Raw genomic sequence first — 144,179 nt, forward strand, 5'->3', positions numbered from 1 at the left:
CCTCTCCCGTTGCGGAGCACAGGCTCCGGACGCGCAGGCTCAGCAGCCATGGCTCACGGGTGCAGCCGCTCCGCAGCATGTGGGATCTTCCCGGACCGGGGCACGAACCCGCGTCCCCTGCATCGGCAGGCGGACTCTCAACCACTGCGCCACCAGGAAAGCCCATAAATATGTTTTAAAAAAGAAAGAACTCAGAGCACGAGCCAGTTCTCCCAGTCACGCCCTGGGCACATCAGCCCTGCGCACACCTGTCGTCTCTTCCCCTTCTTTTCCTGCTTTTCACCTTTGAACAAGGAGGTAGTCAGTCCAGAAAGGGTGGAACATGTTTTTTTAAAACCTCATCTTATTACTTTATCAACCCTCACAAATCAGTCCAAGGATAAATTCGGCAAAGGATTATGAAAAGGTAACAATGGCAAGGAAACTCACGTGGCTTAAGGGACGCCTGTCATGGCTGACTCAGCCGCAGCCAGATACACCTGCTTGATCCAGGACAGGAGTGCTCACGCCGTGGACGCGGACACCCTCCACGCTCTTCTCGCCGCCACTGTCCCACCAGGAAGCCCACGCACATTCCAGTGGGCAGATGTGAAGCTCAGTACCTTTAAGGTCATTACCAGAAAGATGGACTAGAAGTCAAATTTCCCAGTCCAGATGGCTGGGTTAAAATAAAAACAATCCTATTCTTTATTTCCCAGTGAAAAACGCACCCACAGCTCTGGTCTACCCGGCATTCGGGCACACTGTTGGCAGCCTCTAGCAGAATGCACCAAGAGTTTTAAACATTTCTATCTATAGACAGCCTGATTCCTCTTCTGATAATTTATCCTCAGTAAACAGAGACGCACTTAGCTTTAGGTACAAAATATTCTATGCAGAATACTTTACAAGGGGAAAAATGTTGACAACATCATGACTCTTCTACAACAGGGGAAATTCCAAAGTCAGTGATGGCGACGTGATGGAGTCCTATTCATTCAAAACTAAACTTTCGGTCTCCTGTGAGCCTGCTGTCCTCACGCACTGCGGTGAAGCGTGGCGTTAACTTGCAGGTCTGAGGTCGGGCTGGCTACATCAAGCCCTGGCTCTGGAACGTTCGGTGTGACCTTGGAATGTTTGCACATCTAACTCTTAGTTCCCTTGTATGAAAACAATGAGGCTACCACAGAATTAAGAAAAATAATTCCTGCGAGGAACTGAGACATACGAGGGCTCAGTAAACGTTTCCAGTAACTTTGGTTACACAGAAATCACTGGGTGCTTTAAAAGATACCGACGGTTGGGCTTCCCTGGTGGTGCAGTGGTAGGGAGTCCGCCTGCCGACGCAGGGGACGCGGGTTCGTGCCCCGGTCCGGGAAGATCCCACGTGCCGCGGAGCGGCTGGGCCCGTGAGCCAGGGCTGCTGAGCCTGCGCGTCCGGAGCCTGTGCTCCGCAACGGGAGAGGCCACAACAGTGAGAGGCCCGCGGACCGCAAAAAAAAAACAACAAAGAAAAAAAAGATACGGACGGTGGGTTCCACACCCAGAAACTCCGACGTAGGTGGCCTGGGGTGTAGACACAGCATCCAGGCTTTTCGAAGCTGCTCAGGTCGTTCTGGTCCCAGCCGCGGGAGGGGAGCTCGTACTGGACTAACCATCCTCATGACCATGACAAACTGGTCAGAGTATGAAGACCAGTGGCTAGAAGGGCAGGAGCAGGTACAGCCCCTTCCCCGAAGGGAGGACGGCACCCCGGCCGGCTCCACACCGACCAGCTGTCCAGTCGCCAAATAGCAAAACAGGTACTTGAGCAGAAAGTGGCCATCGAACTGGGCTGAAGACAGAGGTGAAACGTCCCAGGAAGCATGGCGGATGGAGGGGAGGCACCGAATCAGTGTGAGGTTCCCCTGTGTCCTCTGCAGTGGCAGCCCGAGCGCGGGGACACGCAGGAAGCCAAGGTGGAGGCCTAGGTCCCTGGAGCCTGAGCTCAGGACCGGGCTCAGTGAACCCGCAGGCTGTTCCTGAGAAACCGGACGGACTACAGCTCAGCAGGGGCTGAAGGCTGTGCCCTGGGACAGTGACAGCCGGAGCCCACAGGCCTGAGCAAAAGGCAACCCACAGGAGAGGAAGATGATGCAACTCAAAGTCCTCACAACACATCATCCACAATTCCCCAAACAATAGTCATCCTTAAAAAGGCACTAGACAAGCAAAAGAACAAAACAAAACAACAGAAAATGTGACCCATAATCAAGATAATAGAAATAGACTTACAGATAACTTAAATTTTGAATTTAGCAGATGAACCGTTTAAAACAGCTATGACAAATCTGTAAGGGATTCACAAGAAAGAGGGAAAGAAGAGGGAGGGCCGCGAGAGAGAGAGTCCTGGCAGAGAACTAGAAATGTCGAAAAGAAAACAAAGGGAATTCTAGAATTGAACAAAACAGGGCCGAAATTAAAAACTCAGTGGCTAGGCCTCACGAAGGACTACACAGCTAGAAGAGGATCATGAATTTGAAAACAAGTCAGTAGAAATGATCCATTTTCCGAACCACAAAGAGGAAAAGTCCTGTGGAAGAACAGCAAATGATTGGTCTAACATACGAATTGGAGCCCAGAAGGAACAGACAGAGAGAATGGGCAGAAGAATATTGAATGAGATAACGGCCGTTTGCTCCCAAAATTGATACAAGACGACCCACAGAGCCAAGAAGCTCAGCAACCCGCGTGCGTGGTAAACACAGAGGACACATCTTAGCCAAACTTCTGAAAAATGAAAATGAAGAGGAAAATCTTCAAAAAAAAACTAATGAGAAGAAAGGAGACACGTTACCCTCAGAGAAATGACAAAAATGATGATGACTGACATGAACAGAAGGGATAGAAGCTAAAGGAGAATTGAAAAACACCTTCAAAAAGAAAAAAATGCCACCTCGAAATCTAGGTCAAGCGAAAATCTCCTTTGAAAATGTAGGCAAAATAAAAGACATTTTCAGAAGAACAAAAAATGAGAGAATTCGTTGCTAGAGGAAGTTCTCCAGGTTGAAGGGGAAAATCCCTGATCTAAACCTGAATCTGCAAGAAAGAATGAAAGTCACCACGCGTGGTAAACCTACGGGAACACAGTTCTTTAGAAGCATGGTCTGTAAAATGCAAAAATAATAAAAATGAGTTTATTGTATGATTTCTGTGTAAGTAGAAGTAAAACGTGTGACCAGACAGCATAAAGGGCTGGGGCATAAATTGAATTATAATGGTATGAGGTGCTCACATTGTATGTGGAGCGGCACAAAATTAAAGTTTGACTGTGAGAGATAATCGACAAGAACCGACTGTACAGCACAAGGAACTCTACTCAATATTCTGTGCTAACCTATATGGGGAAGGAATCTGAAAAAGACTAGATATGTATGCATATACAGCACTGAACCACTGTGCTGTACGCCTGAAACTAACCCAACGTTGTAAATCAACTATACTCCAATATAAAATAAAAATTAAATTAAAAGAAGAAGGATTGAATGGAGAGGCTATCGGGTAACTTGAAGAATCGAAAAGAAGGCTATGGAATTGGGCTCCCAACGGTAGGAATCAGGGCAGCTCTGCAGCTCTACTTTTTCCCCCCCAATCTCTGTATTACTGTTGTTAAAAAGCAAGACAAAGGGCCCAAAATGGAGTCTCTTATGCTAAACCCTCCGTCAGCAAAGCCAGACTGAGCTTCATTCCGGTTTCGGGTCTCCCGGAAACAGAGTCTCAAACCAGCCCCTCGGGAATCTCCGGTCGGCGCTAGTCCTGTCGCCCGCAGAGCCCGTTAACAATTTCTGGGAAATAAAAACAGAATCTGGTTAATACAATCAAGTCTAACCTTTTGTTTCCCTTTGTGCTGAGTCTAGTGTCCCTGGCTCACAGCGGCCGCCCTGGGGAACTGACCAGGTGGCAAGTTCTGGGTTTAAACCCGCCGCTCTCTCCTCCGGACCCCTCACCTAACCCCTCAGGAGTTCATTCGATGCCCTGTTTCCTGAAACGAGTCATTAGGAACCACAACACTCATTTTCTCATCCTTCGTGGCCGTGGAACGGCCAGCATTATGCATTTCTCCCTGGAGGACCCAAATTTGGAAAGTGCACTGTCCCACCAAGCTCCCTTCCTACCAAACTTCCATCTGGCTGACCACCAGTTACAGGTACCTATACCCAGGACCTCATAAACCACAGAATGGATCAGCAACATGCTGGTAGCAAACGGCACCGCCCATGGGGATCATTTTCTCTGAGGCTTCGCCCAGAGAAAATCACACGTCCTATCGTCAGGAGGATGCCCCAGCCCCAAGGAAGCGCAGATCCTGCGGTCTCACAACGAACAGTGCCTTCCAGGCTGTAGTCTAGGGCCTGATTCTTCTTCCCAACTATTATCCCCACGATGCCGAGGGTGCTGTCTTTTGAGTGAATCTGTCATAGAGGGGAATTCACCTACAAACAAGGGGACAGGCAACCCCCAGGGTAGGGACACAGATTCCACCACGAATGCTCATCCCTGAGGTGATTCTTCAAAAATGCTACTTCAAAGACTCAAATCAACATGAATTAATCTTTGAAGCAGCTACTTTGGAACAAATTCTTGTGCCACCTTGTTCGGGCTTCCCCTCGCTCACTCTCTTACTTAATTAACAAGGCTCGATTTGGGGAATCTGGGCAAGAAAGCTTCCATCTACAGCAAAAGCGATGCTGAATTCCTGCGAGCAATTCCTGGGAATTCACCTGTGATGTTATCTGCCCGCAGAGAAGGATTCATTCACAGAAGGACAGGCCGAGACTGACTGAAAGGAGAGACCAGCTTGTGATCAGCCCCTTTGCAGATGGAAGACAACTTGGGAATCATGGGCACCATTTCAGGGCCCTCCAAGTCTTTGCTATTAACCCTTCCCTAGGTTGCCTGGGGAACACATTTATGCTGTTCCTAATAGTAAAGGAAGTGAAAGAGGGGAAAGAACAGGCTTTGAGACCGGACGGACCTGGATTCTGGTCTCCTTTGCAAAATTACTAAAGAAAGTACTTCCTTCCAGGGTGGTTTTATGGGTCAAAGATAATGTATATAAAGAAACAGTGTCAGAAACACAGTCGGTGCCCAACAAAATGCTAAGTAGTATTATTTGGGGCAAGGAAACCATAGATTAGACCCAACCCTACCACCTACCAGCTCTGTGATCCAATATCTTAGTTCCATCTGCAAAGTGGGAATAATAATGGTAAAGATAAATGAGGTCATCGATGATAAACTGTAAAGCACTATACATCATATGGTGTTATCTGACCTTTGAAGTTTCTTCAGACTCCAGCAGTCTATAATTTACCACCTGATAAAAGGGTTGTACTGTGGTTTAGAGTGAGGTGAGGAGGTTTACCAACTAATAGAGCTCAGTTGCCACATCAACTCAGACATTATTTTCAAAGTAAGAAAGTTAATGTTGAGGTACATGTCTTCTGTAACATCCCAGTGGGTTTTCCACTGTCGATACAGACAAGAGACAACGCTGTATTTTAGGATCAGAGCACTGGAGTGGAACTAATACTCTGTTAAGCTGGGAAAACTAGGACTTACCTTGGCTTTGGTAACACAACGTGAAGACACTCTGCTTGTATATTTTGAAATCCCCAAATTCTCTTGTAGAAAATGTCAATCAAGCACCATCAAAATATTGTGCTTTTTCAGCCTCTCATCATAAGCAAGCAGTGTTTTCCATTATGGGTTAGAGAGAAGGCAAAGTGCTTTATGGATCTAACAACTTCTGAAGCTATTCAAGAGCAAAAGGATGTGACATGTACACAGAGAGAGGGGAGGAGAGAAACTGTTATATCTATCTATATATAGTTATATATAGAATACCATATATAATATATGATATGGATAGAAAATATGTTATATGTAGTTATATCTGCAGTATATATTATGTAGGGAGGGATATAGACAGACACAGTGAACGTGTTGCATGTATATTATGAGAAGGTCTTCAGTTATAGGTTGCCTGAAAGCAGTAGCATCTTCCCGCCGAGCTGGGCCGGGCACGGTTTGCTCAGCTGTGCAGGGCGCTCTTCTAAAGCATTTATTGTTTTAAGCACAGCAGTGGCCCTAATACTTGGAGGGGTGCCTGGTTCCGGTGACTTGGGTTTCCCTACATTGTCAGAAACAGTTTTCCCGATTCTTAGTCTTAAGAATTATTGGCTCAGTTTTCAAAGTTTCACTAATACCAAAGGTTAGCTTTTCTTGTGACACATGAACTTTCTCACTCTGTCAAGACCGTTTTCTTAGCGCGGCCTGTCATGGACACTGGCTTCCAGATCTCGGACTAATAAAGAGATGCTTCTTTACACTATTTCTTTCTCAGGTCACGCTGCCAGAGCAGCAGGTCTCTGGGCCATGTAAATGTCAAACCTTGGACCGGGTCAGGTTGTATGAGGCTTTCATGGCACGTTTAACACGACATGACTCAAAGTTTCAAAAGAGCTCAATTCACTTGCATCTCACATACTTGGAGAATTCCCTTTTTCTTACGGAAAGTACCATTTTCTTGAAACATAGCTGCCCTTCCAATTGCATAAGGAGAATCCCATAATCATGAGAGAGGAGACCCCTCGGGTCGGTTGTACAAATGGTCCTGGAAAGGGCGGGAGCAGAGAAGAGCAGCAGGACAGGAGGCTGGTTCATGGACTGACCGGGAGCCAAGGGTCATCCAGGCCCCCTGGGAGGGGCTCAGAACTTGTCTTTGCAGAGGTTTCAGGAGGATGTCAGGTGGGTGGGGAGGGATGAGCGTGTTGCTGGCTGCACCAGCATTACCTGGAATTCCTGCGAAAACACAAATCCCTGGGCCCTGCCTGTGGACACTCCGAGTCAGCAGGACTTTCTGGAAGACCCAGAATCTGTCTTTTTAACAAGTGTCGGGTGGGTCCGATTCCTTCTGTGTGGTGGTTTCGGAACACTTGATTTGTATATTCCAAGCAGGACTCACCAGGTTGATGCCAGCTTGTGCTGTGCTGGTGAGGGTTTAACCTTCACACACACACACCCCCCCAAAAACAGGCCTTGATTCTGAGCCTTGCTGAGTTCCGGATGCCCACACGTGTACACACACCGTGGTGGACATGGTGGCCGGTTTCGACCTGACATCATGGGACACAGAGCTGGGAACAGACGCCCACGAGGGGCCCCCATGGCCAAGCCTGCAGAGCTGCCCAGCAGCCAGTGGGAGGGTCCAGGGCCAGTGGGTCACCTAGAAAAGGGAACTGGGGAGACAGGTGTGAGCCCAGTGTCCAGGAGCTCCTAGTGCCCGGTGGGTGCCGTGTGTGCATGCAGTGTGGGGGCCTGATGAGAGGGCAGATGACAGATACGTGTCCCTTCCTTTATTTGCCATTTTTTACAACAACGTGTTAGTCTGTAACAGCTCCAAAAGCGACTGATGAGGTTTTTAAATTTCTTTTTATTTTTTAATATTTATTAATATTTTTTTTGGCTGCGTCGGGTCTTTGCAGCATGCAGGATCTTTCGTTGCGGCGTGCGGGTTTCTCTCTAGTTGCAGGACGCAGGCTTAGTTGCCCTGTGGCATGTGGGATCTTAGTGCCCTGACCACGTCCCCTGCATTAGAAGGCAGATTCTTAAGCACTGGACCGCCAGGAAAGTCCCGAAGTTTTTTAATTTCTTAGTTTCATTAGAAACTCAGGGACTTCCCTGGTGGCGCAGTGGTTAAGAATCCACCTGCCAATGCAAGGCACGTGGGTTCCTGCCCTGCTCCGGGAAGATCCCACGTGCTGCGGAGCAACTAAGGCCGTGTGCCACAACTACTGAGCCCGTGCTCTAGAGCCCGCAAGCCACAACTACTGAAGCCTGCGCGCCTAGAGCCCGTGCTCCACAGAGAAGCCACCGCAATGAGAAGCCCGCGCACTGCAAGGAAGAGTAGCCCCGCTCACTGCAACTAGAGAAAGCCCGCGCGCAGCAACAAAGACCCAACACAGCCAAACATAAATAAATTTATTTAAAAGAAAAAGCAACTCCGACTTTGACACTTTACTGTGCTTTAGCACGTGGCCGCTGCTTTTCTCACTGACGCAGAGAGAGCCCCACTGTCGGCTCCGGGCTGCGTTAACGCGGCCCCAGTGGTTCAGGAAGTGTCCTTGCTTGTGAGCCCTCCCTGGGTTTTCAGACCGTGGCCCAGATGCCTCACGTCTTGTTTTAGCTCTTCTATGTTTTAAGAAGATTTTTGTGCATGTGTTTCTTATTCGTCCTCAGCAGAGGGCTGGTTACCCAGTCGTTGCCAGAGGTGGCCTGAAGTGGACATGTCAAGTTCCTTTGTTGTTTGGTTGGGCCGGTTTGTTGGGAACGTGCTTTGTGTTGGGTGCCACCGGGAGCAAGACATCGAATGACTCCTCAGCCCTTGCAGCCGGCCGGGGTCCGACGTGTGACACCGCAGCTGCTGCGCAGAACGAAGAGGTGACGCACGCGGGTCCAGGCAGGGTGTCAGGGAACTGGCAGAGGGACAGGAGGGCTTCCGGGGGGAGGTGGCACCGGCCAGGCCCGCACATGTGAGATGGGAGGCGTCACCGTCCTCGCCTTCAGCCGCAGCTGGTACATCAACCCGGCAGACACCGCAGGGACCAGCAGCTCCCGACACCAGCTGAACCCACCCGGCGCCCGTGCCCAGGAGGGGTCGGGCCCAGCCCACGGGGCTGTCTACTGGTCCACACTTCGCACGCTAACCCAGCCGCTACACAGAAACCTGCAGTGCCACAGAGGAAACGTCTGGGGTCCACGATCTCCTCTCTGGGGAGCCTCTTAGAGTCATCCTGACGAGAGGCCTGAGGGCTAGGAGGTAAACTTTGATCTGCTGTGTATTTCTCTACAGCCAGCTTCTGGAAGAAAAGAGGTGCTGGAGGTGAACTTACTCGGGAATCATTCAGGTTAAAGCCAGCTCCGCTCTCCGCCAAAAAAAAAAAAAAAAAAGGAAAAGAGAAGAGGAAGCACAGCATATCTAAGGACAGAAAATTAAAAGGCAGTTTTTCCAAAAATGTGAAGGGGTCATTTCAGATCCTTATGGAAAAGAAAGGCGTGTACCAGCCCCAAGCCCGGGACTGGGCTGAAACCCAGCGTCCGCAGGCCTGGCTGGCTGGGACCCAGAGCTTGAGCCCCAGGGAGCCGCAGGCCTGCAGGTTCCCAGGGCCCAGGGCAGCCGGGACGCCAGCGGGAGGAGTGAATTCCGAGCGGCGTGTTGGGGGAAGGGCAGTGACCCAAAATTCGTGGGCCTGGAGATCTGCAAAAAGGAGACACGCGGGCCAAAGGCAACGGAACAGAGCTCTTGCCTCGGCAGAACACAGACGAGCTCCCTGCCGAGGCGGGAGACAAAACGCCGCCACCTCGAACCTGAGGGATGCTCCGGGGGCAGGCAGCCCCAGCACTGGACTGGCGACGCGACGCCCTTTAAAGGACAGGAGGGACTCCCAGGCAGAGTGCCAGGTGTCCTTGTGCTGCTCGAGTCCTACCTGTCCAGCGCCACCTGGGCAGATGACAATTTGGGGGTGGGGGTGTGTGTGAGCTCTCCGCTTGCTGTAGTGCCAAGTATGGTTCCATCCAACCTAGAAAACCCGCCAGGGACGCCCGGCCCCGGGTCCGGACTGAAACAAGCAGGTGGCTGTCAGAGCCCGCGCTCCGGGGCACAGCCCAGGAAGGGACAATGTGGCAGCTCTTCCAGAGGCCAAGGTGGCCCTGCGGGCTGTCCAACAAGAGCAAGCCCTCGGCCGTGGCGAAGGGAGAGTGGCAAAGGGGGTCCAGCTTGGGAGGGTCCCCAGGGCCAGTCGGAACCTGGCGAGGATCCCCGGCCGGGCAGCCCGAGGCCGGCTCAGGGGAGCCGAGGGTCTCGCCCAGGAGCGCCCCGTGCTACGGCCGGAAGGGGGTCTCCCGCCGGCCCGCCCTCCCCCGCCGCCGCCGGGGGCTGGGAGGGGCTCCGGAGACTGGGCGGGGGCGCGGCCCGAGCGAAGGTCTGTGCGCTCCAGCGCCCTCTCCCTGCCGGGGGCTGCCCTGCGGACACCGGCCGGCCCGGGATCCCCAGCCTCGGCCCAGCCCCCGTCCTGGGTGCGGCCTCCACAGCCCAGGATCCCCCTCGTCCTGCTCACGGCCGGAGACGGGCCGTGTCATCGGTCACGCGCTCGCTGTGGCGGCGTCGGTGGGTTGCACGCCACCCCCAGAAGGGGCTTCCCAAGCACACCCGACCGTGGCGCCGTGGGAAACTCTGGCCCAAACTGTGGGCTGTCCCCGAATGACAGAGGGCTCTGAACAAAGGATCCGCTTACGACTCGACCGTCGTGGTCGCTCGAGATAACGTTCGTCATCAGGATCACCGATTGCGCAGAAAGAACAGAAGGAAAAGGCGTCTTTATGGAATCAAACGCTTTTATTTGGAATAAGCATCAAGAAAACGAAGGGAGTTGCCCATAAATGCAGGGCCACAGAGTACTCAGCGAGAGGTCGGAAAATAACGATAAAAGTATTGTGCAGCAGATTAAAGTAACTTGAAACTACGGTCGCTGGCTATGAAGGGCACCCACACGGAACCACACGGGAAATAAGGCGATTTGCTGTCTTGGCTGCGCTGGCGGCAGGGGAGCCAGCCCGCAGACCTCGGCGCTGCTCTGACCCCCAGTCCACCGGGGCGCCTGCCTAGTGGAGAGCAGGTCGTGCTCCGCCTGCCGGGCTCCCAAGGCCTCCCCGCGTCTCTGAGCCACCTGACAGGGGCTCGTGCTCCAGCGAACGGGCTCCAGCACGGGCGGCAGTGGTCGCGCGAGGCTTCACTGGGGCTGCAGCTGGCTCTTCAGTCTGGCAAGTCTCATGAGGCACCTGTCCCTCCACTCCCTCCTGGCAGCTAAGTGCTCCGGGTCATCTGGAACCTTCATGCACATGGCCTGGGAACAGGAAAGAAAAAGAAAAGACGAGAGGGAAAAGGGGGAGAGAAGCATGAAGAGCAACTAACTTGGCAGGGGGGAATTTCTCCTATTGATGCAAACTCTGAATTTGCTTTCAGAGACAAAAGAAGCCTGGCAAACCCTAAACTAATGTAACTTTCCAAATCCAGAGGGGCCGACGGTTCCTTCAGACGAGTCAAAATGACCTGCCAGTTCCTTGGCCACACCGCTCGGAGGGTCCCCTGAGACCCTGACGGGGCTATGAACAGTCACGGACGTGGAACCTCAAAGTCAAGCCAAAGAGCCCGGCTACAAACGAATCCTCGCCTTCCACCGGCAGCGAGTCTACACACCTGGTGCACTTTTTCCGCTGCGGCCCCGGAAAACTCTGGAACGGGTCCAAAAGTCTTTAGGACATGTTTCATGCCCTCGCTGTACCTGTCACAGTAGCTTAACATACCTGGAAGCACAAGAAAACAAGAATGCCCAAGTCAGGGAACTCTTGTCTGCGGCTCAAACCAAGAATGTGTCCGGAGGGTGTTGCCCTGGGCTCACCCTCCCGTGGACGAGGCAGGGCTGCGGGTGGGAAAGGCACCCCTGTCAGCGGCCCTGGGCTCACTCCTCAAGCTTTTCTCGGTAATAAAGGCCCGAGAAGCAACCCGACCTCCAGGCCTGGGTCAGCGCCTCTCAGGGACGCTGGGTCGGCCCACGTTCCTGCTTTGATTCCTCGACTATCACATTAATCCTGTTTTCACCACAAGCGTCTCCTTCAACGATGTACCTGTGAGGTTACTCGTGTACATGGCTCGAATGCATTTTCTAAGAACCAAAGATGTCAAGTTCAACGAAATCCGTTGCCCACTCCGCTCTTATCCCTGGATTCTACCTGGCACTTGACCCACCGGGCGGCGGCGGCCTTAACACGGGCTCTTCACCCTAGGGGCTGGCTAGGCTGTGGCCGCTGGGTTAGGGCGCCGCCAGCCACCCGCCCCGACCTGCATCTGAGCCCCGGCCACACGACTTCCCACTACGCCGGGCCCTCAATCGAAGATGGAGCCCTAGGATTCTGGTGGAGAAGCACATGGACAAGAGGCTCATCCTGGCGGGGCTGGGGGGGGGAGGGAAGCGCCGCACTTAGGAGCAGCGCGCGGGCTGCCTGGCGGAGGCCGACTCCAAGAGGAAGCCCGTCAGCTGCCCACACGCGGGGCGGGCTTGCCTGGACTCACCAATCGGCACACAGCGTGGCCCTCCCTCCCCCATCCCTCCCTCCTGCCCGCCAGGCAGGTTGCCTCGGGAGCCGGGCCCCGGAGCCGCTGAGCTGCGCTGGCCCCTTGCCAACCTCTCAAAACCAGGGAGACTCGGCAGTTGGTCAGTCAGGCTAAAAAGATAACAAGGGAACAAACAAAACTGCAGGATTTGCAGAGATCCAGAGCTGGGCCCTCACCGACCCCACGAAAACTGCGCGATTCATTTAAAATAAAAATGATCTCCGCTAGTTACGCCTTAAAAAAGAAAACCAACCTCTGTGGGGTTGCTTTTGGTGCATCTCCTAAATTCGCTGATTTCAACTGCATTTGTCCCAAATCGTTTGCCTTCTCTCAGAGGGTGATAAAATGATACCCACTTTGTCTTAGAAGAGAAAGTGGTTCGAAGGGTGAGAATTCGAAAATGCAACGTCTCTGACGTTAGCACCTGCAATTAAGTGGTGGACGCTCCGTTTTAAGATGAGGGGTTTCACTGTGTTTACCAGAAGCACCAGGGGACGGTCCAGAGCTCAATATTTACTTCACTGTGACGATTTGTTGGTTTATTCAAACTCAAGGTGATAAAATCCAGACACAAATACAGCTGACTCGTGTTGGGGAAGCAGAGACGCTGAACCAAGTGAGCTGGAGACACTGAGTGAGAAAAGAGCAGGCAGATGTGCTGCAGCCGCGAACTCACCCACTTTCGGAGAAACAAGCTGCCCCGGCCCCCAACCCCCAGCAGTGAGCCACGGGACTCGATTCAGGTGCCGTGTTTCACCTCTGGGTCACTTTACGTTTTCTGAACGAGTGTCCCTCTTTCACTGCCCCTGTGAAGTCATCTGAGTCTCCCAGGGGCTTTCTAGAATCTTTTTTTTCCCTACTGCCTTTTATACAATTTGTAGTTTTAAAAGGGCTTTTATTTCTTCAGAACAGAATAAAATATGGTGAAACTCTTTACAGTTCATAACTTCTCCCCAACTTGTTCAGAAAACCAATTAAAACTTCAGTCTCATTTGCATAAAAACACTTTCTATAACATGCACTCAGCTCTCAGGGTAAACAGCCCGTTGTTTGTGGCGAGGCTGGGAGCCTCCACTCGCTCCAGACACAGGAAGTTCACGGTGACTTACAGTCAGGATCCGCGGTGTGCCTGCCTTATTGACAACTTTCCAGTGAAGGTATCACGCTTGCTATTATTTGCAACACATCCCCTTCCATTAGAGAGTAAAAAAGGAGGCCTTTAAATATTTCCAACGATAATTTTGGCTTCTCTACACCATGAAAGGTGAACTGAGTGGGAATTATTCTAGAATAACAATTTCATTGAGAATGGAAATTAGGGACTTCCCTGGTGGCCCAGTGGTTAAGAATCCACCTTCCAATGCAGGGGACGTGGGTTCGATCCCTGGTCGGGGAGCTAAGGTCCCACACAGGATCCCGCGGGGGGGGGGGCAACTAAGCCTGCGCACGGCCCTTAAGACCCAACACAGGCTAATGAATAAATAAACACTATGTAAGAAAAAAAAAATGGAAAGGAAAAAAAACACTTCACCTTTTATCCCACTAGTCTGCCCTCCCCCCATATCTTCTTTACATCCATGCCCTCTGCTCTGTCAACAATACCCTCTTCCAAAAACTCATAGAGCTTACCTTTTTAGAAGACTCTGAACCTAACTTTTTTTTTTTTTTTTGCGGTACACGGGCCTCTCACTGTTGTGGCCTCTCCCGTTGCGGAGCACAGGCTCCGGACGCGCAAGCTCAGCGGCCATGGCTCACGGGCCCAGCCGCTCCGCGGCATGTGGGATCTTCCCGGACCGGGGCACAAACCCGTGTCCCCTGCGTCGGCAGACGGACTCTCAACCACTGCGCCAGCAGGGAAGCCCTGAACCTAACTTCTTAAGAGATGCTTATATGGAATAAGAAAAGATGGTGGGGGGAGGGGGGGAACAGATTCTCATGAAATTAGATTTAGCTCATTTCACTGGTTTCTAACGAGCCCAGTGTCTCCACACCATGTATTCTCATGCCACCCCTGTGGGGGGGCGGTCACTGCTGCTATACCCCTTTTACAGGTGGGGAAACTGAGGTGCAGTGCACTGACCTGCCAAGGTCATCTAGCTTGCAGGTCAGCGGGGCGCTGGCTGACTCCACCAGCCAGACCCACCACTCTGAGAGCCGGCGCTGCCTTAAAACGTAGCCAGACGGAGGAGGCGTGCTGGCCTCCTGCTTCTCAGATCCTAAAATACCTCTACCACTTCCAGATAAACTGTAGCTTTTAAAGACTAATAACTAGCCTTAACCTGAGACGTCGGCTTTATATAAAACTATATCCAAAAGGAAGAATTCTTGATATATTCTGGTGACACTGTGAGGAATAACGAGCATTTCCATTGATGCCAAGCCAGATCTCAAAACTGTCTAACTCTGGTCTCTGGAATGCTCTGAAGTTGAAAACTACATCCGTCCACCACTATCATATTAAGCCAATTAGGTTTTCTTATCATTTCTGCTTTGTTTGAAAAATTGCTGTGGGCCTCCTTCCTGTCTGCACACTATTTGATTCTTGAGTTTCTGGTTTCATCAGCTTCTGTTTCTATTTGTTTGAGAGTTAAAGCTGTTCTCAGTCTCTCCCTATAGATTTCTTGTGATACCTGAATTATCTTATTTTTCTCAAGAAAAAAAAAAAAGGTAGAAAGAAAAAGAAAAACATGACGGTTACCAGGCAGTGTCTACGTCCACTTCAAATGCTTAAATATGTTCCTCACTTTTAAGGTTCTGGTTGAAAAACACATTTGAAATTTTCCAAGGCTTCATTTTAATGAGCGATCGTGGGAACCCCTGCTCGCTGCTCTCTGCGCAGCCCCACGCTCAGTGCTGCCCCTCTCCCTGCTCCGCCCTGGGGAGAACCATCCCGTGCTGAACTGCTTCTGGGCGCACACGTGTGCAGCCGGTCACCAACGCATCTGGGAAACTGCTTGACTCACTCACTGGAAACTATATTCCACCAATTACTGTGGTGAGAAGTGACTGAACGAACAGGAAAACACCGTGGAACTCTAAAATCTACGTCCAGCAGGCTCCCAGGGGTCACCTGCCCCGGCCCCCCGCCCCCCGACCTCACTGCAGGAGTCTCCTCTCAACCCAAGCGTCTGGCAGGTGGGCACCAGCCTCCGGCCCCTCAGCTCCCCTCTCACGGCAGGGCCTCTCTGCACATCAGCTCCAGGTTCTAGAAAGTTCCTCCGGCTGTTTCCGGTCTTCTGTTCTAGCTCCAGCCCCACAAAAGACACAGACAGACAGACAGGCACATACTACTCCGGTCACCTTCTTCTGGATATGCTCCAGTTTCTCAACACGTTCGTTAAATGTAGACCATGGAGCTGAACACAACATTTGTTTTCTATTTGTACTCAAGTTTCACAAGTTAATAACCTAATGCTTAAAACAATACACAAACATTGTACAAATTTATGACAACATAAAAAAGCACAAGGATAAGTTACTTATCATTTCAGCAGCAAGAGACAGCAGCAGTAATAACATGTAGGTGACATTTTCCCAGATTTTTATGCATAGCTTTTTTTGATTTATTTTTGTCTTAATTTGTTGTAGGTTTTATTGCTTGTTTTTCAAATGACGTCCTTTTTTTCAGTTGATTAAAGTCGGGCTGAAAGTTTCATTCCTGGGAGAGTCTCCCCTTCTCAAGTTATTTTTCTTTCAGTGTCACCAGCTCACTGGCTCTCACCTACTCCCCCAGCCCCTGGAGGTCGGCTTCTGGGGCAGCCGCCAGCCAGGCCTGTCCCCGCAGCTGTCACCAGCCCTTCTCCCGCAGAAGCCCCTCCCTCAGGCCTCCCCCGCCTTCTGGAAGGAGACCCACGCTCAGCAAACACGCCCAGAAGCTGCTCCTACTTGGGCAGAAGGTGTGTGCAGTCGAGGTTCCGGTGGTCATGTCCCCAATCCTATTTCTTCTTGCCTCTGTAAAGCACTTCACCATCGTTCTCAGGAAACACAGCTCTGCCTTCCTCAGGCTGGAGGGTCCTTGGCGGTGTCGGCAGCATCTCACCCCCGCCCCCCAGTTCTTGCCACAGGGAGGTGCGTGGAGCCCGCGTGGACTATCCCCTCAGCCCCTCCCTGTGAATGACGGACTGGCCGCCATCTCCTGCACGACACTGTTTCTATTCAGTTGTAAGAAAAGGCAAGATTGACCGTTACAAAACCATGAAAGCACTAAACAGCACAGAACCCCACCTTGAACCCGACGGAACGGAAGCCTACCTTCGGCGTTGAGGTGCATGGTCTCCAGGGGCCCAATGAACGCGTACCGCATGCCCAGGCCGTCTGACATGACGAGGTCAAGGTCGCCCGGGGACACTACTCCTTCCTAAGTGGAGAGAAGGGGCCGGCAAGGTGGTGAGTCCTCGGGAAAGACCGTTTCATTACCATCATTCTCATCCTGACTTCTCTGGAGCGGGATCCCAAAATTCTCTGCAAAGCACTATCACAGGTTTCATCAAACGCGGCATCACAGAACTGTAGGATACAAACGGATCCTGAAAGGAGAGTGTGCTGTGAAATGGTCAAATACCAATTCAATCTCCGGCCCCTCCACTGTCCCCCCTTCTCTAACCTACAACCCTCGTCCTGTCGGAAGCAAAGGGCGGAAGCCTTCTCTGCACGTCTGCCTGAGACCCGGGGCTGTCGGAAGAGCTGGAGAGCGTCCTCCAGGCTTCGTCCGCCTGCAAGCCCGGCCGCGCTCAGCTTCTGATGCGCTCGTAAACAAGTGCTACTCTTTGATGCAAGGCAGCTTCGAGCAGTGAGTGTGTGTGTGTGTGTGTGTGTGTGCGTGCGTGCGTGCTGCTCACACGGCCCTACCTTCCGCGCGGTCGCCTGCGGAAGGAGCAGGGACGCGAGGTGACGACCCGCGCGGCCGCCGGGAGAGGGAAGCGGCCCAGGCTGTCAGGGTGGCTGCGAAGTCTCCAGCTCTGTTTCCGGAGCGCCTTCCTCCACGTGGAGAGGCCCCGCTTCGGGAACAGGGAGTCGGGGGTGGAGCGAGCCCGGACCCTCAGCCCCGGCGCGCACACGCCCCCCGCCCGGCGCCCGCCTTCCCTCCCTCCCCTGGGCCGGGGGCTCCACCGCCAAAGTCCAGGCCCCCAGGAGGCCCGCGCGCCCCTCACCCCTGCGGCCCAGCTGCCGGGGGGAGAAAACAGTCCCTCGGGCCCCTGTGGGCGTCTGCGAGGAGGGGGGGGCCGGGGGCCCACGCAGGGCAAGGGTGATTCGGGGCGACTGAGGACCCTGGGTGAGAAGCCCTTTCCGCGTGGCTGCACACACGTGCGCACGCGCGTGTGACAGACGGGGACGCGCGGAGCCGCACGCGGAGCTGAGCGCGCGGCCCCTCCAGCACGCCCAGCCGGCTTCCTGACTCGCCCAGAGGCAAACATCCTGACTTTTGTAATAACCATCCCTTCCTCCGCGTTCCCGAAACATGGAGTCTGCATTTTGCCTGTTTTCCATCTTCTTGGAGATGGATTCACAGTGCGTTCTTTTCTGACTTGCGTCTTTCACTCCACCTCACGCTTTCAAGATTCACCGGAGTCGTGTGCTGCTGTAGGCGCCCGTCCTCGCGGCTTCCTCATCCGTCCTACTGTTGGTAAACATCTGGGCTGTCGTCATTTCCACCGTAAACGACTGCAGAGCCGCGGCCTGGCGCGTCCTCCACTGGGAGCCGATGTGGCTGTACCCGTGTCGCTGTCCCCAGGTGGCGCGGACCAGGGGCTTCCTGTTAGTTCTAAACCATCCTTGGGTTCATCTGACTGCTACTGAGAGCAAATCAACTCAGTTCACTCAGATACTCACCAGTCGCCCGCCCTCCCCTCCTGGTGGCAGAGCTGGGGGGGGGGGTGGGGGGCGGGGCATGGGCACCAGGAGGAAACACTGAACACAAGGCCCGTGGTGGTGCCGCCCAGAACCACCAAGAAACGACTGCTGGTCCGCAGGGTCCGGCCGCCTCTCTCCCTCGCTCCCTCCGCGCCATGTCTTGGGCAGGAAGGGCATTCCCGCACCCAAGGCTCCCAAGGCTCGGGAGCGCCGTGAAAGGCAGCCACGCAGGGGCTGCCGACCCTCCCTCGGCCCTGGCCCCCAGGTCAACATTCCAACAGCCTCGAGTTTCCATTCCACCACCAAACTGGGAAGGATGCGGACCCGGAAGCCAGCCTGGCCTGCGACGGTGTTTGCCTTGACTCTCTTCTCCCAAAACTGTGTTCAGTACTTTCAGAGCTGACTTCCAAAGATTTCAAAATACCCACGCACTGCGCCACCCAGAGTAATTAAATTCTGATTTGTAAGCGTCGTGAGCGCTAACAGTGACCCGACCAATCAAAGCGTTAGAGGGCTTCTCCATCACCCGACGCCCTCACACTGGAGAGGACCTGCACTTCCTTCACTCCTGCTTCATCCACGGAGGGCGGTCAGTTTTTGACCAGTTGCTATTCATTAGCTGAACAAGTTAGAAAAGAGAAAAAGTTTTAATATTTCCTCTTCCTAACTGCTTCTTTCTGCCCGATTTGAATTTTCTGAGGCAGATTTCTCTAAGCTTGAGTTTTTACCCAGAAGCTAAATCCAAAGAAAAGAAACGGCCACGAGAAATTCAGCCAAGATGCTCGCTGATTAGGGTCCACGCCACTGAGGCAGGTGCCCGGGTTCATCCCTGCTGCACTCAGCGCAGAACTAAAGCTTCATGTTCGGGATATTCTGAAGGTCAAGTTGTGCTGTGAGCTCCGCTCCACCCAGAGCCCTAGTGCCACCTGTGGCCTAGATGTTAACATTATCAATAATAACTAAATAAATCCTTGCTATGGCATAAAAGGCGGGCCAAGCGCTTGAGATGAATGGATCTGGTGACGACTCCTTGGATAGACAGGACCCCCGCAGCAGTTTGAGGACTGAAACCCCCTCATTCCAGTGTGCCTGGGGGGTCAGTATAGTTATCAGTACTTCCTCTATCTCGTGGTAAAATTCTCAAGTCACACGTACAAGGAAAAGCCCCAAGTGGTTAAAAGTTTCCTAAATCTCAGACAGAGCAACGAACACTATGATCACGGCTAGTTCAAAAGGTGGTTTGCATCATGTCCTGAAAAACCACTGGATGAGGACAGCCCAGCCAGAGTGGGCAGGAGCCCCTTCACTGAACACCTCCTGCCTCAACTCACCTCCTTTAGCTAAAGTCTAAGACTCTCCACAATCCACCAACACACACCCACGGCCTGGGCATACACTTTGCACCTGGCGTGCTCACAGGAGGTTCCCAGACTGCCGCCCACAAGCAAGGTGCAAACTTCAAGTGCAATGAAAGGTCTGGGATGTACCAGTCAGGGTCCCACCAGAGAGACAGAACCGCTCAGCTATAGATACGCCAAGAGATTTATGCCAAAGAATCGGCGTGTGGACACCGGCACATCTGAGATCCAGGGCGGCAGCCGCTGGTGGAGACCTCAGCTCTGCCCTTAAGGCTGTTCAATTGATTGGATGAAGTTTGCCCAGATTATTGAATTGCCCAGAAGTTTGCCCAGATTATTGCCCAGAATAATCTCCTTACTCAAGTCAACTGACTGTAGCTGCTAATCGCATCTATAAAACATCTTCAGAGAAACACGGCCAAAGCCCGTGTGTGACTGAATGAGCGGCCCTCTGGCCCAGCCCAACCGATCCTCGCAGGGGGCAGAGTGGAAGCTCAAAGCACGATCCTCACCCTCGGGCATCCTGGGTCTGGTACTCTGTGAGCAGGGGGAGGAGAATGGGAAGACACCACTAAAATAAGGACCGTGGTGCTCGGCCTGTCCTTCGGGGGTACACGAAAGAAGGGGGAGGCGGCGGGGGTCTTGCGTAGCTCAGGAATGCAAAATCTGCTGAAGGGAGAGCCATGGGACTGTTTCCTCTACTGATGACCAGCTGCCCAGAAACACCCTTCCTTCTCATCACCCCCTTCTCATACTAAACCTGCTTGCCCGAGGCACATATCTTTGGCATGTGGCCTCACAGTCACTTGCCCCCCCCCCCCCCCCGCGTTTCTCATGCCGTCTCTCCTTGCCTGGCTCTTTTCGCCATTTCCCAGCTTCTGGTCTTCTACTTTGTTTTGGTCTACTTTTCACCACCCCTGGTCCTGAATTTTCAAGCTTCTCTTGCGCAAACACTTCTCCACCTCGGCCGGCACCATCACCACGAGGAACAGACCCGCCTCCCAGGAATCTGGACGAGGTTATACACAAGTTCCCCCAACCAGAGCTGCGCAGGCTTCAATCCAATGTCTTAACTGAGACAAAAAAAGCTTTAGTGTGTCAGACGACGAAATGCAACATCCAGGGGCGTGAAGGAAGCGTGCGCTGGTCCAGCGCCACCCCCCCCCCCCCCGTCAGAGGCCCAGGAGAAGGGGTTACAGAGAAAGAGGCCACCTCAGGCTTTGTCCCCGATCCCCAGAGACGTTCAGTGTCAAGCCAGACGCCAGTGACCCCGGTGCAGAGATAGTCAAGCCCGAGTCGGGGCACTGGACTCTTTAGAAAGTCCATCCCTGCAGCCCTTATGAACAAACGGTACAGAGTAATAACGTAGTTACTGATCGTGGAGTTTAAACCAAGGACTATCACGATGATGAGGGTTCGGGTTTTTCTCACAAGAAACCAGCTAGAACCATGAGTTAGTTCCTTCCACTCACGTACGCCTGCATGCCTTTGTTTCCTACATTCTTCGCTAAGCACTGCGTCTCCCACACACAATATGAAAACTGGCTCCGGAGCCAGTGACGAAGCCCTGATTCACCCGTCCCCACCCACGCTTCCTTCCAGGGAAAAGGCGAGGCAAGGACAGGACTTTCATAGGTGAAAAAGGGGAGACTGCTAAGTGCTGCCCCGCTGTCACCCAGAGGCTGTCGGGTCTGTGAGACGCTCAACACCCTGTGTTTGCCTGGAAGCGGGGCGGGGCCATTCCTGCGGGATGACACAGGCAAACCGTGCGACCCTGGAGAAGAGCTGACTGAACACATTTAGCTGATGCAACGGGACACTGACTCATACGCATCAAACCCCCGCATCCAGCGCCTCAGAGGGGACGCGGGGCAAGGAGACGAGAGCTCGCGGTGGACGGTCCCGGCCAGGCCACTGGGAAGTGAGGGGCAGACGGGGCCACATCCTCGGCAGGTGTCCGGCCCGACGGGGCGATCCCACTGCCCGAATTGTTCTGGGAGAAGAAGGCGCCAAAGGAGGAGACCGTATGTGCAAAGAGGCATCGTACGGCAGAAAACTTGAAATGACCTTAAAACAACCCACAGCAGGCGAACGATCAGATTTTTTTCAAAAGGATCAGTGGAATGAAATCTCATGAAGCCATTAGAAATGAATAAAAAGTCGAGGAAAGTTTTTTTTTTTTTTTTTTTTTGCGGTACGCAGGCCTCTCACTGCTGTGGCCTCTCCCGTTGCGGAGCACAGGCTCCGGACGCGCAGGCTCAGCGGCCATGGCTCACGGGCCCAGCCGCTCCGCGGCACGTGGGATCTTCCCGGACCGGGGCACGAACCCACGTCCCCTGCATCGGCAGGCGGACTCCCAACCACTGCGCCACCAGGGAAGCCCTCGAGGAAAGTATTCTTAACAGAGGCTAGACAAGAACGCAGAAAACTAAAAGCAATTTGACTCAGGGTAGGGAACGTAAGTGGTATTTTCCCTTTGAATATTTTTAAGAATAAAGCTTTTAGCGGAAAGAAACCAAACAATGAAAAGGAAAGAGGGGAAAGGCTTTGTCTTAATCCGAGGGATAGTCCAGAGCTGTCTGGGCTGCGGCAGCGACACCCTCATGTGATTTTTCTTACTTTGCTGCGCTCGTAACAAAGCTTTCAGGGAGAAAAACACCAGTATTATGAGTCCAACACAAAGAAAAGGTCTGGACCTTAAATACAGCCAAAGCCCAAGGCATCCGTTCGTGCAAATGTAAGCGCACCAGGGCTCGCTGCGGTGGTGGAGCACTAACTGGGGTCGTCCGGGAACGGGGCTCTCGACAGAGAGGTGGGCGCCAAGCAGCGGAAGCCCTCGGCCTCCACGCCGAGGCACACCTGGCCCGTGGCCGCCTGCCCCTCACGACCAGCCACGGAGCTTCGCACCCCCAGGGCCGCTCCCGCCTGCACCTCGGGAAGCAGGATGGCCGGGCATCAGGCTCCCTGTCCCAGAGGTCACCTGCGCCTCGCCTCTCTGCCCGTTCTCCTGCGGACGCCTTCCCTCCGCCTCTGTCCTCCACCAGGGGCGCCGGCCTCCCCCGCCCTGCCTGTTAACTGTCCAGCTCACAGCAGAGGACCTGAAAGCCATCACTGCCCGATTAGCTGTGGGTGGGGATTACCAGTCAGGTGTTAGAGTGACAGCATTTCACTTCATTTTCTTTTCCTTTTTAAAGATTTTTTTTTTCTTTTGGGATGTGGAACATCCTTAACGTCTTCAGCGAACTTGCTACAATACTGCCTGTGCCCCGTGCCCTGATTTCCCGGCCCCGAGGCACGCGGATCCCAGCTCCCCACTGGACGGCGCAGTCTCGGCCACTGCGCCGCCAGGGAAGTCCCTGATTTTCTTTTAGAGCGGTCAGAATACTAGCATAGGTGCTTCTACTTTAAACACTGCTGCAGTAACCCCAGGCATGCCAAGCAGGTTTTTTAAATTGAGTATGTGGTCGGTGTCTGCATTACGTGTATCTGTTAATGGGGCTGGAGTTGTCTCTGAAACACTAAGTCAGCAGGATCTCTCCTTTCAGTAGGGTTTTGCTGCTCGCCAGCGCGGCTACTCAGAAAATAACCTCCCGTAAAAGGGTAAATCCTATTACAGAAATGGTCTACTTCTTACAGGCCGTCGCTGCCGGGAGAGTTCTAATTGACTGGTGATTCCCAGCCAGCAGATCAAGTCTCCCGGCTGTTCCGCCCTGAGGGAGACCGTCGGAGTCTGCGGGCTGCAGCCGGGCCGGGTGCTCCCCATGCAGGAGGGAACCTCAGGAGAGCTGGACGGACCAGCTCCACGCACAGGAGGCGCCAGCAGGAACAGGAGCTCCAGACACGCACCTGCAGCCCAGCGACCCCGCCTTCCGGCCGTGCCCGCACGCCCACAGGTTGTCACACGCGGCCTAACGCGCGTCGGCCAGGAGTGGCCTCTCGTTAATTTGATCGCCTCCCAGTGGTCAGTGAAGGACATGAAACACTTGCTGAGCCACAGGTGTGGGTCCTGATATAGTTCTGGGGCTTCTTAAAATGCTGAGACCCTGGTGTCCTTCCAGAGCTGCCCTATAACGAGAAACACCTCCCTCTCCATCTGCCTCTGAACGGAAGGCCACTGATAGGAGGCTCTTCCAACTTACAGCCGAGAAAGCAGGTCTCAGTTAATTTGGAGGATGGTCCTCATGAAGGGGGTGGCACACCTGCTCCGAAGGGCCTGTAGTCCCAGCTGATGCGTCCCCCGAGAAGCAGGCTAAGCTAAGGAGGATGGCAGTGCAGCTGGGTCCACAGCAGGCTCGGTACACTTCACGGGAGAAAGAGCTCGAACAGCTGGAACCCAGAGAACCCTTCAGTGTCCTCTGGGGATGGACTTCCTGCCACGGACAAGCTGACCCAGGCTTTGGAAGGCAAGACAGAGGCCAGGTGAGCACAGGGATGTGGGCCAGGGCTGGAAGGTGAGCTCCAGGGGCCGGCGGAAGACAGTTCCCTCAGCCTTGTCGAGGTTAGGTTTTCAGGAGGTACAATAAATAATGCAGAGATGGCAGGAAAACGTTTTAGAAAAAGTTTCCATGGGTGAATTTTGACCTAGGGCGCCTGGTGACGGGCAGTCATAAGACTCGTGGACCCTGGAGCAGATGAACACCAAGCAGGGATGGACCGGGCACCCAGCGGCGCAGGAAGCCGAGCCCTGCGTGGGGCAGGGAGAGCTGCCCAGGCCCCGGTTGAAAGCGGCAAACAGAGGAAGCATCCTTCCTGGACGGACCGAGGCTCAGAGCTGGGGGAGGAAAAGGCAACCATGAGGAAATCCACTCACACACTTTACTTGTTTGAGAGAAAAACATAGGCACTTCCCTGGCAGTCCAGTGGTTGGGACTCTGCGCTCTCACTGCCGAGGGCCCGGTTCGATCCCTGGTCAAGGAACTAAGACCCAGCGAGCCGTGCAGCAAGGCCCCCCCCAAAAAACAAAAAAAAGTTTACGGTTTTTTTTAGAAATAAATTTGTTTTTTATTTCTTATTCTTTCTTTATTTGGCCAAGCTGTGTGGTTTGCAAGATCTCAGTCCCCCGACCAGGGAGGGAACCCAGGCCCTCGGCAGTGAAAGCTCAGAGTATGAACCACTGGACTGCCAGGGAATTCGCAACCCCTAAACTTTTAAGTTTAAAGTTTAAAAGACGTAACATGTAGAAAATCCTACAGCTGAGGGTGTGGCGGGGAGGGCAGGAGCTGGCCTCTCTCTTGGCGCCCTTAACCGCCCTTCACTCCTTCTACATGACTTCCTGCCAAGTACACCGATGGGTGTCGCCAAGGTCTCTTCTGTAACATGTTGCCCAAGCCTCAGCTTCTTCCTACTGGCCGCGCTCCAGGGGAGCCAAGCCTTAAGCGGTCCTGGTGTTTCCAACACCTTCTCTCTAAACAAAAGCTTCTAAAATAGCCCCGCCTTCCACCTGCCCGGAAGCACGGCTTCGAACATGCTTTCTCTTGTCGGGCCACTCAGGCCACGAGTCTCTGCAGCCTTCCTTGATCCCAAAGCCTGCAGAGCAAGTGACTCAGCCTGCTCCTCCTTCTCTTCATCCTCGCCACCTGTTCGTGCTGGTTTGCCTCCAGAGTCATTGGCAGGTCCTGTACGTACTCAGGGTGACATTCATGGAAAAAAGGCCCCCCCGGACTCAGGAAAGGACGGCTGCAAGGCGGCTCGCTGTCTGACCTGGCTTCCTTCTCAGAAGGCTCCGTGTGTGAGAAGCAAACTTCTGGGGTTGAACTTGAACTTGGAGAACTGGGCCCATGCTCACACTGGCTTCTAAAAGAAGAGCGAAATCCAACAACCGCCTACCGCTGCGCGATCACAGCCCAAGTGAGGTCGTTCGGGCAGTGAGTCTACGGCGTTAGGTCATCTTCCCCCCAAACTCCGCTCAGTACTATCAGTCCCCGGTGTCGGCCCCTCCGTAAAGGAGTTGGCAGTTCTCTCCAGTTTAGGTGTGGCTTCACGGCGAGGCTGGAACCCGCAGCCCAGCCTACAGAACCAGCCCGGGAGCACCGGACTCGCGGGGGCCGGCAGGGCCGCCTCTCAGGCCCAAGGAGCCGTCACCCTTGGAGGGACACTCTGTTCACACAGGCCTGCGACTAAATGAGGAAAACCAGACTACGGTTTGCATCCCTGCTCCGGAAACCAAAGGCCACGTGAGGATCGCTGATGCCAAACGTGCGGCCGGCGTGACGGGGAAGACAGCATCTGGGGGACTGAGGGGGACGGGAGCTTTGATTTGGAGGAGCAGTGAAAACCTAGCATTCGTTTGTTCTGCTGTGTTTGTGTTTTAATCAAAAGTGAATTAAATCTTGTCTTAAAATCAATTTTCACATCTTTTTTGGGATAACCAGAGGTATTCAGTGTCATAAATCTAGGACTAGGAATCGGGACCATGTAAGAGTCTTTCCACTAAGCAAAGATGGTTAGAGCTGCATGTTTATCTATTGTGAGCCCTGAGTCAGAGATAAAGAGGGTCAGAAACAAGAGACACGCAATGACAGAAAACATGGAAGGGGAAAAGGCAACTGAGAAAGACGGCAGAATATACTGTATCTCATTGAAGTTAAGACTCCATTGATTGAAAGTTAAATTAGCATTTAACGCTCCATTATGGAAGAAAAATGCTGCCAATAAAATGAAGATGTTAAAATGTAAAAAAAAATAAATCAATTTTATCTTAGAACAGATGGAATTCCATACGTCAAGGCTGAGGCCAAGGTCTCAGGGCGTGAGCCAGGACTCCTCCCCCTTTACGATGCACGGGAATCCCCTGGGAGGGGAGGGGGTTGATAAAGTGCAGAGTCCAGTTGTGCAGGGCGGGGGTGGGGCCTGAGACGCTGAATCTCCAACAAGCGCCCAGGTGAAGCCCACGCTGCCACCCTGAGCCCCAGGACCTCCCTCGTGCCCTGGCATGTGAGCATTTCGGCTCAGAGCTAACTCACAGGTGACTGCTGTTACACCCCTGGACTCTGGGATTCAGAAAACGTGGTTGCCACCATCATCACTGTAACCATAACACCTACTCGACCATTATTAGTACACGCCAGCCACGTTCTAAGCCCTTTACAGACATAACCCGTCCAACCCTCATCAGATCTTGATGGGGAACAGTCCGTTGTCATCTTCACTTACAAATGCAGACACCGTGGCACACAGGCGGCACAGGTCTGAATCCCTACCAGACCGGGGAACATGGATCAAACCACTTAATCTGTAAAGGCAAAAATAACAATATGTCTCTCGTGGTTTTAGGACTGGATGATCTGAAAAACTCTGAAAATCATGAGAAATGTAAAGGAAAGCACTTTGTAAGCTCTGAAACACTATATACAAACGGAAGCCACTGATGAGGAGGTGATTCTCAGTGGTTTGCTGTGCTAAGACGCCTCATTCCTGTGTTTTCCAGTCAGTCCTCTGTATCCACGGGTTCCACATCCTCGAATTCAACTGATCGCGGATCAAAAATATTCAGGAAAAAGAATCCAGAAAGGTCCAAAAGGCAAAATTTGAATTTGCTAGAAAGGCAACTGTTTACACAGTGTTTACATCCTATTTACGACTGTTTAAATGCACTGACATTGTATGAACAACTGTTTACACATGACTGAGGTTGTATTAGGTATTGGAAGTAATCTAGACACGACTTCAAATATGCTGGAGGGACCGCTGTGCTCTCCTAAATTACATCCAACAGAAACCCTTGAGTGGCTTTACCACAAAATGTCTCATCTGTGAACTTTACCACACGATCCTGGAGATGCACTTTAGTAGCTGAAACCAGTCCTCATAACAGCTGTGCTCGTGCCAGGACTAAAGCTGGACCACGGAAGCCTGGAATCTCTCAAAGGGTCCTGCACAGACCACAGCCCCGAGCAAGACGCCAGAGGCCCAAGGAGCAGAAATCACCTGGATGTTACCTTTCTCAGAAGGATGAACAAAACCGGAGGTAAGCAATTTAAAGCTCGTTACCACCCGCACATTCCGATGGGCTGAGAACCCAAGGGCGGCTCCGTGATTCACTCCTGCTCGCCTCCACGGACCCTCCCTCAACAGGGCAAGAATTTACGGGCACTACAAGCTCAGCTGTTGTCTGGGCGAGAGTCTGTCATTACAACACTACTTCCCTTATTGTGCTCGTCAGCTAAAGATCGACTGAAAATCACTTTTCTGGCCAACAGGATCCTGTCACCCAGTGACCTAACCTCGGATGACTAGACTATAGCCATTGGCATTTCCCAGCCAACAGGGGCTGCTCCGTCCCAATTCTGCAGCCAAACGGTCCAGGAAAAAACGGACTGCATGGCTGTGAGCGCCCATGTGCCCCTGCAGCCGGGGCACCCGTCCTGCTCCCACAATGGATGCCCTGCGGAGCTCACGGGCTGGGACGGGACAGTGTGCTCTGCGCAGCCTCTTCCCGACCTTGGCTCGTCTCCCCTGGTTCCCCACGAAGGACAGGCCCGTGCAGGAGCCACACACACACACGCACGCACGCAGGCACGCACACACACGCACGCGCACACGCACGCACATGCACGCGCACACGCACGCACACACACCGCTCCCACCCTGTCTTTCCTAGAATTTCTCTCTCCTGCTTGGTTGCAAGGATGAAGGGATACCCTCCCTCCAGAGTTAGTGAGACTGAAAACAGGAAAACCACAGTGGGGGGGGCAGGGGGAGGGAATCAATGAAACAAAAAGCCTTCTCTTCAAGAAAGCACCAAAACTGATAAATCTCTAGCATGACAAAGATAAAGAGAGCAGACATGAATCACCCACAACAGGAATGAACCCAGGGATGTCACGACAGGCACCACCGACAACTTCACACTCGTAAGTTCAGCGACAGAAGAAAAGGGCCGATTTCTCCAAAACCATAAACCGCCAAAACTCATCCAAGATGAAACAGACAGCCCGAATGGTTCTACAACCACTAAAGCTGCTGAATTTGTAATTAAAGACCAAAAAAGAATTCTCCAGGCCCAGGTGGTTTCGTTGGAGAATTCGACCAAACATTTAAGGAAGAATTAACAGAACTTTTACAATCTCTTCCGGAAAACAGAAGAGGAAGGAAAACTTCCCAACTCTTGAGTTTTCCTCGAGTTGGTGTTCCTCGTTTAGATGACAGAAAGCAAAATTCAACTTCAGGGCTTTTCTCCATCTCTTCCAGGCACTAAGATATCTTACAAATAAAAGTCGCCCTAAAATCTCCACAACGTTTCACTGTAATAGTGAATTTTTCTTGCGGTATATTAAGTTCCCGTACTCTAGACAAGTGGAAATATTTTTATTTTATTTTCTTTATTTTTTTTGGCCGCGTCGGGTCTCAGCTGCATCATGTGGGATCTTCTGTTGCTGTTGTGGCGCGTGGGCTTCTCTCTAGTTGTGGCGCGCGGGCTCCAGAGCGCGGTGGGCTCTGTAATTTGTGTCACGTGGGCTCTCTCGTTGAGGCGCGCGAGCTCAGTAGCTGTGGCGCCCGGGCTTAGTTGCCCCGTGGCCTGTGGGATCTTAGTTCCCCGACCAGGGATCGAACCCGCATCCCCTGCATTGGAAGGCGGATTCTTTACCACTGCACTGCCAGGGAAGTCCTGGTGGAAATATTTTAAACAGATCTCCAAGGGGCTGTTTTTACTTCAGTGCTTCTACCACTGATTGACATTCCAAAACATTTTACAGTCACCGAGAAATTGAAGCTGAAAACTTCACAGTGGGGATCCCAACACTGCATCTTGAAGATGTAGGAGCATTAACTGGATTCAAACAGTGAGGACACAGAACTGCAGCTAGTGTGAGCAGGCAGCTCAGATGATGAACCCAACAGGGATGTGACCAAATGCCACAGCCAGGGTTCTGTGGGAGGGTCACGTGCATCCCGCACTGGGAAGCTGAAAGCCGGTGCCCCCAGGCCAGCTTCCCTGTTCTGCCTCAGGCTCAGGCGTCCGCAGGAGTCGAGACTAGAGGCTGCGAATCCATCCCAGGCGAAGACGATTGAGCCCGAGCCCCCTTCTCGCCGCACGCACCTGCACAGACCCTTGCTTACTCTGCCGAGTTTCAGCAGGACAGGTGTGGGCAGAGCACGCTCCTGACCAGTTCAGAAGCTGGGGGAGCATCAGAGAGTGAGGGATGGAGCACAGACCGGCAGAGCCTGGACCACTCCCAGGTGTGGAGCTGCCCTGACGTCTCCCTGCCAGGGACCAGGCCCCTCACACAAATGCAGGTGGGAGCGCGTGTGGCCAGGCAATTTTTAAAGTCACGTCTAAAATCTTTTAATTCAAGGATGATGTTAAACATATATGTATATAAATTTACACGTATGTAAATAGAGATGTGTGTAAATTTATACATATATAAATAATCTCTTGTCTATATGTGAGACGAGCACGCTACTAACAAGTTTAAAAGTCATCCAGGGCTTCCCTGGTGGCGCAGTGGTTGAGAATCTGCCTGCTAATGCAGGGGACACGGGTTCGAGCCCTGGTCTGGGAAGATCTCACGTGCCGCGGAGCAATTAGGCCCATGAGCCACAACTACGGAGCCTGTGCATCTGGAGCTTGTGCTCCGCGACAAGAGAGGCCGCGACAGTGAGAGGCCCGCGCACCGCGATGAAGAGTGGACCCCGCTTGCTGCAACTAGAAGAAAGCCCTTGCATAGAAACGAAGACCCAACACGGCCAAAAATAAATAAATTTTTTAATAAAAGTCATCCACTGTTTCTTCCTCAAGCTCTTGAAATAAACTGGGTTCCTTTAGAGGATACAAGTTTACTCAAAATATAATTTATTTTTCCTCCTGAAAAATTATAATACTGGGAGTGGGGGGAGCAGAATCTGAGATAGTGGGAAAATGCAGCACGTCACAGAGATAATTACGTGGTAACGACAGGAAAGGGCAGGAAGAGGAGCCCATCACCACATCCGAATGTCAAGTGACCTACCGCACAGGGGAACCTCTGAGACAGAGAGACACAGACAGAGAGAAACAGCTTGCCCTTGGTCTCCGGAACAGAGCAAGTGTCTGATTCTCCCACCCGCATGGCGTGCCCAGAGGCTCCTGCCTCCTCCGCTCAGCTGCCAGGACAGAGGGCGGCGCACACACCTCCACGAGCCTCCAGGCCTCGCTGATGATGGCATACTGGAGACGATTCAGAGCAAAGCCGTCCACCTCCTTCATGAGTCTGACCGGGGACTGTCCGATCTTCCGCATCAGGGCGTAGGTTCTGTCCACCGTCGCAGGGGCCGTCTCTGGGTGTGGGACCAGCTCCACCAACGGGATGTAGTAGGGTGGATTTACCTTAGGAGAGAGACAGAGCAGAGAGAGTCAGGAAGACGGCACTGGCGTTTGGGCGTCATTCCGGCAGAGCTGGCTCACTGTTCCGAAGGGTCAGCAGCAGGGCAGACGGGGCCCCTCGAGATTCAGCACCAGTGACAAGAAACTCGAGAAATAAAGTAATGCACAGAGCAGGGAGGAAACGAAAGAACGTGAGCACAGAACTGCATGAGTCATAACCAATGCTGAGGTGCACATCGGAGCGTGCAGACTGCCGTCCTGTACATTTACGCTTACCTCCAAACCCCTGACCTCCCTCGGGATTTCTCTGCTCCCAGCCGTCTTGACCTCGTAAGCTTCTACCTACCCTGCCCCCAGCCATCCTCTTTCCACAATAGTCATTGCCGGTCTGCTGTGCCAGTGTTAAAAATTAGTGGAGGGCTTCCCTGGTGGCGCAGTGGTTGAGAATCTGCCTGCCAATGCAGGGGACATGGGTTCGAGCCCTGGTCTGGGAAGATCCCACATGCCGCGGAGCAACTGGGCCCGTGAGCCACAATTACTGAGCCTGCGCGTCCGGAGCCTGTGCTCCGCAACAAGAGCGGCCACGACAGTGAGAGGCCTGCGCACCGCGATGAAGAGTGGCCCCTGCTCGCCGCAACTAGAGAAAGCCCTCGCACAGAAACGAAGACCCAACAGCCAAAAATAAATAAATTAATTAATTTAAAAAAATGATTGGCTTGGCAGCGCCTTCCCTGACGTTGCCCTGGTCTGGGAAGGTCCCACGTGCCGCGGAGCGACTAAGCCCGTGCGCCACAACTACTGAGCCCACACGCCTAGAGCCTAGAGCCCACGTGCCTAGAGCGCACAGCAACGAAGACCCAACACAGCCAAAAATAAATAAATAAAATAAAGTTTTTTAAAAAGAGAGAGAGATGGAGTAAAACTCCTGTCAGAGGACTTAGGGGATGTTTTCTGAACAATTTGCTTCAGTTGTTTTTTAAACTGACTTAGAAGTAAAAACACTGGTTAGAAACGGAAGCTCCTGACTAAGAGGCTTGCACCTTTTATTGAAGCAACCAAGTAACAACCACGGTGTCTGAGAGGCTTTTTATGGACACACATATGTCACGGAAGCAGGACATGACACGCTTCATGGGACTTGGTATGTGGATGCTTCAGTTAAGGTCTCTCTGGTGCTGTTTTCACCTGTATGGAGTGGTAACTAAATGCTTGGTTTTCTTCTCTGTGCTCTGGGTCTAAGTCTCCTTATCTTATAACCATTCTTTTACACCTTCCATTAAACGTCAGTGTGAGGACATCCAGACCATTCAGTCACGTAAACGGTGGTCCAGCCTGTCCCTCTGAGCAGCACGGAAGACGCAGCAGGCATCTATGACTCCCCTGGGTCTTCATCTCCTCCTCTAACCTCCTCTTGCTCAGAAAGAGGAATTTCCCTGCTCCCCACTCGAGGACCCCTCACCTCCCTAGGCCCTGGCCACTCGTGCTGGGAATTCTGCCCCACGTTCCATGCAGGAGCTGCCAGTTCTCATTCTTCAGAGTAACTCTCTCGATCCTCCATGACCCAAGTATTACCAAGCCGTCCACCTTTCTCCTGCTCTTGCAGTCAAGCTGGTCTCCTGGCGATTCTACGAGGCCCGTGCTCGTTCTTGGCCCGGGGTGGGCTTGAGCTAAGTTAGTGGCGTCTCTGTCCTAGCAGGCTGTCCCAGGTCTCCAAGGTCACACTGACCTCCACTCGGTACTCAAACGTCCACCGAATGACCCCTGAATCCCCACTCTGATTCCCCTTTCCTGACATTAACACGTTAATCGCAAAAAGATTGAGTGCCCACGTGCCAACTTGGAGCTCATGGTCCAACACGCCTCGCAGCGCACGCCTGGTGAGTGCGTTGGCGCAGTCAGTTGGCAACGTCTGGTGGAAGGGACCACAAAAAGGAGGGTTTAAGTCAGAGCTGCTGCACCGGAATCTCGGGGGGGGGACCCGGACCCTGCACATCAGCACAAGTGACCCTACTCTGAGCTAAGTTCAGGAAACCACACAGTACAGGTGACCCACCTGCAGAATCCCATGTGGTCTAGACTTTTCGTTAACGTGGCACCTTTCCTTGGCACTGGGATGATCTGATTAGCAGTCTCTCCCCTCAGCTAGACGGTGAGTTACTTAAGGAGAAAGTCTGTAAGTATTGATCATTCTCTCCCACAGTGCGTGAGGGACAAGATATACAGTCCAAGGGATTTTGGGATAAAATTCTTTGTAAGACACTGATGTTGTACAACTCTCTACATGTACTAAAACCCACTGAAGTGTACGAGTTGAATTGTGCGGTATGTGACTTATATCTCAGTAAAGCAGTTACAAAGCACGAGCACATTCATCCAAACACGTTGCTCCCGGAAAGCCAGGTGAGACTCACTGCATCTCCAGGCTCGACATACTCACAGGATGCGCCACGAGGCACTGCTTCACGTGTGCCAAGCCAGAGAACAGCCTGGTGGGCAGGAGGCAGGAGCTGGAGCTGCTCAGGACAACTTGGTCACCAACGATTCCATCCAGCTGAGCAAAGAGCTGCTTCTTCAGCTCTAGGTTTTCTGGAACACATTCCTGAAAAGGACATCTTCCAGTTACTACTCAGGATCACCGCACTTAGACCCCAAGCAAAGCGTTTCACGTTTGAGTCATTCCAAAAAGAACCAATTAAGAAACGACCAGCAAAATTTAGGAACAGGGGGAAAACATGCTGCCAAAAAGTATGACGAATCTTGGTAACTCTGGAAACCAGGTGACGCAGATACGGGAACTGTATTTTCTAGTTGTGTGTCGGACTGAAAATTCTCCTAATAAAAAAGTCCTTCAACCGCATTGGGGGTGGATTCTACAAACAGAATACACGACAGCACTGCAGGCAAAGCGCTGGGATATCAACAGCAGTCATCACCACTTGTTTGTCCTGATCACCAGATCAACTTATCTTCAAGGAAGAATCTTACCTTCATGAAATGAACAAACATGTTACATCCATAACTCCCAAAAGGCTTCCTGAGAGTCCGCTTCTAATTGGAAATCTTTTGACAAAGACCTTTGTTTCTAAAAATCTAAAATTACTTTAATAGGGCGGTAACGGGGGAGGCTAGAGAAGCAAATTCGGATTAAATACCGCAGATAACAACTGCTCGGAAATTCTGACGACGTACAGAAGGGGTTGGGGGTGAGAAGACGTTCTCGGACACCCAAGCACAGGCCCACGGGTGACGCAGGTCCCTGGGAACGCGGTGCTCACGGCGGGTGCCGCCCTGCTGTGGAAGGAGGCGGAACAGAAGAGGATACTGGCTGGACATTCCAGAGCAACCTTCCCGCCTGCCACCCCCTGGGGAAATCCCACCAGGGTCACGCCTCCCCAGGAGGGTCCCTGAGCTCCCAATCCCTGGTGAATCGGGGGGAATGGTTCTCAGTGGGGTCAGATAACAGAATCAACTGGTGCTTGCTAAAGATGCAAATTCTCAGGCCCTCATCCCAGACCTACCGATTCCGACCCCCTGCGCGTGGAATCGAGGCATCTGCATTTTTATCCAACCTTCTGATGACTTTTGTTCTCTAAAGTTTGAGACCCACTATTCTGAGGTGTGATCCAAATCGGGGGCCGACAGTGCTCTCAGTGGTTTGCTACCAAATCCATACTCAAGGGTCTCCCACTCTGAGGTCAGGCTCCCCGGCCGCTTCCCCTCCACATACTGGCCGAGTGTGCCCAGGTTAGTCTATCAGCACTGTGGCAGTAGAAACGGCACAGACACCAGCAGATAACCAGAAGTGTGCAAAAGTCAAAGTGTAATGCACAAGTACTACCAGTAATTTTATCAGAATCACCCCTCAAAAATAAAATATTTTCAAGTTTAATAATAGCTAAGAGTTAATATCTAATATAGTGAGATTAGCTGTGTAAATATTATGACATGAATTCTATTTCTAGACCATCTACAAGATTTTAAACGTTCTCCTCTAAGGGTAAGAAGTCAATACTGTGTCTGCTGGTACTTTTAAAAAATATAATCAAACCATGTGGAATTTTATTCAGAACAAAAGGTCACACAAGCACCACATCTCAAAGACAGGGGGAAAAAAACGGAGTCATTTAAGAACTGTGAAGCCCATTGTGTTACATCCCCTTATCAGAGGGGAAAAGCTACAGTAGCTGGCTGGTTGTATTGAGTAATTCCTGGATCAGTTAAGTCTGCAAGTTGGGTTAAGTTTAAATGGAGCCTTGTAGGAAAGCCAGGGGCTAAACGTGATGCAGATACAGTGTAAGCTAATAAAAGAGTCCCGTGAATGGCCTCATTGTGAGCCTGTCCTGCAGATTCTCCCTTGAAATTCTATGCCTTTCTTCAGATCATTTGATTATCAAAGAGGCAAGAACACTTGAACCAGAGGAAACCCAAACCTGCTACAATTATGTAAGGGCTTTAACGGCGCATCTGCTTGAAGTTTGATTGCTGTTGTTGTTAATAGTGACCCAGTTGTGTCCCATGTACTGGGCCAGGGTTACGCCTCTGTCCCTGTCAAGCCTTGAGCTCATCTCCTTGCTGTTACTCATGGCTTGCCTGAGGAAGGGGGCCTGCAAACTGTTACGCAGGACCGTCATCACTTGGGTGGATCACAAAGCTGAGAGCGGTTGCAGTCGCTGGGTTCCCACAGATGGCCGGGAGGGAAGCAGGGAAGGACAGCAAACAGCGAGAGACACACACCTCGCTCTCTCCTGACCTCAGCAGTGCAGCCGGGTGCGAATCCCCGGGCGGGCTCATGGTGTCTTTCCGGGGCCTGTCTAGGGAAAGCCACCAGATGGGAAGTGTCAGAGTGAAACTTCTCTCACTGCTGAAGGTAATTAGCTGGACTTGGCTTAATTAAACTCTGACAGCATTTTCAAAGCAACTATTTGTTTGTGTTTCGTTTGTTTTGAGGTGGGAGAGAGATGCAGCCCATAATAAGTGATATTCTCACGCACAACCACAAGCTCAGGTTCTGACAATCAAAACTCTGGGGACAAGGAAAGCACTAAGGAAGCTTCCAAGCATCACAGCTATTAATGGCGCCTCAAAGGGAGCTTACTCGTGACTTAAAAGATACTTAAAAGGGGGGTTCAGATACTTAAAAGGTGGGGTTACGTTTAAACACCCCTTTTCCCTTCCATTCTTGAAAGGAAGAAACTGAATGATGGTATTATAGGTCTAACTTTTTGTTCTCACCTATTTACTTGAAATTTTAAAATAAATAACGTATATACTTTAGTGTTTTATTATCAGTGAAAGTCACCAATGACAGCACCCGACCCAGCAGGCCTGTTTTGGAAAAGGGGCATGGCCACGAGTCAGTGGACTGGATGAGCCCCAGGCAAAGGAGGCGCTGGACGAGAGCTCAACGCTGAAGTTTTTACCCACATGCTGTGCAACCGTATGTGTTTTCCAAAACAAATACTTTCATGGGGAAAATGAAATTTAGTTGATTTTTTAAAGTCAATTCAGGCATTTTAGATAGGCATCCTGTTGCTAGAAAATCTACTTTGCTAATGCGAAATATCTGGAAGCAGTCTTCAATGTTCTTTCCAGAAAGAAAGAAAAACTAAATTAGAAGACTTTGGTACTTAAGGTATTTTACATGCAAAGAAGTTCTATTAGCCAATTTTATCAGGAAAGACATGGGAAGAAAGGAAATTTGAACTAAAATCCTATTGTAATCATGGCAGAGGGAATTCATTCTCAACTTGAAGATGGACATGATCTACTGTAAGTTCTGTCTCTTAGCACTAATTAAATCTCTTGCTTCAACCTGTTTAATCATCACCAATTTCTTTTCAGTATTTCTTGCAAGAGCACAATCTCTAAAATCCATCACATCAAGAGACTGCTATGACTAGTCTTCTCAAGAGGTGCATGTCACGATTACCAAGGAAAAAAAAGACAAACCTTCTTGCTCTAGCAGAAATAGCGTGTGTTAAAGAAAGCAAAGGAAAAGTACAAGTTGTCAATATCACAGGCAATACACAGCACTGTGCCCTAACCAGAGGCTCATATCTTTCCTAAAAAATCAAAATAAAGGGCTTCCCTGGCGGCGCAGTGGTTGAGAGTCCGCCTGCCGATGCGGGGAACACGGGTTCGTGCCCCGGTCCGGGAGGATCCCACATGCCGCGGAGCGGCTGGGCCCGTGAGCCATGGCCGCTGAGCCTGCGCGTCCGGAGCCTGTGCTCCGCAACGGGAGAGGCCACGACAGTGAGAGGCCTGCGTACCGCAAAAAAAATAAATAAATAAAAATAAAAGTTTTTTTAAAGCATATTATAAGTCCCAAACAGAGTTCTACAATAATCTAGAACAAATCATACCCAATCAAGAGAGACCTTTCCAAAGCAAAACCCGGTGTGGGCTGTACTGAGGAATGTGACTTCCTGGGGATTAGATGTGAGTATGACCAGGATGACTGGTTCGCTTTAAACAGGAGCCCTTCCTCATGTAACCACAGGGAACGGAGGCCAGGCAGAGGGGCACAGCACCAGCTGCTGTCCTAACGCGATGTCTATTTCCATCCTCATTCCAATGATTTTTTTGTACCTTTTATGAAATCATTTATCTACAATTAAGTTAAAATGCTTGACATGAAAATATTATAATTTAAAATAGTCCCCATAAGCCTGCAATTAGCATATAGTTTCACAGCATCTCTAAATAAAGTGAGTATAAGCTCGTGGGGTCACACACGAATCACTGCGGCATTACGATTGCCCGTCCTGTCCTGCTAAACATTCAGAAAGCCACCAAGCCACGTGCTTCTTGCCAGATGCTGTAACACAGCCATGACCTCTCACCTCTGGTCCTTAAATGTGAGTCTCTCCATCCCAAACCATGAAGTGTCCGGGAAAGTAGGGTGGGCTCACTGCTTCCATCACCCGCAGTCCCAGGCCACCCAACACCGAGGCCCTGGGCTTGCCTCCATCCTGCAGTCCTGATATCTTACCTCCCAGTCAGAAAAGACAATAGGTGAATTTAGAAAGACAGTTAATAGAAATGTATGTATGCGTTTGTTTATGGTTTGTGTGTGTGTTTACTGAAAACTGGCCTGTGGCCTACAATAGAATTTAGCTAAAAATAGGCCCTCTTCAGAGTCCTCCAACTGGCAGCACAACAACTGTTAAAACAAGAAAAGGTACATAACCCTGAAAACAAAGGTGCATAGGCAAATTCACGCTAAATATTTTAAAACTTAAAAAAGAAGAGTATGTATGCTAATAAAAGCTTCTCCCGTAAACTGGGGGAGACGCCTGCTTCCAGTCATGTGAGGGACCAGGAGACCTAAAAGTCCTCCCTCCACAAACTGGATCACTCCACATAAAAGCAGTCATCCTTTTAACCGACGGGTGACCTCTCGGGAATGCAAGGAGGGATGTAGAGGGACCTGTGACCCTCAGGGGAGGGAGAACATTCAAATGACCTCAGGAAGAGCTGAACCAGAGGCCATAGGATTCAGGGAGCTGCAGTCAGGGCCCCTGTGATACAGCCGAGACCCTCAAAAGGCTATATTTTCAGGAACTGGCCAACTAGTTTAAACCAAAAACAGCCCATCTGCTGAGGGAGAAGACAGGGAGCTTGTCTTGATCTGGGCTCCAGCTGGGAAGGTCACAGGGTGGAGGGAGAGGAAAACAAATATGTGAATTCATATTCATGAGCCTGAATTTCACCCAGGTTTGGGGTTCAAAATTATACTACACATGCGGTCTGGACACTCACAAGCTGAGAAAGTTACATAAAAATCTCTCCCAGGCTAGTGATAATACTACCAGGAGACACACATTCAAGAAGACCCTGGAGGCACACCTGCTGAAGAGGCCTCACCTTTCCTTGGATTCACAAGTAAAGACCGCACTGAAGAAAACGAACCACCGACAACTGTAAACACGCGAGACCACCTGGACACAGCAAAGGACAGAACCTCGCATAACTGAAAACTAGGAGAGCCTAGTAAAATAAGTATGTTTAAATGAATTAAAAGTGTAAGAAAGGAATCAAACCCGGAAAGACCAGGATGATCTGGAAAAGCACTAAGTATAATTATCTAGAAATTGGCGTTAAAAATAAAGTTACTGAGTAAGTTAAGCAACAGGATAAACACAGCTGAAGGGAAAATTAATGAACAAAACAGAGGCCAGGAAAGGACCCAGAATGCCATACAGAAAGGCAAAAGTTGACAGGTCATCAAGGAGAATCGGACAGACCTACCATATGCTGTGATAGTTCCATACCCCTCTCTCAATTATGATGGAAAAGCATTCAAAAATTCAGGGAGTACATGGGAGAAATGAACACAAGTAACAAGCTTGATCTACTGGACATGGACAACCTTGCGGCCAACTGCAGAAAATACACATCCTTTCCAAACACACAGAACATTTATCAACGGTGCCAACGTACTAAATTACAACGCAGGCTTCGGTAATCCAAAGGACTCATATCACATGAGCCGTTTTCTCTAATTACAACGTCTTTAAGACAGAAATCACAAACAAGACATTACCCAATAGACTTGGAAAACTGAAAATTAACTTCCAGGTAGTTCATGGGTCAAAATGAAATCCTAATGGAAATTAAAATATACTTAGCATCGGGCAGCAATAAAATGTTGCACATCGAAGTATGTGAGTTCAGCTAAAACAGCTCTCTGAGAAGTAAGTCCAAAAGCCAGTTTAGGAAATCAGAAATAGAACAGAATAAATCTAAAGAACATAGAGAGACTATAATAAAGATAAGAACAGAAATCAGTACCCAAATTCGTCCCATAAAGACTGGTAACATGGCGAACCTCTGGAGAAGCACCTCTGCCCAGTCACTGGGCACAGGTCTCCACGCTCAGCCCCAGGCCTCCACTCACCTAGGAAACCTTACACAGGCCCACAGCTTCAATCACCGACCTGGAAAGTCGACTCACATTTATTTCTCCTTCTCAGACCATCGTCACACGGATGCTTCATCTAATCTGGTCCCCTTCTCTAGCGCCAGCTGATATATTAACTTGCAGTATAGAAAGAAGAACCCTAACAATCTATTAATCTAATGATCTACAGAAAAGCAACATCGTAATTCCAGTCCCCTGCCTACAAGAGCACTAGGTTTACCTTAGTAAGCCTCATTATCTTGTAACATGTTTCTAAAACATCAGATTTATGGGATAAAAAATATTTATAATCAGCAATGGGGTCTAACAGTAAGCAACAAATTTTTCCTAAACACCTGCTATATACTTAAAGATGTAGCAAAGCCGTTTCCTCCATAACCATCTGACCACATCCGGGTGCACTGGGATACGAATAAACATGGTGCAAACTCCAAGACTGGGGAGGAGCAGCTGTATATTCCTACATTCAGAAAAGCTGCCTCACATGTAGGAGAAAATAAAAGTATTAGGAGAACACTGCCCATCTTTTGAACTGTCACTTTAAAAATGGTTATATTTTTAAAAACATCAGTACTGGAAAACAGGATTCAAAGATGAAAGCCCCATGAGAGCAGGAATTCTTATTTTTTGTTTACTGCTACATCCCCAGCTCCAAGAGCAGTCGGTAAACGTCTGTTGAATCAATTAACGAAGTAATGAATGACAAGTTCTGTAATGTGGTAATCAATTTAATACAACTTCAGTGGATGCGTATTTACTGCCCTCTAGCCTCACATTACTTTGGAGGAAATGTCTAAAGTGGGCTGAAGAGCAAACACAGGACATTTCCTGCCTTTGTGCAGCCCATGGGGCAGTACTAGCTGTTCCTGGAGCTGTGGGACACGTGCAGTGGATGGGCCCCGTAAGCATGATGCCTACTACCTGCTGGCGTTCCCCCCATTTATTCAGCTACTAGCCACGCTGCTAATCCCACAGATAGTTCTCCATTGTAAGCATGGCCTCTGGCATTTTTTAATAGAAGAAAAGTCTGTCGCCTGCATCCAATGCAATGACTTCCGCTCACGCCCAGTATAAAGCAGGACACTGTGCCACGTCCCACCGAAGCCTCTCGGTGTATGTGGCTGTGTACTGGTCTAGAAATATTTGGGAATCTTGCAAAAGTAGATCCACTGAGGTGACCTTGGGTAGATGGAAGTCTGAAATTGACAAGTCACGAAACATTAGCTTTAACATGTGCATTTAAACACAACTCTACTGAGGAACTAGTCTATGCAAGGAACTTTGCCAAGAAATAGAAGAAGATGCAGTCCTTGCTTTTCAAGAAGCACAAGTGCTGGTGGAGAACATAGATGCATATAGCCATAAGAGAGCAGGCAAGGTGCTGTAACAAAAAGGCAAGCAGAGGGCTTCCCTGGTGGCGCAGTGGTTGAGAGTCCGCCTGCCGATGCAGGGGACACGGGTTCGTGCCCTGGTCCGGGAAGATCCCACATGCTGCGGAGCGGCTGGGCCCTTGAGCCATGGCCGCTGAGCCCGCGCGTCCGGAGCCTGAGCTCCGCAACGGGAGAGGCCACAGCAGTGAGAGGCCCGCGTACCGCAAAAAAAAAAAAAAAAGCAAGGAGAACGACACAAAGGCACCACACCAGCGGGCCATGCCTGTCCCCTTGCCTTGAGGACAGACAGACACTCCCAGTGCCATCCGGTTGAAGTCAGAATACTAATGTAGTATCACAAACTGCTCTTAAGTGGAATTACTGGAGAAAAAACACACACATAGTAACAGAAGGAACATTAAAATGTTCCCATCTGGCCTCCAAAAGGTCTCATTTACCACCACACCCCAGGGCCAGCACTGCACAGCAGGGGATATGCAGCAACTGAGCTGTGGAGACTGTTCCACTTTGGCCACGGTAGGCTGGACTGCTTGGACAAGCCCTCCTGCTGAGAACAACTTTTAAAAAGCTGAAAATGTATTAGTTTAAAAATCAGTTTGAAGTTACTGGGAAGCAACCAAAGCATTGAGGAACTGCGGGGCCAAGGCTCAGGTCAAAGGGGAAGCAGAGCTACGAGCCTAACACTTGACTCCACCTTCATCCTCAAGGTACCTGTGTTTTGCAGAAGCACAGACAAAATGCCTGCAGAGATAAGCAGAGCTTTTTGCAGCTTTTTGCAGCGATGAGGGAAAATCAGCTCCCAAGGCTGTAACTGCCAGGACTCGTAGCTCGGACCCTCAAGGGCTGTACCCTGGGAGTAGCAGGGACCAGCCTCCACAAGCCTCAATTCATCCCAATCCACGACTAAATTAGGGACATGTGCCCCCAGCCTGGCTTCTTCCAGGGAAGCTCCTCTGCAGGAAAAGAGCCTCAAGCAGAGCCTTAGCTTTTCATAACAATGTCTCACAAACAAACTAGACGGAGGAGCCTGGACTGGAAGCCAAGAGAGAACACAGGCTTTAGAAACAGACGCACAGGGCAGCCGGAGAGTCCTGCTATCAGACATGATAACAGCTGTAAGTAATGCTTAAGGAACTAAGAGATATTAAATAATTTTACCATATAACTAGAAGCTATACAAAGAATCAAACAGAAATTCAACTGAAATTAAATTTAAAATTAAATTAAATTAAATTTAAAATTAAATTAAAAACTTTGAAAGATAGATTTAAAAGCAGGTGAGACTTAGCTAAAGAAATAATAGCTTGGAAGGTACGTCAGGATAAAATACCCAGACTGAAGTACTGAGAGACAAAGGGATGGAAAGTACAGCAAAGAACACAAGGAAAGCATGTGGAAATGCTGAAAAGTTCTAACATACAGGTAAGTATAGTCCCAGAAGAAGGGAGGCGGGGTACAAAGAAATAGAGACACAGAGAGGCAGAAGCAATATAGAAATAGATAATGAATTTCCAAAATTGATTTTAAAAATTATTGTAAAATGATTATGATAAAAGGACCTCCAAAGAATGCGATGCTATAATCATTAAAGCAAGCAAGACTATTCTTCAGTATCTGATGAAATAGGAAAGTACACCAGACGTGATGCTAGGTGAATAAAGAGTGTAATATTCTTTCTTATAACTTTATAATAAATATACATAAAATATGGGAAGGAAATACAGAAAATAGTGATAGGGACCCCAACGCTGGGCAATAGGCATTTTTCAAGTTTTCTAATGTCTACAATTACTATGAACTACTTTATACGCAGAAGAGTGTTGATTATTGAAAGCAGGATATGATTTTGTATTACAGTAAGATTAAAATTATGTTGAAATATGTATTTGGAAAGATGTACATAAAATATTATTAAGATTATAATCTTAGAGTGATGGCATTAAAAGTGATTATTTTCCTCTATTTTTCAAGTTTTTTATATTAGTTTTAAGGCAGGGCAATGTTTAAGGACGGTGTCAGGAAGTATAGAGTCTGAGATTTTTGCTGTTTGCAGGCTAACAAGTTAACCTGCCACAGTTTCACAGATGCTCTTAGAAGACACAAGACTCTTTGGTCAGAGACAAAAGACTGTTACTGACAGGATATCGGGCAGCACGAGCTTCATGTTCACATCGCCCTCAAGTCCCACAGGGGTGATGCAAAGGGACCCAAGTGGATTCTGGGTTTGTGTCACAGCTTAGGGAACATAAATCCTTTACGACTGACTACAAGCAAGTTGACCGACCTATGCCCCAGGGGGAGACGGCAAAGTGGCCCTTTACTCTAGAGGCAGACACTCTCCCTGTCTTCCAAGGCTGTGAGTTATTCGAGCATCCGTGAAAAGCTAGTCTAGAATGAAAGGGCAGTCGGTGCCTCTGCTCACAGGATGTGCAGAAACACAAGACCCATGGGGAATCATCTCCCCGCAGCCAGGTCCCCACGTAACCAAGAAAAAGTGTTTTCTGGTCTCTTTTCCCATGTGCACTGAAAAGAAAAAAAGGTAACGAGTCTCACGATAAAGAGTGTTGGCCCAAGGATGACTTTACGAATCCATTAAAATTCTATATCAGTCCTATACCTCTCGTCTAAGAAAGGAAAAGCCCCCTCCCCACTGAGGACCTTAAAGGGTTGCACAAGCACCAACACCCCCAATGGTTTACTCGTCTGGCAAAACAGCTGATGAGAACACATACCCCACCAACAGGTGTGCGTTTCCTCAGAGCCTCTGGATTAACAAAACTGCAATCCTTCCTGATTTAAAAAACGAAACAGAAACTTCTGAAGCCCTGAGTCAGAACCTTAAATTAAAAGGGGATGAGTTCTATTTTAAGAACCGAGGAGTAATTTACATAAACAAAGGAAGCGCATTACAGAAGAAATGATGGAATAATGGAAGGTAACATAACACTGTTATTTTTATTATTCTTAATTGAATACTAAGAATATTAATATTGAAGATTAAGAAAATTAATATTAAATTGAATACTGATAATATTTAAAAAAAAAAAAAAGAACCAAGAACCAAGGAGAAGCTGTGTGCAGCTCTGTTACCCACTGGTCATCAGCTGATTCGCTGACCTGGCTAGTTTTCCCTTTCTGCTCACTGAGGAGACCACCTCTTCATCAAGCAAGACCCCCTCTGCGTGCAGATGCAAGGACGTGAGGGCGGTCAGAGCGCCGCGCGGGGGGCTTGCCCTCATCTTACGCAGCCACCTGTGCCACAGAAACATCTAACCTTGTACACCGTTGTGTGGCTTCGGCAGTGGAGCACAGCTTTGTGTGTCGCACCACTACGTTAACTGAAGCAAGGTCTTGGCTAAAGGCCTCTAAGGCCAGCTCAAAGGCAGGCTCAGCTGGCCTGGTTAATAACGCCCACACACCTGCCCATTGTTTAATCCAACAACAGTGTCAGGGAAATTCCTTGGTACTCCTGTGATATTAAAATATTAAATATTTTAAAATATTAAAATATTGCTTGCTAAGTACTAAAAAAAAAGTCCTTCTCTTGTGGCAACACCATTTTATAATTTAGTGTTTACATTTTTAGCAATCATTTCTTGTAAGTCTACATATATGCCAAAAAGAGTAACCTGTCTGAATTTTTCTGTTCATGTTATAACAGCTTCTGGTGCTGAGAGCAGATTGACGATGTTACTCCCAGCGCAGACACCCCGGCAAGGACACAAGGAGGCCCACTAATTTTCCAATACTTAGGACCAGTCTCAGACATAAAGTTCTCAAAGTCCAAATGTCAACAAGAAAACTCTAAGGGAATAATCGGGAACAATTGTGGTTCAACATCTGACTCATTCAATATGTGATACAAATACATCTTAATTCACTGAAATGACTGGAGACAAAAGCACAAAAAACCTACCATTACTGAAAACCCACTGTAGGTGGGGGAAGGGAACTGAAATAAAAACCCTTATCCCCTGGGGGAGGAAAAGGAATGCATGCTAGGTCCCCCCTTATCGCTCCCCTCCACCCCACCTCCCATCCCCAAGCCCCAGGGACACAGTGCCTGCCTGAAACTAAGGCTTATCAGAGCCCCAAGGAAAGACCCTTCCCCAGGCTAGCAAGGATTAAGTAACGAGTAACAGAAGAATACTTCTGGGAAGGGACAGGGCAGGAACATGGAAAGAGATCCTCTCCGAGGGCAGTGCAAAGGGAAGACTTAACGATATTGAGGGAAAAGCCCTCTGGCCAGCAGTCCTCATCTTAAACACAAGGTATTGCTAAAGGAATTTGAAACCTGTAAGCGCCAAGGGTGACTATAGCAATTTAAAAACCTTAAAGCTTGCCCAACTCCTGACTAGATTAGCTCAAATCCTCACAATAGAAGCCTGTTTGTAATGAGGTGGATGGACCTAGAGTCTGTCATACAGAGTGAAGTAAGTCAGAAAGAGAAAAACAAATACCGTATGCTAACACATATATATGGAATTTAAGAAAAAAAATGTCATGAAGAACCTAGGGGTAAGACAGAAATAAAGACACAGACCTACTAGAGAATGGACTTGAGGATATGGGGAGGGGGAAGGGTGAGCTGTGACAAAGCGAGAGAGGCATGGACATATATACACGACCAAACGTAAGGCAGATAGCTAGTGGGAAGCAGCCGCATAGCACAGGGAGATCAGCTCGGTGCTTTGTGACCGCCTAGAGGGGTGGGATAGGGAGGGTGGGATAGGGAGGGAGGGAGACACGAGAGGGAGGAGATATGGTGACATATGTATATGTATAACTGATTCACTTTGTTATAAAGCAGAAACGAACACACCATTGTAAAGCAATTATATTCCAATAAAGATGTAAAAAAAACACAAAAGCCTCACAGGAGGAAAGGCCAAATCCCAGGCATAGATCTGCCGTCCTACTCAGGATGTCTGACTTTCCAAAACAAAAAATTGTGAAGCTACAAAAAAGTGCACACCCAGGCGACAAAGTGATCATTAGAATCAGACTCAGATATGATTCAGATGGTATAATCTGACGTCGAATTTTAAATGATTAATACACTAAAGGCTCTAAAGGGAAATTGTGGACAATATCACACGGGTAATTTTAGCAGAGAAATAGAAACTAGAAGAGAATATCAGATATGCTAAAAATGAAAAACAAAGGAACAAAGATGAAGGTTGCCTCCGACTGACTTATCCGTAGACTCAACACAGCTGGGAAAGAATCAGTGAACTTAAAGATCAGTCAAAGGAGATCATCCAAAGTGAAAAACAAAGAGCAAAACGACAGAGAAGCGCATATAAAACATGCAAGACCTGCAGGAAAAATAGCAAATGATCTAACATATGTGTAACTGAAATCCCGAAGTTTCTACAGACAGGGAATGGGGCAGAAGAAAACATTCAAAGAAATCATAAGAACATTCCGGAACGAATGAAAGTCCCACATTCACACAGGCAAGAAGCTCAGACAACACAATGCTGGGTAAGTACCCCTCTCTAGCCCCGAATCCACACACATCTAGGTATATTATATTCAAATTGCTGAATATGGAAGACAGAAATACTGAAGGCAGTCAGAGAAAAAGTCACTTAATATATACAGAAACAAAATGAAGAATTGCAAGAGGGGCTTCCCTGGTGGCGCGGTGGTTGAGAGTCCGCCTGCCGACGCAGGGGACACGGGTTCGTGCCCCGGTCCAGGAGGATCCCACATGCCGCGGAGCGGCTGGGCCCGTGGGCCGTGGCCGCTGAGCCTGCGCGTCCGGAGCCTGTGCTCCGCAGCGGGAGAGGCCACAGCAGTGAGAGGCCCGCGTACCGCAAAAAAAAAAAAAAAAAAAAAAAAAAAGAGTTGCAAGACTTTTTGTGAGAGATCATAGAAGATGTAAAGTCATGGGGTGCTATTTTTAAGTGCTGAAAGAAAAAAACCCGTTAACTCAGAATGCTATAGCCAGTAAAAATATTTCAGAAATATTTTCAGAAATGAAGAAACAAAAACTTTTCTGAGAAGAACAACAATTTAGGGAATTCATTCCCAGCCAACCTGTGAATCTGTGAATAGGAACAAATTTTAAAGGAAAGTCTGCAGGCAGAAGGAAAAAAGTAACCAGACAGAAAACTGGATCTACACAAAGAAATGAAGAACACTGGGAATGGTCAGACAAAGGTAAAATTAATGTTTTGTTTCCAGTTGCTCTAAAATGTAAGCGAGCACCCAAAGCAAACATGGCGGCAGTGCATCGCAACGGCTTACATTCAAGTACTGCACCCAAAGCAAACATGGCGGCAGTGCATCGCAACGGCTTACATTCAAGTACTGCACCCAAAGCAAACATGGCGGCAGTGCATCGCAACGGCTTACATTCAAGTACTGCACCCAAAGCAAACATGGCGGCAGTGCATCGCAACGGCTTACATTCAAGTACTGCACCCAAAGCAAACATGGCGGCAGTGCATCGTAACGGGTTACATTCAAGTACTGAACCAGCCTTGCATACCTGGGGTAAATCCCACTTGGTCATGATATATAATTCTCTTTGTATTTGTTTAGATTTGATTTGCTAACATTCTGTTAAGGCTTTTTTTTTTAATTTTATTTTATTTATTTTTTTATATACAGCAGGTTCTTATTAGTTCTGTTAAGGATTTTTACGTCTACGTTAAGGAGAGATAAGTCTTTCCTAGACCTCCTCCTACCTAAAATGTGTTTTTGTAATAAAGACTGGATATAAAACTCTAACACAGAGACTTCCCCGGTGGTCCAGTGGTTAAGACTCCCCGTTCCCAATGCAGGGGGTCCGGGTTCGATCTCTGGTCAGGGAACCAGATGCCATGTGCATCCCACAGCTAGGAGTCCATACACTGCAACTAAGAATTCCGCACGCCATCACTAAGACCCGGCACAGCCAAACAAATAAATAAATAAATATTAAAAAAAAAAAAGTCTAACACTCCTTAAGTCACTGTCGAAACAACTGTGTTACATACGTATCCGCCAGCCCCAGAGAAACGTCTCTGAAGGAAGTAAAACAAAAGTGATCAGGAAGAAAATACTCATGAAGGTTCTGGAAGGGAATGTTAACGTCAATCAGAATTAACACTTAGACCAGATTGTAACCAGAGGTCACACATAACCACAATGTGATTAAGAAAATCTGAGCCAAGATTTAAAAATCAGAAATAAAAATTCCAACTTCTCACTTGCTTGGTTAATGTGAAAAATCAGAAGGTCTGGGCCACTCTAGGTGCCCTTCCTGGGGCTGAGTGCCACCTGTTCCTGTTGGAAGGACGTCAGTTTCCCTGCCCACCTAAGCTGGTCTCTCTAACTCTGTGAGGACAGCTGATGTGGAAGCGAGTTCACATGAAATGCAACATGCATCCAATTCTTGGATCATGGTGGGAGATACATCGCTAGAGCCTGTGGCACTAACCTGAGCCAGAGACCTTACATTCGCTTCTAGCTCAGAAATTCAGTCTGATACGAGAAGATAAATCCTGACCCGGCGCCCACTACCTGTGTAACCTTGGTGAGTCTGGTTCCCTGGTCTGTAAGTGGGGATTCACCCCCCACACACACAAGGACTGCAGGATGGTCCCTCTTTGCCGGGCTTTGCTCCGTGCCGGCGCTGCTCAGGTGCTGACACAAGAGGCGCTGCTTTAATTCACAGACGCTCACGCAGGTCTCATGACAACGGAGCAGCTGTAGGTTCCGCCACCACGTCACTTTACAGAGGCCGAGGCACTGAGAAGCTGGGTAAGGCAGTCCCCCTCCGAAGCCGGACTCTTCAACCTCCTGGACGCCAAGTCAATAATGCTAAAGGTCTTTTCAAAAAGTCACAGAATATTTTGATTCATTCATTTGCAAATGAACTAGAGGAAGAAACTCAAAGCACCACATAGGTCAAGGGTTAGCTAATGCTGTGTCATCTTCTAATTTGCATTTTTTTTCCTAATGGTTCTCACGTTGGAAGATGTCTTACAATCAACAGCATCGTCAATATAGTGTCACACAGCACGTTCACAGGTAATTCACTCAAACATATTCCCCGAGGTTTGGAAACAAACGCGCCAGCAGAAGCACAGTGCGAGGCAGAGGCTTGGTCAGACGTGCAAAGGTAAGTAAAACGAGTGGTTATTTCCCTTTAAACAGTAACCAAGAGGGCAGGCCCTGCCCAGGGGAGCAGCAGGGACCAAGACAAGTGACCCAGTTCAGGGCCAGGCAGGCTTATGCTCCAGACCAGCCGCCCAACGGAAAAACGACATGAGTCATGTACGCAATTCTCAGTTTTCTAGTAGCCACATTAAGAAAGCAAGAAGAAATCGGTGAACTTAGTTTTACCAACCTATTTTACTTAACTGAATACACCCAGATATTGTCATTTCAGCATGTAATTGGCACTAAAAATTATCGAGATATTTTACAGCCTTTTCTTTTTTCCTCAGCAAGTCTTCGAAATCCAGTGGGGATTTTACACCTGTGTCAGTTTGACCAGCATTGTTTCAAGTGCTCCAGCCACACGGGGCCTGCAGCAGCCACACGGGCTGGGCGGTTCTGGGCCCAGGGACACCTGCTAACAAAGTAGCAACCAGCAACCATTCTGCCAACAGTTACAACCAAAACTCACAGCGCAAACCTCTCAAGAGCCACTTCAGGGACTTGGTGGCGCAGTGGTTAAGAATCCGCCTGCCATGGCAGGGGACGCGGGTTCGAGCCCTGGATCCGGGAAGATCCCACATGCCGCGGAGCAACTAAGCCCGTGCACCACAGCTACTGAGCCTGCGCTCTACAGCCTGCGAGCCACAACTACTGAAGCCCGCGCGCCTAGAGCCCGTGTTCCGCGACAACAGAAGCCACAACAGTAAGAAGCCCGCACACTGCAATGAAGAGCAGCCCCTGCTCGCCACAACTAGAGAAAGCCCACGCGCAGCAATGAAGACCCAATGCAGCCAAAAAATTTTTTTAATTTTTAAATAAATAAAAAGAAACTCTGGTATTTCCTGAGCATTTCAATCCGTACCTGGTACGTGGTAAGCACTTTGTATACCTTTTCATTTAATTCTCAGAATAATCATCCTCATGTATTACACATGTTTTAGAAATGTGAGAGCTGATTTGTGCAGAGCTGAGAACTTGCCAAAGCTCGTGTAACTAGGAAGAAACAGAAGCGGGACCTGAACCCATGTCTGTCAGTCTCCCAGGGCCGGGTCTTGACCACTACACCCTCAGGTGCCCCCAATGAACCTGCCAGAGAATCCATGTGTTTTATTACCACACAAGTAATACATGTTCATTGCTGAAAATTTAGAAAATATGACCAAGGAAAAAGACAAACCTCACAAAACTCCACCTCCAGGAGGTAATCATTTATTGGCACCTGTGTTTTTTCCCAGCATTTTCCCTGAAAAGTCAGATCACTGCACAAATTGGTTCACGCTCTGCAACTTTCCAGCCATTGTAGCAGAAGTTTGTTAAGACACACGGTGCTTAGTTTTACTCAAGAAGAAAATGGGGCTTCCCTGGTGGCGCAGCGGTTGAGAGTCCGCCTGCCGATGCAGGGGACACAGGTTCGTGCCCCGGTCCTGGAAGATCCCACGGGCCGCGGAGCAGCTGGGCCCGTGAGCCATGGCCGCTGAGCCTGCGCGTCTGGAGCCTGTGCTCTGCAACGGGAGAGGCCACAACGGTGAGAGGCCCGCGTACCGCAAAAAAAAAAAAAAAAAAAAAAGGATGTTCATAAAAAGACAGCATAAACCAAGCAACACAGCCTGGAAACTGATTAAATATTAAAATAAAGGATTTTGTACCTAAGGTTTTTAAATAATTGCTACAAATCAGTAAAGAAAAGTTACAGTATTTTGTTTAAATGGGCAAAGAATATGACAGTTACTTCACCAGAAAACCAAGGAAGAGGGAAGGGGGAGCAGCTCAAGTATCCAACCTCTCAAGTGATCAGGGAAACGGAACTCAGGACTCTGCACAGGGAGAGACTGGTAAATACTTATGAGAAAATAAGGTGATGTGCGTCAAAGGCCGTGTGTGTGTGTGTGTGTGTGTGTGTGTGTGTATGTGCGTGTGCGCGCGCACGTGTGTGTGTCTGACGGTACACCTGCCATACAGGACAGAAGGTCAATGCTTAATCGCACACCCTAGCCACTCACATGAATGTAAGAAAAACGTGCCTCCTTTACGATCGGGCTGGATGGCTGGGCGGCCCCCCGCGCGGAGGAGGGGCTGACGGTACTGGAACGCTCCCCAGTCCCCAGTCCCCAGGTGCGGGCAGCGTGGGTCTTGGTCGCTGGGGAAAGGAGGGTCCAGGAGAGGGGCGTCAGGCAGGGGAGGGGAGGGAGGGGGAGGGGCAGGAGCGCCTGGAAGCTGGAACCTGTCTCTGGACTCACTCTGTGCCTCTTCGTGCCATCAGGACGGTCAGGATGCCAGGATCTGGGGGTGAGACCTGGGCCTGCAGGGATGGGGGGCGGGAGGGAGCGAACCACACAGGGGTCCCCCCAGCTCAGACAGGGAGCACGTGAGCTAAGCCACGTGGTGGGAAATCCTTCGTCTCCAATCTAGTTTCTGTTTTCCTGAGACACGGATGTAAGAGATACTTCACTTTCCTCTCCATTCTAAGGAAAACAGTGCAAAACCATGAAAATGACCTGGGGTCTAGGATTAAGGAAGCACTGGGGGATCTCCCTGGTGGTCCAGTAGGTGAGACTTCGCACTCCCAACGCAGGGGGCCTGGGTTTGATCCCTGGCCAGGGAACTAGATCCCACGTGCATGCCGCAACTAAGAGCTCGTGTGCCACAATTAAAGATCTCACGTGCTGCAACAAAGATCCTGCATGCCGTGACTAAGACCCGGCACAGCCAAAATTTTAAAAAAAAATTTTTTAATAAAAATTAAATTAAAAAAATTTTTTTAAATAAAAAATAAATTACAAGGAAGCATAGGGTGCAACGAGAACAGTCTCACAGTTGCCGGATGATCAGGTTCTGAAGAGCCACTAGGAAACTACGCTGTATGTGAAAGTATCCTGACTTTCAAACATCAGTGAGCCATTCAAAACATTGTGTTTTTAAACTGTATGTGGCCAGATTCAGCCGTTGGTACCGCCCGGGGCCTCTGGCTGACGGCTCTTGTGACCTCACGGGATGGGGGCCACACAGCCAGGGGACCAAGCCCAATGCCCAGCACCCGCACCGCCGACCTGACAGTAACACAGTCTCTATCCCAGAAGCAGGAATGGAACGTAGAACAAGACCCTCGGTTCAGGTGGGGGTGGGGAAACACAATATAAAGTTTCGCAAAATTCTGTAAAGATCAAAAGAAAGCGAAAAACAGAAACAGGTAATTTGTGAGGTGGCAGGACTCAAGATAACTCATTTTTAGAACAATGACTCTCACCTATTCTAACATTTCAGGAATAACGTCTCAGGAAAGTACCCAAAACCTATCTGGTTAATTGGACCTGAGTCACAGGGTAATTCAGTTGTAGTCTCAACGCTCTTCATAAAAGACATCAGTTTCCATCTCTTAATCTCTGAAGAAGGGGAGTCCCTATTTAGAGGTGAGGGAGACAGTAGATAGTTAATAAAAATATCGGGGTACAGGGGCTTCCCTGTGGTGGCGCAGTGGTTAAGAATCTGCCTGCCAATGCAGGGGACACAGGTTCGAGCCCTGGTCTGGGAAGATCCCACATGCCGCGGAGCAACTAAGCCCGTGTGCCACAACTACTGAGCCCACAAGCCACAACTGCTGAGCCAGTGTGCCACAACTACTGAAGCCCACGTGCCTAGAGCCTGTGCTCTGCAACAAGAGAAGCCACCGCAATGAGAAGCCCGTGCACCGCAACGAAGAGTAGTCCCCGCTCGCTGCAACTAGAGAAAGCCCGCGCGCAGCAACGAAGACCCAACACAGCCAAAAATAAATAAATAAATAAATAAAATTTGTTTAAAAAATATATATATATCAGGGTACAAACGAAAAAGCGTGGTGGGTATGTGGCCCTGAATTCTACAAAGAGCAGCAGTTGGACCTCAGCTGCTGAGAATCGCTCCATTTAAGGGCAGAAAAGAGTCAGGGTTGTAAGGCAGTGATAATATGTGTTTCATACTTCCCTGCACTTTTTCCATAACCAACTGGCTTTATGCATAATTATTGCATGGAATTCCACCCATATAAATGACTGTCACTAGGAACACTTTCCACAGCCACACCAAGTATTCCAAGGGTCAGTTTAGGAAAGAACAAGAGGACAGGAGGACGACTTGGAATAAACACAGCCTCCTGCCCCTCAGGTGCAGAGGGGCCCCGGCTGCTGAGACCAGCTGTGCCCACAGGGGACACGGGAAACTCCTCCTCCCCCCAAGCCCTCCCAGCCAAAACCCCAGCCCCTCCTCAGCCACGGGTCCAGCCCCAGAGCCACACTGGCACATGGGGGCCGCTCAGTGCGGGGGCCTCCCCCGGAGGGGACAAGCCCTCACACCACCAGCAGCTCACGTGATGAGAGGCAGTGGCTCAGCTGAAGCAACGCAAGAAAGCCCCGACACTCCCCGTAACACACGGATTAACAGCAGGAAGGGATGCCGTAAAGTGTTCCAAGCGTGAAAGCACCTCCACCAGGAAGGCCTCCGCCCTGGCCTGGCTGAGTCACCACCCCTCGCAGGCTCCCCACCCGATCGCAACACACACCGTGGGCCAGGGGAAGCTCGGCCAGGACGACAGGAGCTCGGTCCCTCGCACAAAGGTGCGGCTAGTGCGTGCTGGCGACCAGGCTCCTGAGTGACAGGCAGGTCGCTCTGCCCTGGGCGGCCGGGTCTGACACAGCACAACCCAGCTCCTAAAAGGTGACAGCCACCAACTTGAAAGAAACCTTCTGACCGTTTCCCCAGTTGTTCAAACAGATACGCTGGGCAACAAGCCTTTGAATATTGACTTTCAGATGAAAAGAAACACCGCGATGGCTCCGGGAAAGCAGCTCTGAGCCCTGGATGCCTGTGGCACCAGGAACAGCAGGGGCCCGAGAGCTGGGGGGAAACAAACGCCAGCCCGGGGCCCCCAAGGCTCCTGCGGCAGGATGCTGGTCCCCCGGACTTTCACCAGCATGGAGTTATGCCCCAGGTGTTCCTGGGTGTTTTGTAATATTAAATTCCCAGATTCCCTCATATGCCTTACAATATACCTCTGAGAAACGCAGGACCCCATGACGTGCTGTATGGTACCTAAGGTTCTCGGTCAACAGTGACCACCCACCACAAAGAGCAAAACGGGAAAACACTTGGGGGAAAATAACCAGAGGCTAATATTACCATTGCAAAAGTATTTACTATTTCCCAAGCATTAAATATGCAAGCCATGGCCACTTTCAAACGGACTTACCATGTTTTTAACTGAGCAATAAGATTGCAAATTATTTCCTTAGCTGGTCTCTACATACTCCACCTAACAGGTTTCATAAAATAAATATGTTTATATTAGACACATGCTTATTTTGACTTTGAGTATCAATTCAGCAACCTACAACTTCTAAGGCATAAGGGATAATTAAGTTTCTGTCTATATAAAGAAAGGTTTAGATACATATAGACATCTAGATTTCTATCTAGATTTATATGGTATACAGTCAACGTTATGTCAACTCTCCAGTTTTTGTTATAATGTCGTCACCCCATCTTTCCAAAAGAGTCCTGCAGTGCTCTTTTTTTTTTTTTTTCGTGGTACGCGTGCCTCTCACTGCTGTGGCCTCTCCCGTTGTGGAGCAAAGGCTCCAGACGTGCAGGCCCAGCGGCCATGGCTCACGGGCCCAGCCGCTCCGCGGCACATGGGATCCTCCCGGACTGGGGCACGAAGATCTGAGCTTCTATTTTTTTAAGTTTAGGGGGAAGTAGGGTCACTCATTTAGTTTCACAGTAATTTTGGAACCAAATTAAAAATGTCAACGTTGGGACAATGACACGTTTGTTGTTACAAATGTGGATAATGAAATGCCTGTTTTCATTAATCAATTTAATAAGCATCTTAAAGATCAATGTACCCAATACTGGTGAGCCTGAAATCCACTGTCTTAATGAGCTGCTCTTAATGGCTGGGTATTCACAAGGCCAGCCACAAGCCACCAAGGGCCAGAAAGGGGCCTACACCTCGTGGTTCCATTTTTTAATGAACCTGCCCTTAGAAATGTAACTCAAAACACAGAAGAATGATACACGGTGATCGATAATCAACCAAGTTTCCTTTGTCAAAGTAAAATACTGCAAGCAGCAGTAAGATCGCCGTTTTCTAAACGGCATTTGATTTCGATCGACCGAATCCCACCTACGCAGGGGCCTCGCAGAGAAAGTGCACAAGACAGGCGTGTACAGACGAGCTCACTTCGGGCCATGGCGTGACACGGCATCCCTGATGCCCAGATCTTTCTCTTCTGTTGTGCAACTCTTACAATGACATCATCAAGACGGTGGGATAGGAAGCCCCGGAGACAAAATCGTAGCAACAACCTCAGCCCAGAAAGCCTTTGTGAGAACTCCAGAAGCCACTCAGGAAGTCGCAGGACCAGGCGGGCGCAAAGCCAAGAACAAGTGCGTGGAAGTGGGTGTCATCTACGAGACCCCTCCCCTAAGCCGTCACGCTCAGGACCAGAAGGAAAGGCCCAGCCCACAGCTTCTCCTCGGGAGGATGCTGCACACCCACATGGCTGCTTTCGTGGGCTGCGAGGGGCTGGTTTCAGTCTACCTGACTCAGCGCTGACGGGGATGGTACACCTTGGATGCCTGGGGGCCGCTGAGAACAAAGGGGACTGAGGAACAGCTCATTAAGGCGCCAGAGACCCTGCAGTGCCGCACATGGACACCAGGGGGAGCAAGAGAGGACGAGGCAAACTGCTAACGGGAATTACAGAGAGATAAGATCTCCAGAAAAGGGCAGAAAGGCCCCCAGAGCCTCTAGCCAGGCTGACTGGTGAAAGTCTTTCCCTCTCCGAAGCCAGTCCTCAATATTGGGGAAAGAAAACGTCTCCAACGTATTGGAGCAGGGTCAGCAGGCTATGACCCAGGCCAACTCAGTCCATGGCCCACAGCCAAGGATGGCTTTTACGTTTTTGAAGGACTGTAAAATACGCAAGAGGCTGTCCTCAGCCTCAAGGCCTAAAACATTTACTAGCTGGCCTTTTATTTTTTAAAAATTTGCCGACCCGTATATTAAACCTTATTAGCACACAAACTTTCAGGGGCCAAGAAAATACCATGTACAGTGCCTTACTTTGTATTCTTAATCTTCAAACTATAAAGATTATTTCAATGTGTTAAACTGTTTTATTTCTAAACATTAATGTTCAACTGTGAAAACACGTTATTTAGCTAGTAATTGAACAGTGTACAAATGAATGATTTCCTAACCTACAGAAAATACACGACTAGGTAGATCAGTATACAAGGACATGGAAAAAAACAATCATAATGTATTATTAGTACAAAAATCAAGTCGTAAAACATTATATCATAATAGGATTCCTATTATGAAAATGTTAAGTCTGTAATATATGATTATAAGAGTTGTAGAACTCTGGAAAAATAAACTCCAAACTCTTCACAATACTCACCCCCAGAGGTTGGGAGGCGAAGGAAAAAGGGATTTCACTTTCTACTTCATATACAACTTTTTAAAAAATAAATTCATTCATTTATTTATTTATTTATTTTTGGCTGCGTTGTGGTGCGCGGGCTTCTGATTGCGGTGGCTTCTCTTATTGCGGAGCACAGGCTCTAGGCACGCGGGCTTCAGTAGTTGTGACTCGCAGGCTCTAGAGCACAGGCTCAGTAGCTGTGGTGCACGGGCTTAGTTGCTCCACAGCATGTGGGATCTTCCCAGACCAGGGCTCGAACCCGTGTCCCCTGCATTGGCAGGTGGATTCTTAATCACTGCGCCACCAGGGAAGTCCCCCTCATATACAACTTTATGCTTCTTTTTTTTTCTCCAACAAGTGTGACCCACTTCTGAAATTTTTAGGACAACAAAAAATGTTTGAAGAAATGTTATTCCTATTTTAAATATAAACATTATATTCCAGTTTATAAAACTAAGGATAATAAAGACCCTATGGGGACGTGAAAGCAGTGGAGAACTTCACTCCCACCCTGAAAACAAGGAAAAGCCAGATAAATTACAAAATCGTAACTTTTCTTGGACCTAGCTGAGATCACAGAACAACCCAATAACCTGAAATCCAAGGAAAGACGGGCCTCTCCAAGGAGAGACTGGAGGCTTTGTCCCCTGGGGCAGAGCTCAGAGGAAAACTGCAGGCACTACTAAAGCAGGTGAGAAGTCAACCCAAAGCCCAACAAACTGCTGAGTGTGAGCTGGCGGGAGGGCCTAGGCCACCAGGAGGTACAGACAGAGCACAGCTCACACCTGTCCGCCTGCCAGTGCAGGGGACACAGGTTCGAGCCCTGGTCCGGGAAGATCCCATATACCTCGGAGCAACTAAGCCCGTGTGCCACAACTACTGAGCCTGCACTCTAGAGCCTGTGAGCCACAACTACTGAGCCCACGTGCCACAACTACTGAAGCCCTCGTGCCTACAGCCCATGCTCCACAACAAGAGAAGCCACCGCAATGAGAAGCCCATGCACCCCAACAAAGAGTAGCCCCCACTCGCCACAACTAGAGAAAGCCGGCACGCAGCAATGAAGACCCAAAGCAGTCAAAAAAAAAAGACCCGAATAACACTATCAACCAACATGACCTAGTTGATATTTACGTTCACTCCTCTCAACAACAGCAGAATACACATTTTTCTCAACTGCACATGGAATATTCACCAAGATAGACTATATCCTGGGTTATAAAATACGCCTCAACAAATTAAAAGAATTGAAATGACATAAAGTATGTTTTGGGACTATAATGGACTTAAACTAGAAATCAATAACAAAGATATATGGAAAATCCTCCCAAATTTAAATAAATGAAACAACACACTTTTAACTATAACTATATTACTATCTGCTAGCAGCGAGCAATTAGGAGTTGAAAATTTCTGAAGGTACCTTTTGCAAGAGCACCTAATTCATGACCTATTTATGTTTGAATCTAACAAAGCACGTGCAAGCCCTGGTGATTCCACCTTATACCACATTATGGAACAGGCAAAACTCTAGGGGCAGAACCAGAGCAGTGGCTGCAGGCCTGGGATGGGGAAGGGAGGCTGATGGCAAAGGGGAAGGAGGGGACTTTGTGGGGTGACGGGCATGCTCTAAAGCTGGGGGTGGGGTGACCTGACTTCACGCATTTCTCAGAACACACAGGACTGGACACTAAAACCGCCAGAGTTTACTGTATGTAAATTATAGGCTGATTTTACAAATTAAAACACACACACACGCACAGGAAAAATGAAATTCGAGTTTCAATGTGCACTTCTGTGCACTCTCAGTGCTGGTCGCCCCGTGTGCTCCCGCCATACTTGAACACAACCCTCCCACTCCGACCACAACCCACCAAAAGGAAGACCATTCTGAGCCTCAGTGGACCAAGACCAAAAGTCCAGCAAGCTTGCGTTCTTTAAGAAAATGTACACATTTAAACTGTAGTATTTATCGTGAACACTGCTTCCTGTAATTACTGACAGTCTCCAAGTCCTTACCAAAATGACTAGCATGGACTTCCCTGGTGGCACAGTGGTCAAGAATCCGCCTGCCGGGCTTCCCTGGTGGCGCAGTGGTTGAGAATCTGCCTGCTAATGCGGGGGACACGGGTTCGAGCCCTGGTCTGGAAGGATCCCACATGCCGCGGAGCGGCTGGGCCCGTGAGCTGCAACTGCTGAGCCTGCGCATCTGGAGCCTGTGCTACACAACAAGAGAGCCTGCGATAGTGAGGGGCCCTCGCACCGCGATGAAGACTGGCCCCACTTGCCACAACTAGAGAAAGCCCTCGCACAGAAACGAAGACCCAACACAGCAAAAATAAATTAATTAATTAATAAAAACTCCTACCCCCAACATCTTCTTTGAAAAAAAAAGAAAAGAAAAGAAAGAATCCGCCTGCCAATGCAGGGGACACGCGCGCAGCAACGAAGACCAAACACAGCCGAGAAAAAAAAGACTAGCATTTTCTAAATTTTACAGGTAAGGTTCAGATGCAAATTCTCACGTCTACATGGATAAATATCATTTTTACTTCTAGATCTCGGCTGCTGCCCTGCTTGTATAAGGTAAGTCCACTTAAAGCTCATACTTAATGCCATGACCATTCCCAGGGCTCCTACCAGCTACCTTGATCTCAGGTCTGAAATTCCAGAGGTAAGATGAAGCCTCTGTACCACAGCTAGTGAGCCTTAATGCTCTGTAACAGCCAATGCATTAGACGGGCTTTTCAGAATAAACTTATTTTTCCAGCACGGTAGATTCTCTTGCCAGGCAAGATTTGATTTCAAAATTGCACTAAGTTCTAGAAATTCAGGTTCCATTCTTGCACGCTCCCACATTTCAGGCAGAGTGTTAGGAAACCTTCTGACCCCGGCTCCCGCCCGCTGGGGTTTGGGTAGAAGACAAACTGACCACAAAGAACCACGCTCACATTTCTGGGGCTGTGACCCTCGGGACTCAGTAAATCCCACAACTGGATAGTTTGCGGTGGAAGCATTGTTTGTATTAATTCACGCGCTCTGCCTCCTGACTCTGGACAATTCACTAAAGTAATGATCATTCTCTTTTTATTACAGAAAAGTCTCCAAGTAGCCTGGATTAATTTCTCTACAATGAGAATTTTTCCTTTTATAATTGGGAAAAAGGGAACCATAAGGAATTGCTAAGAAGGGCTGGGCTGGCAGGAAGCCTCCGGGCACCAGGATGGGGAGCTGCCGCGAGGCTGGCGGGGGCGGATGCAGCCGTGGCCTTGGCCCTTCAGCTTCAAGGTCATTTTTATTTATTTATTTATTTATTTGCGGTACGCGGGCCTCTCACTGCTGTGGCCTCTCCCGTTGTGGAGCACAGGCTCCGGACGCGCAGGCTCAGCGGCCATGGCTCAAGGGCCCAGCCGCTGAGCGGCATGTGGGATCTTCCCAGACCGGGGCGTGAATTCGTGTCCCCTGCATCGGCAGGCGGACCCTCAACCACTGCGCCACCAGGGAAGCCCCGAGGTCATTTTTAGATGGAAGGTTCTCTCAGGTTAGATATCACATGATAAACATAACAGTTTTTTTTTTAAGTCCAAAAATTATACTTCTATCTGATAGAGACAGGAAGGCAAGAAAGGCTGTAAAGTCCTAAAGAAAAAGCGTGAGGCAAAATTCTATTTACAGTATAATGTTAAGTATGTTAGAGAAAGAGAGAAAATAAACAGAAGAAATGGAAAGAAATACAAATACAGGCAAGTACTAAAACATTTTTGCAATAATGGACCCGAGTAGGATTCTCCCAAACTTTCTTTATTCTTTAAAATAAATGTTTAGAAACCTAATATAACTTAACAAACACATGGTATCACATCACGCAGGTTTTGATTGGGGGGGATTTATTTTCTCATTTGTTTGGAAAACATAAGGTGAAATTAAGATGCATTAGTTGCGGGTTTCCCTGGTGGCGCAGTGGTTAAGAATCCGCCTGCCAATGCAGGGGACACGGGTTCGATCCCTGGTCCGGGAAGATGCCACATGCCACGGAGCAACAAAGCCTGTGCACCACAACTACTGAGCCTGCGCTCTAGAGCCCGCGAGCCACAACTACAGAGCCCACGAGCCACAACTATGGAAGCCCACACACCTAGAGCCCATGCTCTGCAACAAGAGAAGCCACTGCAATGAGAAGCCCACCCACCACAACGAAGAGCAGCCCCCGCTCGCCGCAACTAGAGAAAAGCCCACGAGCAGCAACGAAGACCCAACGCAGCCAAAAATAAATTAATTAATTTAAAAAAAAAGAAAAGAGGCTCAAGTCACTTAGTGAAGACAGAAGCCAAGTCAGACACCGTTAAGAGTCTGAACGAGTGTTCTGTGGTCACATGTTCACATGTCAGGTCATCGTACGTGTCATTATAAACTTTCATTTCCATCGCAGAAATATTATATATCAAATTGACCCCAAAAAGGAATTTATTGATGTTCTCATTGGAGGCAACGGAGCCTGGCCTTGCATTAGGGTCACTTGATGTGACCACGACGAACCAGGCATGGGTGTCCCACCCTCGCCGGACCAGGACGAGGGGTCGGGTCAGGAAGCCGGAGAAAGGCCCTCACAGCTGCTCAGTACAGGGCGGGCGGCTCGAGGTCTGCTCTGGAGCCCTCGGTCCCCTGTCCCCTCGCCCCTGCAGGGGGTCTCTTCTGGCACCACGAGCTGCACGACCTACATCCCCCTCCTCCAGCAGGGTCGCAGAAGAGAAGACACTTCCCTTAAAAACGAGCTAACCACGTGAAGACCCTCCTCTGCGGGGACCGTGCTGGGAGGACCCCTGGGCGCTCAGGGCCACGTCAGGAAGGCTAAGCAGTAACGCCGGGGCCCCTCAGAGCCCTCGGTGTCACGAGATCCGGGTGGAAAGACCAGGAGGAGATGGGGAGCTTTGCTGTGTGAACTGGAGGAGCGTCAGGCCCTCGGCCTCCGGACCAGGAAACACACTCGGGCCCCGGGTTTGCTCCCACATTCTCAGCTCAACCATCGTCACAGAGCAGACGAAACATCAGCACTGACTGGACAGACAGTGAGGGGCTCCGGAGCGAAGCCCGCGTCAACCCTGGGCAGTAAGTGTCACATTTCAGAAGCCGGGGTGACACCGGGGTCTCAGTGGGGCAGGAGCTGCTTGTGGGCCCGGGTGGGCTGGACCCTGTGAGGGCACCTCCCGCTCGGCCTGGAGCATCCTCGGCGGTGGGAACAGGGCCCCCAGAGAGCCTGCTTTTGCTGAGTGACGTTGTTGGAAAAACTAAATGCAAATGCCACAAGAAACGAAAGGGTTTCTTTTGGGTGATTTCTTTCAGCTTTTACACAACTGCATATGAGAACATGAACATAATCTCTCATTCAACTAGAAGAAGAACAAAATAACAGTGTCAGCTGTCCAGAAAATGTATTTTTGCTCAACGTTCTAACACCCCTGAAAGATAACACTATCCCAGGGGTTTGACAGGAGCCCATGTACCAGACGGTTAAAGACAGTGTTTCCTGTCACGTGAACAGCATCCTGACCTGCAGGTACACGATGCCCACGCCTTCGACTGCCTTTGACCCAAGGAGCTGGAAGGCTAGCTGTTCCAGCCCCGGCGGGCAGGTGTCCCCACTCACCTGGACGTGCAGGGCGCCCTCTACCGCCTCCCGGATGTCGGAACAACTGCTGATGAGTGACAGCTGCTCCTCGGCGCCCAGCGAGCCTTTCAGGGAGCCCGACTGCTCCAGCAACTTCATCTCTTTTCTGGAAAGCAGTGCAGAGTGAGCCGTGAGTATTCGGAAACAATTCAAAATCAAACAGAGGTCTACGTTACTCATCAGCAGGGAAATGCAAATCAAAACCACGGGACGCCCATTAGGATGGTGACGGGGAACAGAAGAGAGAAGAAACCAAGCGCTCGCGGGGATGTGGAGAAACAACCCTGTGCACTGCCGGCTGGAATGCAAAAGCTGCAGCCAGGGGGGCAGATGTCGGGTGGTTTCTCAACAAGTTAAAAATAGGACTATCATGAACTGGCGACTCCACTTTTGGGTGTATACCCCCAAAAGCTAAAAGCTGGGACTCAAACACATATTTGTACCCCAGTGTCCATACCAGCATTGCTCAGTGGCCAAAAGAGGGGAACAACCCAATGTCCACAGACGGATGAATGGATACACAACCACACAATGGAATGTTATTCAGCCTTAAGAGGGAAGGAAACCCTGACACAGGCTACACTGAAACGCAGCAGGACGCCATGTCCTCAGCCTGCCTTTTGTCTGTGGAAAAACTTTAGCCAAAGAATAAGTTTAATCAGAGAAGTGAGAAAATGCAGAAACAAAGGAAAAGTCAAAGGAGACCAAAAAATAATCGTTTAGTCATTAAGCAAAGTCAAGGACCTCTAGTTCCCCCTCAAGGGATAGAGATAATACTCTGAGCCTATCCTGTGAGCTGTCTTGCAGGTACTGAAACCCTCACCAGGTGGAAGAAGTTAACTCCATGACGACCAGACTGGAGCCATGACAGAAGCTGCCACAATTCCGAGAACCGGCCTCAAAGAGATGGAAGCAAACCGAATGTGGAACTGAAGGTTAACTGTACCTAAAACAATCAAGATGACGTCGGGCAGATCACCGATGACCGATTTCGTGGTGACTGTCAGAGCTGCCTGTGCCGTTTCTGCCGGTAGAATAAAAGCTGTCTGGAAAAGCTCTTGCCCCCTGGTTGTCAGCGGGGGGAGTCGGCCTTTGGACAGGCGTCCGTCTCCCTCCACCCCCCACCCCAGCTGCCGGCCTGCAAAATAAAGCAAACCTTCCTTTCCACCAGCCTGGCCTCTATCGGCTTTTGAGTGGCGAGTGGCCGGACCCCACTTCCGGTTACAACACCATGGATGAGCCTTGAGGACATTATGCTCAGTGAAACAGCCAGCCACAAAAGGACAAGTACTGTACGATTCCACTTGTACGAGGTCCCTAGAATAACCAACTTCACAGAGACAGAGAGAGAGTGGGGGCTGCCAGGGGCTGGAGTAGGCTGCTGTCTAATGGGGACAGAGTCTCAGTTTGCAAGATGACGATGACAAGAGTGATGGAGACAGATGGCTGTACAAGTGTGAATGCACTTAATATCACTGAACTGGACCCAAAAATTATTAAGACGATAAATCTTATATGTATTTTAAAATTAAACTTTTTAAAAAAATCTTTAAAGGGTGAAACAAGGCCCATGGTGGGTAAAACCAGAAACCAGTGGCTGTTCAGCCTCAGTGGGCCCCTGGGGAGAAGGGCACAAGGAGGCGCCTCGCAACGTGGACCAGGCTGCGTGGCTGTAACTCACATGTCAAATACACAAGGTAAGCACACGCACAAACGTGCACAGACTTTCCAGAACATTCTCTGGATTTCTCTGCCAGTGACTCAGCCACTTTCACATGGTTTCAGGCCACAGGTTTTATCGCTAAGCCGTCGGAGTCCTTTGGAGGGAACAAGTTGGGTTGGCGCTCCTGGGCGCAGGGTGTCAGCCAGGGGTCGGGGAGGCCCTGGGTTGGGGCGATGGCTTGAGCGTGGCCAGTTACCTGGAGGGTCTGGGTCTCAGGTCACCGCACCAGGCGCTGCGGGAACAGGAGACCACGGGAAGGCCGGGCATCATGTGAGTGAGGCCTGGACAGGAGGGACGGCCCCGGGCCGGTGTCTGCAGGGCATCCCTGAGCCGAGGTAACCCATGGGCAGCCCTGCTCGTCCTGTCCTGTCCTGTCCTGTCCTGCCTTGTCCTGTTCTGCCCTGTCCTGCCTTGTCCTGTTCTGCTCTGTCCTGTCCTCTCCTGTCCTGTCCTGCTTTGTCCTGTCCTGTCCTACCTTGTCCTGTCCTGTCCTGTCCTGACCTGTCCTGCCTTGTCCTGTCCTGTCCTCTCCTGTCCTGCCCTGTCCTGTTCTGCCCTGTCCTGTCCTGCCCTGTCCTGCCTTGTCCTGTTCTGTTCTGTCCTGTCCTCTCCTGTCCTGTCCTGTCCTGCCCTGTCCTCGCCTGTCCTGTCCTCGCCTGTCCTGTCCTGTCCTGCCCTGTCCTGTCCTGCTCTGCCCTGTCCTGTCCTGCCCTGTCCCAGGGAGGCCGGTACTCCTGAGGCACCAGGGCCCACGTGGGTCGGCCAGCTCCCTTGTTCTGTTTTTTTCTTAAAGCTGTGCATTTTGTATTTTGCTTTAGCTACAAATTGAGGAAGAGAAACTTTCCTGCTACTGGTACTGTGAAAAAACGGAAAGATGTGCTGAAATACAGGTTTCTTTATTATTTTACCAAAAAGAAGCCTCAGGCAAAGAGAACAGGTCCACGACGCATCAGGCGGACGCAGCCTCTCCTGCTTCTGGGACGGCTTCGCGAAGAAGCCCTCGCAGGCCATCACCATGCAGGGGACTCAGGCTTCAATTTTTTAAAAGGAGACAGAATCTGTGAGAGTTTTATCATATAAATGATTTGGAAGAGCTGTGGTATATCAGCTAAAACAAACAAACCAAAAAAGCTAGTTACACGAGTTCCAGTATTCTTCACTGAGTGTTTTGGAAGAACTTCTGCCTCGAGCCTTGCAGGGGACCAACATAAATACCTGGAAAAGGTACGACTCTCAGCTGGCTTCTCAGCCTCATACACTCGCTACTCGGAGGCCAAGAACGCCCGCTAAGAGGCTGCAGTGCCCCAGCCTGACCTCTAGAGGGCAGCCCAGCACCAGGACTCAAGGCTCCTAACTTCAGCAAAGTTAGGAGAAAAGATGTTAACAATTAACAGTATAGGGTCCAAAATGGGTGAGCTTTTTGTATATTTCTGTTTTTGAGATTTTATTTTAAACAGACATTTATTAATTTAAAAAGATAAGAACTTATCAAAGAAATAAAACACAAGTATTTCCCAAACAGCAGAATGTGTTCCCGGGTCAGATCCTAAGCCCTGGTGTAGGGACAGGGGACAGGAGACTGTGGGTTTGGGTTATAAACTCTAGTTAATAGTTGTCTTTATGCATGCATTTCCTTAATAAAATTGTTTAAAATATAACAACCTAGGCACTGAGCTGTTTCGGAGGATTCCTGGTGTCCTGTGCTCTGCACCCCGCCTGTAGCCCCATCCTCGCTGCCTGCTTCCTGTCTGCGGCCAACTCCACGAGGAGCGTCACTGTCAGCCTGTTATGAAGTGACAAGGGGATTTGGGGCAGGTTTTTCTACTTCCCCCCTCTTCCCTGAGGTCTGAGGCATTGAGGCAGCTGGAGATGGAGAGGATGCAGCGGGAGGGCAGAGCCAGGCAGGACCAAGCTCATGAACGCAAGTCTACTTGGCCTCCGCCAACAAAAATGCTAAATCACAGAGGCACAGGGCAGGGGCCAGCTGGGAAACGAGGGGCCAGGCCAGGCGTGTCCCAGGGCCCGGGGATGCTCAAGTGCGTCAAGCTGATGCTCCACAAAGGCCCCAGTTACGTCAGGACGACGTGCCGCGGCGCCCTCGGCCCCTGCGGTGGAATGCTGTGCGGACACTTTCTTTTCATTCATTCATCTCATTTTTATCATTTTCAGTGTCTCTGAAGTGCGAAAATACCAAACTTTTTATTAAAAATAGGAGCCACTTGGGGCTTCCCTGGTGGCGCAGTGGTTGAGAGTCCGCCTGCCGATGCAGGGGACACGGGTTCATGCCCCGGTCCGGGAAGATCCCACATGCCGCGGAGCAGCTGGGCCCGTGAGCCATGGCCGCTGAGCCTGCGTGTCAGGAGCCTGTGCTCCGCAACGGGAGAGGCCACAACAGTGAGAGGCCCACGTACCACAAAACAAAAAAGAGTTTCAACATTTTATTTTCTACTACAGGATGTTTAGAAGAACTGAATATGGTAAGTGAGGCAAACCGCAAGGGCGGGACAGACGGCAGAAAAGTCTGTGAAAAACACAGCCACAGACTCTAGAAAACGTTCCTATGACTCAGTTAAAACAACTATTGAGCTAGGCTCTGAGGACAAGAATCGCTTTATTTCTGTGCCCATCCTGGCTGGTGTTTGGAGATCAAACACCGAGGGGCGCCGAGAGGAAGGCACAGCTCCGTCCTCACCTGTGTGACAACAAGGACCACAGAACAGGGGCCACAAAAGGATGTTCCTTGGGACTTCCCTGGGGTGGTCCAGTGGGTAAAACTCTGCGCTCCCAATGCAGGGGGCCTGGTTCGATCCCCGGTCAGGGAACTAGATCCCACATGCCGCAACTAAGACCCGATGCAGCCTAAATAAATATTAAAAAATAATAATAATAAGGATGTTCCTTGAGCACAACAATGACCCACCAGCCAATTTAACCCAATCGGGAAGATACACTGTTTATGCTTCTTGACAAAAGGGTAAAGTTGGCTCTCCTTAAGCCTCGTGCCTAAGACATGGCCAGGGACACTTCATCTTGGGGTCCTGAACCTCTCAGGACCACAGCCAACACCCAGTGTTGCTGTCGACGTGAGCCGACAGCCATTTCGGCCTGCAGGCGGATGGTTTTCTTACTGAAAGAAGCAGTGACAATGCTTTCCTGGCTGAAAAGATTGTGACACTCAGAACTCATCCTCCTGACCAAAATATTCCCAAAAGTAAGGCTTGGATTCGAGGCTCTGAACTTGGTCTCCGGTGCAGGAATGGCACATTTGAAAATCCCCTGATTTACGAAAGGGGAGCAGGTGGCCTTACATTAGTCACAATACCTAAAACTGAGTGGTGCCCCACCTAGGAGGGTGAGCAGACAGCACTCAAACCCAATTCTCCTGGAGGCTTTTGCCAGCAACAATCTGAGCCGAGGCAGTCACAAGATATCCTACAATCCCACTTCCTGTCAGAAGTACAACCAGTTCTGCATATTAAAGTGAACTCGACTTACGCATATGTGGGTTATGAAAACAAAGCCACTGTATGAGGAAAGATCTGTGTGTACTCAAGTCTTAAGACACATAAGAATTCAGTACACTTGCTTGTTCTATAACAAGGATACTAATAGTAATTGTTTTGGTTTGGTGTTTTTTGTTTTGTTTTGTTTTTTTTGGTTGAAAAATCTTACAGGCCAATCTAATTGGCCACCGATAATAGTTTAAAGTATTAGATCTTAATTAAGCAAAGTAGTAGGAAAATAGGAAAGCCTTTAATCTGGCCTAAAAAAAAAGCAACAAGAAAACCCTACTTATAATTTCCCCATGTTCTCCCTGATAACTGAAAGGACTTTAAAAGTGGCCAAGATCTTTAATGATACACCTAAAAAATAAGGCCTATTGATACAAATACCCCAAGAAGTAGGACAAAGAACTTTTCAATTAGGAATCATAAGAGTTTGCTCTTGGTTACAGCTGCACTGGAACTAGGTCTACAAAATAAAAGATGAAACGATAACAGAACTGAAAAGTGTAGAGGTCAGTAAACTACAGTCCAGTTCCCATAAGGCCTGAGAGAGAATGATGATTTTTACATTTTTTGTTTTGTTTTGTTTTGTTTTTTGCGGTACGCAGGCCTCTCACTGTTGTGGCCTCTCCTGTTGCGGAGCACAGGCTCCGGACGCGCAGGCTCAGCGGCCATGGCTCACGGGCCCAGCCGCTCCGCGGCATGTGGGATCTTCCCGGACCGGGGCACGAGCCCATGTCCCCTGCATCGGCAGGTGGACTCTCAACCACTGCGCCACCAGGGAAGCCCGATTTTTACATTTTTAAATGGTTGAAAAAAACAAACAAACAATACTTTGTGACGTGTGACAATTTTATGGACTCCAAAGCTAGTGCTAACACACTAAGTTTGCTGGGACGCAGGCCTGCCCCTTGTTTGCACACGGACTGGCAGCTTCAGCTCCACAAGGAGGAACTGAAAGGCCTAAAGCTCTACTGTCTGGCCTTTCCGAGCTGGTCTGCAGCCCGCACCGGGCTGGCTCAGGGTCGCCTCTCCAGGCTGGGCTTCCCTCCAACCCTGGGCCTGCTGTTGAGCTAAACTCTCAGCTCCAAACCGCCTCCACCAACACGCTTGCCAGAAAGCCAAGTAAAAGCCCAGCTTGTGAGGCCCGGCACGACTGTCACTGCCATCCCCATAGGGACTCCCTGTGCCCCGACTCAGACAAACCACTAATGTGGGAACAAAAGATAAATTTATCAAAGTCAGTGTAATTTCACCTACTTAGGAACGCCATAAATTCCTCAGAGTTCTTTACTCTGTATTCCCCTTAATGGTTGTTACACTCACGATAAATTCCTATTGCTCCCTACGTCACCTTGATGAAATAAAATTCGTATTTCAAGGAATTTTATTTATGAATTTATTTACAAATTTAATTTATGAACTTATTTATACATTTAATCTATAAATTTATAAACTTTATTTGTAAATTTCAAGGAAAATTTAAACATAAAACTTTTCTCTGCCCAGGGCAGAGAAACCAAGGGAGGGTGCTGGTTCCCCCTCAAGGAATATACATCACAATACCTTGAGTTCTTCTCCCGGAACTAAGGCCCCAACCCAGTGGAGGATGGCAACTTCAGGCTGAGCTCAAGATTCCTGGAGCTCTGCCCTTTACTCACCACCAACCAATCAGAAGAAAGTCTGCACACAGTGGGAGATGAGGAAGACTGACCCCCTCTCCCAATGATTCTCCCTTTAATTTCATGGTTGAGGAGAACCTTTGGATTTTTTTTTTTGGGAACATGACCCCGCCTTCTCCCCAGGTTGCCGGCCTCCTGAATAAAGCAACCTTTCCTTCCCAACCAACAGTGGTCTCTCCAGTAGTGGCTTTTGAGCAGTGAGTTCAGTAACAAATGTACATACTTGACATATAACCCTTCATCTTCATCCCCAAAACTTACACAACTGTGCTTTGACCTCTCACAGGAGGAACAGTCCTCAGACTTTCTGAAAGACTGTTTCCTGGGTTATAATCCTCCGGTTGGCTCAAATAAAATTTTCCACTTCTTTCTTAGATTAACTATCAATATTTTTTCATCCTCCACTAAATTAAATACTAAGTTCTTTGTGCTGCCTTGTTCCTTTGATGTCTTTTGAAAACACTCTAGGGCTTCCCTGGTGGTGCAGTGGTTAAGAATCCACCTGCCAATGTAGGGGACATGGGTTCAAGCCCTGGTCTGGGAAGATCCCACATGCCACGGAGCAACTAAGCCCGAGCACCACAACTACTTCGCCTTTGTGCTTAGAGCCCGTGTTCCACAACAAGAGAAGCCACGGCAATGAGAAGCCCGCGCACCGCAACAGAGTGGCCCCCACTCACCGTAACTAGAGAAAGCCCGCGTGCAGCAACGGAGACCCGATGCAGCCAAAAATAAATAAGCAAGTAAATAAATGTATTTTTTTTAAAAAAGGGAAATCTATTAAAAAAAAAGAACTCTTACCACATGATCCAGCAATTGCACTCCTTGGTATTTACCCTTAGGAGTTGGAAACATGTCCATACAAACACCTGCGTGGATGTTCGTTTATAGGAGCTTGGTTCATAACTGTCAAAATGTGGGAGCGCCCAAGATGTCCTCCGGTAAGTAAATGGATAAATAAACCGCGGTGTATCCCAACAATGGAGTACTATTCGGTGCTAAAAGGAATGAGTTATGAAAAGACATGGGGAAAACTTAAGTGCATATTATTAAATGAAAGAAGTCCACGTGAACAGGCTACAGACTGTGATTCCAAACTGCTACAGTATAGAGCTCAGTGGCTGACAAGGGCTTGGGAGGAGGGAGCACGGGTGAAATGGAGCAGGACCCTGCGGGGCCCTCCCGGGTACAAAAGCCTTTTTGTGTCCCCTTTTCTTGTTGGCAGGAAAAAGGGTTCAGCCTCATAGACCTTCCCTGAGTTCCAAAGGGCAGCTTCAAACAGTTGCTGATCAGGGAAGGGAGGGGATGCAGAGACCAGGGAGGAGCGGTCAGGAAATAGCGCAGCCTTGGGGCGGGGTCCCTCCTCTTTCCTCCTCAAGGAATACACATCGCAATACCTGTCTGAGCTCTTCTGCAGAACCCAGGTGGAGGATGGTAACTTCAGGCTGAGCACAGGATTCCTGGAGCTCCGCCCTCTTACCTCACCACCAACCAATCAGAAGGAAGTCCCACACCCTGAAGCGCTCACCCCAAATTTTGCCTATTAAAGACTCTTCCCTAAAAACCACTGGGGAGTTAGGGTCTTTGGAGCACAAGCCGCCGGTTCTCCTTGCTTGGCCCCGCAGTAAACCCTTCTCTGCTCCATACTCTGACATTTTGGTTTTTTGGGCCTCACTGTGCATCAGGCACGTGAAGTTTCATTTGAGGAAACTTTTAGGGCAGTAACTTTTCCTTACGATACTATAATGGTGGATACACGTCCATATGTCTGAACCCACAGAATGTACAGTAAGTCCCTTACATACAAACGAGTTCCATTCCAAGAGCACGTTCGTAAGTCCAGTTTGTTCGTAAGTCCAACAAAGTTAGCCTAGGTACCCAACTACCACAATCAGCTATATATACTGCTGCGTTTACGCTTGCTTCCGGACATCCTGGGCTTGAAATGAAGATACTGTACTACTGTACTCTAGACAGTACTGTACAGTAAGGTACACAAAAGCACAGTGGCTGTCCACTTGCAGAGGATGCACACACGTGACAGTGTACGCCGGACAGGGGAACTAACGTACGTGGATGGACATGCGAACACACGTTTGCAACTTGAAGGCTCGTGTGTAGGGGACTTACTATACAACACTAAGAGTGAACTGTGATATTAACTATGGTCTTTGGATGACGATGATGTGTCATTGTAGTTGTAACAAATGTACCATCCGGTGAGGGATGTTGACAATGGGGGCGCTGTGCATGTGTTTGGGGCTGGGGGGGGGACACAGGAAAGCTCTATACCTCTCCTCAGTTTTGCTGTGAACCTAAAACTGCTCTAAATAATAAGATCTGTTTTAAAAAGAGAGGGACTTCCCTGGTGGCGCAGTGGATAAGACTCCGCACTCCCAATGCAGGGGGCCTGGGTTCGATCCCTGGCCAGGGAATTAGATCCCACATGCATGCCACAACTAAGAGTTTGCATGCCACAACTAAGGAGCTGGCGAGCTGCAACTAAGGACCCCTGGAGCTGCAACTAAGGAGCCCGCCTGCCACAACTAAGACCCAGTGCAACCAAATAAATAAATAAATATTTTAAAAATAAATAAATAAAATAAAAAGAGAAAATGTAGGTATTAAAAAGGAGCTGTTTCATTAAAAAAATATTTATCAACTAAAAAAACAAAAGAACTGAAGCCAGCAAAAGGCAGGGTTGCCCTAAGGGTACATGCACGAGGGGCCTGTGTCTGAGACCCCGGGTCAGGAGTGAAGGAGACAAAGTCAGACCCTACTCAGTCCCCTGACCCAGGAGCATGACTGAGAAAACCCCCAGCGGAGAGTTTGCAGTACACTACACTAGGTCCAGTGCAGGCCCAGGCTTTCCACAGACTACGGCCAAACCCATTCGAGCTCAGAGGTCACCAAACACACAAGGCAACGAAGGGGAACAGGTTTTTTCACCCCAAAATATGCCACCTTGGCACAAGGATTGTTTTGAGATAAAAGCAATCAAAACCCAGCAGATTCAGGAAAGGCTCTTTCCTTCCCCCTCAACTGCCTACATTTACATTGGAAAGGGGGCCTGGGTCAGAAGAGACAGTTTTACCTGAGAAACCCCTGCACAATAGGGCAGCCTTTGTTATCCCAAGGTCTCCTCTCCTTCCTGGGAAAGGCCTTCCCTCCTCTGTATCCTGACGTCCCGCCCAGGCAGGATTTACAGAAGCCTCAGCTGCCCGGCTAAGCCTGGGGAGTCCTAATGGCTTTGGGGGGCTCCCCTTTGTACATAATTACATCTGGTTTTCTCCTGTTAGTCTACGTTGTATCAATTTAATTATCAGACCAGCCAAAGAACCTAGAAGGGAAGAAGGGGACACTTTCCCACCCCTACCGTGATAAACCACCGCAAACTTTTTCTTCTTAGCACCTACTACTACTGTGATAGTGTGGCTTACGAGAAGAAAGATGTAGTTGGTCTTCACAGAGCTGGCACAGAACTCCTAAAAACTCTTGGAATTTCCTGTGAAGAGAGCAACAAATGTGTCTTTTGTTATGTTAATGAGGTGACCTTTGAAAGCACCTCAGGACAGGGGCTGGTTGCCTGTGGCACCATCCCAGTAATTACAGCCTTGCCCCTGACCTGGGGGCGGAGAGTGAGTTCAGTCACCAGCGGGCAATGATTTAATGGATTTAATCAACAGTGCCTAAATGATGAAGCCCCCATAAAACCCAAAGACGGGGTTCAGAGAGCCTCCAGGTTGAAGAGGTGGAGATTCGGGGGAGGGCATCCAGAGGGCAGGAACACTCCCCGCCCCTCCACGTGTCCCCTGCGCCTCTCTTCATCTGGCTGTTTACTTGTAGCCCTAACACCATAGGTAATAAACCAGAAATCTAGTGAGTAGCTAGTCTCCCGGACCCGTGAGCCGCCCTAGCCACGGTTAGCAAAGCCAAGGAGGGGGCTGTGGGAACCTCTGATCCACAGGGCGGGAGCACAGGTGACAACTAGGCTTAATTGGCGTCTGGATTGAGGGGCTCGCGGGACCGAGTCCCTCACCTGCGGAGCCTGATGGCATCTCAGAAGTGAGCTGAGTCGTAGGACGGGCACCTGGGGTCGGAGAACTGCTTGGTCCGGGAAAACCCACACGTCAGGAGTGGAAACCGGAATCTCAACTATTAAACACGTGGGTCGAGCAATTCTTGTGTAAAGGGCCACATAGGGATATTTCAGGCTTTGCGGCCACATGAGGTCTCTGTTACATACTTTTCTTCTTTTTTATTTTATAATCCTTAAAAGTGTTCAATTCCATCCTAGCTCACAGGATACACCAAACACACCGCAGCCTGGATTTGGCCAGCTGCCTGGTTTGCCAGAGCTGATGCTGAGACGCCAAGCATGCCAGTGACTCCTTTTGGCCTGTCCGCCCCCCTCCGCTCCCCTCCCCTCGAGGTTTGGGGTCTTAGTCTGTTGTGTTTGCCACTTAATCTTCAGCCTCCGTGCCCAGCACACAGGAGGTGCTCAGTCAGGGTTTTTGAATGAATGAAAGTGGGAATAAGTCAGGAAAGAAATGTTTTTACCTCAAACTCCCCAATGGTTTCTGCAGTGGAGGCATGGGGGATCCCCCCAGATCTCCCCGAATTCCCTTTACCAGCCCATCCCCCCAGCTTGTGAATTCTTCGTTGCCCCCTCCCTCAGGGCACCACCCTGGACCCAGAAGCCTGGGAGCCACACCCAGGCAGGAGTGTGAAGGCAGCTCCCTAGCCTCCAGGGATGAAAACTCTGCAGAGCACTTTACGCTCCAGGACTCCCACGCAACCTCGCTGCGGCTGGATCTCCTCCCAAAGTCTTACCTTTGTCTGCCTTATCCCGACCCCAGTCCCTCACTGGTTTCTCCCAGAAGCACTTTCTTAATAAATCACTGGCCCTGGAATCTTTGTCTCAGGTTCTGATTCTGAGGAACCTGATCTCAGACAACCCCAGGTACTGGAATTATCAGATATATAATATAGAGCAATCATGTATTAAACGCTCAAAGGTTTGAAAAATGGAACCACAATCAGCAAACAATGAGAAACTGTTAAAAATGAGCAGGTATATTTGGAAAAGAAGCTAATAGAACTTTTAAAATGGAAATTTAATTACTGAGATAAACTCAGTGGATGGTTTAAATAACAGATGAGACACAGCTAAAACTAGAATCAGTAAACTGGAAGAAAGATCTAAAGAATGTACCCAGAATGTCCTGCAAAGAGAGAGGGAGATGGAAAGTTGAAAGAGACTTTAAAAGATCTGAAGGCTAGAATGAGTTGGTTCGATACACATATAACCAGAATCCCAGAAGGAAAACAGACCCAGCAACCTCACTGTGGACACTCTTGCACCTAAGCACCCGGAGACATATGAAAGGATAACAATGCAGCACTGTTTACATTAGCCCCCAACTAGAAACAGCTATAACGTTCATCAGGATAAAATATAAATGAATAACAGCAAAGTCACACAGCAGAATATTATATAGCAATGGACACAGATGTACTACAGCTACAAGCAATGACATGGGTGAATCTCACAAAAATATTTTTATAAAGCACAAAAACAAGCAAAACTAAACCATATATTGTTTAGGGAAACAAATATATGATAAAACTTCTTTTTAGGCAAGGTAATGGTAGATACAAAATAAAGGAAGATGGAGGTCAGATTCAAAAGGTGGACACAGGGTTTTGATAATACTACTCTAGACCTCAAGTTCATGAATGTTTGTTTTACTCCAGTCTCCATAAACTAGTATAAGTGACCTGTTCTTTTGTATATATTTAACGTGGAAAGTAATACTTGCAGAATCTCTATAAAACGTACAGTATAGACAAATGCCGAAGATGCCTGTCCTTGGCATGTCAGATAAGCCACGGCTGGACTCTGTGTCCTACTATGTCCTTGAGTGGGTTCCTGACCATCACAGACCTAAGTTTTCTCTGAAGCGCAGAGTCCACACAGCTCCAGGGCGTGGGACACAGGAGAGCAGTTCCCTGACTCACTCGGGCTGGAAGCTGAGGGTCTACACTCAGTTCCTCCACGCCCCTCACCTGTCTTCACTGCCCTAAGTCCTGTCCTCATAATCTGAGCCCCTGCTTTGGTGTGAATCCCATTCTCCATCAGCCTGGCCTTCACCCGCTCCAAGGCTGCGACAGCGAAGGAGAGTGAAATCACAGGACTTACAGCCTTGAGGACACGGAAAACAAGACCACCTGAGGCCACGGGCTGCTGGATTCCTCCGCAGGTGCAGTGGACTCACCTGATGCTGTCCAGGGCATATGTTACCTGCCGTTGCTCAATGTCGTACAGTTTCACCTTGAAGCCTGCACTGGCGAACAGCATTGCCCAGCTTCGCCCGATGAGGCCACTGCAGGGAGAGAAATTGAGAGGCCACCCGTTAGCTTGAAAATGGAGCATTTCCATTCCCGGCCCAGGAGGAAAGTTTCAAATTACACGGCACCCCATTCCTAAAATCTTTGATATCTTAAAACTACACATTCTAACAGCGGTATCTACTTAAACTGTTGCTTCCATGCAAGAGCTCCTGAGTCCTCACTCCAGTGCCCGTCCAGACCCCGCGGGGAGCATGGCAGAGCCCAAAACCCCAGCAGGGAGGGGGCAGGGAGCCCAGGGGAAAGGCCCCCCTGGGGACCCCCAACTGACCACTGTCAGACAAGTAACTGAATCTGAAGAACAGAGACAGCATTTTCCTTCTCCTCCTCCAATAAATAATTTCTGCTACCACCACCAGCACTTGAGGCAACATAAAAACTGTTCACATCTCGGGACTTCCCTGGTGGTCCAGCGGGTAAGGCTCCGTGCTCCCAATATAGGGGGCCCGGGTTCGATTCCTGGTCAGGGAACTAGATCCCACATGCAGGCCGCAAGAAGTCTGCACGCTGAAACTTAAGATCCCACATGCCACCACTAAGAGCCGGTGCAGCCAAATAAATAAATATATTTTTTAATTTAAAGAAAAGAAATGAATGCAGAGTGCCCAAACCTTGGTTTCTAATATCATCTCCAATGAAGGAAGCGGGCTCAGCGTCCCTCCCCTGAAGCATCCTCACTGAATCTGCACGGATCCACCTGGACCCCCTGACGTTGCCCCGTGGGACTTGGGAGGAAAGGGGAGCCAGTGCAAAGGGGGGCTCAGCTGTTGGCCTGCTGTGATCAGTGAAGCCCTCTGTCTCTGACCCCGAGTCTCTGTCTCCCCAGCATTCGGGGAACCGTAGCAAAGCGCATCATTCGTTTCCCAGTAGATGGAACAGACGGCCCACAGGCTTCACCATGGTGACTGTGTGAGCAGCTCCGGGGAAGGGGGGCCAGAGCAGTAGCCTGGAGACAGGCTCCAAGGAGGACTCTCCCCATTCCAGCCCCCCAGCCCCCCTCCCCCCCAACTCAGCTAATCTACAGTTCAGGTTCAGAAACATTCCCAGCCTCAGAGTGGTTGAGGGGAGGCGCAGAGCAGGCCTCCTCTTGACCAAAATCCTTCCACGGTCCCAGGCGCTCAGCCCCTAATCCAACCAGGCAGCCCGGAGAGGGGCCACTGTCTGGGTTCAAGGTATCTCCGTGAAGCCACTGGTCCCAAATGCCGAGTGCAAACAACGAAAACCATCTCTATGCAACTTCGGAGCAGGGAGCAGCACCACACAGCAGGTTGCACTCCAGATTCTTCCGCACGATGAAATAATGTAAATTTACATGTTATGTACAAACAAATTTTCTGTTAAACCCTCAGTGCCCTAGACCCGCACTGTCCAATAAGGTGGACCCCAGCCACACACAGCTATTTAAATTAACAAGAATTAAATTTGAAAATTCAGTCCATCCACAGTAGAGACCCGTTGCAGAGTACTCGATGGTACACGTGATCACGGCCACCGCCTGGGACAGCAGGGGTGACAGAACATTTCCATCTTTGCAGAGCTGCTCTAGAGCATAGGAGGAAAAAAGAAACCCTGCGGGGCCCAAGCCAGAGTCTGAACGAGATAGTCCTGCATGAAGACATCCTCGTCCACACACACACACACACACTCTCTCTGTCTCTCTCTCTCTCTCTCTGTCTCTCTCTCTCTCTCTCTCTCTCCAAGCTGCAAGGCGCAGGTAAAGGCCAGTACCATTCATGCTGGTCATCCCAGTTGACCCACCAACAACTGGCTGGTCTGAAGTGGGATGCACTGCAAGTGTAAAAACATACTGGATTTTGAAGACTGCCCCAAAAAAGGACGTAAACTATTTCATCAATAATCTTTATATCAATTATTCATTGAAACAATAACACTTTGGAAATATTACGTTAAATAAAATATATTACAATTAATTTCACCTGTTTCTTTTTACTTTCTTAATGTAACTACTAGAAAATTTAATTATGCACGTGGCTTGCCTTTGTGGCTTGCATTCTTGGTCTAAGGGGCAGCAGCAACTTAAACGATGTCTAGAACTATAATTCAATCATTTATCCTTGTATTCAGTTTGGCATTGGGTCACCTAGTTCATCCCCAACTATGCTCCCAGGCTGGGCTCACACAGAAGTCAGTCACATGTCAATCTCCCAGAGGCTGTGGTTCCTCGTGGTCGACAAATGCACTGGGAGACAGACCTCAACCTTCCCATCAAAGATGTTTCACCACACTCTAGGCCGCCATGATGCTCCTGTTTGAATATTGGCTGCCAGGTAAACTAACTGATCTTCATAACTTTGTTTATGGCTAAAAGAATCAACAGAAGACAAATGTCCAAAAGGAAATAATATTTGTAATAGATAAAGACACAAAAAGTTCTACAAGCTCAAAAGTCAAAGATGAACATGCCAAACAAAAGGGGGGAACCTGAATAACGTACGTGAACAAACTAACCGGGAAACATACTTTACTGCCTTAGTTCAACGACAGCAGATAAAATCCCGATCAGGTGGCAGAGGCGGATCACACTCAGGGCAGGTGAGGAGATGGGGACCCCCCTCCCCAGCTCCCAGGGCTTTTACTTCCAGAATTCATCTTAGGTTAATATAAGCAATGCACAAAAATAGTTACTCAAGGTAGAATTTGTACTGGCAAAAAAGTAAAAACTAACCTTCTAATATTCAGAATTGGTTAAATAAATCATATACCGAAAAGGCAAATAGAGCAAATTTTTTTAACCATTGTTGAATACAGAGGTGGGTATGTGGGTATTCTTTTTTCTGTATTTCAACTCTTCTGTGTTTGAGAATTTTCATAATAAAAGGTTGGGGAGAGGGCTTCCCTGGTGGCGCAGTGGTTGAGAGTCCGTCCGATGCAGGGGACACGGGTTCGTGCCCCGGTCCGGGAAGATCCCACATGCCGCAGAGCGGCTGGGCCCGTGAGCCATGGCCGCTACGCCTGCGCGTCTGGAGCCTGTGCTCCGCAACGGGAGAGGCCACGACAGTGAGAGGCCCGCGTACCGCAAAAAAAAATAATAATAAAATAAATAAATAAAAAATTTAAAAAATAAAATAAAATTTTAAAAAGTTGGGGAGAGATGAGTTGTATTCCATACAACAGGCATTAAAGGCAAAGTCAGTTTACTTTTATTGTCATGGGTTTCAAGGTCTGTATGACCTATATTCCCCTAGAGGAGGGGTCGAGAGCAGAAGGCCCACTCCTGGGGGACCCCTCCCCCAGCTGTCAGTCACCGATGACACCACGAAGTGGACACCAGCACCCTGTGCTTGAAGAGGACTGAGCCCCCATCTCCTTAAAGCTGGGCCTAAACTATGGAAACTGTACGTGAGCATCAGGTACTTACTGGGGCTGAACGATGATAACGCTGGGGACACAGCGGTGGGGGTGGGCAGGCGGGGGCAGGAGGGCGGGCACAGGTGCAGCAGGGAGTCACAGCCAGACCCCAGAGGGAGGGGCAGCATCTGGCTCACCGCTTTCCCACGGCTTTCTGGTCCCCAGCACTACCTTACTTGGGGCCCAAATACAATTAGCTTCCTGGCCTTAGAGCCAGTGACATCTTGCTAACTTTTCCTGAACCCTACAAGCCTGGGGAATAGAATGGGTCCTTACCGTTATGACTAATGCCTTAAAGCAGGGGTCCCCAAGCCCCGGGCCGCTGACCAGCACTGGTCCTCGGCCTCTTAGGAACCGGGCCACACAGCAGGACGTGTGTGGCGGGTGAGCGAGGGAAGCTTCATCTGCCGTCCCCCATCGCTCCCGTTACCACCTGAACCATTTCCCCCCTGAACCATTTCCCCCCGCGCCCCGGTCCGTGGAAAAACAGTCTTCCACGAAACCGGTCCCTGGTGCCAAAAAGGTTGGGGACCGCGCCTTAAAGCTTCTAAATTCATAGATCTGAATTGGTATTTCAAAGGCTGCTTATTCAAAGGTAACTTATTCTGTTACACGGCAGCAAAGCAGCCAGGGAGAAAAGTGCAGTAACAAAATTGGTTCAATTCTAATTTTATCATTAACGGCACTTAGCTTTGAACAAGTCCACTCTAGATACTTTTTAAAGTACTTTTCCATTCTACAGTTACTTATTTACTGGGCGAAAGTTGAAGTAAAACCGTCTTAATCTCAGTTGGCTATGGAATATTTGCCAATAAGAGCTATTAAATATTTCTAGGAAAAGCATGTTTAGTGTTGAGCTGACGACAGGCAGCTGGAGCGTCCTAGGGTTTGCTCTGTGCGTCTGTGTATGTCTGTGTGTCTTGTGCTTTAATGCAGAAGTAGCAGAAAAAAATGTATGCCTCACAAAATTTCTTATAAAGAATGTACGTAGTCACCTCAAAGTAAAATTCTGGAATAAAATAAATGAAAACAAGTTCAGGGGATGCATAGCCTGATATAGGACAACATCCTAGCAAGCCTTCCCGCTACACATCTCTGCTACAATAGCTCAAACATCTGTCTACTAGGACCAGGCATGAGGGACATACAATTGGAGATGACAGTTTCTACCCTAAGGGGAGGGTCCCAGAAGCAGAACTTTTCCTGGAGGACTTGGTCCCTGAGCTCAGTCCTAGAGGAGTGTGCCCAGAAAAAGGGGACAGCAAGAGGGCACATGGGGCCCCAGTGAGACAGGCTGGGACCCGGGACCCGGGACCCTTTGCCGCAGTGCTTACACCTGCGTACACACCTCTGCTCGAGCTACAGATACAAAGACACTATAGGGACCTAAAAATAACTGCGCGCATGAGCAGTGGGGACAAATTATGAACAAGATACAAAAAGACCAAAGACCCAACGGCCTCATCTGAGGTGCTAGGGGCAAAAACAAGGTCCTGTGCATGACCACTGCACACAGCACCACCGGGGGGGTGGGCAGACCTCTTGAGCCGCCCCTCTGGCCGACCCGTGGATCTGCCCACACCCTCGCCCCATGTAAGGAAAAAGGTCACCACCACCCCACACCCCCTCAGCACGAGTCCCAGTAAAGCCTTGCCTGAGTCTCTCCTCTGGCACCTTATCAATTTCTGCTGATTAAAGAGTCCAAGGACCTCGGCTGGTCACACCAGGGACACACGACCACGAGCACGCTGGCCTTCCTAGACAGATCCTACCTTCAAAGCTCAAGGCCTAAAACCTCAGTGAACACAATGCAGTGTACGTCGGAGCTCTGAAGTCATATTTCGGCTCAGAAACACCGTGGTCTCTAAGGCCTGGCAACACCGCTAGGATGGATTAGGGGAGACCCATCTCTACCGCCACTTTGTAAAGCTGCCGTTTCCAGGTTTTCCCCCTTTAATGTTCACACAGCCCCGGACCCAAGGGGGTTTTCTCTCCTTTCTTAATTCTTCAAAAACACACTCTTACTCTCTCAGGCCCACTGCTCTGAAGGGGCTCACCCTGCATGCTCTCAGGAAAGCTAAATGCCCTTTACGAAAAGATCAATGGAAAAGAACTAAATAGGGGTTGTATTCCTAGCGTGCACTTTTAAGAGGAAGTCTGGTAATTATTAAGATAAAATGGAAAAACAATGGCCCAGTATGTTCCCTAAACTTTGAAATATGTATATTTTGGTCTGTTGAAATCCAAGAATGAAAGTGAACCAGGTTTTAGCCAATTAATTCACACTCCCCAGGCCCATCTTTTGAATGGATGCCCCTTGGAATGACCTATGGGGTTGAGAGAGAGAAGAGAGAGAGAGAGAGAGAGAGACAAGGGGTACAGGAGGGGAGATGGGAGAGAGAAAGGGACCAGAGGGGAGAGGAGGGGACAGGGAGGAGGGAGGAAGAAGGGAAGGAAAGCAGGGCTACCGCAGAAGCAGAGATGGCTGCTTTCGGAGGTGCTAAAGGTGTAGGGGAGGGACTTCCCTGGTGGCGCAGTGGTTAGGAATCCGCCTGCCAATGCAGGGGACACGGGTTTGAGCCCTGGCCCGGGATGATCCCACATGCCACGAAGCAATGAAGCTCGTGCGCCACAACTACTGGGCCTGCGCTCTAGAGCCCGTGTGCCACAACTACTGAGCCCGTGTACCTAGAGCCCGAGCTCCGCAGCAAGAGAAGCCACCGCAGTGAGAAGCCTGCACACCGCAACGAAGAGTAGCCCCCGCTTGCCGCAACTGGAGAAAGCCCGCGCGCAGCAACAAAGACCCAACACAGCCAAGAAAAAAAAATGCCGGGGAGACAGGACCGTCTCCTAATTCGCGTGGTGAATGAAGTTCTCCAGCCCTTGTCTAATTCTTTTGTCAGCCTCCCTCAAGGAATCAGAAGTAAACTGACTTCCCTTCGTATCTCCTTCCCGCAAGAACCAGAGCCGGAGAAGGGCGCAGTAGACCCCGGAATGACAGGGTCTGGACACCGTGGAGCCACTTACATGCAGGCTTTCTTACATGGTAAATCCTATGGGAAGCAGGATCTGGGGCTGGGTACAGACTGTCGATTAAACTGACTTTTCTGGTGGGAATGGACGGTGGGCGCCGCTGACCCGTGAGTGGTCCAAGGGTCACCTGTACAGTCAACTCTAGACTTCGCTCAACATTGTTGGGTGCCGGCAGAGCACCAGTCCCAGGCCGTGGTTGATACACACTTGACCCTGGACAAAAGGTGCAAGGCAAGCGTAGTCACCAAGCCTGGGACAAAGTACACTTTTTTCTATATTTTATATCCCTTCAGGAGGCAGCCACATGCCCACGTGCCTGGAAAGGACAGAGGCACAGGTAACTCCACTTCTCCATGTAAAGGAATCTGACACAGCGTCCTGTCTCCATCCTCAGAGGGCTCTAAGGAGACACCCGGACAGGGACTTGTTCTCAGGACAGGGCTGTGACGGGGGTCAGGCAGGCCAGCACCTCGGCGTTGTAACCGGACACTGAGCCACCCAGTAGGTGCGCCTAACGACCAACTGCAACTACCGACAAGTGGGTAGACTGCTCTGCTAGCTTACCAACGGAAAGGTGCACATAGACGCGTGTTTTAAAAAATGAAAACAGCAGTTGTTTTACAAGAGGGATGGAGCACAAACCAGAAAACCGTGGATGGAACTTAAGCTGCTAACCTGACACACAACTCCCGGCGAACCCGGATGCCCTCGGGATAGGGGGCCCTCGCCACGCAGGAGGCGCGGATTCGGATCGCGCGGGCCGCGCCCCCCGCCCCCAAGCGGGTTCGCCGGGTGACAGCCTCGGGCCGGAGCGCGCGAGAGGCCTCCGCCGCGCCGGCCCCTCCGGCTGACCCAGACCCGGGCCCCTCCGTGCCTCCGAGCGCCCATCCCTGGGGCTAGAACGTGAGAGACCACCCTTGTGCGGACCCGCGGCCCGACAGCTCTGCGTCCACTCGCAGCGCCAAGCGTCACTGTCCCCGCTGGGGCCGCATCACCGAACTCCGCCCGCACCCGCACCGCTCCGCAGCGGGGCCGAGGCGCGGGCGAAACGGAGCCGCGCCCCGTAGTGCGCCCCCGCCTGCGCCCGGGCCGGCCGGGTCCCGGGAAGGCGCCGGGGCCACCGCAGCCGCGCCACCAGCCCCCCGGGCGACAGCGCCCGCGCCCCGCCGCCACCCTCTCGGCCGTGCGGGCTCGAGCCCTACCTGCCGACTACTGCCACCCCGCCGGGCGCCGAGGACGCTGGGGACGCCATAGCCCGCGCGGTGCCCAAGCCCACAGCTGCAGCGCGCGCCACCCGGACACTGGCTCCGCCCGCCCCAGAGCCGCGACAGGGCCCGGGAGCCTGGCCCGTGGGTGGGGCGCGGGCGGAGCCTCCACCTCTCCACGCCCCGCGGGCGAGCAGGGCTCGGGGCCCGGCAGGCGGGGCGCTTAGCACAGCGTCGGGTGAGGGGGGCTGTCTGGCCCATCGCGGGCGCGCGGAGCATCCACCTCCCCTCGCCCCGGGGCGCGCACGGGAGGAGCTGCCGGGAGGACCACGTGGACTGGACGCCCGGTGGCAGAGCAGCCACTTCGGACTCCAGTAACTCACTTTGTTTTGGTCATTTCCCAACGGCGCCCCTAAAGTCGGTGCACGGGGAGAGGACACCTCCAGACCAGCACAAGGCGTGACCGCTAAAGGACCCCGCAAAATTATCACTGGAATCCCCTTCCCGTGTGAAGACATTAGCACCACTTCCGTCCACACCAGCTCAAGGCCTTAAGCTGAGGACGGTTAGTGCTGAGTTCACACTGGTAGTTCGTTTCTGGGAAGACCCCGCCTTTCTCCGCAGATGAGGCCGAGGCCCAGGAGCCTTGGGACAGCAGGCAGAAAAGCTGGGGGGAGGGGGGAGGGGCAAACTGGAAGGCTGTGGAGCCCGCCGCAGCCAGGCTGTGTTTCCTCCTACCGAAGGCCTAGATGGTTTCTGCTCCAGGAGAAGGAAACGTCACCGCGCCACCCCTGGCTCTTTTTGGAAACAGACCGGAGGAAAGGGCATCACATGTCCCATGACAACACTGTCCACACAGCACAAACGGGGGCACACCAGTCATCCAGGTCAAGACGATTAGGCTGTCGAGCGGAAACGCATGACACTGAGACTCGGGTGACGCATGGAGCCCTTCCTCTGTCTTCCCCGGTCAGGAGCGAAAAGAGGAATGTCAGAGCAAGAGCAATTTCACAAGTTATCGATAAACATTTGAAAAGGCACTCAACTCACTTTAGAGAAGAGAATGAAAAGTGACACAACAAAGAGGTCGTCTTTCGCCCATCAGACTGGCTGAAATTATGAAGACTGACAACGTTCCCAAGTCGGCAGTGAAGTCTTTCAGAGGCACACCTCTTTCCTGCACAAATGCTACAGTGGTACGTAGTTGGGAGAGCGTCAGGTACCCCTGGTGCTGAGGGTACCGGACTGCAAGGCTTCCCCAGCCCAGATCTGAGCGGTTTCCGTAGCCACACAGGCAGCAAGCCGGTCAAGGCGCGTGCAGAGTGCGCACCCTGGAGGGCGCGCTCCCAGGGTGGCAGCAGCTGGGCCGTTCGCTGCTCTGCAGTGCTAGCTAGCTCTTTGCTAAGAAGGTGCTGGTCCCTAGACTCGTGGCAGTCACGGGAGTCGTGAAAAAAGGCAAAAATCGAAAACAGTGCTCAGCCTTTGTTTTTCAGCGAGCCGTTACAGGGGCAGCACACGGCCCAGGCAGCAAGGGCGGCCCGGGGACTACACTCAGCATCTCAGCATCAGATGCCAGAGCTCTGAACTGTGTCTGTGAGCATCTGTGCTTCATCTCATTTATCTTGTGCTCCCCTTAGCAAGACGTGTCCTAAGGTAACTGCTCCTTTGATTTACCCATTTCGGCTTATGAAAAAACTCATAGGAACACTCCACTCAGAGAGCAGGAAACTCGGACCTGTGATTCAAATTACATGTGACTCGAGAAAAGACTAATCTACTCTGTGAGGATAGGAGATGAGTGGCTGTCTGGGCCTGGGATACAGGGGATGATGCCTCAGGAGGAGCACAAGGGAAATGTTGCATCGATAGGAGTATTCTGTATCTTGATTATGGTGATTGTTACACAGGTGTATAAATTTTCAAAACTCATTGAAATATACACTTAAATGAGTGTATGATATTATATGTAAGTTATACATATATACCTCAATAAAGTTGATTTTGGGGGGAGTAGGATTTTGGATGATTTATATCCTTTGAGAATAAATGTTTGGTTCACTGCACCCCTCTCCCACCTAGGGAAAAAAACACCACACAAAACCTTGATCAGCTGAGATGCTGGATGAGGGTACACTTGCAACACGTAGTTGGAAAAAGAAGTCATAAATATTATGTTCTGACCAGTAGCAGAGGTGGTGCGTGTTGCAGCCACTCATTGTTTCTTATTTTTATCTGTGTGTGTGTGTGTGTGTGTGTGTGTGTGTGTGTGACCTAATTTCTTTTGCCTCCCTCCTCCTTTTCCCTTATTATTTTATGTAAGGGCTGTTGGTAGTGTGTAACGTTATAATTTAGTCATTAGGTCACAAAATCCTCAGGTGAGACTTAAACAAATTAGACATGGACGCCAAGAGTGTTGCCCAGAGATGGGTGCCACGACTCTTAGCTCTTTCTTCCCTTTGGGGCGAGAGGGTTAGGGCCTCTCTGTGGGAGAGAGAACTGCATCCTCTTAGGAGAAAGCATGGCCTTCACTGTTGCGACATAAAAGGTCAACCATGTTTAGAAGCGTGTTTAGACTGTGCCAGTTATTATTAAACTGCTGTCTCTCTGCTCCACATTCACCCTTCCACATATGTTCTGTTGTGTGACCCTGACGCTGGCTTCCTGTGACGGTCCACCAGCGGGGGGCTGGAGACAAAACACGGGGCAGGTCACTTGCTGATCCTCCTAGTGTCGCCCTAACAATCGCCCGGGTGACCTCCGCTGGTTCCTCCTCCAGCTTTGTGACCCCCCAGGCACAGCCTCTCACACCCCTCAGAGGCTCCCACCCCCCCCCAGGCCCCTCCTCTGCTAGTCCCCAAATCTTCCTGCATCCCTGAGTCCCAGGAGTAGCGGCCCTCCTGACGTTCTGTGCTTTTCAGTCCAAGAATGACAGAACAAATTCTCCATATTAAATTCTCTGTTGAGTGAGATAGATAGATAGATGATAGATAGATACTCTGCTGAAATATCTGGGTGGTTTCTGTGTTTCAGACTGGAATTTTGACTTGTATAAATGTTGACAGCTGGTGTTTATCAATCAATTCTATTGGAACCCAGGTCATCTGAAATCCATATGAATCTGTAGAGAGGTTTTCATATGAACTTCCTGGTGATAGTTTAAATGTGTAATCTCTGACATGGTTTTCCCTCTTTTAATTAGCTTAATTGAAATTGATCTTGATACACCTTGGTTATAGATTTCTGAGATTCTTTTTTTTCCTCTTTTTTTGGCCATGCCACACAGCATGAGGGATCTTAGTTCCCCAACTAGGGGTTGAACCCGTGCCCCCTGCAATGGAGGCGGGGAATCTTAACCACTGGACTGCCAGGGAAGTCCCATGAGATTCTAATTTATCTTTGGAAATTCAACTTGGGTAGCCTGAGACTCAAGTATGAGAGGAAGGTCCATGGTTCAGAAGAGGAAGCTGTTAACTTGATGAAGTTAAAACTGCATCCAGCCCATGAAAACATGTAGATTCTAACATAATTAGAAATCAAGTATTATTCATTGGAACGCGTTTGCACCGCCAAAGTTTCCTTTTTACAAATCTTGCACATATAACCAAGTATTCAGCCACTGAAGATGGGCCAGATGATGGCTAAGGTGAATTTGGGGCACGTTTCAGAGGCTGAACTCCTTGTGTATTTCCACTCATTTCTAAGATGAAACCACCTCAATGGCAGTTTCTCTCTCTCTTTTTTTTTTTTTTTTTTGCGGCACGCGGGCCTCTCACTGCTGTGGCCTCTCCCACTGCGGAGCACAGGCTCCGGACGCGCAGGCTCAGTGGCCATGGCTCGTGGGCCCAGCCGCTCCGCGGCATGTGGGATCTTCCCGGATCGGGGCACGGGGCATCGGCAGGCGGACTCTCAACCACTGCTCCACCAGGGAAGCCCTCTTTTTAAAATTATTATTTATTTATTTATTATTTCTTTTTGGCTGCATTGGGTCTTCATTGCTGCGTGCAGGCTCTAGGTGCGGGGGCTTAGCAGTTGTGGTGCAGGGGCTTAGTTGCTCCGCGGCATGTGGGATCTTCCCGGACCAGGGTTCGAACCCGTGTCCCCTGCATTGGCAGGTGGATTCTTAACCACTGCACCACCAGGGAAGTCCTATTTGTAGACTTTTTAATGATGGCCACTCTGCCTGGTGTGAGGTGGTACCTCACTGTAGTTTTGATTTGCATTTCTCTAATAATTAGTGATGTTGAGCATCTTTTCATGTGCCTACTGGCCATCAAGAAAATCTTGAACTTCATTTTGTCGTTTTATATTTCACACCAATATCATATTGCTATTCTTAACTTTTTTTTTTGTATTCTAGACAAATCAAATAAATATGCTGATTTCGTTTAGCAGGAAGATTTCACCATAAAATAAGGTATAATTATAGAAACAAAGAGTTTAAAGAGGAATGCTGTGATGTTAGAATTGAATTGAAAATATCAGTAAGAACTCACACCTTAAAAAAAAAAAAAAAGGTGTTTTCCAGCTCTGCTCGCTGAAACAGCCCAGGCTTAACAATACCCAGTATCTCAAATCTGATCTGAACCCCAGATGCCCAAGTCTTGGTCTGTAATGCCATTTTCACTAAAAGGAACCAGGACTCCATGGAGAAATTGTTGATGTGTGTTTGGTGCAGGAAGGGTACCAGGTTGGCTTGTGTGCCCAGAGGCAAGAAAGCGTTCAGATACCAATGGGACAACATCGGTGGACCTAGCACTCAGCCTAGAGGGTCGTTAGCAACGAGAAGATCCACTTGGGATATCTGGTCAAATGCTCTGCTCTTAAGTGACCCCAATTTACTTTTAAGACTCAGATTATTGAAATATTTTTTTAATATTTTAGTTTCATTGGAGTATAGTTCACTTACAATGTTGTGTTAGTTTCAGGTGTTCAGCAAAGTGATTCTGTTATACATATACATATATTCATTCTTTTTTAGATTCTTATCTCATATAGGTTATCTACAGAATACTGACTAAAGTTCCCTGTGGCCTTGTTGGTTATCTACCTTATATATAGTAGTGTGTGTGTGTTCATCCCAAGGTCCTGATTTATCCCTCCCCCTAAAATATTTCTTAAGAAGTAAGTATATAAAGGTTTAAGAGAATAGAGGCCATGGCATTTATGTTTTTGAGTTAAGAAAGGATCTGTGCATACATGGTAATGCTTCGTGTTCGAGAATTTGGGTCTCAGGGACAGCCTTGTAACTGCTATAAAAATGCATATTTTGGGGGAGGAACCAAAGACTGAAGACAGTTTGTATTTTAGGGGGGAGACTTTTGAGGAGACAGAAACATGTACCTCAAAACTAAAGGGTTCCTCTCTATTTTCATAAAGCACATTTATACCCACGGTCCCATGAGGTCTAGGAAAGCTTAAATTACACTGTATTATTCATACTATATAACACATATAATATATTGATATTATTATTTTAACAAAGAGTCGGCATTTTGGAAGCTAGAATTTCGAAATATATCCCTGATCATTCTTTTTCCTTTCCTCTACCTATTAAACTTCATTTGTTCATTTTCGCCAGTACTAGAGGGCCGATTTTCTACAGGACCTAGAGCAAGTGATAAGCCATTTCACACCTTTCTGTCAGTAAGAAAAAGGCACTTTTTCCTCAAGACACTATATTCCCACCCCCAGAAAACTGTCATACTATACTGATGTTTTCGAACAAGACACTTTACTGCCATCTTCTGGAAAATTGTTTTTATTATTATAAGCAGCAAATCTATGAAAACTATTATGTGAATAACCCCTCCTTAGATGTAGCCCCCTTCTGCAGCACACAACCTGTACAACCATATATGACAGAGGCTGTGATGAGTATAATATCATCTAGAGAATCCGTGTGCTTGAATGTAACTGTGTCCAGATAGATCGTAGCTCCTTGTCAGAAACTCAGCATTTCATAACCATTATAGTCACTATGGCTTCTGCCCACATGATTTCTCTCTCTCTTTTTTTTTTTTTTGGCCACATGCGCAGCCCCTTGTGGGATCTTAGTTCCCCAACCAGGGATTGAACCCGGGCCCTCAGCAGTGAGAGCATAAAGCCCTAACCACTAGACCACCAGAGAATTCCCTCCAGATGATTTCTGAATTCACTCAGAGAAGATGTCACTCAAGGATTTCATCTCTGCCTGGGCTCAGGATTCTGGGGGTGGCAGAAGGCTCAGGGTGAGAAACCAAGACAGAAGGTAAGGGGCTCAGTCAACCAGCAGGGGGTCTCAGTTAAGCAAGCAGGACAGGTAGGACCCTCACCCTGAGGGACCTCGACTTTCTTTTCTGGGGTTGTACAGAAAGTACTTAGATCTCCCTTTCAAAGTCATTGCTGGATAGAGACACATTTGCAATAAAAAAGAGAGATTTTTCTTGCCTTTTGACGCAGTTCAACAATGTTATATACAAGCCACCTCAAAAAGACAAAACCTAACATCTTCCCAAACCACCCCCATGTGCCCCCGGAATTAAACAAACCCACTCAAACACGAACCGAATGAATGTGGTGACTAACAGTGTTTCAGTGAAGTGATATCTAGTTCTTCATACAGAGAATTTTGAAGAGCACATGTAAATACAACAGTAATTCATTTCTCGGAAATTCCCTGGCGGCCCAGTGGTTAGAACTCGGCACGTCCACTGCAGGGGGCACAGGTTCAATCCCTGGCTGGGGAACTAAGATCCCGCAAGACAGTCGGCATGGCCAAAAAAATAAAAAACAAAAACAATAATTCATTTCTCAACATTCTGTATTGAATTATTATAGAGATTTAGAAGAATTTATCTCACACATATTTAAAAAAATACTATCAGGTCACTGATGATGCTTCAGATCATGCTTTGGCACTTACAAACAGCTATAGTTTATTCCAACTGTTTGCAGGTGCAGTCCAGTGAGTTTAATGTTCTCTGCATCCTCCCAGCACTGCCTGCAGACCCTTGTGTGATGATGGAAAAGTTTTGCACAGGAGTCTCCGACACACACCTGTGGAACGCAGCTAATGAGACTAAGGAACTAAACTTTATAGTTGATTTAAATTGAGGGCTTCCCTGGTGACGCAGTGCTAAAGAATCCGCCTGCTAATGCAGGGGACACAGGTGCGAGCCCTGGTCCAGGAAGAGCCCACATGCCGCGGAGCAACTAAGCCCATGTGCCACAACTACTGAGCCTGAGCTCTAGAGCCCGCGAACCACAGCTACTGAGCCCGTGTGCCACACTACTGAAGCCCGCGCGCCTAGAGCGCATTCTCTGCAACAAGAGAAGCCACCACAATGAGAAGCCCGTGCGCTACAACGAAGACCCAATGCAGCCAAAAATAAAACAAATCAAAATTATATTGAATTGATTCAAACTTTATCTTAAATAGTTACCAGCAGCTAATGGTTACCATATTAGACAGTGCAGCTTCCAGACGTTTTTCCATCTGCCAGGAATGCCTTATTTCTGGCTTATCCATTGGTGAAACTCTTACAGTTGAATGAATGAATGAACAAACGAACAAATGCTACTGTTAGACCCTGAATATAGCTGACACAGAGCAATAAAAATACGTAATGCTGACAGTAGAAAGCACTGAATTTCACTGTTTCATGAAGCCCCAGCACCTAGAGCCCATGCTCCACAAAAGAGAAGCCACCAGGACAAGAAGCCCGTGCACCGCAAGGAAGAGTAGCCCCGCTTGCTGCAACTAGAGGAAGCCCGCACGCAGCAATGAAGACCCAAGGCAGGGAAAAATGAATAAATAAATAAATTAATTTATTTTTTAAAAAAAGATGAGAAAAAAATTTCACTCTACATTTTCAGGCTAATTTGCTTTTAGCTTTTGGGGCAAAAAAAAAAAAAAGCCATGATAATTTAAAATATTTAACAGGCAGCCGCTGCATTTCATGGTATTTTTCTGGGCAGAAGAGGTGAAAGGTTTTCACAGTGCCTAATAAATTACTTATTAGATAAACCAAGTGTTGCTAAGCTGGGGTGGGAATCCAGTGGTGGTAACACCTATGGTGTACTTGAGTAAACTTTGACGAATAAACAGTAACTATAAAACTGTGTTATGAGCTCTGATAGTGGTAGATCCACCGTACACCAGGTGTTAGGGACCGAATCGTGTCCCCCAAATTCAAATGTGGAAGCCCTGACCCCCAGGACCTCAGAATGTGACGGTATTTTGAGACGGGGGATTAAATTAAAAGGAGGCCTTGTGAGTGGGTCTTCATCCAATGTGACTCATGTCCTCATAAGAGGAGAAGATTAGGACACACAGGGTGCCCAGAGGGAGACCACGTGAAGGGGTAGCAGAGAGCGGCCAGACCAAGGAGAGGCCTCAGAAGAACCCACGCCGCCCACACCTTGATCTTGAAGTTTAGCCTCCAGCGCACTGGGAAGTAAATTTCTGTTTTTAAGCCACCTAGCATGCGGTACTTTGTTACGGCTGCCCTAGCAAACTAGTACTCAGCGACTAGGGAAGGCCTTCTGGACAGAGGCGGCCAGGCTAAGAGGACAGTAGGAAAGATCATTTTAGGAAAACAGAATAGTGTGCTGTGAAGGCCTGGGGGTGAGGAAGACTTGAAAGCAAGTATGGCCGGGGCACGACGTGCCGGCGAGGAGGCCAAGGGGAGGGGTGGTGTCGTGGACGTTTGTCCATGGACATTGTTGGCTGCCCAGCATCTGACACCCTTTGTATTTTAGGAGGATCCCAAAATGGGTGGGAGGAAGCTTCGGGGAGCAGACACCCTCTGTCTGAGCTCCTTGGAAGCCAGAACACGGCCTTTGATCGACACACAGCAAGCTGGCATTCCCATCTGGGGCTCAGGAGGCAGACAAAGGGCAGGGTGGTTAGAAACGGTTCCCAGTGGCTATGATGGAACCAGAGTCCAGTGGTAAAGTTGTACGTGCCAGAGCATAGCTGTGTGAGAGCGCGTCCACCGGCAAGAGGGCCTCGAGGTATTGAGATGGCAGGGCCCCAGCAGCCGGCTAAGCAGGGCGACCAACTGCTCCTGGTTTGCCTGAGCAAACGGCGAGGGTTGGTCATGACTTCGGCAGCTCGCTCCCGTGAGACGACTTTGGCTGGGCCTTGCCTGCCTGAGCTGCTGTTGCTTTTCCAAACTTTGCTCCTCAGCCTCTCTGACAATTCTGAGTTACCCAACATCGTTCCAAAAAATTCCTTTTCTGCTTCAGTTAGCAAGAATTGATTTTTCTTGGCTGCAACAGATTCCTGTGTCCTGACCCCTGAAGAACCTTGTAAGGCACAACATGGAGTTTAGACTTTGTCCAGAGGTCAAGGCCAGTGGGGAGAGAGGGCACCAAAAGGTCCTGCGCAGAGAACGAGGCGATCAGACCTTCACTGAAGGGTGACCACTTTGGCTGCAGTGTGGAAAACAGACTGAGTGACAGCAAGAGAGAAGATGCAAGAGTGCTGAGGAGGTGGTGAGAAGAGCCCGGAGAGAAGGAAACCAGGTGGCAAGAGCAGCCGCGAGGCCCCCTTTTAACTGAATCCCTCTTTAAAGGCCCTGCCTCCAAATACTGTCACAGTCTGAGGTCCTGGGGGTCAGGGCTTCCACATGTGAATTTGGGGGTGACAATTCGGTCCCTAACACCTGGTGTACGTGAGGTCCTGTGGATCTACCACTATCAGAGCTCATAACATAGTTTTTGTTTGTTTGTTTGTTTTTCTGTGGTACGCAGGCCTCTCACTGCCGTGGCCTCTCTTGTTGCGGAGCACAGGCTCCGGACGCGCAGGCTCAGCAGCCACGGCTCACGGGCCCAGCCGCTCCGCGGCGTGTGGGATCCTCCCGAACCGGGGCACGAACTCTCAAACACTGCGCCACAAGAGAAGCCCCATAACATAGTTTTATAGTTACTGTTTATTCGTAAAAGTTTACTCAAGTACACCATAGGTGTTACCACCACTGGATTCCCACCCCAGCTTGGCAACACTTGTTTTATCTAATAAGTAATTTATTAGGCACTGTGAAAACCTTTCACCTCTTCTGCCCAGAAAAACACCACAAAATGCAGTGATTGTCTGCTGCCTAGCCCTCCAGGTTGGAAGTGATGAAAACAAGAATCTCTGTTCTCTCTGGAGCTTGTATTTTAGTAATATGAGCTATGTGACCTTAACATTTTGTCTGCCGATGTAGGCATGTGCTTAATAAATAGTAGCTTCAGTTACAGCACGTAAGATCTTTAGTTGTGGCATATGAGCTCTTACTTGTGGCGTGCGGGATCTAGTTCCCCGACCAGGGCTCGAACCCCGGGCCCCCCTGCATTAGGAGTGTGCCTTGCTGCAACTAAAGATCCCGCATGCGGCAAGGAAGATCCCGCACGCCACAACTATGACCCGATGGAGCCAAGTAAATAAATAAATATATTAAAAAAATAGTAGCTTCATTACAACATTTAAAATGAAGGGGGCTTCCCTGGTGGCACAGTGGTTAAGAATCCGCCTGCCAATGCAGGAGACACGGGTTTGAGCCCTGGTCCGGGAAGATCCCACACGCCGCGGAGCAACTAAGCCCGTGCGCCACAACTACTGAGCCTGAGCTCTAGAGCCTGCGTGCCATGACTATTAAGCCCGCGTGCCACAACTACTGAAGCCCACGCGCCTAGAGCCCGTGCTCTGCAACGAGAAGTCACTGCAATGAGAAGCCTGTGCACCCCAACGAAGAGTAGCCCCCGCTAACCGCAACTAGAGAAAGCCTGCGCACAGCAACAAAGACCCAACGCAGCCAAAAATAAATAAATAAAAAAGATCCTGCATGCTCCAGCTAACAGCCAAAATAAATAAATAAATAAATATATTTTTTAACAATCGAGGGAGCTGCAAATTTACAGCCTGGAGATCTAAACAGATAATGAAAATGGTTTCCATATACCGAAGTGCAGTGATTTGAAGGGCTCTACAGCGTTCAGGAATTAATTCACAAAACATGTAGTGAACAGCTACTTTGAGCCAGGCTGGGTGGCTAGATACTCTCAAGAGCCGTGTTAAGACTTGACCAGGTCTCCAAGCTGACAAGCTAACAGGGTGTCCTGACAGCTGGCAGAAACACCTGGTCAGAGACAGAGGACCTTATTGTCACAGCCCAGCAAGCAGCCTGAGCTTCACACTCCCTCTGCCCACACACCTCCCCAGTCCCACAGGGGTAGCGCAGGCGGCTGCTGCACGCACAGTGAGTTTGTGTCACAGCTGAGGGGCCCTGAACTTTGGAAACCTCAGTTTTTTATGATGAACTGCAGGCCAGCACAATGCTCAGACATCATCCCTAATACGCCAGAGAGCATAACTCGCCTTTTGCACTGGAGGGAGACAACATCTCAGTCTTGCAAAACTCACTAATTACACTGGTGTCTTTAGACGCCTCCCCGCCAATTTATCTTGAAAATTTAAGACAAACTTTAAAGATGTGAACCGGTTATTAACTTCATTCCTCGTTCTCTTGCTTAGCGTCACTCAGGCTGGGTACCGGCTTTGGCGCGTCTCGGGTCGCCCTCGACGTGTCCAGGGCAGGAGCACAGGACAGGACAGGACCACGAGGTGCGCGGGGCCGCCCGGGCGGCCTGGGCTCTAGCCGGGACCGGGGGGAACCGCGAGGGGGGGTCCAGACAGCCAGCTGCCTGCCCGGACGCGCTTCCAGGGCTCACAGCTAGTGCGGCGGCCACCGGAGCTATTCACAGCAACCAGCACCACCCGCCGGTGATCTGCCTTCCGGATGATTTCATCAGGATCTAGGAGACGTGGGCTTCCCCCAAATTCCTGTCCCACGCACCGCCCGCCAGGACCGCCTCCGCGGGGCCCCTCGGCTCCAGCTCCCTAGCCGGGGCCGGCCCCGCCCCTCCCCGCTCAGGCCCCTCCCCGCCCTCCAGGCTCGGCCCCGCCCACCTGTGTCGCCCCGCCCCCTCGCGGAGCACTGTGGGAGCGGCTTCCTTAGATCCGCGCGTGGCAACGCCCCGGCTGCGCAGCTCTCCGCCGAGTTCCGGAAAGGCCGTGCCAACCCCGCAGCCCTCGCGGTCTCCCTGCTCCCCTCGCCGCGAGGTAGGAGAGGGCCCCGGGCGGCGCGGGTGCCCGCCGCCCTCCGGGGGGCCGTGGGGGGTCGCGGGGGCTCTGCCCTTCCCCCGCCTCCGGCCCGTGCGCCCCCGCTCGCAGCCCGCGCGCGGCCCTTGAGCCCCTGACCCAGCGTTCGTGACGGGAAGCGCAGAAATTCCCGGGAAGGCTCGGCGGGTGAGGGAGGCACGAGCTCGGGCCCCGTCTCGCGGAGGTGGGCATTCCCGGGCCGGAGTCAGTCCGCTCCAGTGAGCGGCCGGGCTGTCCGGTGCGGCCCCCGGGGGGCGGGAGGCCGCCGGTGGGGACGGGGGCGGGGCCCCGGGGAGGCGGGGTGGGGGGCGCTTCCCGCGCTCAGTCCAGACGGCGCGAGCCCGGGAGCTGCCTTGGCAGCAGAACCCGGGAAACCCGGGCTGTGGCGGACCTCCGCCGCCTTAGCTGTTCCTTGAGTGCTTCACCTTTCCCCACCGCACCCTACCCTCCGCGTCGGTCACCCCGAGTCTCTCTCAGATCTGAACTGTTTTGGTCTGGGGACAGCCCAGAAGAAAGGATCTCCAGTTGTAAAAGTTGCTTGTTGTTCTGAGAGACGTGTAAGCTAAATTGACTTAAATGGGACTTGTAATTAGGTGGTTTCTGTTGAACACAGTGGTCCTCACAGTGTGGTCCCCGGAGCAGCAGCAGGAGCAACGCTTGGGAACTTGTTAGAAATCCACATTCCAAGGGGTGGAGGGGGATGCTGGCGACTCCCACCTGAGACTTGGTGAATCAGAAACCGGTATGGGGGAGTGGCAGTCTGATTTTAACAAGCCCTTGGGTTTCTTTCGTTTTTTCAAAATTACTTTGCCTATCAGTTTAGCATAGATTTGTTTGTTGTTATTTTGGCCGCGCGGCATGGCACGTGGGATCCTATTTCCTGGACCAGGAATCGAACCCAGGTCCCCTGCAGTGGAAGCGTGGAGTCCCAACCACTGGACCGCCAGGGAAGTCCCAGCCCTTGGGTTTCTGACACACACTGACCTTTGAGAACCACTGGTGTCCCATTACCTGACCTAAAGCTTTTAAGTTAAAATATTTTGTATGTCTTCTACCACTGACAATATTTTGGGGGGCTATTTTGGAATGAACATTTCTATATGATTGACATTTGCTCTCATAGTGAATTTTCATCTCCAAAAAGTAATGAGAAATTAACTCAAAAGACCTAAATCTGAGAGCTAAAGCCATAAAACTCTTAGAAGAAAACAGGTGTAAATCTTCTTGACCTTGGATTAGGCAGTGGTTTTTTAGCTGTAACACCCAAAGCGCAAACAAAAAATATGTGTGCATCATCAAAATTAAAAGCTTTTGTGCTTCCAAGGACACTGTCAAGAGGGGGAAAGAGTGCACAGAATGGGAGAAAATAGTTTCTAGTCATTTATCTGATAAGGTCTAGTATCAGGAACATATAAGGGATTCTTCTTTTTTGGCTCTGCCAAGCACTGAGTCCTAACCACTGGACCGCCAGAGAATTCCCCATAGTGCAGTAGTTTTTTTTTTTTTTTTTTTTTGGTTATTTTTTGCGTTACGCGGGCCTCTCACCGTTGTGGCCTCTCCCGTTGCGGAGCACAGGCTCTGGACGCACAGGCTCAGCGGCCATGGCTCACGGGCCCAGCCGCTCCGCGGCATGTGGGATCCTCCCGGACCGGGGCACGAACCCGTGTCCCCCGCATCGGCAGGCGGACCCTCAACCACTGCGCCACCAGGGAAGCCCCAGTGCAGTAGTTTTAAAAAAAAAAATTTATTTACTTTTATTTTTTGGCTGCATCGGGTCTTAGTTGTGGTAAGTGCAGTAGTTTTTAAAAAAAATATTTATTTACTTTTATTTTTTGGCTGCATCGGGTCTTAGTTGTGGCATGCAGCATCTTTAGTTGCGGCGTGCAGGATCTTCGTTGTGGTGCGTGGGATCTCTAGTTGTGACTTGTGTGCTTCGTAGTTGCAGCACACAAGCTTAGTTGCCCTGCGGCAAAAGGGATATTAGTTCCCTCACCAGGGATTGAACCCAGGTCCCCTGCATTGGAAGGTGGATTCTTAACCACTGGACCACCCGGGAAGTCCTGCAGTAGCTATTCATAATGGTCAAAAGTGGAAACAATCCAAATGTCCATTAACAGACAAAATGTTGTATATCCTTATGATGGAATATTATTCAGCCATAAAAAGGAATAAAGTACTGATACATGCTATACCATCGATGACCCTTGAAAAAATGCTAAGTGAAAGAAGCCAGACACAAAATGCCACATATTGGATGATTCCTTTTTTATGGAATGTCCAGAATCCGCAAATCCTCTGAGACAGGAGGAGGGAGAAATGGAGAGTAACTGCTAAAGGGCCCCAGGGTTCTTCATGGGGTGATGAAATGTTCTGGAATTGGATAGTGGTGATGGCTGCACAACCTTGTGAATATACTAAAAATCACTGAATGGTACTTAAAGGGTAAATTTTATGGTATGTGAATTATATCAAAAGATTAATAATTTTATTATTAAAGTAATGTTAAAATTTTATGAGTGGCCACATATATCTGGCATTTTACTGAGCAATAAGATTAAGCTGAAATTTTTGTAGGAATTTACTGACGCACTTAATATTATACAGACTTTAAAGATAGTATGTATTTTGAGATACACAAAGTAATTCAGTACTACATTTCTTGGGTAACTGGACAGCCCCCTTCCCAAATTGCCAAAAATATTGACTCAATTTGAATGAGTGGTCTTCTGGGAATTCGTCCCCAGTTCTCTGATAATTACCACATTTACAGTAGACATGCACAATAATTACGTTTCTCCCATGCTTCTGTTTTACTTTGCTTTGATATCTGTTTCATCTTGTTTTGTACTTTTTTCACATTTTATTGTGAAAATTTACTCTGCAAATCTACAGCAAATTTTAAAGAATTTTTCAGTGAACATCATACCTGCTACATAGATTCTACCATTAACATTTTTCTGTACTTGCTTTATCACATCGATCCTTTTATCCATCTTATTTTTACACATTTCAAACTAAATTACAGATACTAAGTTTGCCTTTAAATAGTTGAGTATGTATATTAATTATAGTTCAATATTTGTTTATAGTCTTTTCATTCAAGAAAAAATTTACAAACAGTAAAGAGAAATCTTAAGTATGCATTTACTGAGTTTTCGCAAATGCATACGTCTGTGTAATCAAATCACCTGTCAAGATATAGACCATTTATCACTTCAGAAAATTCTGTCATGCCCTTTTCCATTCAGTCCTTACCCCCCACCTCTAAGAAGCAACTAGTGTTCTGATTGTTTTCTGCCATAGTTTTGCCTGTTCTAGGACTTGAAACATACATTAGGTACTGTTATGTGTGAGGCTTCTTTCACTCAGCATAACTGAGATTTTTATGTATTGTTATAAATGTCATCAGTGCACTGGTTTTTATTGCTGAGTAGTACTTCATTGCATTAAATATGCCACCTTTTGCTTATCCATTCTATTGATGGGTATGGTCTGTTGCCAATTTTTGGATATTGTGAATAAAGCTCATGTAAATACACTTAAACAAATCTTTTTATAGACATATATTTTCATTTCTCTTGGATAAATACTTTGGAGTGGAATTGCTGGGTCATAAGAGATATATGTTAATTTTATGAGACTGCCAGATTGTTTCCTCAAATTGTACCATTTTACACTGCCACTAAACAACATATGAGTATTCCCATTGCTCCATATGCTTGCTGACGTTTTGTGTTATTGGTCTCTTTAATTTAGCCCTGTGGTAGGTGTTCAGTGATTTCTGCCTTGCATTATAATTGACTGTTATATACCTTTCTTCACTTGATACTGAGCTCCTTGAAAATCAGTACAATCAGCTGTGTCTATCACTGTCCTTTTAATGTAGTGGGTGTGGAATAAATGTGAAACAAGTGCAATGAATGAATGGTTTGACACCTAGTTTTTTTTGTTTCTTTTTTTTAAAATTAATTTATTTTTGGCTGCGTTGGGTCTTCCTTGCTGCACGCGGGGTTTCTCTAGTTGCGGCGAGCGGGGGCTACTCTTCCTTGCGGTGTGCGGGCTTCTCATTGCGGTGGCTTCTCTTGTTGCGGAGCACAGGCTCTAGGTGCGTGGGCTTCAGTAGTTGTGGCTCGTGGGCTCAGTAGTTGTGGCTCGTGGGCTCTAGAGCACAGGCTCAGTAGTTGTGGCGCACGAGCTTAGTTGCTCTGAGGCATGTGGGATCTTCCCGGACCAGGGATCGAACCCGTGTCCCCTGCATTGGCAGGCGGATCCTTAACCACTGTGCTACCAGGGAAGCCCTGTTTCTATATCTCGCCTATTGTCAGTAATGATGCAGTGAACGTAGTGGTGCAAATACCTTTTTGAGTTAGTGTTTTCATTTTCTTCAGATAAATACCCGGAAGTGGAATTGCTGGATCATACAGTAACTTTATTTTTAATTTTTTAGGAACCTGCATACTGTTTTCCACAGTGGCTACACCAGCTTACATTCCCACCAACAGTACATGAGGGTTCCGTTTTCTCAACATCCTCACCAGTGCTTATCTCTAGTCTTTATTTTTCTGGCTGCAACACACGGCTCATGTCATCTTAATTCCCTGACCAGGGAATCAAACCTGGGCCCTCTGCAGTGAGAGCATGGAGTCCTAACCACTGGACTGCCAAGGAATGACCATCTCTAGTCTTATTTATTTATTTAGGCTGTGTTGGGTCTTCTTTTTTTTTTTTTTTCTTTTTAAAATTTATTTATTTATTTTTGGCTGTGTTGGGTCTTCGTTGCCACGCCTGGGCTTTCTCTAGTTGCGGAGAGCAGCGGCTACTCTTCATTGCAGTGCACGGGCTATAGGCACACGGGCTTCAGTAGTTGTGGCTCGTGAGCTCTAGAGCGCAGGCTCAGTAGTTGTGGCGCACGGCTTAGTTGCTCTGGGGCACGTGGGATCTTCCTGGACTAGGGATTGAACCCGTGTCCCTTGCATTGGCAGGCGGATTCTTAACCACTGCACCACCAGGGAAATCCCAATCTTTTTTATAATAACCATTCTAACTCGTGTGAGCTGAAATCTCTTTTGATTTCATTTCCCTGATGATAGGTGATGTTGAGAATCTTTTCATGTACATATTGGCCATCTGTATGTCTTATTTGGAAAAATGTCTACTTAGGTCCTCTGCCCTTTTTTTTTTTTAAGTAACTTTTTTTGACATTTTAAAAAAATTTTATTTATTTATTTTTGGCTGTGTTGTGTCTTCATTGCTGCGCACGGGCTTTCTCTAGTTGCAGCGAGTGGGGGCTACTCTTCATCGTGGTGAGTGGGCTTCTCATTGCGGTGACTTCTCTTGTTGCAGAGCACGGGCTCTAGGCGTGCGGGCTTCAGTAGTTGTGGCTCGTGGCCTCTAGAGAGCAGGCTCAGTAATTGTGGCACATGAGCTTAGTTGCTCTGAGGCATGTGAGATCTTCCTGGACCAGGGATCGAACCCGTGTCCCTTGCATTGGCAGGTGGATTCTTAAGCACTGCGCCACCAGGGAGGTCCCCTCTGTCCAATTTTTAATCGAGTTTTTATTGTTGTTGTTGAGTTGCATTAGTTCTTTATATATTTTGGATATTAACCCCTCATCAGATATATGATTTGCAGATATTCAGTAGGTTGCCTTTTCATTTTGTTGATGGTTTCATTTGCTGTGCAGAAACTTTTGAATTTGATATAGTCCCACTTATCTATTTTTAGTTTTGTTGCCATTGCTTTTGGTGTTAGATCCAAAAAAGATATCACCAAAACCGATGTCGAGGCACTTACTGTCTATGTTTACTTCTAGGAGTTTTATTGTTTCAGGTCCTTAATCCATTTTGAGTTGATTTTTGTTTATGGTGTAAGGTAGGGGCCCAGATTTGTTTTTTGCATGTGGCCGTCCAGTTTTCCCAGCACCATTTATTGAAGAGACTGTCCGTTCCTCATTGTATATTCTTGGCTCCTTCGTCATAAATCAGTTGACCATATATGTATGGGTTTTTTGGGGTCTCTCTGTTCTGTTCCATTGACCTTTGTGTCTGTTTTGATACCTAGTTTTAAGAATTTGAAATGAAAAATAGTTTAAGCCATAAACACATGTAGAGATAAATTTGACCAGAAAGGTTGTTAAATAGGTATACTTTATTTCAATTAACAATTATTTCTTATTCGAAGAATACATTTACAGCAGTGATTTTTCATAGGTACAAATGATGGAAAATGTACACCTGGCCCCAGAGACAGATGAAGATGATCTTTATTCTGGTTATAATGACTACAATCCAACCTATGATACCGAGGTAAAAAAAAAAATTTTGTTTTTGTTTTTTTGTTTTTTTTTTACATTGGTCTTTGCTAACCAGCTGGTTCATGGAAATTTTGGATTTGAGGGTTCTGCTTTATCATGCTTTAGATTAAGTAAGTTGATTAAAAGCCTAGAAAAGTGCTATTACTGAAGACTGTACTTTCTACCAATAGTAATAATTGCAGCATAAAGATGTGAAAAAGTCTATGGGAAAGAATTAGGATCAATTATATACTTGTATTCTTCTGTACTAATTATCTGAATATGTAAGTTACAAGACTTAGATCACTTGAAGTACCTAAAATCAGTTTTTTTAAATGCTCTAAATTTGAAATGTCATGTAGTTATTTTTCTTCTTTGAATGAAATTATACAAGTATTTTATAGAAAAATTAGAGAATAGAAATAAATATAAAGAAAAATTAAAATCATAGAAACTGTCTCTGAAACCACCCAGAAATAAACCACCCAGAGATAAACATTAACTAACTTACAGTGCTTAACGCTAAATGTTTCCCTATGCACATATGTATGTGTATATGTATACTGTATCTGTGTGTTTTTGGATAAAATGGTATCATACTGTGTGTACTGTTTCGTAACCTTTTCCCTTTTATGAATATTCGCTTATGTCAACAAACCTATATCTGCTTAATATTTAGTAGTATAGTAATTACAGGATGAAATTGTTACTAAGACAAATACTTGAATATTTTAAATCTGTTTACATTATTGTGAGAGTTATAGTTTCCAAATTGTAAAAGACAAAAACCAAAGAAAACTCTTTATAAAGTTATCTTTAATTAGCGTGTGAAAAAAAGTAAGGATGAAGGATGTGGGCGTTAATTTACTTGCTAGTATTTAAGAATCAAATATTAGCATTTAGAGGACTTTAAACTAATTTAGGAAATCTCATTCTAGAGTTTTTCATATGGCTTTCAGTCATTTTTGAATTGTTTTTTCCTCTGGAGAAAAATGTTTGCCTGTGAATTGGAGACCTAGAGAGAAAGCAAGAAAAGAAAATAGAAATCATTCACTTACTCTATATGAAATAAAAATCTAGGAGAAAAAAAAATCTAGGAGATACTGTTCATCATAGAAAATTTGAAAAATACATAAGATTGGAGAAAAAAATAAAATGACATGAATACTATTACCTGAAGATCACCTGTATTAGATATATCACCCGATGTTTTGCTGTATTCCCTTGTCTTTTAATATATTCAGGTTCTTCCGTCCCTGTATACAAACACTTACACGGATATGATTACATAGACTAGTTTTTAAAAATTTGTATTAAAGCATGGACATTTTCCTAAGCTAGTATAAATTATGAAAACCATTGAATCTCCCCCTTTCTCCCAGTTGTAAAAGTTATATGTATAAAAAAAATATATATGTGCTCATTGTTGAAAAACAAAATTACCCATAATTTACCCAGCAGTCAGAAATGAGTACGGTTAACATTTTGTTGCTTTGTCTTTCGTTCATGCACACACATACAATTTTCTTTTAACATGTTTGGAATTGAACTAATGTTTACTTTTCTGTTTGCTTATTTACATTTGGCTACATCATAAACAAAGTTTCATGGTCCTAAAGATTTAAATATAATTTTAATGGCTGCATAATACCGACTATATACAGTTGATTATTTTCTGACTACAGGATAATTATTTATAGTTTTCTGCCGCTATTAATAACAATAGCACAATGAGCAATTTTATGCATAAATAATTTTCTCTATTGTGATCAAACATTTCCTTGGGGAGAGTCCCACAAGTGGAATTAATATATCATCATGATCATTCTTAAAAACATCAGAGAAACTTCCTAACTCTTCAGGTCATCACACTGTGGCTTCATTATTTAACTTGAAGCAAATGTTCAGAATATCATACACAAAAATAAATCACACAGTAAAATAAAAAATTTGGTTTACCCGTGGTTTTCTTTTATTTTAATTAATTGGTGTAAATTAATATATAGCTGAATTTCTTGAAACAGTTGCTAAGGTGTTATAGATTATGCAAATTGTTAATCAAATCATGAACAAAGAAAAAAATGACAAAAATTGTGTTGATTTGGTATTTGTAATGGAGAATTTGTTGACAGTGTTTAGTTTGTCATCGAGACTTCACTGAGCTGATTAATCAAATCTTACTAATAATTGAGCAATATTGGAAGGCTTTTCCTAAAAGATGTGCCAAGGTAGTATAATTATTTCAAAGGCAGCCCGTGGCTTTGTGCTTCGTGTGAAAGTTGCCTGGTTTCTATGGCTGAGACTTGTGTACTTACTTCATTTTATGTAGTTGATATGGAAGATTGTGAAGAGTATTTGAAGTAAAAGTAAAGAAGAATCCTTGTACATAATCACATTTAAAGTACATTGTATTAGCATTTTGGTTATACAAACGTTTTACTTTAATTGTCTCCAAGGTTTTAAAAAGCTAATTGATATCGACTCCATTTTTTGTGTATTGTTTGTGTTTGTTTTTTAATAATCAGCAAGTATGTTTCTGTGGGAAGTAGATTGCAGTAAATCAGAGGTGAGTGTGAGAACTGAGCACAGATGTCTGGAGGGCTAGAGCCGAACCTGTGCTGCTGAAGAGACGGGGGACAAAGGCTGCTTAGACTGGCAGCTGGCGAGGCTTGGTGCTTTTGAGAGAGGCTACAATGGCATTTTGTCCAGGAAACTCGGAAACACTGGTATCTTGCACTTGACTAATGTTACTTTCCTCAGATTCCTCAGGGAGAAGGTAAGCATAGGTCAGGAATCAGCAAAGCATAGTAACGTTTTATTTCAACGGAGGCTTTGGTTCCAAGTGGCATCACAGGTTGGACCCGCTGGAGCCTAGGCTGGCTCTAGTCTGAATCTCAGACTTTACCTCTCCCGTGAGATGAAAAGCCATTTTCACTTGGGCAAGCAGAGATGAAACCAGAGCAAGTGTTTGCCCCATTTCTGGGAGAGGATACAGCCTTTTCTGTCCTAAGGTTTTCTCAGGTAAGGCTCCTAGCCATGGTCCAGAATACGGAAGAAGAGAGGGGAGGGAGAGACGGAAAAAGGATGGGGGTGATTCTCTGTTCCTACTGCTCCAGCTGCTTGGAAAAGAGAAACAGTAGAAAGGCCATATCCTTGCAGACTTGATCTTTTAACCACGTGTGTTGATAGCACCCATTTGAACAGTAGCCAGTGAAATGGCCTTAAACTTGACTGACATTGTCATTACTCCTCTCCCCGAGGGGGGAAGGGGCTTTGGCATTTTGTACAGTGTGAGGGGGATTTGAGGACGGGAGTCCTTGAGCCCTACCTGGATGTCAGCAGATGGAGGACGATGGATTATAGAGGATCATGAACACCAAGCAGTCGAGGTTAAACATTTAAAAAATTGTCACTTCATGTTGGATGTGAAATTTGCCTTTTCGTTTTAGGAGTTGGAGAATGACACAGCTTTTCAGCAAGCTGTGAAAACTAGTCACGGCAGAAGACCTCCAGTAAGTGAATTTTTTTTATTGTGGTAAAAAACACATACTTTACCATCTTAACTGTTCTTAAATGTACACATTGGTAGTGTTAAATTAATTCCCATTGTTGTGAAACAGATCCCTGGAACTTTCTGTCCTCCCAAACTGAAACTCTGTCCCCATTAAACAACAACCCCCATCTCCCTCCGCCCGCCCCTGGCCCCTACCCTTCTACTGTCTTTATGAATTTGACTATTCTGGGTACTACATATAAGTGGAATCAGACGGTTTTTGTCCTTTTGTGACTGGCTTATTTCATGTAGCATAATGTCCTCAAGGTTCATCCACGGTATAGCCTGTGTCAGGATCTCCTCCCTTTTTAAGGCTGAATAACATTCCATTGTATGGATGGACCATATTTTGTTCCATGGACACTTGGGTTGCTTCCACCTCTTGGCTGTTGTGAATAGTGCTGCTACGAACATGAGTGTGCAAATATCTTGAGACCCTGTTTTCAATTCTTCGGATATATACCCAAAAGTGGGATTGCTGGATCATATGGTAGTTCTGTGTTTAACTGTTGGGGGAACCTCCATACTGTTTTCCATAGTGGTTACGCCATTTTACAATCCCACCAACAGTGCACAAGGGTTCCAGTTTCTCTACAGCTTCACTAACACTTGTTATTTTCTATTCTTTTGATAGTAGCAATTTTAATGGGTATGAGGTGATTCTCATTGTGGTTTTGATTTGCATTTCTCTGATAATTAGTGATGTTGACTGTCTTTTCTTACGCTCTTTGCCATTTGTAGATCATCTTTGAAGAAATGACTGTTCAAGTATTTTGCCCATTTTTTAACTGGGTTATTTGATTTTTTTGTTGTTGAGTTGTAGGAATTCTTTATTGGGTATACGCTTTGCAGATATTTTCTCCCGTTCTATAGGTTGCTTTTTTAAAATTCTGTTGATCGGGTTCTTTGATGCACAAAAGTTTTTATATTTGATGTAGTCCCATTGGTCTGTTTTTGCTTTTGTTGCCTGTGCTTTTTGGTGTCATAGCTGAGAAATCATTACTAAGTCCAATGCCATGAAATTTTCCCCTATGTTTTTTTTCTAGGAGTTTTATAGTTTTAGGTCTTTTTACGTTTGGGCCTTTAATCCATTTTGAGTTCATTTTTGTATGTGATACAAGATTAAGGGTCTGATTTCATTCTTTTGTGTGGATATCCAGTTTTCCCAGCACCATTTGGGAGAGACTGACCTTTCCACATTGTATGGTCTTGGCACCCTTGTTTAAGATCATTTGACCAATTTTTTAAAAATTAATTAATTTATTTAAAAAATTATTTTATTTTATTTTTATTTATTTATTTATTTGGCTGTGTTGGGTCTTTGTTGCTGCACACGGGCTTTCTCTAGTTGCGGCGAGCGGGAGCTACTCTTTGTTGCAGCGTGCGGGCTTCTCATTGCAGTGGCTTCTCTTGTTGCGGAGCACGGGCTCTAGGCGCGCGGGCTTCAGTAGTTGTGGCATGTGGGCTCAGTAGTTGTGGCTCGCGGGCTCTAGAGCGCAGGCTCAGTAGTTGTGACTCGTGGGCTCAGTTGCTCCGCGGTTGTGGGACCTTCCTGGACCAGGGCTCAAACCCGTGTCCCCTGCGTTGGCAGACAGATTCTTAACCACTGTGCCACCGGGGAAGCCCCTGTCCTCACTTCTGACACCAGTTGCAAAACCACCTTCAGCGTCGGTCCTTTTCTGAAAGGACTCGCAGAACTCGCTGAAAGCTGGTATGCTTACGGTTTATTACAGGGGAGGGATACAGGTTAAATCTGCCCAGAGAAGAGAGACACAGGGCACAGTCTGGGAGGGTCCAAACGTGGGGCTTCTGGTCATCCTTTCCCTGTGGAGCCCTGGGTAGCATTAACCTCCCAGCCACTCTGAGTGGTGACGGTACTTGGGAGGGTTGCCAGCAAGGAAGCCCTCCCACCACTCTGGTGTCCAGAGTTTTCATGGAGCTCCATCACATACTGTCCTCATGGCTGCCCGTTAGTCTCCAGCCCCTCCTGGAGGTTCAGGCTCATAAGTCTGAAGTTTAGACTGTCTGGTGGCCAAAGCCCCCAGGCAAACAGGGGTGTGTCATACAGGACATTCCAGGGGCCTGCAGATCTCCTCCCAGTAGCAAAGGGCAAAGCCAGACCTCTCTTTGGGTGAAGCCAATTCTTGACTACACATTCCACAAGCTATATTTTAATTTTAAGTTTACCTTCATTATGGAAAGAAAATTGTAGGCTAAGTTCTTGCACTTGGCTAATGACGAGGCCATAAGCTTTCTGAGGAGGCAGACCGTCATATTGTTCTCTCTTTGCCTGCTGTGGGTCCTGCACAGATCTTTATCACATGACTTAGTAAATAAGCAAACATTGTCTTCAGTTTAGTGATTCTGGGTATCAGACAGGTGGTAATGTCTCCAGGCTGGTCCTTCATCATATTTAGAAATGACTTCAGAGATCCTCACGTTATGATGAGGAAAACAAGCCTGGGGAGACGAGGTCTCACACTTACCTGTAACCAGGACAGAGCTCAGGTCTCCAGCCGCCTTGAATGATATTTTTATCACACCTTACATACTGTATTAAATGGGAAAAATTTGTGCAACTGTTATATGAAAGGGACTGGGCTCACTTAAGAGGGATAAAATTCCAGCTAGCTCCAGAGGAACTTAAGGAGGAGAATAAAATGGACAGAAATAGAAATTACAAGGCATAATATATTATGTGTTGTAAAAAGAGTATAAATTGCTATGGGACCACAAAGATAAGTTCTTTATCACTAGTTGGGACAATCAGAAGAGGCTGCTTAGAAGATAGATTTACAGTTGAATATTTAAGGATGTGCACAGTTCAGATTGCCTTTGAGATTTGTGAGGAAAGGCAGTGTGGGTGAGGGTGCAAGGTGAAGAAAGAAAGAGGTAACGTAGGATCCAGTCCACTTAAGAGATCAGTCCAGTGCCAAAAATAAAACCCAGAAGAACAGATCTAGTCATTAGTGAGTAGTTAAAAAGAAAAATGGTCTCTTTCCTTCAATTTGTTCTCACAGAAAAATATTGCTGAGACCCACATCCTTCCTTTTCATGTTTTTCCAAGACCTGTTATCTGTCAATTAAGTCAAGTTTGTTAATGGTTTTGTTCAAATTTTCTGTATTTTTACTGATTTTTTTTTTGTGGAGAGGAACTACAGTTCTATTAATGAGAAAAACGGTCAAATCTTACACTGTGATTGTGGTTTTCTTCCTTTTTTTAGGTTTTTGATTTATATATTTGGAGTAAAGACATTTAGAATTGTTATATTTTTGTGTTAAATTGACCCTTTTATTGTTATAAAATATCCTATCTCTAGTAATGCTGTTTGTCTGTCTTGTCAAATATTAGTATATTGCTAGAGCTACTCAGGCTCTCTTTGTCTAGTGTTTACATTGTATGTCTTTCCCATCTTTTTACTTCCAGCATTCTCATATCTATATATTTAAGATGTATTTATTAGCAGCATGAATAGAGCTCTGGGTTTTTTGTATTTGTTTTAATATTGTCAGATAATCTTCTTTTAGTCTATTTACATTTAATGAAATTACGGATTTGGCTTAAATTTGTTGCCTTAGTATTTGCTGTTTGTTTTTTCCTGCCTTTTTTATGTTTCATTTTCTCTCCTTTCTTATCTCCTTTTTTTTTTTGCGGTACGGTACGCGGGCCTCTCACCGCCGTGGCCTCTCCCGTTGCGGAGCACAGGCTCCGGACTCGCAGGCTCAGCAGCCATGGCTCACGGGCCCAGCCGCTCCGCGGCATGTGGGATCTTCCCGGACTGGGGCACGAACCCGCGTTTCCTGCATCGGCAGGCAGACTCTCAACCACTGCGCCACCAGGGAAGCCCTCTTATCTTCTTTTGTTTATTTTTTATTATTCCATTTCTCCCTCTGTTATCTTGGGAGCTTACATTCTTTAGCCATTTTTTAGTGTTTTTGTAAAGATTACAATACTCATCTTTAACTTATCAAAGTCTAGTATAATTTAGTATTTTACTACTTTCTGGACGGTGCCAGAATTTTACGTTATTTTCAGTTTTCGGTTCTAGAATTTCCACTTATCCATTTTTTATAGTTTTTAGTTGTCTACTGAAATTGTCATCTTGTCTTTTAATTCGCTGAACATATCGACCATAGTTGTGTTAAAGCCTGTGTCTGATGTTTCCATTGCATGTTTCCCCTTCTGCCTGTCTTTCCATTTATTTCTCTTGGTTTTGGTTAGGTAGTCTTGCTCCTATGTGTCTGGTTGTTTTAGATTGAATGCCAGGCATTGTAAATGAAAATTTTAGAGATAATTTACGGCTGTATGTCTCTGCTGTCTAGTGTGATAACCACTAGCCACATGTGACTATTTAAATCATTTAAAAGTAAGTAAAGTTTTAAAATCCAGATCCTATTGCCTGAGCCACACTTCAGATGCTCAACAGCCACATGTGGGTAGTGGCTGCCTTATCAGGACAGATACCTTTTACTGGAGAGAATTTACTTTTGCTTATGGCCTCAGAGATGCAAGGAACCCTGAATCACCTCAAGCCAGTTGAGTTTGAGATGATTCTAAATTGGGCTCAGGTTTTACAAGGGCTGGTGTCCTTCTGATTTCCCTTCCAGTCTGAGTGTAGCCTTTGGAGGTTAGTCAAGTCTGAATACTGGAGGATTCCCAGGGCTGCCACCTCAGCAGGCCCAGCTCCAGGGTTTATGTCTTCAGTTCTGTCTTCTGTGAAAAGCTCTGTTCACCCTTGCGGCCTGGCCTTCCGCATTAACAGACACCCCTGGGAGAAGAGCAGCCCAGACGCAGCTCAGCCCTCAGTCTTTCCTTCTGTTCCTCAGCTTGAGGCCTTGTAATTCCTCATGGCCTTGATGGTTCTCTAATGTATACAAACTGATTTTTAGCAAAAATATTTTTGTCAAAAAAAAAAAAAAATATTTTTGTCCCCAGCCGCCTTAGTAGTTCTTAGAGGGAGAGATGTTTAAAACAGTGGTCCGTCAAGCCAGAAGTAGAACTCCTCTAAAAATGATGTTTTAATCAAATACTTAAACAAAGATGCCCAACAGCTAACCTGTTTAGCGCACTTTTTCACCTCTGTGGTCCTGTTTGATTCCAGTTACAACTTTGTGATCAACATACTTTGTATCTTTATTTCAGAGATGAGAACATTTAGGTTCAAAGAGATAAAATAAACAAGCAAGTAGAGGGAGAGCTGAGATTCAACCCCAGATTCCCTGAGATCCTCTGTCTGTTGTTAGACCCAGCGGTCTGGCAGTGATAATCACGCAAAATGAATGGTAGGCGTGACCGTGAAGACTCATCTGTCTATTGGCCCCTCAAGTCATTCTAAAGTCCCTGTTCTCCTTTAAAATGAGTTCCAGAATAGGTCTCCTTCCTGATACTTAAAATACTTGAGCTCTTTAATATTTAGAATAATTTAAAAGAAATTATTCTAAATATTATATAAATATTTCTCTATTGATGAGCCTATATTTTCTATTTCTTTTCCAGTTTTCTATTATATAACTTAATCTGAATTCTATTAACTATGTTTTTTTTCCTCCCCAAGATAACTGCTAAAATACCAAGCACAGCAGTTGCTAGACCTGTAGCTACTGGATGTGGGGTAGGTTTTCTTAAGCTGAAGATACGAAGATGCATTTTCTCATACATAAGTTCAGTTTAGGCAGTTAGTTCTAAATAAGTCTGGCTACCTTTCAGCCCATGACCTGGATATATTTTCCATTTTGGTTAGTGATGAACATTATATATTGTTGATTAATAGCTTTGAATATTCTAGTCATTTTGGTTTTAAATATAACAGAAAATATTTTATTGTCTTTTTCTACCTGTAAACCTCGTGTTTGTTGATTGACTTCATTTTCTATATAATATAACCAAGTGTCATGTGTATTCCATTCGTTTATCTTATGTGAGGTTAGATGTTACTTAAACATAATGTTTATAATTTTTAAAAACTTAATAATTAATACATGAAAAAATAAAATTTAAGAAAAACTTCAGAGGCATATAATTGGGTCTTGCTTTTATTTGAGATCGTTGGAGGAAAGATGCTATATTAAAATCCATAAAAGAAAATCTTCTAAATCTTGCCCAAAGTACCTACAATTTGGATATTTTAGCTTATGTGAAATAATAAAGGAATGGGAGAAAAATGGAGGAATGAGGTGAAATAGTGTTTCCTAGTCTTTATGATAATATTTCTTAGGGGTCATAAAAATGGTTTTAGAACCTAGAGGTCCCGGGCACTTGCCTTCCAAGTGTCCCTTCCTGTGAATGAAGAAAGTGGCCTTATACGTTATATAACAGTGTGTCATGTAACGCATACGTTTATTAATCAGCCAAACCAGGTATCACTCATAAATTTGGTTTTTGGTGATGTTTCAGAATAGGAGACAGCAAGCTTTTCTGTGAAGGGCCCTGGGGTTTAGGCTCTTCGGAACCCAGCTCAGCATTTTCAGAGAGGCAGCCACAGAGGATGTACAGGCAAATGGGCTGCAGCTGTGTCCCAGTACAAAGGCTGAGGGTTATAGTTTGCCAATGCCTGTTTTAGAGTTTCATTGTTTGATCCTATATCCTCGGGAGATAAATGGAAAAAAATTATGTTTAGGTTTACTTGCCAATAGGATGAAGGAAAAAAAGTTATAAAGAAAACTTTTATACTTTGGTTTATAAAATTAAATGTAGGCATTTTTTGGAATCGTTTTAACTTAGTTTTTTGTTTACTAGTCCAAGACATCCCTGGCATCGTCAATGGGAAGACCAATGACAGGGGCTATTCAGGTATCTCCATTGTGTGGGTGTTCATTTTGGGCCTTTCCTGTGACTTAGAATATTATTACCAAAGTTTTTTTAAGTTGTTACTTATATAGTGACCCTGGTTCTTTAAACTGTGGGCTGAAGTTTGGACCGTTTGAAATCTTCGGTGGCAAAGTCTCTTTGGATTTATTTACTCAGGTCTCAAATGAAATCCCACTGGGAATGGACATAGGCCTGATAGTTTGCTTGTAGGATGTACTCTGGGACCCGCTCTTCCTTTGCTGTCATTTACAGCAGTTTCTGTGGTTTCTCTCTTAGGCATATAGGAGACCAACCAAAAGTAGGGGAGTAGTCAGCTACTAAGCTGCGTAAGGTACTATCTAAAAATCCTTAAGAGTGCTTTTCTTTTCAAACTGGGAGTAAGTCCAGTTAGGCAAGGAATCAGAATTTGCCAGAGGAAAGGTGAAGTGCAGACAGGCCGGCACATGAGGAGGTGGGAGCACGGAGCAAGCCGGCAGGGGACGAAACCAGTGTTACACGCTAGGCTGTATAACAACGTGTGTCGTGCAGCTCTGCAAGTAAGAGGCAGGTCTTATTTAAGAATGCTCTTTAAATGATGCTTGTTCTCCTAAGGATGGAGTTACTAGACCCATGACAGCAGTGAGAGCAGCTGGTTTTACCAAAGCAGCTTTGAGAGGTTTGTTCTATTTCAGCTTTAATTTTTTTCAGATCTTTAAATATTTTAAATGTTTTTGTATGTGTAAATACATTACCATATCTAACATGCCATTGATTATTTTAGGTACCATTAAGAAAGGAAAGGGGTGAGGAAAATGTTCTGCATCCCAGTTGAGGTGGTAGTTACACTGGCATGTAATCTGTCAAAATATGCCGAGCTCTACATCTAAAATTTGTATGTGAGTTAGAGCTAAAGAATTAAAGGTGAAAATAGTATTTAAATATATGATAAGTTAAATAATAATTTTTAAATAAAACTGTTAGGACAAAAATTATTGATTATTATACCAGTAATGGAAAATTAAAAGGCTAATACCAGGTTATTACTCACATGATTGGCCATTTAGAGTTCATAATAGGGATAGATTACTATGGGGGAGAAATAAATACTGAGAGATATTTATTTTTGTTTTTACATGGTAACACACAGTTATATTTACATGTTTTTATGTATGTTAAAAATCTTACCAGTTTCTTAATATGCAAAATATTTATGTAAGCATAAAAATGTCCATTCCACTTAATAGATAGGTAAATTAAATAGCATGTGCATGGTTTCATATCCGTTCAGTTGTGCTGGATTGAGCACTAAACGTGAACTCTTGACTGTGTCTCAGGCTCTGCGTTCGACCCCCTCGGTCAGTCGCGGGGCCCTGCACCGCCCCTGGAGGCCAGGAACGAAGACAGGTATGCAAGTCCTGTGCTGCTCTGCTGTGGTTGGTTGCATGTTCTTAACTTTTACTTCTCAAGTACATAATCCTTACGTATTTGAAAAGTTCATGTCAGCAGAATAGTAACCAAAGCATCATCCCTGGTTCTCGGAACTAGCAAAAGAATCAAGTCTCAGAAAAGCAGCCCTGTGTATTCCATGCAGTTTTACTGTAATATTATTGACTCGAAGATGTGTCTGATTTTTATACGTGCCAGTACTGATTCTCTTGAAGGCCAAATGTTGCTGTACATGTAATAAGATATTCTTATTTTAAAAGGATATTTCAAAGAAAAAAATTAAGAAAATGTATAAGTTAGTTTGTCATATTGATATTGAGAAATATAATTTTTTATAGAATTAACTTAGTTTTGTGCCATTGACTAGAGAGTAGCTAAAAAGCTACGGTGTAAATTCAGCTGTGTACATTTACTGATATCTAAGCACCATTAGATTTTACAAAGAGTGATAGCAGCCAGCATTTACCGAGTGCTCTCTGTGCGATCACTGCGTGCCTTGCGCTGTGCACGAGCTTCCCTGAGCTCTTGTGTCATCAGTTCAGGGGCAGGGAAGCACGGAGAGCTCGCTGGGTCAGGCTAGTACATGGCAGGACTGAGACTTGAACCCAGGTGGTCTACTTCCAGGGCTCATGTTTGTTTGTTTGTTTGTTTTTGCGGTCCGCGGGCCTCTCACTGTTGTGGCCTCTCCGGTTGCGGAGCACAGGCTCTGGACGCGCAGGCTCAGCGGCCGTGGCTCATAGGCCCAGCCACTCAGCGGGATGTGGGATCTTCCCGGACCGGGGCACGAACCCATGTCCCCTGCATCGGCAGGCGGACCCTCAACCACTGCGCCACCAAGGAAACCCCAGGGCTCATGTTTTTAAATTGTAATTCTTAAACCTGGTATTTGGGCTATTGTATAAATTATATAATTTCTCTTTTTGACTAATAAGGAACTTATATAGAAAGTCAGTTTACCTTGTATCCTAGTTAATGACAGCAAGTTTGCTAATAAATACATGTAATCTTACTTAAATATGTCATTTAGGATCCTGTCAGCTGCTAACAGCTCGAAACGTCAGAAAAAACACACACAACAAGAATGTTTTATTATCTCCCATAACAGGAGGTCTGGAGGATGGTTAATTTAACTTCTCAATAACCTCACGCTGCTTCAGCTTCTTTCTGATTCTCTTGGCTCTTCTCAAGAGCCTGCCCATCCTCATGATTCCAGGAGGGCCACGGGAGCTCAGAACCTTCCTGTAGTTGATAAAACCTAGAGTCAGAAGGTGCTCAGTCTTAGGTCCTCTTTGAAGAGCAGGGATCTTTCCGGGAGACATCTGCCCCAGGCAGACGCGTCTTCATTTCTCATTGGCCAGAAATTCATCACACGTGCCTGATGGAACCAGACATTCGGCAGGAGGGTGAGACCCTCCTGTAGCCTAGCTTGCGCGTTCAGGGACGCAGGGCGGCAGCAGGCTCCTGTGGAGGCGCCCAGCAGTGTCTGCACAGAGTTCATTCTCCTGGCGGCTGGTAGGGATGGGGTAGTGACTTTCACTGTCTTCATAAAATTCTCTTACAGAGTTTTAGCGTTACATTTTTATATTGATATTTTAGGCTTAATTATAACAACCTGTAAGCAACATTTAAAGACATTTATTAGAGTGTTTCAGACAGCTTGAAAATAGAATTCCGTACTTTGAATTCTGAACTTTTTAACCTTTAGAAAGCCACCATCTATTATTAGAATTTTGCAATCTCTATAAACTAATAAAATATGTTGTCTTAATCCCAGGTTTTACTGAAGAATATGATTTTATAGACAAACCTATACTGTGAAATTTATTCCTGTGTTCTTTTTAAAAGTCCATTTGTAGAGAATTAAGAGAATTGATGTTTACTGTGATATATTTGTAGTAAAAGTTTATTTAGGCAGTAACGTACATTCAGAGTGTTGTGTTTTATTGAAAGAAAGTGGTAGTAAAGCAACACTGATGTTGTGTTTGAAACATGGCTGATCTGGGGACACTTCGTTTGCTACTAATGAAGTCAGGGTTTTAAACTTCCTCACCTCGTTAGAAGTCTCTGTGGTGAGTGGGGCTTCCCTAGCGGCCCAGTGGTTAGGACTCGGTGCTTTCACTGCCATGGCCCCGGGTTCGATCCCTGGACGGGGAACTGAGATGCCACAAGCCACACAGCACGGCCAAAAAAAAAAAAAAAGTCTCTGTGGTATCTATTTGGTAGTAAATAATTTTCTCTCTTTTATGGGGTCTTCAGTCTTTCTAACCATAGGTAAAGTTTTTATTTGCCATAGAATCTGCTTTCCTATGGGGATGGTAATGCAACAGCATGGCCCTAGAGTTACCTTATCATGTGTTTAAATCCTGGCTCTGTTACTTACTAGCTGTATGATCTCAGGCTTAGTACTTAACTTTCTTTCGTTTTTTTTTTTTTTGGCCACCCTGTGTGTCTTGTGGGATCTCAGTTCCCTGACCAGGGATCGAACCCGTGCCCCTTGAAGTGGAAGCATGGAATCCTAACCACTGGACCGCCAATACTTAACTTTCTAAACTTCAGTTTCCCTGTCAGTGAAATGAGATAATGATAGTACTTGTATCAAATATTCTTGTGGAGATTAAGTGACATAATTAGGGTAAAGCATTTAGCTCAAAATTAAATTACACTTATGCTAAATAAATGTTGGTTATTTTTACTATTATGAATAATTATATAATGTAGTTATTAAAAACAGTGGCACATTTATTCTTTAAGGCCCCTTATATATTTGTCTTATCTGTGACTTACTCTTAAAGTTTATAAGCACATGATGGACAATGGTAAAAGTAGGTTAAATTTTGTGTGTATTGTTAGTGGTTGAATGATTCAAAATATACTTACTTTTTTCTTTAACAGTCCAGAAGAAAAGATAAGACAATTAGAGAAGAAAGTAAATGAGTTGGTAGAAGAAAGCTGCATTGCTAACAGTTGTGGAGACTTAAAATTGGTGAGTTCATAAACTGATAAGATTCAAGATTGTGAAGTGTGTGCATATGTATCTTTATGTATGTACCTATGTAAGCACATGTATAGATAAATGCTTTCATTTTGTTGTGGACTGGCCTTAGAGTTTTCACTGAAATAATTATTTTGAGAACCTGCAGTTGTAACTCTGCTTCATAAACTCTGAAGTCAAAACAATTGGCTGATTTTGTAATTTTTCACATCGGTCATTTAAGGAGGGGAAAAAATTCCAGTGCATCGGTTGGCTAAATTTTGCAGCCTGGTGGACTGCTGAATGGGACGCACAGCCTGCTGCAGGTGGAGCCCATGGCCCACACACAGCACTAAGGGCTGTTTTCTCCTTCAAGGCTGACTGCTCTAAAGTATTTTGTCCTAAGTAAACTGCAAAATCGTGGTTTGCTTCTTGGCAATCCAACTCTGCTGCTTTTTTTTAAATTGAATCTTTTCTCTTAGTTTGCTTTGTTCACATTACTTTGGTCATCATACCACATAAATATAATTTCTGTGACTTAGTTATCAGATCAATGAATACCATTAGAAAGATTCAGTATAAGCTACTTTTTTTCTTTTTGGCGGTACATGGGCCTCTCACTGTTGTGGCCCCTCCCACTGCGGAACACAGGCCCCGGACGCGCAGGCCCGGCGGCCATGGCTCACGGGCCCAGCCGCTCCGCGGCACATGGGATCCTCCCGGACCGGGGCACGAACCCGCGTCCCCTGCATCGGCAGGTGGACTCTCAACCAGTGCGCCACCAGGGAAGCCCCAGTATAAGCTACTTTTATTGCTCACAGAACCTGTGCTTTTTTATCTAGTTCTAAAAAAAAAATTCCATGTTTAATTAATGTGACTGGTCAGTCTCTCAGTGGAAATCTTGGCATCCTGAGTAAGATCTGAGTGAAACTAAGGATCTGTTGTCGTATTGGGTAGCAGTTATCCATGATCCATGATCCAATACTTGTCTGTATTTTGAGCATCTGAGAAACCAAACAAATCCACCTGAATTCTTACCTCATGAGATTGAATTAAAACACCAGAGATTCAGGAGTTGGGAGGAAAAAGGAAGTAGATAGACATGGTCAGACCGAAAGGGGGTGGGAGGTGAGGTGGTGGAGAACCTCGGCGTGGGGCAGGTGTGCTCCAGGTCTTCACCCCCACGCTTCCTCTTTTTTCCCAGAGAAGACACTCGGCCTTTCCATGCGGGAGGAAGAGCTCCCGTTTAAACAATAGAAGGGGAGTTTATGGTAGGAGCACACGGGGCATCAGGGAACCCAGGGGTAAATGGCAGCCACCCCTGCTTCCCGCAGACACTTCCCGAATGCACCAGATTCCGTGTGAGTGCTCAGAGGAGTTTACACAGTATACATTTGATTTCAGGCCTTAGAAAAGGCAAAAGATGCAGGAAGAAAAGAGAGAGTCCTGGTGAGACAACGAGAACAAGTTACAAGTCCAGAAAACATCAACTTGGATTTAACTTACTCAGTAAGTATGAAGTACCTGTTGAGTACAGTTACCTTGGCGAGAATTTATAGATTCCAGAACTCCTTTTTCTTTTTTGTTTCTTGTTTTCTCTTGTTCTTTAAGCCTTATTGGACTTAAGGTGCCCAGAATTAGATTAATAATACTCTTTAGTTCATGGGACCACTCTTATCTTTGGTATGTACAGTGATCTTCTTTAGTTAGTTAATTAGTCATTTTTAATAATGTAGTAAATACTTGTAAACCTACCAGCCAAGGACTCGTGAAGATTGCTAATATTTGGGTTCTATTCAGTGTGGATACTTTAACGAGATTCATTTTGTTTTGTTTTGAGGTGTAATTGGGATACAGTGTTCTGTTAGTTTCAGGTATACAACACGATGACTTAATATTTGTATATATTATGAAATGACCACCACAATAAATCCAGTTAACATCCGTCATCAAACATAGAGAGATAATGGGGTTCTAATTTATTTATTTATTTATTTATTTTTGGCTGCGTTGGGTCTTTGTTGCTGCGCGCGGGCTTTCTCTAGTTGCCGCGAATGGGGGCTACTCTTGGTTGCGGAGCACGGGCTCTAGGCACACGGGCTTCAGTAGTTGTGGCGTGTAGGCTTCAGTAGTTGTGGCTCGTGGGCTCTAGAGCTCAAGCTCAGTAGTTGTGGCTCACGGGCTTAGTTGCTCTGTGGCATGTGGGATCCTCCCGGACCAGAGCTCGAACCCATGCACTGTCAGGCAGATTCTTAACCATTGTGCCACCAGGGAGGTCCCGAAAACGAGATTCTAATGTGGACTTTTTGGTCTGTGATTTTAGAGAACTTCAAACTAGGTGAATAAGATAATGTTCTGTGAGGAGAGTAGGGGGAAAAAACCAGCTAATTACTAGCAAAATTTATTCAATTCTGAAAAGACACTTCTTTAATATTTATACTGCTGTTTCAAAGAGTATGTTTTCAGTAGGAAAAGTCTTCATATGCTAAACAAGTGGAAAAAAGGACATTAGAACTTAGAAGAATTTTTTTTTTTTTTTTGTGGTACGCGGGCCTCTCACTGTTGTGGCCTCTCCCATTGTGGAGCAAAGCTCCAGATGCGCAGGCTCAGCGGCCATGGCTCACGGGCCCAGCCGCTCCGCGGCATGTGGGATCTTCCCGAACCAGGGCACGAACCCGTGTCCCCTGCATCGGCAGGCAGACTCTCAACCACTGCGCCACTAGGGAAGCCTAAGAAGAATTTTTATATGTTTACTATTTATAGCTAATTTTTTTTATAGCTAATATTTTTAAATTCCATGGAGTCTTTAGATTTGGGAATAATTTGTGATGATTATTTTTTTTCCTTTAGGAACATAATTTACTATAACTTAATGATTTAAATTATAAATTTGCATGTAGAGCAGCAATACTGTACAAATTAAGGTTTAAGGTATTCCACATGATGTTTAATTTATATTTACAAAGAGAGTTTGGTCCATTCTCTTCCTTATTCCTTTTATTACCAGCTATAGTAATAATACACATTTATTCTTTGTGGGTCTTCCTGAGATTAAAAGATAGCAAATCCATTAATTAGAAAGAATACATGGAAAATTAGGTGAAATTTAGAGGAAAGCTCCACCTGTCTTTTTTTTATAAATTTATTTAATTTTTTATTTTTGGCTGCATTGGGTCTTTGTTGCTGCACGTGGGCTTTCTCTAGTTTCGGTGAGCAGGGGCTACTCTTTGTTGCAGTGCGCAGGCTTCTCATTGTGGTGGCTTCTCTTGTTGCGGAGCACAGGCTCTAGGTGCGCGGGCTTCAGTAGTTGCGGCACACGGGCTCAGTAGTTGTGGCTCGTGGGCTCTAGAGCGCAGGCTCAGTAGTTGTGGCGCACGGGCTTAGTTGCTCCGTGGCATGTGGGATCTTCCTGGACCAGGGCTCGAACCCGTGTCCCCTGCATTGGCAGGAGGATTCTTAACCACTGTGCCACCAGGGAATCTCCCACCTGTCTTAATGTTCTGGTTCATATTGGAATGCAAGGTGTTCTCTGTGTACTTCATTGCTTAATGGGTTGGGAATCTTGATAGAAGCATCTAACTTTGTTATAGTATTTTAATCTCTAGAAAGATTATAGGCAAGAGGGACCTAAAATGATCATTATGTGTCTCTTTGCAATATTTTTTCCTTAGGTTCTTTTCAACTTGGCCAGTCAGTATTCAGCTAATGAAATGTATCCTGAAGCACTAAACACCTATCAAGTTATAGTGAAAAATAAGATGTTTAGCAATGCAGGTAAGTGTGTATAGTCAGTTTTTCCAATAAGTATAGTTCTTTTGTACCATTAATTTACCATTTCCTCACTTTATGCTTTCTTATAATGAAATGATCTGTGCTCTGAGCAAATTCATATTTATGATAGAGATGCCCTGCTTAAAGATATGAAAATTCACACAAATACAAATGAAGAAATACAGTTGGTATAAGATACATTGCCTAACAGTAAATGAAAACAGTATTCTGTATCACAGGTAGAATGAGCCAGGGCAACCTACAGAACATGCTTTCCCTTGTATAATTATCCACAAGAGACCTTTGTTTATATTTAGCATTTATATTGTGTAATTTTTTGGTCTCAGTATTAAAGTGTATCAGAATATCATTTTCTTTAATATTTTATTAAACTATTACATCATATAGTTTAAACCGGGTAAGTGTACTCTTTTTGTTCCTGAGCTCCAGGCTTCTTCATCCTGCGCCGTGGGGTGGGCCCTGCAGAGTGGAGAAGGGTCAGGACTATGGAGAGCTGACCGTTACCTCAGACCACCAGGTCCTGGTGAAAAGAGGTGTGGGGTCACTTGAGTACGAGCTGGAAAGTCTAGACAAGCTTTCTGAGTGGACGTTGCATTTGAGCTGAGTCTCAAGTTTTGTAGAAACACTTTTTCTCACCAATTCATAAATGCTTACCTTAGAAAATGTGGGGTAAAAAGGATAAACTGTACATCTTGGAGCTCTGGGAGATGCTGGAATAACGCCCAAAAGAAGGTCTAATTTTGAATTATCTAATACTTTTTAAGTCCCATGTTTTCTTAGAAGAACAGAACTCCAGTTTTATAATGTCACTCTTGTTTTCTAGCCATGTTTCCAGGAATCCATCTGTCTTAAGTTCCAATTCCTTGCAGAAGTTTAGTGTGCACATACATGAAAATAGTATAACTGTTTTAAAGTGAGAATTTTAGTTAATGTCTGAGGCTTCATAAGTTGAGAAGACCTTCAAAAAATATAAATTGAGGTCATCTAAAATATCATAGAAAAAGTGAACAAAGTAGGATATTATATATTCATTAAATTTTTTTCAATTAGGACGGTTGAAAGTGAATATGGGAAATATTTATTTAAAGCAAAGAAATTATTCCAAAGCCATTAAATTCTACCGAATGGCCTTAGATCAAATTCCAAGTGTCCATAAAGAAATGAGGTAAGTGTGTAAAATTTAAGTGTCGTTCTTCAGAAACAAGGTCACTCTTGACGCGTTGCCAGTGGGCTGAGTGCTTTATGGTATCTGTACATGAGAGGTGTTAGATTCTTGTTGTAGCTGTAGTACTTTGGTCTGTCCCCTTGTGACTACTTGCATGCGTTTGTGTGATGGAAGTTAAAGGTTGAAGGCATAATATGTGATCGGTTGGAGTAAAACTAAGCTAATGGGCCTATATAGGGAATAACGCTGCGGGCAATTAGCGCCAGAATACAGCTTACTGCCAACACCAAATCAAACAGCGGTTCTTTAGAACATACCAGACTCCAGAATGCAAGACTGGAAATCAAGACCTCCTTACATTCTTACTACAGCTTGAGAAGGGAAGAGTGAGAGGAAGGGTTACTGTTGAATCTTAGAAGAGGGGGGAAGAGGGGGATGCTGGGATGTTTCCTGTTCTTACAGTATTTCAGGAGCAGAAACAGTAGACTACCTTATGGTCTGGTTATAACTATGGGAACATAGGAAGGTACCAGGATACTTACTGGTCATAATTTCTCCTAGGCACAGTACAAAGCCTCTGTGAAAGTTAATTTCTTTGTAAATGCCACTTTTCACAATAATTTGTTTTCGAATTATGCATGATATCTCATTATCATCAGCAAATATCTAACTTACAGAACACAATGCCCTTGAGGTACTTTTAACCCAGGTGAGGCCAAGAATTTGAGCATTTTAGAAAAAGATAATAATATTATATAGTATATGTTAAGTGCTTAACAGTCCATAATCAAGAGATAGTATAGTAATTAAGTTGAAGGAATAATTATCGAGAACAAGAAAGGTCAAGAAAGGCTCAACGAAAGGAGGTATTCTTGGATTGCTTACTGAAGTGAAGACAAGCGAAGGGGTAACATTCCCGACAAAGGGAGCACTGTGAGAAGAGTCCGGGAAATACTGTGATCTGATCAGAGAACCAGGAGTAAAAGGATTTAGTTCAAATGGGGTTATATTGAGGAGTGGTTAGAAATAAGGTGGGGTCACATTCATTAGAATGGCTATAATCAAATATGGACAATAATTAGTGTTGAGGAAGATGTAGAGAAATTGGAATCCTCATACGTTGGGGATATAAAATGGCCCAGACACTTTGGAAAATAATTAGGTTGCTTTTTTTAAAAGTTAAACACAAATTTACCATATGACCAATTCCATTCCTAGGTATATACCCAAGAGAAATGAAAACATGTGTTCTCACAAAGTATTGTACATGAATGTTTATAGCAGCATTACTCATAATAGCCAAAAAGTAGAAGCCATCCAAATGTCCATCAAGTAGTCAATGGATAAATAAAATGTGGTATAGCCATACAATAGAATACTATTCAGCAATAAAAAAGGAATGAAGTACTCTTACATGCTGTAATATGGGGGAACCTCAAAAAGGTTATGCTAATTGAATGAAGCCAGACACAAAATATCACATATTGTAACTCCATTTATGTACAATGTCTAGAAAGGCAAATCCAGAGAGCCAGAATGTAAATTAGTGTTTGCCTGGGGCTAGAGGTGGGATCGAGGAATGACTGCAGGTGGGCACAGGTTCTCTTTTTGGGGTGATGGAAATGACAAAGTAGGAATGTGGTTTTGGTTCCACAACTGTGTTAATATAGCAATAATTATTGAATCATACACTTAAAATAAGTGAATTTTATGATGTGTAAAGTAAACATCAATATAACTTTAACAAAACAAAACAAAAAAGAAGTAAAGTGGGAAAGAAAAGAAGGAAATTATTTGTGGAATGTCTTGATTGCCATACTAGGGAGTTCAGACCTTTAAAGCGAATCCATGTTTATTTTTCTCTAGGATTAAAATTATGCAGAACATTGGAGTTACATTTATTAAAACTGGGCAGTATTCAGATGCCATTAATTCATTTGAGCACATAATGAGTGTGGCACCAAACCTGAAGGCAGGCTTCAACCTAATTCTTAGTTACTTTGCTGTTGGAGATCGAGAAAAAATGAAGAAGGCATTCCAAAAGCTGATTGCTGTTCCATTAGAAACTGATGAAGATGGTAAATACATTTCACCAAATGTGAGTATGAGGAAGACTGTTACATAGCCAGCTCCTAATTACCTGTGCTTCTCTGTCTCCAGAAATGAGAAAGTTGGAGTGGATGACATTTCAGGTTTCTCCCAGCCCTGTATTAATGTGTTTTATCATTTTCATTTGTTATTTAAATTAGGTCGACACCAGGGCTATTGAAATAGGGCTAGAGATTATGGTTAAAACAGACTGCACAATTTTAGTCAAAAAAACAAAAAGGAGAATCTTAGGAAAAATTGTCATTCTTTAATGTTATTTTATATGGAGTCGTACCCTGTGCACTTGCCTGTGTTGATACATCACAATGTATAGTAATGTCAGTTTCATAAATTGAACCTAATAGGTCTTCCTGATAGGGTGTAAGGGTGTCGCAGCATAGTGGCTGGCCCCACTACTCAGTACTTAACTCTCCTTGTTCCTCTATTTTTAAAATAGCACTAATTATAACAACCTACCGTGTAGGGTTGTAAGGATTAAATGAGGTAATGCATGTGAAATGCTTAAAATAGTACCTGGAACATAGTAAGTGCTGGGTAGATGTTAACTATTATATATAACTTTCATATTGAGAAAAAGTCATATATGTTGTGAAGGAAATCATCTGTTTTCAATAGGAAGTAGCAATATGGATCATACTAAGTAATTGATGATCATTAAAGCATTTATATTTGAGTTAAGAATTTATAATATCACACATTTGTACTAACAACCACAGCTTCTGTGCACTTGGCCCTATTCTTTCCAGCCTGACCTTGTATCAGCTGCTAGAATCTATGTTAGTTTGGTGGAGAATGTGATAGGTAATCAGAAGTAAGAAGAAAAAGTTTACTTTACATAAGGGAAAATAGTTTAGAAAGATTAATATATATTCTCCATTTTATACAGCTAGCCTAGTGGTGAGGTTGATTAGAAATCTAGATCTTGATTCTTACTTCTGAATCACTCATTTTTTTCCCCCAGGATGACCCACATACTAATTTAGTGATTGAAGCTATAAAAAATGATCATCTAAGGCAAATGGAACGTGAAAGGTAATATTTTGGGCACTTCATGATTAAAACTTAATAATGTAGTCTTAACTTCTGTAAGAGTTGAATGTGCATTCGGATTATTTCTTTCAAAACTTGTTGTATTCAGTATATTTCTTGAATAGTGCTGTCGTTTCACCATTTCTATACTCCACCAGATTCTTTTTTCTCCTTCAATGTAATCTCAGTCCTCATGCTAATCCCAATTATTATTACTCAGTTACTCTTACTATTTCTCTGTAATTTGCTTTCCCTCTGCCTCTGGTGCAATATTAGAACTTTGTTCATATTACCTTTGTTCAAAAATTTATATCTCTCTGTATTTTTATCATGCCCCCCAAATAAATTTCAACTCCCAAAGACAAAATTATTTATTTCATTTCTTCCTTTCTCCGATATGGTACCTAGTCTCTGTCAAGTATGGCTTGTACCTTCTAATATTTATTGAATATGCAACAGGTATCTTAGAAGTTATATCACATCACAGAGGGCTCTTAGTTTGTTTTTTTTTAATTGTGATAAAATACGCATAACATAAAATTTATCTTAACCAAGATATGTAATTCTTCATTTCAAAGGTAGTGGTAGGTGCATTCACATTGATTTGTAGCCAGTCTCCAGAACTCTTTTTATCTTGCAAACTGCAGCTCTGTACCCACTAAACAACTCCCATCCCCCTCCCCCAGCCCCTGGCAGCCACCACTCTGCTTTCTGTCTATGAATGTGACCTGCTCTAGGGACCTCATGGAAGTGGAATCACGGTACTGTCTGTCTGTGACTCACTTTTCATCCACAGTGTAGCCGGTGACAGGATTTCCTTCCCTTTTAAGGCTGAATAATATTCCATTGTGTGGATGGAGGGCCCTTAATCTTTAGGGTTTAGTTTAACAGTAAAAATTAAACTTACACTTCTGAGTACAAATAAAAACCTCGGAAATTGTATGTACAACAAAATGAGAAGAAAGGTAGAGACAAGAGGGCAAATCATCAAGGGCCCCGGGGGCTTGAGGAACAGCATGGCAGTGACTCCCCTCACGTTGCTCAGACTTGGAGCCGAAGAAGCTGGCAGTCAGAGAGCCAGGGGCTGCATTTTTAAAAAAGGCTCTAAGAAAAGCCAGAGGACAAGGTAAGGGGTAGGCTAGCAAGACAGAAAACTTTCAGACAGATGCACAGAAAAGAGCTGTGGTCCCATCCCCACACATGCCAGCAACAGCCAACTCCCAGGGCTGTAAGGAGACACTCAGTACCCCAGCAGACCAAGTAGGGAGCAGGACTTTAACCCCCAAGGCCCTCATGGAGCCCTGCCACTCTGACTCTGTGGTGTAGTGGACAGCACGTGGGGAGCCTGGAACTCCACCCTACCCAGCAGTAACAGGGCGCTCTTGACCCTCCCTCCTGCCTGTTGTCAGAGGGGCAGTGGGGAATCAGGGCCTCAGTCATCACTCAGCCGTAACAAGACCACCCCACCATGGTGTCAGTAGGGACCGGGGGACGCAGGGACTCCCATCCCACCCAGCAGGAGCAAGGACCTCCTCCCACGTAGGTGTCAAAGCAGGCTGTGCTGGGAATATGGGCTTCTCTCCTTATCTGGCTTGTGATGCGGTGGTGTCTCTTCTTTCCCTGCTGCAGTGGTGTCAGGAAAGACAGCTAAAACAGAAGATTTAAATAAAATTCAGTCTTTTTTTTTCTACGTCACTTTTCTTTTTTTCACAATAAAATACAAAAGCATTCAGCTCTTTAAAGTACATCACTTGGGGCTTCCCTGGTGACGCAACGGTTAAGAATCCACCTGCCAATGCAGGGGACACGGGTTCGAGCTCTGGTCCGGGAAGATCCCACATGCCGCGGAGCAACTAAGCCCGTGCACCACAACTACTGAGCCTGCACTCTAGAGCACACGAGCCACAATTACTGAGCCCACGTGTGCCACAGCTACTGAAGCTCGTGCACCTGGAGCCTGTGCTCCGCCACAAGAGAAGCCACCGCAGTGAGAAGCCTGCACACCACAACTAAGAGTAGCCCCCGCTCGCCACAACTAGAGAAAGCCCACATGCACGCGCAGCAACGAAGACCCAATGCAGCCAAAAATAAAATAAATCATTTTTAAAAATAAATAACAAAATAAAAATACATCACTTGCCCAAATCTTCAGAATCAGGGTGAAAGTAGTATTGAAGAGCCTGAATGAACATTATTTTATTTTTACTTTTTTATTGAAATGTAGTTGATTTACTATATATATATATATTTATTTTAGATTCTTTTCCATAGGTTATTACAAGATACTGAGTATAGTTCTCTGTGCTATGCAGTAGGTTCTTGTTGGTGCGCGGGCTTCTCATTGGTGATTGCTTCTCTTGTTGTGGAGCACGGGCTCTAGGCACGTGGGCTTCAGTAGTTGTGGCATGCGGGCTCAGTAGTTGTGGCTCGCGGGCTCTAGAGCCCAGACTCAGTAGTTGTGGCGCACGGGCTTAGTTGATCCACGGCATGTGGGATCTTCCCGGACTGGGGATTGAACCGGTGTCCCCTGCATTGGCAGGTGGATTCTTAACTGCTGTACCACCAGGGAAGTCCCGGTTATCTATTTTATATATAGTATTGTGTATATTTTAATCCCAAACTCCTAGTTTATCACCCCCTCTTCCCCTTTGGTAACCATAAGTTTATTTTCTATGCCTGTGAGTCTGTTTCTGTTTTGTAAGTAAGTTCATTTGTATCATTTTTTTAGATTCCATGTAGAAGTAATATTGTATGATATTTGTCTTTGTCTGACTTCACTTAGTATGATCATCTCTAGGTCCACCCATGTTGCTGCAAATGGCATTATTTCATTCTTTTTTATGGCTGAGTAATATTCCATTGTGTATATATACCACATCTTCTAAAATTCAGTCTCATAATGTAAAAATGTCCAAGCTTCTTTTTGGCTGTGCCGTGGCTTGCGGGGGGTCTCAATTCCCTGACCAGGGATTGAACCTGGGCCACGGCAGTGAAAGCCTGGAATCCTAACCACTGGACCACCAGGGAATGTCCAAGTTTTGATCAAAAATCACTCGTCATACCAAGAACCAGGAATATCTCAAACAGTGAAAAAAGATAATCCATAGATGCCAACACTGAGATGACAGAGATGTTAGAATTATCTGACAAATTTTAAAGCAATCATGATAAAAATGCTTCAACAAGCAATTATGAACACACTTAAAACAAATGACAGAATAGCCTCAGAAAAGAAATAGAGTCTCAGCAAAGAAACGATATAAAGAAAAACCAAATGGAAATTTTAGAACCGAAGAATATAACAGCTGAAATGGAAAGCTCAGTGGAGGGACTCAACAGGAGAATGAAGGGGAGCCAGGAGAGATTTGGTGACTGGAAGAGAAAATGGAAATTATCCAATCTGAACAAATAGAGAAAATAGACCAAAAACCAAAACAACCAGAGCCTCAGGGATCTCTGGGACTATTACAGAAGAACCAACATTTGTGTCATCAGATCTGGGAAGGAGAGATGAAGGGGATTAGGCTAAAGAAATAATAGCTGATAACTCCCTAAATTTGGCAAGGAAAATAAACTTACAGTACAAGGAGCTGAAGAAATCCCAAGGAGGATAAACCCAAGAAAATCCATGTCATGATATATCATGATTAAACTTCTGAAAATTAAAAACACGAAGTCTTTTTTTCTTAAAATATTTATTTTATTTATTTGGCTGTGCCAGGACTTAGTTGTGGCATGCAGAATCTTCTATCTTCTTTGAGGCTCGCCAGCTCCTTAGTTGTGGCATGTGAACTCTCAGTTGCGGCATGTGGGATCTAGTTCCCTGACCAGGGATTGAACCCAGGCCCCCTGCCTTGGGAGTGTGGAGTCTCAAACTCTGGGCCAAAAGGGAAGTCCCTAAAATCACAAAGTCTTGTAAGGAGGCAGAGAAAACAACCCATAAGGGAAAAGCAATTAGAATGACAATGGGAAAGTCTTAAATCGATAACCCAAGCTCCCAGCTTAAGAACCTAGAAAAAGTATAAAATAATTAAGCTGTAAGGATGTATTGTATAGCACAGGGAATATAGCCAATATTTTGTAACTATAAATGGAATATAACCTTTAAAAATTGTGAATCACTATGTTGTACACCTGAAACTTGTAAGTTTCAGGGATTTTATATATATAAATATTTTTCAAGTATTATATATTTTATATATATATAATGTACATCAACTATACCTCAGTTAAAAAATAAAGAACCTAGAAAAAGAAGAGCAAAGTCAACCCAAAAGAAGCAGAAGGAAAGAAATAATAAAAGAACAGAAATCATGGCACTGAAGAGAGAAACAATACAGAACATCAGTGAAACAGCTGATTCTTTGAATAGATCAGTAAAGTTAACAAACTTCTAACAAGACTGATGAAGGTAAGAGAGAAGACCCAAAATACTAGTATTAGGAACAAAATAGTAGCTATCACTACAGACCCTGCAGACATCAGAAAGCTATTAAGGAAATACTACAGACAACCCTGTACACATAAATTTGAAACTTAGACAAAATGGGCCACTTTCTTAAACACAAACTACCACAACTCAGTTAATATGAAATAGATCGTTTGAATAGCCCTTTGAATGTTAAGGAAATTGAATTTATAAGGCAAATCTCCAGGGCTGTATGGTTTTAGTAGAGAATTCTAGAAAATGTTTAAAGAAAGAATAAACATCATTTCTATACAGTCTCTTCCAGAAAATAGTTCATTTTATGAACTAGTATTACTCTGATACCAAAATAAAACAGAAGAGACAGAAAACTACAGAAAAATATCTTATGACTATAGATTAAAAGTTCTCAAGAAAATATTAGCAAACCAACACAATAGGAAAAGAATTATGTACCATGACTAATTTGGATTTATCCCAAGGCTACAAGAATGGTTTACCATCTAAAATTCAATTAATATGATACAGGATATCAGTAGAACAAAGGACAAAAGCCACGTGATCATCTCAGTAAACCAAAAAAAAAAAAAAAAACGGAAAACGGGGGGAACAAAATCCAAAATCCATATTGGATTTTGTTTAACAAACGAACAAAAAAAACTTCAGCAAAAGCTAGGAGCAGAAAGGAGGTTGCTCCATCTGATAAAGGACATCTATGAAAAACCCACAGTTTCACATCATAATACTTAATGGTGAAAAACAGAAAGAAAAGTAAAAGACTTACTTATCCAGATTGGAGAGAAGTAAAACTTATCTCTGTTTGAAGATCACATGATCTTGTATATAGAAGGTCCTAAGGAATGCACTAAAAAAATTTACCACTGATAAACGAGTTCAGCAAGGTTCCAGAGTAAAAGATAAACATGCAGGAATCAACAGAATACTACAGAAGTGTGGTACACAGTGCTAGTGAGCTATCTGAAAATGAAATCAACAATTACATTTAACAGCAAAGAAAATAATTAGGAATAAATTTAACAAATGAAATGCAAAACTTGTACTCTGAGAACTGTAAAACATCATTGGAAGAAATGCTAAATAAGTGGAAAGAGATCACATGTTTACGGATAGGCACTTAGTATTGCTAAGATGGCCGTGCCCCCCAGATTACAGATTCAGTGTAATCCCTATCAGAATCCCAGTAGTGTTTTTGCAGAAAGTGACAAGGTGATCCTAAACTTCATATGGAAATGTAAGGAGTCCAGAACAGCCGAAACAGTGTTGAGAAAGAATAGAAGAGTTCGAGGACTCAAGCTACAAGGCAACACTAATTAAGACAGTGTGATAATACTTTATGTTAGAAGCATAAAGACATACATAAAAGGCAATGGGATGGAATTGAGAGTCCAGAAATAAACTCTTCCGTTTATAGTCAATAAAACTGTCAGGACAATTCCATGGGGAAAGGATAGTCTTTTTAGCAAATGGTGCTGGAACAATTGAATATGCTCATGCAAAACAATGAAGTTGGACTTCTCTCTCACACCATACAGAAAAATTACTTCAAAATGGATCATAGGGCTTCCCTGGTGGCGCAGTGGTTGGGAGTCCGCCTGCCGATGCAGGGGACGTGGGTTCGTGCCCCGGTCCGGGAAGATCCCACATGCCGCGGAGCGGCTGGGGCCGTGAGCCATGGCCGCTGAGCCTGCGCGTCCGGACCCTGTGCTCCGCAATGGGAGAGGCCACGACAGTGAGGGGCCCGCGTACCGCAAAAAAAAAAAAAAAAAAGAAAAAGAAAAAAAAAAGAAAAAAAAAAAAAGAATCATAGACCTAGAAGTAAGAACTAGAATTACAAAATTCTTAGGAAAAAAACATAGAAGTAAATATTATTGACCTGTGTTAGGCGGTGGTTTCTTAGGTATGAAAAAAATAGGTAAATTGGACTTCATCAAAATTAAAGACTTTCATTCCTCAAAGTACACCATCAAGAATGTGAAAACAGGGCTTCCCTGGTGGCACAGTGGTTTGGAGTCCGCCTGCCGATGCAGGGGACACGGGTTTGTGCCCCGGTCTGGGAGGATCCCACATGCTGCGGAGCGGCTGGGTCCGTGAGCCATGGCCGCTGAGCCTGCGCGTCCAGAGCCTGTGCTCCGCGGCAGGAGAGGCCACAGCAGTGAGAGGCCTGCGTACCACCAAAAAAAAAAAAAAAAAAAGAAGAATGTGGAAACAACCTAATGAATGGGAGAAAATATTTGCAAGCCATGTATCCAAGAAGGGACCTGCTTCTACAGTAGGTAGAAGAACTCTTCCAACTCAATAATAAAAATGCCAAAACCTAATTAAAAATATACAAAGGATATGAATAGACATTTTTTCAAAACATATTGAAATGGCAATAAGCACATGAAAAGATGCTTAACTTCAGTATTCACTAGGGACATGCAACTCAAAACCGCAGTGAGGTAGCACTTCACACCCACTAGTGTGACTGAATCAAAAAGACAGATAATAAGTGTTGATGCAGATGTGGAGAAGTTGAAACCTTGTATGCTGATGGTGGGAATGTAAACTGGTACAGCCACTCTGGGAAAGTCTGGAAGTTCTTCTTAGACAACGTATGACTCAGCAATTTGTCTCCTAGATACATACCCAAAAGAAATTAGAGCATACATCCACATAATAGCATAATAAGTTATACAGGAATATTCATAGCATTATTCGTATCCAGAAAGTGGAAACAACCCAAATGTCCACAACTGATGAATGGGTAAAAAATATATGCTCCATCCATGCAATGGAATATTATTTAGCCCTAAAATGAATGAAATATTGACATATGCTACAGTACACATGAACCTTGAGGACATTATGATAAAGTGAAAGAAGGCAGTCACAAAAGACCACATATTCTATGATTCCATTTATAAAATGAAAGGTGAAGATTAGGCAAATCTATAGAGACGTGTAGTAGTTCAGTTTTAGTATTTACCACTGTAGTGGCAGTTTTCACCCTTTCATTTCCACAGACAGTGCAGATTATGCAGCTTCAGTTGCGGAGTCCTGTGTATCTCTCTCTCCTTCCTTCTTTCTCCCTCCCTTCCCCCACTTTCTTTCTTTCCCTCTTTCCTCAGAATGGATCACAGACCAAGAACTGCTGACCCCAAGGGCAGTCATGGCTTGCTGATCGCATTTCCCAGTCGTGGTTTTCAACCTGATTTGTAAACAGATTGCTAGCATAGCTGCCCAGACAATGTTTACACTTACATTTTAAGAAATAAATCGAAACTCTTTTTATACCATATTTCTAAATATTTTTTGTTTGTTTGATATAGGAAAGCCATGGCAGAAAAATACATCATGACAGCTGCAAAACTCATTGCTCCTGTAATTGAAACATCTTTTGCTGTAGGTTATGATTGGTAAGAGAGAAATTCAGTATAACTGGATGGACATGATGTTTTCTAGTTTATACTTTTATTGATTTAAAATTTTGTTATTAGAAAAGGAAATAATTGCAAATATTGATTTCTACTTATCAAGCAAATACTATTATATGGTAAGATTAGTATAGGCCACTCTAAAAGTTCTAACATATTTTTCTTATTGTTCATGTCATTTTGTAAATTACGTACTAAGGCAAGTGTGCTACATTTGATATGTGGGTACATAATTGCTTTCATTGTATAAATTCCAGCCTGTGCCCTCTTCCTTTTTACTTTATCTTTTCTCATTATGTCCTTTTTCTACCTTAAATTTGTCAGTACTACTAAACTTTTTATCCTGAGCAATACCTCTCACACCTAAAAAGGCTATTGTCTGTGGATATATTTCCCAGATAGGAGTGAAGGGTTTTTAGAGCTGGAAAAATCTTAGGTCATTTTTTGGATGAGTAGTTGAATTTGTTTCTTCCACCCGGTACGAGAATCCTCTTTATAGCATCCCATGTAGGTGCCATCTATCCTCTGCTTGGATTCTTATGGTGTTCAAATCATTTGCTTTATTTCTGAACATCTCTAAGGGTTAGGAAATTCTTCATTGTATTGAATCCAATGTTGCCCTTCATGAAACTCTTTTCAATGATTTTTCGAACCAGTATAGAGTGAGTCTGTGACCTCTTCTGCGTGGTACCGTACCAGAATTTTTAAAATCCAAGATACATGTACATGGTTAGAAAACCAAGTAAGTACAGAAGAGTTACAGCTCCCGTTTTCTAATTACTTTTCATGTTTCTTCTTGGTGGAAGTAACGTATGCTTTCTTTACCATATCCTCATTACGATTACGATTCTCGCCATGGAATCCATTGTCTCCCTGGTTTAGTTTGTTCTGGAGGCTTCATATTTGGCCCATGACGTTTGTTTTTCTGGTGTCTCCAGTTACCTCTCTGTCTTCTCTTGCACTCTTTGCTTCTCTTAGGTTATTTGGAGTTCTCCCTCTCGGAACTCTCCCTGCCCCAGTCTCTGTAAGCCGTTGGTTCCCTTAGGCTGGCGTTGAATGTCATCTTGGGGTTTACCTTCATTTTTTTCCCATGTTGGATCCTCTTTCTTTTTGAACATCATCTTTATTTTTTCCTTGATTTCTTCCTGAATTAACCCCCTAAGATCTGTCTGTGCATGTCTGTAAGTGTCTAATTCTGTCCTCATTCTTGATTGATCATTTATTTGATCGGGTATAATATCCTAAGTTGTAACTTGTTTTCTCTTAGAACTCAAAAAGCATTTCTTCACTGTTAACTAGCACTGTTGCTGATTAGAATTCTGATGCTAGTCTCATCCTTGCTATTTGTAGGTGACCTGCAGTTTCTTTCTGGTAATTTTTATCATTTTCTCTGTAGCTTTGTTCTGAAATTTCATAATGTGTTTAAATTTGTCTTTTTTTTTTCTATTTTCCTCTTAAGCACTCAATAGACCCCTCAATTTGCAGTCTGTTTTCTTTAATTTGAGAAAATGTTATACTATTTCTCTGCTAATTTACTTCCTTTTCCAGTTATAAATTTCTATCAATTGGATTTGGACTTCCTTGTCACTTATCTTTCTTATATTTTCCAACTCTGGTTCTGCTTTGCTTTCTGGGAGACGTCTTTGAATTTCTCATTCAACTATTCCATTTAATTGTTTTATTTTACATTTCCAAGAACACGTTCTTTTTCTCTGGCTGTTCTTTGTCGTTGTTGAGTATGAGGGGAGGTCTGCAGGTGGAGATGGCGGTCAGTGGTTCCCGCTGCCCAGCTCAGCGCTTCGCTCCCCATCCCTGGATCCCCAGCCTCACGTGGAGCAGGAAGCACCCTCCTCCGTGTCACTTTCTTACTGTAGCCTCCTTCCCTGCTTCATAAGCCAGCACGCTTTTCACGCTTCCAGGGATGGCGCTCCTCATGGGGCAGCAATGGGAAATAGTGCGTGCCTGCTGTTTGGAATCAGCGGCTCTGCCAGTTATTGCTGATAGTGAGGTTAGGGCTTTCTTCAAAGTTTTCTCTCTTTTCAGATAAACAGTTCCAGTTTTTTCATCCATTTCAGATACAGTGTGCTTTTCTAAAACGGCTGGTTTTCTACCTGACTGGTTGCTTGCCTAGTTTATAAACAAGTTCCTTAAAATGTCCCTGTATCTGTACATGTACTCCACATATGTTTTGATCAATGTATAGTACAAGTCACTCTATCCCTTTCTGTGAACACCAAATGTTGGTTGTAACCTAAGATCTCCTTGATTTGGGAGACAAGCATCTCACAGTAAATGAACTCTGTTCATCTTTAATTATACTGAATAGTAAATGTTGTTTTACTGTTACTAAATCTAACTTGAATTCTCTTAATGTTTACTAAATCATATACATTTAATTTTCTAATGTTTTTAGCTTTTTAAGAAGATGATTATAGTTTTGTCTTTGCAATCTAGTAGTTGGTATGTAAGTGAAATTTTAAGTATTTATAAAATGCCAACCAGTCTGAGTGAAATTTTCCACTAATTTAACATTTTAACTTATCAAAACTAATTACTTTTGTCATATTAGACTTTTTAAAATTTTATTTATTTTATTTTTAGCTGCGTTGGGTCTTTGTTGCTGCGCGCGGGCTTTCTCTAGTTGTGGCAAGCGGGGGCTACTCTTCATTATGATGCACAGGCTTCTCATTGCGGTGGCTTCTCTTTGTTGTGGAGCACAGGCTCTAGGCTCACAGGCTTCAGTAGTTGTGGCTCGCAGGTTCTAGAGCACAGACTCAGTAGTTGTGGCTCATGGGCTTAGTTGTTCCACGGCATGTAGGATCTTCCAGGACCAGGGCCTGCATTGTCAGGCAGATTCTTTTGCTGATTTAAAAATTCTCTCTTTGTCTTTGATTTTGGATAGTTTTATTACAACGTATCAGAGAGAAAATTGTTTTGAGTTGAACTTTTGGGGTTGTCTCTTAGTTTCATGAACTTGGATGTCCACATCTCTCCCCAGATTTGGGAAGTTCTCAGCCATTATTTCTTTTTTAAAAATTTTTATTGAATTATAGTTGACTTACAGTGTTGTATATAACAAGAAAAAAATTTATTGTTTATTGCAGGCCAGTTGGAAGTTCAGGATAAAAAGTATCTGCCTCCGAGAAATTTACAGTTTAGCTAATGTTGGTTGTCACCTAAGAGCTCCTTGATTAGCTAAGTAGACAGATAATTATATTAGCAATCACAAAGCATTGTAACTGCTATGTTATACTAATGTAACAAGTTGTGTTTTATTGTGTGCTGTGTGATTTCTTAGTCCCAATTGCTAATGCTAATGTAGCTTGTTGTCATAGTGTCATGGAAGGCTCCCCAGATTAAGTGACAGTTGGGCTGAGGCTTGAAGGATTAGTAGGAATAAAAGTGGGGGAAGGGAGGGAGGATGTTGTAAGTAGAGGGAAGAGTGTCTCAAGGGCCGAGATGTTGGCAGCCCTTCTTGTATAGATTCTTCTGGATAATTAGCCCAAAGGTTCTAAGGCATCCTGTCTGTCTAGCATGGTGGGAGCTTTGTTCCATCCTTAGAAAATTGAGAAAAAAAGTGACTCCAGTAATTTTCTGTGGGGCTTAATCCCTTTGCAGAATCCTGTTTGGGAACAGGAGGGGAAGAGCATCATGCTTTTGTCTTTGAGCCACTTGATTTGTTGACGGCAGCTCAGGGAATGAGTCAGCGTCTTAAATATTTCCCACTTTTCTGATCTTCCACATCTTTGGGTTTGTGAGCCCCTCTTCCTGGAACACCCTTCCCTTTTTGTCAAATCGAGTCATCCTTTTCCCTTAAACCGAGCTCAGACATGTCTGGAATACCTTTCCTAGTGTCTCCACCCCTCCATTCCTGTATTTCTTCACTGCAGTTCTTACACCTAACTCAGTTTACAGGTCTGCTTCCCCTCGAGGGCAAGAACTGTATTTTGTGTGTCCTGGTAGCCCTGTACCAGACGTAACGTCTCACACGTTGTAGACATCCGGTGACTGTTTGCTGCGTGCGTTGTGGAATAGACGGTTTCCCCCTTATTTTGGGGAGCCCTTCACGCTGCTTTGCTGAGAGGGTCTTCCAGGGGGGCCTGACAGGCTGGGTTTCACATCCTCTCTCACCACTCCAAGCAGAAGGACTGTTTTATAAATCAGGGTTTAAAAAATGTTCTGCTTGAAGAAAGGGATCTTTTGCTTTAATAATTTTATTTTTAAAAATTATATATTTATTTATTTGGCTGCGTCGGGTGTTAGTTGCAGCATGCGGGATTTAGTTCCCTGACCAAGGATTGAACTCCGGCCCCCTGAATTGGGAGCGTGGAGTCTTAACCACTGGTCTGCCAGGGAAGTCCCAGTATTTTTAAATTATTGGTCTAAGCCAGTGGCTTTGAAACCTCTTTGAACCAGACCCTCAGTGAGAAAACGACGCAGCACCGCCTTGCCCTTGTTATGCACAACCCTTTGATACCTTTTCTCTTCTGTTATTTGAAAGGTCATGACCCTCAATTTGAAAAGCATTAGTCTTGGTGCAGTGGGCTTTGGTAGCAATAGAAATTGGGCTCAAGTTCTTACTTGGCAGTTTTCTACTTCTGCGATTTATTTTTGTATCTATGACATGAGATAATGCCAGTCTTTCAGGGCTGTGGTGAGGACTAAATGTGTTCATGCTTACAGGAGTTGGCACATTGCCTGATGTTTAGTTAACAGTAGATGTTCTGTGTGCCCTGAGCAACGGATCCATGAAAGTCTGTTCAAGTTTGTACACAAAAAATTAAATATATTCTCAAGTTCTGTAGAATTTTTCTCACCATCAGAGCATTTAAGATGAAAAAATATATAGAAACGGTTTTGCCTGTTACAAACTGAAGTTGTTTTATTAATTTTAAAATGAGAATTTTATTTAAAATACCATAAATAATTAGACGCGGCAAGAGGCTAATGAAAAATTGGCTGGTAAAACGGGTTTGGAACTGAAGAGCTCTGTAACTTAATGCCTGTGTTGGAAGGAGTCAGGTGCTCAGTCCTACAGAACACTAGGGGCACTTTTAAACACTTTTGAAAAGTCACAGTTAAGAAAACCTAGATATATTAAAACAAAATAAAATAACCATTTTTACGCTTTACTTTATAGGTGTGTTGAAGTTGTGAAAGCTTCTCAGTACGTAGAGCTGGCAAATGATCTGGAAATAAACAAAGCAATTATGTACCTGAGACAAAAGGACTTTAATCAAGTAAGTTTAAAAAAATGTTTAGATGGAAGTTAATATTAACTGGTCAAAGCGATAATACCGTGAAACTCCTTTCTAGATTACTGTTACCTGTGATTATTCTGAAGTTGAATAATATTTTTATTTCTACCTTAACATAATTTCCTCTAATATAGCATGGTTTTAATTTTGACCTGTTTGTCCTGTTTCATTTTTTTTGGCCGCACGGCATGTGGGATCTTAGTTCCCTGACCAGGGATTGAAACCATGTCACCTGCAATGGAAGCGTGGAGTCCTAACCACTGGACCACCAGGGAATTCCCCTGTCCTGTTTCTTAAAATATAAACGCTTGCCATGTAAAACATGGCTGCTAAATGACTAAACCGTATTCTAGTCCAGAGGTCAGCTTTCCCCAGAGGTTTTCAAAGTGTTCCCTGAAGCTCAGAGGCTGTTCAGAGTCAGGGTTCGTACACGGGCAGTGGGGGAGGCCAGGAACCGGAGCAGCAGCCTGGTGCCTGAGCAGCTCTCCTGGCATCTGTTTTACGTGTTTGGTTTACTCATTGACGTTGCGTTGGGCACGAAAGGTATCTGTCACTGGTCCCACCACTGTCCTGCCGCCTGGGGTGGGGTGGAACGGTGCTCCCCTTCCACAGTCTGCCTCACAGGAGAACAGAAGAACAGCTTTTTAAAAGGGGGCGGGGATCACAAAGGAGAATAGAGAATGAAACTTGTTACCCTAGTTTATAAAACCAGTGGTTAGTAGCATATATGCCTGCAATGTAGAAAACTCAGCTCTTCCGCGTTTAGACCCAGAGAGTGAGGGCCAGAGGGAGCCCCAGTGTCTTTCCTCCACGCTCTCCTGAGCCAGTTTTCAGGCTTTCTTCGTATTTAAGACCTTCTGTTTTCCTGGAGACAGTAGAAGTAACTGACCCCTTTTTCGGGGAGGAGGGAGAAGGGCATCTGCCCCGAGGACGTGAGCGAAGGGGAAGCAGCCTGGTGCCCATGGCGTTGTTGTGTCGTGAAGGCTAGGGCAGCACACCGGCTGGCCCACGGTGTGTATGGCTTCAGCGTGCTTAATGATTGTTTGTAAAGCATAAAAAGACTTTCTAGGTATCTTTGTGTCTGTTCTGCCATTTGAGCATCACACCCTTGGGCATTAAAAATGCCACAGATGAAACTCTGATCCTGTTGGGATGCTGAAAAGTAGAAGTGAAGTGAGACAGATTGGTTTTTGCTATCTTGCTGGAGTCATCTGTGGACCAAGAAAAATAAGTTCGTGTCTGTGTGAGAAGTACTGTTACAGATGACAAAATAGAGAAAGCCGTTTTCCGAGTTTTCTGTTGATACTTTTAAATGGTCTTTTTAGAAAGGTTTAACACTGTATTATCGTCCATGTTTTAAAGGTGTGTTCACTAAGAAATAAACCCGCTAATTTTTTCATATTTAAATTCATTTAACCCAAATCATATTGTTTGCTGCTTTCCTAGCTGTTCTTATTGAAAATATTCTTTGTTCCGTTTGCCTATATACAATTTTAATATCAGTTATTTTACTGATGTTTTAAAAATGTAACTTCTGGGCTTCCCTGGTGGCGCAGTGGTTGAGAGTCTGCCTGCTGATGCGGGCGACGCGGGTTCGTGCCCCGGTCCGGGAGGATCCCGCGTGCCGCGGAGCGGCTGGGCCCGTGAGCCATGGCCGCTGGGCCTGCGCGTCCGGAGCCTGCGCTCCGCAACGGGAGAGGCTGCAACAGTGAGGGGCCTGCGTACCGGAAAAAAAAAAAAAATGTAACTTCTTTCTTTTACATCGCTTTTACTTTGTGTTTCTTTTGTTGTGTATTGTAAGTATGACGAGGTAGGTATAACACAGTCTCAGTTTGGAAGGAACACTTTTAGGTTAAAAAGGATTGGATTGACGTAACTCATAACCATCATTGATTAAGATGCTTTATTTATTTATTTATTTATTTTTGGCTGCATTGGGTCTTCATTGCTGCACGCGGGCTTTCTCTAGTTGCGGCGAGCGGAGGCTACTCTTCCTTGCGGTGCACCGGCTTCTCATTGCGGTGGCTTCTCTTGTTGCGGAGCACGGGCTCTAGGCGTGCGGGCTTCAGTAGTTGTGGCGTGCAAGCTCTAGAGCGCAGGCTCAGTAGTTGCGGTACACGAGCTTAGTTGCTCCGCGGCACGTGGGATCTTCCCGGACCGGGGCTCGAACCCATGTACCCTGCGTTGGCAGGCGGATTCTTAACCACTGTGCCACCAGGGAAGCCCGAAGATGCTTCACTTACAACTTGGCGTAATGTTGTAAATGTTTTTCAAAAAAAAATGCTGAAATTGGAATCTCAGAGTATGTTTTTTTGTGGTGATAGTGTTGTTTTGTAGCAGAGAAAGAACTCCACTAAAGCCACAGGTGGATGGGGTGAAGGCCAGTGGTGGTGGACAGACATACCCAGAGGAAAGCTGAAGCCCGTAGCGGACGGCATCAGCCAGGAAAGAAAACCCAAACGGAGATTTGTCTATTTTCCTAATTCTTCTTGGGGAAAAAACCCCAAACTAACAGTGTTTATTTTCATTATTTGTTTTGCCATTTACAACTAAATTTTATTGTTAACTTTTATCTGTTTTCTTTATAAATTGATTTACATTATTTTACTTTTAAAAACAGAAATACTAGAGATGCATTCATTGAATGTGTAAAGAACAGTGTGAAAACAGCCTATTTCAAAGCCAAAAATACCTGAGAATGTTCCTTTTATTAGAATATTTAGCCTTTTCAGGATAGTTGTAGTTTAGAAGCTTAAAATTTGAAATATGTTTTTACTCTGTCCATGTTTTTAAATGAATGTTTTAAGTTCTAAATATTTTTGTTAATTCTTCTGAGTAATAGCTTTGGGTTGCATTGTTCTTTATGTATTGTTTGGATTCGTAGCAATCTTTTTTTTTTACACAACTTTATTCTTTTTTTTTTTTAGTTAATTAATTAATTTATTTTTGGCTGTGTTGGGTCCTCATTGCTGCGTGTGGTCTTTCTTTAGTTGCGATGAGCGGGGGATACTCTTTGTTGCAGTGCGCGGGCTTCTCATTGCGGTGGCTTCTCTTGTTGTGGGGCACGGGCTCTAGGCGCGTGGGCTTCAGTAGTTGGAGCACGCGGGCTCTAGATCACAGGCTCAGATGTGGCTCACGGGCTTAGTTGCTCCGCAGCATGTGGGACCTTCCCAGACTAGGGCTCGAACCCGTGTCCCCTGCATTGGCAGGCGGATTCTGAACCACTGCGCCACCAGGGAAGCCCCCAGGGATTCGTAGCGATCTTGTGGGGAGAATAGATTTGGTGTTAAACGTAGTCTTAAGGTATTGTTAGCGATGAGCCACAGATGAACAAACATCAGCATTTTAAGACCCAGCCCCACATTTCCGTGACCGTAATACGAACAGCTGCTTTGAAAGCAGCCATATAAACTGATAGCGTTCTGTTTTTAAAAAATTACCATTGTCGTTAGTTTGCCTTCGGTTCTGCTTTATGGATGTCAGAAATATCAGAGAGCAGCCTTCTTCCCCTCTGCAGTCTACTTGAGTCAGAGGATTCAGTGGATATGTGAGTTACGCCTATTCACGTGCCTTATATTTAATTAATTATTTATTTTTGGCCGTGCCACACGGCTTGTGGCATCTTAGTTCCCTGACCAGGGGTTGAACCCACGCCCTCAGCAGCAACAGCGTGGAGTCCTCACCACTGGACCGCCAGGGAAGTCCCCACTTGCCTTATATTTTAAATTAGCACATACATTTATAGTGACACAATCTGAAAGTAAAGATAAAAACATCTCAATTCTTATTCAATGTGAAATGCGGCTTGTAAAGCTTAGAGGCTCGGAAGAGGAGCTGGGGGTTGGGTAGGGTTGGTGAGGTAGCTTCTCAGGGAATCACTTCCAGGTAAGTTTTAGGAGCTTCTTGTTATGGAAGAGCCTTCCAAGAGAGAAAGTGAGAAAGGGGCTCTCAAGATGGACGGTGTGGCGTTCGGGTTTTTCTCTTCCAGAATTTACTTTGTGGGGTTATAAACTAATGGTCTAGAAACTTCCAACAGTTTTCTCTCGAGTAATCAAGACCCTTTAAGAGAGCAGTTCTTTACTGCGCTATGACCGCGTGTGCAGGTCTCCTGCCCTTGGCCGCAGGGGAGTCAAGTGCTCGGTGGCCCGGCTCAGGGCTCGGACCGCACTGCGTCCACCGGCTCAGGGTTCGGACCGCACGGCGTCCACCAACCCAGGGTTCGGACCGCACGGCGTCCACCAGCACAGGGCTCGGACCGCACGGCGTCCACCGACCCAGGGTTCGGACCGCACTGCGTCCACCGGCACAGGGCTCGGACCGCACTGCGTCCACCGGCTCAGGGCTCGGACCACATGGCGTCCACCGGCACAGGGCTCGGACCGCACGGCGTCCACCGGCACAGGGCTCGGACCGCACGGCGTCCACCGGCACAGGGCTCGGACCGCACGGCGTCCACCGGCACAGGGCTCGGACCGCACTGCGTCCACCGGCTCAGGGCTCGGACCACATGGCGTCCACCGGCACAGGGCTCGGACCGCACGGCGCCCACCGACCCAGGGTTCGGACCGCACTGCGTTCACCAACCCAGGGTTCGGACCGCACGGCGTCCACCGGCACAGGGCTCGGACCGCACTGCGTCCACCGGCTCAGGGCTCGGACCACATGGCGTCCACCGGCACAGGGCTCGGACCGCACGGCGTCCACCGGCTCAGGGCTCGGACCGCACGGCGCCCACCGGCTCAGGGCTGGGACCGCACGGCGTCCACCGGCTCAGGGCTCGGACCGCACGGCGTCCACCGGCACAGGGCTCGGACCGCACGGCGTCCACTGGCGCAGGGCTCGGACCGCACGGGCGTCCAGCAGCAGCAGCTGCGGCCCCTGCAGAAGCTGAGCAGGGCTTTGCTTGGACACAGCTGCTCCCCAGGAGCCAGCGGCCAAGCATTTTCTATTCAGTAAATGTATTGTAAAGGAAGGAAGGAAAAACCACGTCTTTTTCCTGTTTCTGGTACCTCTCAGTAACTTCTAGGTGGAGAACTCATCCACCTCTCGTGCAAGGAGCCTGGCATTCCAAGTGTCCTGGCAGGTCGGGGCATCTCAGACTTGCCAGGGGGTAAAAACGTGCTTTAAATTCCTCATGGCTTCAGAGTGTAGTTACATTTGGATCTGTATCAGGTCACTTTGTGACGCTCCCAGAATTGCTTTCTATCCCAGTTTTGAGAATTCTTGTTCACAGGTACTGATAATCAAGTGAAATTCTCATCTGTCATCTGTTTTCCTGAACACACTAATCACCCTTCTGCATTCCCTGGTCTTGTCCCCAAACTGAAGCCTAAATGCTCTCATATTACAGAGGTAATAACTGGCAGACATTTCATTTTTAGGCTGTAGAGACCTTAAAAATGTTTGAAAAAAAGGACAGTAGTGTGAAGAGTGCAGCTGCAACCAACCTCTCATTCCTGTATTATTTGGTGAGTTCTGCTTTTCATGACTACGTTGGTACTGTGGTATTTTTAGGTTGCTGCCCAAGGAGGGGCTCTGGAGAAGTGGGGTGGAGAAGGACAGCACGGCTGGGTTGGTCTGGGGGCCGCTTGGGTGGTGCATGTGAGTGCGAGGCCATCTCAGAAGGAGGACAGAGGGAGGACCTGTGGAGCTGATCTCAGATGGGAAATCAGGGTTAGAGATAAAATGCGTGGTTGTCTCTGTAGAGGTTTAAGCTTTGATGATAGATGCCATGGACGGAATGATTGTCTCCCCAAAATTCATCTTTGAAGCCCTAACACCCAACGTGACTGTATTTGGAGGTGGGGACTTAGGGTTAGCTGAGGTCATGAGGAGAGCCCCCATGATGGGATTAGTGCCTTTATTAGAGGAGAAGGGGACCAGAGCCCTGTGCCCTGTGAGGACACAGCAAGGAGGCCATCTGCAGATGTGGACGTGGGCCCTCACCAGATACCAGGCCTGCTGATCCCCTGGTCTTCGACCTCCAGCCTCCGGAACTGTGAGAAGTAGCTGTGAATTGTTGAAGCCCCGTCTCTGGTATGCAGACAGCAGGCGGTGTCTCCAGGGTGTGAGCAGGGCGCAGGGCTGGGGGCTGAGGAGGCCAGAGTGCAGATCCGTGGAGGAGACAGGAAAGGAACTAGCAAAGCATGACGGCTTTCGGGGGGCAGGCATCGTGAGAGCAGAGAGGAGGCACAAGGGAATGAAGGCCCCCGGGGTGGGGGGCGGGGGAAGGCTCAGCCAGTGCAGCCGAACGAGGCTCAGCCCACCCTGCAGGATGGTCCGCTGGAGCAGGGCTGGGCCTTTGTACCTGCAGCCGCCTGTGTTCTCCCCCCTCCCCCTCCCCTCCCCCCTTCCCCCTCCCTTCCCCCCTTCCCCCTCCCTTCCCCCCTCCCCTCCCCTCCCTTCCCCCTTCCCCTCCCCTCCCCCCACCCCAGCCCCTCCCCTCCCCTCCCCTCACCTGAGGTCATCCCCTCACAGCTCTCCAGTCCCGTCAGCAACCCGTCACTGCTCTTCTAAGTTGTGCCTGAAGCTTAATCTAAAAGACAGTGTTACACGGTTTAGT

The 144,179-nt window shown here is 46.8% G+C and overlaps 2 protein-coding genes across 2 annotated transcripts in view; one reads left to right on the forward strand and one right to left on the reverse strand.

Annotated features, from left to right (window-relative positions):
• Nucleotides 1-10,594: 10,594 nt before the first annotated feature.
• On the reverse strand, nucleotides 10,595-83,276 carry CRYL1 (crystallin lambda 1). The gene is made up of 8 exons (XM_082859727.1): nucleotides 83,226-83,276; nucleotides 75,489-75,596; nucleotides 62,279-62,405; nucleotides 33,141-33,302; nucleotides 30,512-30,706; nucleotides 16,442-16,547; nucleotides 11,276-11,382; nucleotides 10,595-10,922 (listed from the first exon to the last, which is right to left on the reverse strand). The coding sequence occupies exons 1-8, from the start codon at nucleotides 83,273-83,275 to the stop codon at nucleotides 10,809-10,811; spliced, it is 969 nt and encodes a 322-aa protein (XP_082715853.1). The 5' UTR covers nucleotide 83,276; the 3' UTR covers nucleotides 10,595-10,808.
• Nucleotides 83,277-95,243: 11,967 nt separating this feature from the next.
• Nucleotides 95,244-144,179, forward strand: part of IFT88 (intraflagellar transport 88) — a 76,456-nt gene continuing 27,520 nt past the window's right edge. Inside the window, exons 1-16 of the mRNA XM_082859729.1 lie at nucleotides 95,244-95,313; nucleotides 101,562-101,657; nucleotides 105,094-105,156; nucleotides 110,753-110,809; nucleotides 111,934-111,987; nucleotides 112,597-112,660; nucleotides 113,319-113,388; nucleotides 116,323-116,413; nucleotides 117,806-117,910; nucleotides 120,073-120,175; nucleotides 121,244-121,358; nucleotides 123,225-123,456; nucleotides 124,429-124,499; nucleotides 132,255-132,341; nucleotides 137,500-137,599; nucleotides 142,999-143,085. Coding sequence (XP_082715855.1) covers nucleotides 101,568-101,657; nucleotides 105,094-105,156; nucleotides 110,753-110,809; nucleotides 111,934-111,987; nucleotides 112,597-112,660; nucleotides 113,319-113,388; nucleotides 116,323-116,413; nucleotides 117,806-117,910; nucleotides 120,073-120,175; nucleotides 121,244-121,358; nucleotides 123,225-123,456; nucleotides 124,429-124,499; nucleotides 132,255-132,341; nucleotides 137,500-137,599; nucleotides 142,999-143,085 — 1,389 coding nt within the window. The 5' untranslated portion in view covers nucleotides 95,244-95,313; nucleotides 101,562-101,567. The remainder of the gene's footprint in view (nucleotides 95,314-101,561; nucleotides 101,658-105,093; nucleotides 105,157-110,752; nucleotides 110,810-111,933; nucleotides 111,988-112,596; nucleotides 112,661-113,318; nucleotides 113,389-116,322; nucleotides 116,414-117,805; nucleotides 117,911-120,072; nucleotides 120,176-121,243; nucleotides 121,359-123,224; nucleotides 123,457-124,428; nucleotides 124,500-132,254; nucleotides 132,342-137,499; nucleotides 137,600-142,998; nucleotides 143,086-144,179) is intronic.

The sequence above is a fragment of the Leucopleurus acutus genome (genome assembly GCF_964270905.1).
Source record: "Leucopleurus acutus genome assembly, chromosome: 18".
NCBI lineage: Eukaryota > Metazoa > Chordata > Mammalia > Artiodactyla > Delphinidae > Leucopleurus > Leucopleurus acutus.

What these genes read in the sequence shown, in the direction of transcription:
- CRYL1 (XM_082859727.1), bottom strand. Translation starts at nt 83,275, where the DNA reads ATGGCGTCCCCAGCGTCCTCGGCGCCCGGCGGGGTGGCAGTAGTCGGC. An exon ending in AGGGCGCCCTGCACGTCCAG is followed by an intron (nt 33,303 to 62,278) that starts GTGAGTGGGGAC and finishes TGTCCTTTTCAG; the next exon opens with GAATGTGTTCCAGAAAACCT. An exon ending in AGGCCTGGAGGCTCGTGGAG is followed by an intron (nt 16,548 to 30,511) that starts GTGTGTGCGCCG and finishes CTCTCCACTTAG; the next exon opens with GAAGGAGTAGTGTCCCCGGG.